Raw genomic sequence first — 144,179 nt, 5'->3', positions numbered from 1 at the left:
CAAAGCAGGTTGACTTCGACATGCCATCTTGAAAGGGAAGAAGCAAATATTACAAAGTGTTTCACTACATGTCACTTCCCATGTCAGGTGTTTTATGAAAAACCAGCTCCATGATTTATAAGCTGTGTGAACTTATATACCTTACAAGTGGCAGAAGCACACTTTGAGCTAAGGACTGTTTGACTCCAAATAATAGTCATAATTACATAATAATAAATAACATTTATTGACTATGATCTTGCATGAACTGCACCAAGTATCTTACATTCGTAGATGCATTCCTTGCTCAACATAAGTCTATGAGACAGGGCCTATTATTCCCATTTTATTCAGTTTGAAATTGAGTCATAGAGAACTTAAGTAGCTTTCCAAAAGAAATACAGCTTATGATAGGAAGAATTTGAATCCAAAGCCCCAGAGGTTGAATTCTGAGTCATAACACTCTCTCACCTTACTTTGACATGTGTACCCTATTACACATCTGAGTTTGAGCATTAATACTGCTAATCGATGAATGACTGATTCACTGCTATTGTTCAGATGTCAGAGACAAAGTTGGACAAGTCACCTTCCCAGAGATCCCAGGCTGTGATTCTCCTACTTAATCTCCATCCAAACCTTCATGAACAAAAAAAATGCAGGGCTGTGATGAGTCAGTGGTAACTCATCTGCCTCTGTTTCATTTAAGTATAGTTCTCATAGAGCTTGGCCACTCTCAGCAGACTAGAACACATTCTCCACAGGAAGCATGGTCCTGACCATAGGCCAAGGCTCCTGGGGCCAGACCTCACATTTAACCCCAGATAGTCCTGTCTACTAAAGTTATCTGTTCAGAGGACTACAAAAAGGAAACTTCTGGTGGGGCATGGTGGCTCACGCTTGTAATCCCAGCACTTTGGGAGGCCAAGGTGGGTGGATCATGAGGCCAGGAGTTTGAGACCAGCCTGACCAACATGTTGAAACCCTGTGTTTACTAAAAATACAAAAATAAGCTGGACATGGTGGTGAGCACCTGCAATCCCAGCTACTCAGGAGGCTGAGGCAGGAGAATCTCTTGAACATAGGAGGCAGAGGTTGTAGTGAGCTGAGATCCAGCCTGGTCTACAGAGGGAGACACCACCTAAAAAAAAAGAAAAAACAAACAAAACTTCTGAGAAGAACCAGAAAACTTGTAAAAAGAGAAACTTTTTTTTTTTTTTGACATGGAGTCACACTCTGTCCCCGAGGCTGGAGTGCAGTGGTGGGATCTTGGCTCACCGCAACGTCTACCTCCTGAGTTCAAGCGATTCTCCTGCCTCAGCCTCCTGAGTAGCTGGGATCACAGGTGTGCACCACTGTGGCCGGCTAACTTTTGTATTTCTAGTATAGACGGAGTTTCACCATGTTGGCCAGGCTGATCTCGAACTGCTGACCTCAGGTGATCTGCCTGCCTCGGCCTCCCAAAGTGCTGGGATTACAGGTGTGAGCCACTGTGCCTGGCCAAGAGATAAATCTTTAATCAGAATGGCATGAAAAAATATCAGTCCAGTTATGAGGGATAGAAATTGCCTTATGTCCCTCTACCCCTTTCTTATCCCTGTTTCTATTCAAAGTATTTTATGGACTCTTGGAAGTGTTGACTTGTTCTTTTTGACAAGTGCTCTCCATTGAAGTTCCTTCACCCCTAGTCCTTCATACTGTTCCTGCCACTTCTCACTATTAAAACTTTCCTATTTCATGTCCATTTCCTCATCTCTGCTCTCTGCTCCAACATAGTGGCTCACAAAGAAATAATCTATTTTGTTGAACTATCCACTGCCATGATTTTTCTCATTATAATATATGTGTCTAGAAACAGCAGCTCTTTTAGAAGGCTGAAGTTTTTTAGGCAACTAGCCTATCCATGCCAGTCTATTCTCATCTCAGGATGGCCTATCTTGCTTTGCACAGCACGGATCCCACAAAAAAGTAAGGAGGCTCTGATTCTGACACAGAATGAGGCTAGGAATAAAGGATCAGAGGGTGACAATAATTTTTACTATATAAAAGTAAATGGGTGAAAAAGAACAGGGAATTGCTAGTAACTGTTATCCTTTTACTCATGTTCCAATTCTGGCTTTATATATAAATAATATTCCAGATACATATATTGTTTATATAACAATTTGAATAGTGGGTAATTGTACGTATACACAATTTTAAAATTTCACACCCTTTCTAACTTCTTGTTGATGTAGAGGGTGCCGAATTTAAATAACAATTAAAAACATGTGCTGTTGACCCAGAAAATGTTGCTGATGAAGAAGCAATGGTTCATAAAGAAGAAAAGGCAAGAGTTGATTAGCATATAAAAATAACAATATGTTTCTAAAGGAAATCTAACTAGGATATGCACACTGAGATATGAAAGAGGGTTGCCTTCCGAGAACTAAGAAGCTACTCATAGCGTTTACGTCATACTTTGTCATTGGCGAAGTTCCATCACATTCATTTTCCTGTTTTATGTTCACAAAGGGATGAGGAAATATTAATATACTGAGTTAACAACATAGGGTTTGCTGAAGTACACGACTTGAAGTTTTGAATGACTCGTTCAAGGTCATAGAATAAGTTATTGGCAGATCTATGCATCATACTGAGCTTATGAGTCAAAGCTTTATATGCTTTTGATGATGATTATGATTATATTGGAGAATTGTGTTGCACATCATGTTTTGCAAACACTTAAAATATTACCTGTTTTGAATCTCACTAACAGAGAATTCTTGGCAGAGGGAAGTTAATGATGGTAGAAGTGACTTATCAGAAATGTTAGGGAAATTTCTACCTGAAATCAAAATAGTAGAGCTTGAATCTAAGCAGAAAAAAAGTGTCCTCTTTATTTAAGATGTAAGGGCCTGAAAAGATTGCTGTGGGCTGTAGCACAAGGTAAATATTTTGTAGGCTCAGATTACTTAGAACTGGAAATGGCAGTTTTAGCCACAGGATGGCATTGTTAATTATAATTTTTTTCTTACATGGTCAAAATTTTTCAGTGACTAATACAATTTTTCAACAAATACAACCAACCAAGTTTGACAATTTATCTATTGCTTTGGCAAATGATTCACAACCATCTTCCACCAAGTGCTATCTATTGGCAGTGGGTCTTCAGCTGTTCATCTTTCTAGGATTGCCTCGGCTGCAGAGAGCCAGTACTTCATCCAAGAGCATGCCCTTCCCTGTATGGCCCACATCTAATTACCAACATATGGATGGGTATAAAGGTCTAATTTTGCCCTGTGATAGAAAACTCTGATAATGACAGACCATTATGTTTCAGAACTTTCTGTGGTGCTAACTTTGGGGCCAATCAAACCTTCATTGCAACGGCTCAACTTCATCTTAATTCCTTCCCCTCTCTTTTATGATACCAAAGACATACCTTAATAAATACTAATAAATATCCTACACCGATCTGTGTCTCAGGAATTACCTACCATAAAACTTAGCTTGTGTTTATTGATTCCAGGAATGGACTGAGAAAGCAGAAAATATTATTAGATTTTAGTGCTACACCTCTTGTTATTCAGCAGCTTGTTCTTATAGTAAAAGGAGCACAGACAGGACCCTGGCACCATGTGCCAGTCCAATTTTAAAACTTTCACTGGGGATAAATTGTGATGTATACTGGTAGAACAGATTGTACTAGCTCATGTGTTTGGTTCAGGAATTTGAAAATTATGTGGGTCACAGAAACCATAAAAACAGAGTAATACATTTGACATTTTGACAGCTTCCACCAAAATAAAACACGAGCTTTATTTAAATAATAATCATACCCTTTCGGCTAAGCCAAGATGCAAACCACAAAGTTTCAAGCTTATAATCAGGTCCAAACACCTGGAGATGTAGTAGGTTAGCAGACACTGTCTCTGACTTATTGAAATGACAACTTGTATACTAAACAGGGAAGCTCTTACCTGTGTTGAACCAAGTAAATAATTAGATTTTAATAGGCAGGCTTAAGTTTTTAAACTTTATGCCATTTTTTTTCTTTTACTTTGGGCTAACTTTCCAATCACACTGACCACAACATTGCTTGTATAATTAGGTTTAAAACATTTAAATTATGTTAAAAGTGTTCATTGTCTATATCAAGAGTGAAACATTTTCAACTCATTGGTCACACACAACTGGAAATGGATGTCTGAATTGCTATGCTGAGGAGTATAAGGCTTCAGAGAAAGCATTCAACATGATTGAAGAGAAATGTCTGCCATAAGTACACAGGCAGCACAAGTGGAATCATGCAGATAAAAATTCTGTCACTCTCGATTATGTAGCTCAGAGTGAATAAATGAAAGTTGAGAGCTTCTTATAAGACACAAGAAGAAGAGATTTCCCAATATCAACTGTAGAGATGAATCACGGATTACTTTATCTTTGTTTTCTAAATATGGATTTGGTATCACAACACTTATTAATACCTTGATCATTTCCTGAGAAAGAACAGAAAATATATACACATGTATACTCAACCATGACCAAGAGATGGTGGTATTACATAGACAATCAAGCCATTACTTTCACATTATAAAGCAGTTGCTCAAAGGAAGAGGCTTCTAAATGGAGGCAGATGTCTGATGCAAATCATCAAAGTCATAAAATGAAGTCTAGCAAATGCATGAGACAACAATATAAATTTTCAATAATATAAATTTTTCATGTTTTTAACAACTTTATTCACAATAGCTCAAAGTAGAAGCAACCCAGTTAATCATCCATGGGTGAAAGGATAAACAAAATGTGGTAGATATGTACATTGGAGTATTATTTGGTCTTAAAATGAAAATTTTGACACATGTAACAACATGGTTGAATCCTAAAGACATTGTGCTAAGTGAAAACAGCCAGTCACAAAAGGACAAATAATATATGATGACAAGAGTTTCTTTTATGAGAATCAGAGTTTCTTAGCACAGCCACATTCACAGAGACAGAAAGTAGAATGGTGGCTATCAGGGTTTGAAAGAAGGGGAAATGAGGATATTATCTAATGAGTACTGAGTTTCAGTTTGGGAAAATAACAAAACTCTGGAAATGGATGATGGTGATGGTTGTACAACAATGTGAATGTATTTAATGCCACTGATCTGTACACTTAAAAATGGTTAAACTGGAAAATGTTACGTGTGTTTTAAAACAATAAAAGTTTAAAAACAAAAAGTTAGAAATAATGAATAAATGAGTTCTCAAAAAATTAGACCAAAATCAAATATCTAATAATTGAAAAACAGGAGTTATTAAATAAACATCACCCACTCAATGAAATATTTATGTAGCCACTGATGGTAGCAACAAGGAAAATGCCCATGATGCAGTATTAAGTGTGGGAGAAGGGAAGATAAAATTGTCATATACTATGATTTCAAGTACAAATAAGTCGGGCTCCAGGGATAAACTAAAAGGAAATATAAAAGTGTTTTAAAAATTGACACTAGATGGGTCAGACTGGTAAAATCATTTGTTTTTCATTCATAGATTTCCTGATTGTTTTGGAAAGTGGATGAAATAATCTTTAATAGAAAATATGTTTATAACCAAAACTGAAAAAAGAACTAGGGAAAATTTTTAAAATAATGTAATAGTTTATGTTTTCATAGTGTAGGTATCTATAAATCAAGATTTAATAATCACATATTTAATTTAGGTAGCACAGAATTTAACTAAAACAAAATATGCCACGCCATCTATCTTGCCTTCTGTTGAAATCTAATTTGCCATTCTTGCCTATAAGACTTAAAGAAATCTGGTCAATAAATGTTTAGTGTCCAAAAAGTAAAGTGTTGTAGGGAAACACTTTTGTATCATTTTTTTTTAAAGACTGAATATGGATATAGGGAATACAAGAGGCTTGTGGGGGGTGTACATAGTAGAATGACCCCCCCAAAAATTGCTCCTTGGGGTACTTGAGTTAACAGGTGAGCACATAAGTTAGATCTGTCATTCCTCTGTTTAAAACCATTCAGTGGCTTCTACTAATGTATGAGTACCAATGTATAAGTAAAGATGGTTTCTTAAGAATATTTCTACCATCTGTTGTGTGAAATCACTCAGAACTATAACACAAAAGTACAAATAGAGAGATTGTGATTGTAAAATGAACGTTTTCTATGTTGCTTCACTCCAGAAGTTTGTGCTCAGAGAAGAAAAATGTTTGAAAAGTACTAGGCCAAAAAGAAGCCTGAGAAATTAGTCTAAATCTTATAGATCATAAATAAGAAACAAAAGAAATTTTTCCAAATTTGACATTAATCCTAAAAATTACATATTACCAAAAATGATTGTGTCACTGAAAGCAACTACTTTAATGAAATGAAGAAACTCCAACCAAACATAGTAGAGACAATAATAAACTATCTTTCTATTCTTGCTATATAAAAAGTTGTTGCAAAATCGATGTCATATGAAGAGGCTAGAAAAGAGCATGAAGCTAAAAGTCACAGGGAAAAATGCATGAAAGATGGTGTTGGGCAGCTAATTAACAAAAGTAACGTTATTTTTCTGCAGTTAGTGTTTTTGTGCAAATTGTCAGCTTTCTAAAAAAGTAATTGTAGTAATTTACTTGTCTCGCTCTAAATAAATGTTCCCTTTTATACGTAATATTGTATTTATAATCTTGTATTATTATTTCTTGAAAAGGGGCTCACAAATCATACGAGCTTCAAGCCCCACAAATCCTCAAGCATTCCTGTTCTCAAGCCAGAAATAATTTCTTATTTAAATTTTCTAAGACTCTTGTGCTATTTTTTTTCTGCCACTTACTGGTTCCTAACTAAAACATAGTATTTTAGTTCAGTGCCTACAATACACAAAAGATTATGCACATTTAAGACAGCTCTCTAAGGAGAGAATCTTTTCTTGACATGACCTCAGTAGTGAACATTTAATAAATGAATATTTAAAAATTGTTACTATACAGAGTACATGCCACTTTATGTTTATAATAATAATGCAATAAACAAGCAAAAAGCCTTTACCCTCCAAGCAAGAGGAGATGGATGTTAGTGCAGGATTACAGATCCCCACATGGCCTTGGCTGACTAAGCTCTTCCTCCTCTTGTTTGCACTTTGGTTGCTCCGATGCCAGTAAGATGGATCAAAGCCCAGCATACATGGCTGAAGCCCAAGCACGGAGGGCCCACATGTTTGGCATTGGCTGAAGCTTCTACTTGCCTTACCATCCACAGGCAACAATTATAGTAGATACTTTTAATGAATAGTTGAAGAAAGCCTTGACAAAAGGATGCTTGGCAGAGGCATTTCAGCCATAGATTCTGAATGTCAGGGACCCTCTGGATCCTACATACTTCATTCCAACATAGTGAAAATGTGGCCCTGGGCCACTGGATGGAGCAGCATGCACACAGGGCATAGGGGTACTATTGTAGGAGCCCCTGAGGGGGCATGTATAGGTGGTACACAGAGAAGCACAAAAGGGAGTGGTGAACAGTGAATGGAAGGCAAATAGGGAAACTATAGCAACATAGACCATTTTCATGTCCTTGAAAAAACTACCAATCTTTATTCCCTGCTACAGCTGCCTGCATGCTTCCTGGGATGGTGGAAGACGTGGACTGCCTGGCAGACAGACACACTGGAAGAGTGTAAACATGTAGGATTAACCCAATGGGGTGCTGTGGCCTATTGTGCAGGGCCTACTGGCCCTATGCATCCAGTCACTGACCTGACAAGCTGTGGGTGAACTTGGTTTGTGCCCCAGTGCTCCAGAGCACATCCTTGCTTACCTGAGAGGAGCAATGGTGGTTCTGCTCATGGAATTCTCTGACCATGCTAGAAGGAGGGCGTGAGTCAGGAGGACCTTGAGATGGCAGCTGGGAAATAGTGGCAGAAGAACAGGAATAGAGATTGGGTCATTATACCAACTTAGCCAAAACCTTATCCAACGGTGATAGTTTAGCTGTGTGTCTCCTCCAAATCTCATTGAAATGTGACCTCCAGTGTTGGAGGTGAGCCTTGTTGGAGGCTGAATGCCTTGTTGGAGGTGAATGCCTTGGTGCTGTCCTTGCAATAATGAGTGACTTCTCCATCTACTAGTTCACTTGAGATCCGGTTGTTTAAAAGAATGTGGCACCTGTCCACTCTGTCTCTTGCTCCTGCTCTAGCCATGAATATTGCTGCTCCTGCTTGACTTTGTGCCATGAGTGAAAATGACCTGAGGCCTCACCAGAAGCCAAGCAGATGCCAGTGCCATGCTTCATGTACAGCTTGCAGAACTGTGAGCCAATTAAACCTCCTTTTTTCATAAATTACCTAGTCTCGGGTATTTTTTTTATTAAAAAGCTAGAATGGACTAGCACAGAAAATTGGTACTGTGGAGTGAGGCATTGCTATAAGGATATCCAGAAATGTGGAGGTAGCTTTGGAACTGAGTAGCAGGTAGAATTTGGAAGAATCTGGAGGGCTAGAAGAAGACAAGAAGATGAGGGAAAGTTTAGAGCTTCCTAGAGACTCGTTAAGTGGTTGTGACAAAAATGCTGATAGAAATATGGATGCTGAACGCCAGGCTTATGAGGTCTCAGATCAAAATGAGTAATTTATTTGGGAGCTGGAGTAAAGATCACCCATGTTATGTCTTAGCAAAGAGCTTGGCTGCATTCTGTCCATGTTCATGTCCTTAAGTTCAGACTTAATAATGACGACTCAGGGTATCTGGCAGAAGAAATTTTTAAGCAGTAAAGGATTCAAGATATTGCCTGGCTGTTTCTAATGACCCATGATCAAATACAGCGCCAAGAAAACAACTTAAAATTGAAACATATTTAAAAGAGAAGCAGAGCAGAAAAGCCTGTAAAATTTACAGCCTAGCCATGTAATAGAAAGAAAAAAAAAAGGATCTTCAGAAGAGTCCAAGCAGGCTGCAGAGCAACCACTTGCTAGAAAGATTAGCATATCTAAAAGGGAGCGGACTGCTAATATCGAAGACAGTGAGAAAGGCCCCAAAGAATTTCAGAGATCTTCCAGGCAGCTCTTCCCACCACAGGTCCAGAGGCCTAGGAGGAAAGAATGCTTTCAGGGGCCAGGCCCAGGACCCCACTGCCCTACACCACCCTGAGAGGCTAATCTCCTCATCCAGGATGTTCCAGCTCTAGCCTCAGTTCAAGGGGAGCCCAGGTGCAGTTTATACCACAGCACTGGAGGGTGCAAGCCATCAGCCTTGGTAGCTTCAATGTGGCATTAAGCCTGTAGATGTGCAGAATGCAAGACTGAAAGAAGCATGGCAGGTTTCCCCTAATTTTCAGAGAATATATGGAAAGCCTGGATACTCTGGCAGAAACCCATTGCAGGGGTGGAGTCCCCAGAGAGGTACCCTACTAAGGCAGTGAGGAGAGGAAAAATGTGGGGTTAGGACCTCCACACAGAGTTCCCAGTGGGGCAGTGCCTAGCAGAGCTGTGGGAAGGGAGCTGCCACTCTCTAGACCTGAGAATGGTAGATCAACCGGCAACTTGCAACCCCAGTGTGGAAAAGCCACAGGCATTCAACTCCAATCTGTGAGAGTATCCATGGGGGCTGCACCCTGAAAAGCCACAGGGATGGAGCTTTCCAAGGCCTTGGGAGCCCACTTGCTGCACCAGTGTGTACTGGATGTGATACATGGAGTCCAGGGAAATTATTTTGGACTTTTAAGATTTAATGATTGCCCTTCTGTGTTTCAGACTTGTGTGGGGCCTATAGCCCCTTTCTTCTGGTCAATTTCTTCATTTTGGAATGATAAGACTTATCTTGGAAGTAAATAACTTGTTTTGATTTTACAGGCTCATAGGTGGAAATAATGAGTCTCAGATGAGACTTAGGACTTTAGACTTGATGCTGGAACAAGTTAAGACTTTGGGGGGGACTATTGGGAAGGGATGATTGTATTTTGCAATGTGAGAAGGACGTAACATAGTGAGCTATGTGATGTACCTGCTCCTGCATCACCTTCTGACGTGATTGAAATCTTCCTGAGGCTTCACCAAAAGCTGAGTAGATGCCAATGCCATACTTCTTATACAGCCTGCAGAATCATGAGTGAATTAAGCCTTTTATCTTTATAAATTATCCAGTGTTAGCTATTTCTTTATAGCAATGAAAAAACAGACTAACACAAGTAGATAAGGAACCTGTGAGATTCCATCAATCTGCTCTTTTTACAGAGATGTGGTAGCAAAGGTGTGGAAGCATGAAGCCTGTGTTACACAATCCCACCCTGTGGCCACTGTGAGTAACCTGATGATCTGTTGGATTTATAACCCTGGATGTCATTCTGTATACATCTGTATACGAGACTTCCTTATGCCACAGTGTATATAAGTGGAACCCAAGCCCTGAATTACTGAGTGAGGATCTGGCCTTTGCCCCATGGAAGACAGCCAGAAGTGCCCTGTTTTAACTTTCTTGGCCTATGATGGCAAAACATCACAGCTACACATGACAAAATCTTAGTGGGTTGGTCTTTTGTCACACCACGTTCATTTGATTACCTAAAAGGAGAGGTGTTCATATGGCAATGAGCATAACAAGACCTCTACTGTTGCTAACCCTCTGTGTAGAGGATTATTGTATGGGGGAAACTGAGATCACACAACCCTCACAAATGAGACTTGGCTAAAATATGCCAAAGAATCTATACTCTTGAATGAGCCACTGAGCATAAACAGAAGAAGCAGTGTTGTATGCACCCAAGGGCCACATCTTTATCTGTAGGCAGTCCAGGGTGACCTAAATATGAAATGCACAATGTCATGCCTGGAAAGCTGATGGATAGCAGGGTCCTGCCCAGTGGGTATACCTGGGGTGCCCTAGATACCATCCCTGGGAATGAGATGCTCCATTAGGCCAGAAGCCTTAAGCTGTGTACAAGGCTTACTAGGGACCTGTCAGAAGGTGCAGCTGACGCTGAGTGTTACATCATTTTTGAGATGTCTGATCCATAAATAGGAGTCAATGATCATGAGGAAATGATAAGAAACCTGTCCCTGACCATGGCAGATATTGTCTCCTCCAATACGAATGCCTTCACAGGCCACCAGATATTCCTCAGTTCCTGTGGGAAGGTGATTTTAGACAACAGATTGCTCTAAACTGTCTTTTAGCCTAACTGTGAGAAGTGAGAATGACTGCCAACATCTCCAGCTGCACCTGGATAAACATCTTAGGTATTGTAGAGGTACAAGTAGAGTAGATCTAGAAGCAGGCCCACAGGCTGGAGACAGTAAGGCCACCTGAATGATCCTTCTTCAATCCATTAACAACTTTTCATGTGGGTCACTGGGATCCTGGGCTAGCTTGCTGCTCCAGGCATGCCTGATCATCCTGCCTATAGTAATGATCTTCATGGGTCTAGTGCCATGTCTTTTAGCCATGACTTAAGTGTGTTGCACAAAGGTCATACATTTTAAGGCACCACATTGATTTGATGAGACCAACATTTACTTCCAGATTTGGAGAAGTCACTGTTCATATAAAATAGAAATAGCTCAGCTAACTGGAGGTACCTGGCTCAGGGAGTGAACTGTAGGAGGACAGGACCATAGATTACCTTAGCTGACCTTCCTCTTCTCCCTATTGCTTGTAATTCTTTGGTAGAATGGATTGAGAATGCAATATCCTGAGATAAGAAGGAAAATATCTGGAACAACCCAGGCTATGTGCTCATTTGTCCTAGAACAAGAAGTTCTGTAATACTTGAGTTCAGCATACCGTTTGGCACTCAGGGTGTAAAATCCAAAATGGAGTCCTTTCTGGGTCCCTCAGCTGCAGTGTGGCACATGCATTTAAAATTCCATCCACCCTAGGCAGCTTTCCTTAGCCTTGATGGACCAGCTTGTTATGTATCTTAGGCTTCTGTTTATTCTTTCTCTCTCTCTGTGAGTAATACATTTGCTTTGCCTAACTTCCTGTGCGAGGGTTCTGTCTCACCAGACTCATGAGAATGTACTCTGAACTTCTGTTAGACTTATGAACCTTTGTGGTTATCATTCTAGGCTTCCTCTTGGATTTTGAGTAACTGGTTAGGTGCCTTTGATGAGGTGCTCTCTTTTGCATGTCTCACATTCCCCAGCCACAAAAATTGGTATAATATTCATCATTACATTGTCTTGAAGAAAAGGTTAATGACAAAACAGGGAGATCCTAAGGGAAAGAGCTTTGTTTACTTAACCATAATGAAAACAAGATATGACTTCCTTTTGCACTGCTAGTTATTAAAGCGTTCTTCTTCAATAAAACAAACACCAAGTACAAAACAGAATAGTTCAGTAGGCTCAGATAACACAAAAACATTAGTGTACCTCTTTGAAGTTCTTCCCAAGTTTCTAACTCATATTTACTTTAAAGTTCTCTATCTCACCATATCCTTTTCTCATGGGTTTAAACATCTCTTGGAAAAGAATTTTTAAAATATCTAGCACAGCAGTTCTCAACCCAGGGCAATTTTGTCCACTACAAGATATCTGGTAATACCTAGAGACAGTTTTTTTTCTTTTTTTTGTCACAACTCGTGGTGGATGTGGGGGAAGCTACTAGCATCTAGGGCATCAGTTCCAGGGATGTTACTAAATATCTTACAATGCACAGGACAGCCCCCTGCAACAGAGAATTATCTCACCAAAAATGCCAACAGTGCTAAGGTTAAGAAACCTTAACCTAGCAGGTGGTAAGCATTCAAGAATTAAAATTTCTCAACAGAGCTTAGGAGATGACTGTTTGGCCTGTGGCAATTTAATATGACAACTTAGAATCAAGTTTTCAAGTGATGACTGAAACTGTCATTTTGCAGGACACTGTCTCTCTCCCTTTAAATTTTGTGTTCACACAAAAACACATATGTGCCATGTAGCTTTTATATTTTTTCCCTTAAGAAAAAAACAAAAAACAAACAAAAAACCTTAATAGCCTGGAGCTCCACTTGCTTCTATTTCTTTTAAAAGATCTGCACATCATTTACTTGTATAAAATTCCTGATTAAATATTGTCTTTTCATATTAGGACATATTTATATAGCTTATATCAGTACAGCTCTTTGGCAAATGCTAATTTGCAGTAAGATGAACATTGGTATGAGGCAGTCACTTGGGACATAAAGGGCCAGGGAGTATAATTGAACAAATAAGAAGCAGGGAAGAAGTAAAGAAGCAGAGAAGAACCCTGGGAGGGTAAGTTTTACTAATGAAATTATAATGTTATTGGTCCAACAAGAGTAGGAACTAGCATAAGAAAATATAGAAAAGAAAAATTCAAGATACTTAAAACAAAAAAAAAATCAGAGAAATAAACCAGTCAAGGGCTCTAGATGGCTCGAGGAAAAGGACGTCTTATTATTCATACTACTAAGCACAGCTACCATGTCATTTCTCTGGTCATTCTTCATTCCAGGGTCAGAACCCAGAACTGGGTGCAATAGGGAGCCATAATCTAATCTGTTTGGCATATAGTGAAGCCAGGACCCCTCTAACTTCATCAACTGTATTTCCATTAAATACGCTAAATATTGTGCACTAAAAGAATGCTACCTCACTTACTGAAAATGAATAAATAAATAAATAAATTTTAGAATTATTATGATTTTCCTGGTGGCAGTTCCTTATAATGTTGGAGACCTGAGGGATTCAGCCATGGCTGTGACCACATTCTCTGGCCCACAGTTCAATGCCAATCATTATCACAATATCCACAAAGCAGATGACATTTCTCACTTAATATTTTGGTTCATGTGTTAACCCAGGCATCTCTTCACCAACTCTAATAATTCACAAAGGAATGCATAAAAGATACAACACAACACAACAAAAACAACAACCTGTTTTTGACTAAAAATTAAAAATGTTTAAATTTTAAAAGAAGCACAGTAACAAATATCTAGAGTTAATTTGAGTTTAAATCTGAATTTATATCTCAAATACTTTTAGAACATGTACTGTTTGCCAACTTTTATCCAAAGCACATAACAAATATTAACTAATTTGACTTTACATCACCCCTATATATATGCATTATCCTCATGTAGATAGAGAAAATGAGACACAAAAAGCTATGTAAAACATGTCTAAGGTCAGAATATCTGAGTCCAGGGGTTATGATCTCTCTCTATGACTCTCGAATCATTATTTGTGGTATACCTAACTCCCAGCTAAAGCACATTCCATGACAAAGGCCGTTTTTACCTCAACCAGTTGCCAAGACACACAGACATTCACACTCTTTGAAGTTCAAGCTGAGAGAGATAAAACAATAGAGAGGGATAGAGATTGATAGATGGTGTGGGGGGGATGATTTTTAAAAATGTCGTATCTTGCATCCAATCCCTGATGGAAAGTTATTACCTGTTTGTAACCTAGGCACAGACCTTATCTTTGTCTCAAAAATTAATTCAAAATGGATCATAGACCTAAATGTAAAATACAAAACTATAAACCTTCTAAACAATAAAATAGGAGAAAATCCATATGATCACGTGGTGATCAATTTTTTAGGTACAACGTCAAATGTGCTATCCATGAAAGAAAAGAATTGATTAGTTGGAATTTAGTAAAACTAAAATTTCTTTGTTGAAAAAGCACTGTTAAGAGAATGAAAGCATAAGCTACAGGTTGGGAGAAAAATATTTACAGAACAATATCTGACAAAGGACTTGTATACAAACCATAGAAAAACTCTCAGAACTCTACAATAAGAAAACTCACCACATGATTAAAAACTGGACAAAAGATTTGAACAGACAGCTCACCAAAAAAGAAGATCAGATGGCAAATCAATACAAAATATTTCCAACATCTTGTTGTTAAGGCTCTGTAAGTTACCCAACAATGAAATACAAATTGTTGGACAGGGTGCAAAGCAACAGGAACTCTCATTCATTGTTGGTGGAAATGTAGACTGGAACAACCACTTTGAAATACAGTTTGGCTGTTTATTTCAAAGCTAAGCATAATTTTACCATACAATCTAGTAATCATTATTTCAGGAAATTCTCACACTGATTTTAAACTTATGTTCATACAAAGCTTGCACATAAAAGTTAAGTAGCTTTATCTATAATTGTCCCAAACAGGAAGCATTTAATACATCTTTAACAAGTGAATGGATAAATGAAGGGTGATACAGTCATACAACAGAATATTATTCAACAACAAAATGTAATGAGATATCAAGCCACGAAAAGACATGGATAAACCTTAAATGAATAGTATGATTCCAAATTATATGAGATTCTCTAAATGGAAAAATTATAGAGATGGTAAAAAAGATCAGTGGCTGTGTTCAGTTTCAGGAGGGGGGAGGTTAATGAATGAAGCCCAGTGGATATTTGATGTAGTGAAATTATTGCTTATGATATTATGATGATAGATACATGGTATTATGCATTTGTGAAAACCCTTAGAAATTTGTGACACAAAGAGGCAACCCTAATATATGCAAATTTTAAAAAATTCTTTTAGTAGTCAGAGTATTCTAAGATAAAAGGAACAACATATTATACCAAAGCCTTCCATCTGTATTGCAAATACATGAAACAACCTAACTGCAGGGGTTTGGGGCAGAATGTGGCTGACCTAAGCAAATTTGGAAATGAATGGAATCTGTAATACGAAAGGCAAAAGAATATAAAAAACAGTATAAATAATTGTACCCTGGTTGATGAAGTAGTTTTGAATGGGGGTATGGGTTAACAATCCTGATAACTTTACACATGTGTGTTAAAACTGAAAATTAGGAAATAATTGGATAGTAGATTGTGCTGTGGGAAGTTACAGAAAAACCGGGGAGGAGTCTATAATGATCTATGTGGTAATGGATTAGAGTCAGGTACATCAGTATCAACTCACGTTTAGCTTAATATAGATAGAGATAGCTACCCATAGAAATAGTGATAGTTAAAAGTATATATACAGATTATTATTCACCACATATATATTATTTTCTTTCAGGTGAGAGACCCTGAAATTAGTAGCAATGTTGAATTACTCATAAGCATACTTAATACCTAGATCTTGGTTTCTAATAATATTTTTCAATAAAAGGAACCAGAGTTTTTAGAAAAGTTGTCCATTGTAGGATCGGGGAAGCAAATATACAAGTTGAGCCTTCAATATTTTGTTTTAACCAAAAGTAAGGAATGTCCCAATAGGGAAAAAAAAATCTTCACAATGATAGTGGCAGTTCAAAGGGACAACGGAGCCAACTGAAACAGCTCCCAGTGGCCAAAGCTGGAACAATTGGAGCAACCAAATAAAGCAGTACTGTGTTAAAACCCAGAGTATAAAATAAGTATACTTTGTGGCCATACCAATAGAAATAAGCAGATATATAAACAAATGAGGAAAAACAGACAAGAAGAATTTCAAAATTTTCTCTTGCTACTGCTAGGTCAAGGAGGTGGAACATAACTCTCTATTCCTTAATAATGTGGGCTATGCACAGTGAGCTCCTTCTGAAGAGTACAGTATGCTAAGGGGAAGAAAAATAAATATATGGAGAAACTGACAAACAGCAGCTCATTCAGGTGGTTAAGATTAATTTCAGCAATTATAAGTCATGTTGATAGTATGTACCTTTGACATGATATGATCATAATGACACTTTATTTCTGTGGTCTTTCCAAAAATACATAATCCTGGTCTAAACATAAAATGGGTATAAAACAAATATCAGTTAAGAGACATTCTACAAATACTTTATCTGTACTCAAAACTGTTTAGGTAATCTAAAACTAGGAAAGTTTGTGAACCTATTAAGGCCAAGAGAAACATGGCAACTAAAAGTAATGGGGTGTATTGGATGGGATCTTGAAACAGCAAAATAACTAAAGAAATCTGACAAGTATGGAATTTAATTAATAATAATGTATCAATATTGGTTCATTGAATGTAAAATGCCTTGTACTAATGCAATATGTTAATATGGAAAATGGAGTGTGGTGTATGTGGTGATTCTTTGTACTATTTTCTGAAATTTTCTGTAAACCTAAATCTGTTCTAAAACTAAAAGTTTATTTTCAAATACTACATTGAGACGGAGAAGGAAAAAAACAAATTGAGTAGAGGACAAAGTATGAAGGGAAGTCAAACTATTTCTGATATTTGGGATCTGAATTTAGCTGTACGTGTCCAAATACTGTTGATTAATAGTGATGCGATGACATCTATATTATGATTATTGTTAAAAGGTGGACAATTTTTGCTAAAATCCAACCCTAGTTCTTTATTTAACAGTTCTCCATTGGAAAACAGATAATGCATGACAGTTGTAAACTCACAGAAACTGGAAGGTTCCATCCTACCCTACACTAATACACTGCCAAGTCTTAACCCCCAAAAGTAAAACAGAAAAAAAAATTATTTTATTGCTTATATTCATCAGTACACATGTAGCCTTATATGGTTTAGACATTGGTGACATTTGTAACTTGGCTTGCTTCACTTTGTCAATTTAGGAGAGTGATGCTATATTGTGTTCAAATTACACTTATGGAAAAATATTTGGAAATCAGTGTGCTGGTATAATATGAATGCTCATCTACATAAAAATTATCTTTCAAAAGTCTCTTTTATTACTACATACAAATACATTCTAGATTCTGAAATCTAACTAAACCTACAGTAGTCTGAATAGAAATCACATTATAAATACTTAAATATAAGCACTTTGGAGAGAGATAAATGCAAATTCGAATAACCAAACTTCAATTATTTGCAATAGTACTTTTAAATACCCTTCAGGTATATAAATACTTTTATCTCACCTTCACTAATTTGCACACAAATCAAAATACATCATTTAACTCTTTCTTGAAAAGTCAAAAACTTAAAGTAGTATTTTCTAATTCTGTGAAGAAAGTCAGTGGTAGCTTGACGGGGATACCATTGAATCTGTAAATTACTTTGGGCACTATGGCCATTTTCATGATATTGGTTCTTCCTATCCATGAACATGGAATGTCTTTCCATTTGTTTGTGTCCTCTCTTATTTCCTTGATAAGTGATTTGTAGTTCTCCTTGAAGACATCCTTCACATCCCTTGTAAGTTGTATTTCTAAGTTCTTTATTCTCTTGTAGCAATTGTGAATGGAAGTTCACTTATGATCTGGCTCTCTGTTTTTTCTATTATTGGTGTATAAGGATGCTTTTGCTTTTTGCCCATTGATTTTGTATCCTGAGACTGCTGAAGTTGCTTTTCAGCTTAAGGAGATTTTGGGCTGAGATCATGGGGCTTCTAAATATACAATCATGTCATGCAAACAGAGACAATTTTACTTTCTCTCTTCCTATTTGAATACCGTTTATTTATTTCTCTTGCCTGATTTCCCTGGCCAAAAGTTCCAATACTATGTTGAATAGGAGTGGAGAAAGGGCATCCTTGTCTTGTGCCTGTTTTCAAAGGTAATGCTTCCAGCTTTTGCCCATTTAGTATGATACTGGCTGTGGCTTTGTCATAAATAGCTCTTATTATTTTGAGAGAAAGTTTCATCAATACATAGTTTATTGGGAGTTTTTAACATGAAGGGGTGTTGAATTTTGTCGAAGGCCTTTTCTGCATCTATTGAGATAATCATGTGGTTTTTGTTGTTGGTTCTGTTTATATGCTGGATTACATTTATTGATTTGCATATGTTGAACCAGCCTTGCATCCCAGGGATGAAGCTGACTTGATCGTGGTGGATGAGCTTTTTGATGTGCTGCTAGATTTGGCTTGCCAATATTTTATTGAGGATTTCTGCATTAATGTTAATCAGGGATATTGGCCTGAAATTTACATTTTTGTTGTGTCTTTGCCAGCTTTTGGCATTAGGATGATGCTGGCCTCATAAAATGAGTTAGGGAGGAGTCCCTCTTTTTCTATTGTTTGGAATAGTATCAGAAGGAATGGTACCAGCTTTTTGTACCTCTGGAAGAATTTGGCTGTCAATCTGTCTGGTCCTGGGCTTTTTTTGGTTGGTAGGCTATTAATTACTGACTCAATTTCAGAACTTGTTATTGCTCTATTCAGGGATTCAGCTTCTTCCTGGTTTAGTCTTGGGAGGGTGTATGTGTCCAGGAATTTATCCATTTATTCTAGATTTTCTAGTTTATTTGCATAGAGGTGTTTATAGTATTCTCTGATGGTAGTTTGTATTTCAATGGTATCAGTGGTGATCGCCCCTTTATCATTTTTATTGTATCTATTCAATTCTTCTTTCTTTTCTTCTTTATTAGTCTGGATCACAGTCTGTTTTGTTAATCTTTGGAAAAAAAAAACAGCTCCTGGATTTGTTGATTTTTTGAGGGGTTTTTCATGTCTCCACCTCCTTCAGTTCTACTCTGATCTTAGTTATTTCTTGTCTCCTGGTAGCTTTTGAATTTCTTTTCTCTTGCTTTTCTAGTTCTTTTTTTAATGTATACTTTTTTCTTTTTATTGTAATTTAAGTTTTGGGGTATATGTGCAAAATGTGCAGTTTTGTTACATAGGTATACCCGTGCCATGGTGGTTTGCTGCACCCATCAACCTGTCACCTACATTAGGTACTTCTCCTAATACTATCCCTTCCCTATCTCCCCACCACCTGACAGGCCCCAGTGTGTGATATTCCCCTCCCTGTGTCTATGTGTTCTCATTGTACAACTCCCACTTATCAGTGAGAACATGCAGTGTTTGGTTTTCTGTTCCTGTGTTAGTTTACTGAGAATGATGATTTCCAGCTTCATCTATGTCCTTGCAAAGGACACGAACTCATTCTTTTTAATGGCTGCATAGTATTCCATGGTGTATATGTGCCACATTTTCTTTATCCAGTCTATCGTTGGACATTTGGGTTGATTCCAAGTCTTTGCTATTGTGAACAGTGACACAATAAACAAATGTGTTATAGTGTCTTTATACTAGAATGATTTATAATCCTTTGGGTATATATCCAGTAATGGGATTGCTTGGTCAAATGGTATTTCTAGTTCTAGATCTTGAGAAATAGCCAAACTGCCTTCTACAATGGCTGAACTAATTTACACTCCCACCAACATTGTAAAAATATTCCTATTTCTCCCCATCCTCTCCAGAATCTGTTGTTTCCTGATGTTTTAATGATTGCCATTCTAACTGGCGTGAGATGGTATCTCACTGTGGTTTTGATTTGCATGTCTGTAATGACCAGTAATCATGAGCATTTTTTCATATGTTTGTTGGCCACATAAATGTTAGGGTGTCGATTTTAGATCTGTTCCGCTTTCTCCTGTGGGAATTTAATGCTATAAATTTCCCTCTAAACACGGCATTAGCTGTGTCCCAGAGATTCTGGTACATTGTGTCTTTGTTCTCATTATTTTCAAAGAACTTATTTTTTTCTGCCTTAATTTCGTTATTTACCCAGTAGTCATTCAGGAGCAGGTTGTTCAATTTCCATGTAGTTGTGCAGTTTTGAGTGGGTTTCTCAATCCTGAGCTCTATTTTGATTGCACTGTGTTCTAAGAGACTGTTTCTTATGATTTCCATTCTTTTGCATTTGCTGAGGAGTGTTTTATTTCCAATTATGTGGTCAATTTTAGAATAAGTGTGATGTGGTGCTGAGAAGAATGTATATTCCATTGATTTGGGGTGATGAGTTGTGTAGATCCACTTGGTCCAGAGCTGAGTTCAGGTCCTGAATATCCTTGTTAATTTTCTGTCTTATTGATCTGTCTAATATTGACAGTGGGGTGTTAAAGACTCCCACTATTATTATGTGGGAGTTTCAGCCCCAAGTCTCCTTAAGATGATAAACAATTTCAGCAAATTCTCAGGATACAAAATCAATGTGCAAAAATCACGAGCATTCCTATACACCAATAATAGACAAACAGAGAGCCAAATCATGAGGGAACTCCCATTTACAATTGCTACAAAGAGAATAAAATACCTAGGAATACAACTTACAAGGGATGTGAAGGACTTCTTCAAGGAGAACTACAAACCACTACTCAAGGAAATAAGAGAGGACACAAACAAATGGAAAAACATTCCATGCTCATGGATAGGAAGAACCAATGTCATGAAAATGGCCATAGTGCCCAAAGTAATTTACAGATTCAATGCTATCCTCATGAAGCTACCATTCACTTTCTTCACAGAATTAGAAAAAACTACTTTAAATTTTATATGGAATCAAAAATAGCCCATATAGCCAAGACAATCCTAAGTAAAAAGAACACAGCTGGAGGCATCATGCTACCTGACTTCAAACTATACTACAAGGCTACAGTAACCAAAAGAGGATGGTACTGGTATGAACACAGATACATAGTCCAGTGGAACAGAACAGAGGCCTCAGAAATAATGCCACACATCTACAACCATCTGATCTTTGACAAACCTGACAAAACCAAGCAATGGGGAAGGATTCCCTATTTAATAAATAGTGTTGGGAAAACTGGCTAGCCATATGCAGAGAAATGAAATTGGACCCCTTCCTTACACGTTATACAAAAATTAACTCAAGATGGATTAAAGGCATAAACGTAAGACCTAAAACCATAAAAACCATAGCAGAAAACCTAGGCAATACCATTCAGGACATAGGCATGGGCAAAGAATTCATGACTAAAACACCAAAAGCAATTGCAACAAAAGCCAAAATTGACAAATGAGATCTAATTAAACTAAAGAGCTTCTGCACAGCAAAAGAAACTATCATCAGAGTGAACAGGCAACCTACAGAATGGGAGAAAATGTTTGCAGTCTATCCATCTGACAAAGGTCTAATATCCAGAATCTACAAAGAACTTAAACAAATTTACAAGAAAAAAACAAACAGCCCCATCCAAAAGTGGGCAAAGGATATGAACAGACGCTTATCAAAAGAGGAAATGTATGTGGCCAACAAACACGAAAAAAAGCTCATCATCTCTGGCTATTAGAGAAATGCAAATCAAAACCACAATGAGATATCATCTCACACCAGTTAGAATGGCAATCATTCAAAAGTCAGGAATAAACAGATGCTGGAGAAGATGTGGAGAAATAGGAATGCTTTTACACTGTTGATAGGAGTGTAAATTAGTTCAATCATTGTGGAAGACAGTGTGGCGATTCCTCAAGGATCTAGAACCAGAAATACCATTTGACCGAGCAATCCCATTATTGGGTATACACCCAAGGATCATAAATCATTCTACTATAAAGACACATGCACACGTATGTTTACTGCAGCACTGTTCACAATAGCAAAGACTTGGAACCAGCCCAAATGCCCATCAATGATAGACTGAATAAAGAAAATGTGGCACATATACAACATGGAATACTTTGCAGCCATAAAAAAGATGAGTTCATGTCTTTTGCAGGGACATGGATGAAGCTGGAAACCATCATTCTCAGCAAACTAACAGGAACAGAAAACCAAACGCTGCATGTTCTCACTGATAATTGGGAGCTGAACAATGAGAATACATGGACACAGGGAGGGGAATATTATACACTGGGGCCTGTCAGGGGATAGCAGGCTAGGGGAGGGATAGCATTAGGATAAATACCTAATGTAGGTGATGGGTTGATGAGTGCAGCAAACCACCATGGCACGTGTATACCTGTGTAACAAACCTGCACATTCTGCACATGTATCCCAGAACTTTAAGTATAATTTTAAAAAATGAGAAAACTTGACTTTTTCTTATGTTCACCTTGAAGTTAGCTTTTCATTATACAGGAAGAGCACTCTTAAGACTATTTCCTACACAGTTACATCTTACATTTCCAGGATCATATGATCTGCTATCTGCCTTCAGTTTAAAAAATATATTTATGTGTTCAAAACTCAACAAATGTTAGTACAAAACTTTAAAAAATATTTATCAAAATCATCATTAAAAGGTTTCTTTGAGCACTCTAGGTTTTTTATTTTCTTTTTCTATCAATGACAGCTAAAAATATTTTCAGAATATATGGACATATTTTGTTTTGATATTAATTTTAGTATTTCATGAATCATTCAATTCCCTGAGGTTAAATGATCCACAGAGTGTGGCTATATTTGGAGAGCCTCCATTCTCAGTGTTCAGCAAGTAAAGTGTAAGAGGCTTGATATTTGCTATGGTCTGAATGCTTGTGTCCACCTGCAATTTTTTTTTTTTTTTTTTGAGACGGAGTCTCGCTCTGTCACCCAGGCTGGAGTGCAGTGGTGCGATCTCAGCTCACTGCAAGCTCCGCCTCCCGGGTTCAGGCCATTCTCCTGCCTCAGCCTCCGGAGTAGCTGGGACTACAGGCACCTACCACCACGCCCGGCTAATTTTTTGTATTTTTTAGTAGAGATGGGGTGTCACAGTATTAGCCAGGATGGTCTCGATCTCCTGACCTCATGATCCTCCCACCTTGGCCTCCCAAAGTGCTGGGATTACAGGTGTGAGCCAAGTGCCTGGCCCACCCCCAATTCTTATATTGAAATCCTAACCCCCAAGGTGATAGTGTCTGGAGGTGGGGGCTTTGGCATGTGATTAGGTCATGGGGGCAGAGACCTCACGAATAGACTAATTGCTTTTATAGATGAGATTCAAAAAAGACTTCTCACTTCTTCCATCATGTGATGACACAGCCAGAAGGGTCATCTATGAATAAGAAAATGGGCCCTCATTAGACACTGAATCTCTTAGTACCATGATCTTGAACTTTCCACCCTCCAGAACTGTGAGAATTTCTGTTGTTATAAGCCACAGTGTTTATGGTATTTTCTTATAGCAGCCTGAAGTAACTAAGACAATATTTATTACATAAATCCTCCTATTTTGTTAAATAGCATTACTGAAAATATGCCTTCAGTCTTGCACACTATTTTAAAGGATTTTAGCATCATTCATTCACAGAGATTTCAATGTTGTCCTATTACAAAACGTATTAAAAAGAAAATGTACTATGGTCAGTTTTATGAGTTCTACATTTTATGAACTTATTGTAATCTAGTTAGGTCTTAAGAGTGTTATCCATTTTTAAAAATCCAACTATGCTCTACCATTTACAAATTGTGTGATCTTGTTAACATCTCTGTGCCTCAGTTTCTTTTTTTAATTAGAGTACCTTTCTCATTTGATTGTTATGTGGATTAAATAAATTATAAAAGCATGTAGAATAGTACCTAGTACTGAGTAAGTACTTAATGAGTAATTATTATTATCATTATTAAAGGTGGAGATTGTTTGAAAGGGTGAAGAAGTTGAAGGTATTTGTTCACCCAAGATGCTTAGTGGAAATTTGTGAATGCAGACCCGTATCTTAACATGTAATGAAGCAATTGGACCATAAGTACAGAAAAGAGTTATGGCTGAGCTTTTGCTTTCAGACTTCTAAAAAGCAAACACACAAATGCCTAGAATATTAGCTATGCATTTAAGAAACTGATTTTTTGTAAGCCATTTATACTTTTACTTATTTATTTACTTTTTCTCTTGCATTCTTTATTTATTACTATTTGTTACAAGAACACTTAACATAAGATATACCCTATTAGCACATTTTAAAGTATGCAATATAGTATTATTAGCTAGAGACACTGTGCTGTACAGTAGATCTTTAGGACTTACTCATCTGGCACAACTGAAACTTTGTATCCTTTGACTAATCCCTTCCCATTTGCTACTTCCCGAAGATCTTGGAAACCACCACTCTACTCTGACTGTTTTAGATCCCTCATACAAATGGTATCACGTAATATTTGCCCTTTATGCTTTTAAATTAAGCTTCACTTTTTAAAAACCCTTAATCCCTGTTAGGTGATTTCTCTGGGTACTACATTTCCTATTAACTTGATTTATTTTAGAAATTACCTATAATTAACTGAAACAGCGCAGTTTTTAAATTAGTGAAGCAAAATGTAGTGTGACACTAAAATGCTCCTTGCTGGAATGTTCATTCATCTGCTCAATGACCAGCTTAATGTTTCAGTCCACTTAATGCATGCCAAAACTTCAGTAATATTCCCTAAATGAGAATCAATAACTCATTAACTTTGAGCTATACCATTTTGATTGAGAATACTGATTAATTTGTCCTTGTACATGTTTTTCTCTGCAGTTTCTGAAATAGCTTTGTATCAGACTTAAAATAATTTTCATTTGTGAAGTAATAATTATACTGATGTCCTCCCTACACCACCTTGTCTTTTCCTTGAAGATATTAGTTCATATTAAAATATAAGCTAATTTTTTGACATTGTTTAGGAAGGAAATAATAGAAATGCTATTTTAATAGTAGTTATGAAAGAGATAAAGAAAATAAGAGTTTACTCAGAAACACATAGCAAGTTTATTTACACATGACAGATTTCTGATTTTTTGAGAAGAATAATTCTAACCATGTACTACTTCAAATAATATAATGTTTGCATTTGAAGATGGTTGGATTGACTCATGTTTGGAGATCAGGGAAAGGTAAAATTTTGAGTATAAACTGGATGCTACACACATATGTAAAATTTAAATGATGTAAACTAAATGCTCAAATTAGTAATTTAGAAATTGAACAAGTATTACATCCACATAAACCGGTATTTAAAAAGTTCCGAATCACTAATTAAACAAAATTTCAAAATATGCACTAAAATTCTGTTTGATAATTTCTTTACTGCAACCAGAAATAGCATATTTATAAGCTTCTATGATATATTCAATAAAAACTTAAAGCATAAAATTTGAATTATAATTGAGAAACTACAACAATACAATGTTGTTGGCTGCCAGTGTTTCTTGCTGTCTCTACCCTTTGCTTGTACAGAGCTATCTCAGTTTATCTTAAAAGGCTTTTGTATTTTCTTTTAACATGTGCAGGTATGAAAAGACCCTTAGAGGACACTCAGGAAACTTAAGCTTTAGCTTGGGCCTTAGACAATGTCTAAGCTTGGGCATGGGTTAGTAGCTTTCATTCAACTGCCATTTTACTTGGAAATATGACTATACAGTATATCGTTTATGAGGATGATTGGGTCTTATGCTTAAAAGCCAGGTATATTCAAAACAGCTTGATAGTGAAGGCCCTAAGTTCCCCAGGTTTTCAGAGGAACCTTCTGGAATAAGGTGACTGCTAGAATAGAGTGACTGCTCTGCCCAAAGCTGAACATACACCAAAATATCCATTGTTCAGACAATGACCTTTTAGTCCCAAATTATTATCTACTCTGTCAGTAGGCTTCTTGTTCAAACATTGCAGAACTGAGCAGAATTGTGTTGGTCTTTATAATGAGACGCACTCAGGTTTATAGTTGAATTCTGCTACTAGGATAGACTATGTGCTCTGCACCAATTACCACATCTGTAAAATGAGAATAATGATACCTAACTCTTAGGACCAATGTGAGTATTAAATAAGCTGTACAATATCTAACAGGATGCCAGTGAGAATTTTCCCTGTTCTCCAGTTTAGAAAGATGCCCAAAGTTGCAAACAGTGTGGTTCAGCTCTGTGTCCCCACCAAAATCTCACCTTAAATCGTAATAATTCCCACTTGTCAAGGGCAGGACCAGGTGGAGATAATTAAATCACGGGGGTGGTTTTTCCCATGCTGTTCTCGTGATAGTGAGTGAGTTCTCATGAGATATGATTGTTTTATAAGGGGCTTCCCCCTTTGCTTGGTACTTCTTTCTTCTACCACCTTGTGAGGAAGGACTCGTTTGGTTCCTCTTTTGCCATGATTGTAAGTTTCCTGAGGCCTTTCCAGCCTTGCAAAACTGTGAGTTGAGTCAATTAAACATCTTTCCTTTATAAATTACCCAGTCTCGAGTATTTCTCCATAGCAGCATGAGAACAGATTAACACAAGGTACAAATTATTCCCACATTCTAAAGAAAGATGCTAGGCACATTTATAGAACATGAAGCACACATCTGATTCCCTTAGCACACCTTGCAGCTTCATTGCAGCCATCAGATAATATGGGAGATAAAAGGGAAGAATAAGAACTGCTATAAGAAAAAAAAGGGTGGCCTGCTGTATATGCCATACACCTCTCTCAGTGTACATCTCCCCTATCTCAAACCAAATAAGAACAGCTGTAAGAAAACTACTCCAGAGAGTGAGTGTGACTGCAAGGAGGAAGATGGGATTCTCACCCATGTGCATGTGAACTACAAAAATGAAAGGTTCTTAGGGCTTCCAAAGAACCAGAGTGATAAGTGAAAAAATTATTCTCAGGGAAAATTGATATGTATTTCCTGGAGTTCCCATAGCATAGATATCCACGTCTACTTTTTCCTTGAAAGTTTGGAAGGACAGAGTTGTTGGAGGTGTCCTCATGATGAAGCAAGGAGAGAACTGAAGAGTAGCTACTTAGCTGCTTGCCCTTCTAGAATGTGTTGCAGGTATTATTACTGTGTTGTCCTGGGGGATAAGTGGGTACTTAGAAAGGTAAATGAACTCCAGACATATTGAAAGGGGCCTACTTAAGAAAAGTGCCTGCCAAGGTAAATAAAACTCTATAATAAGGGGTGTGTGTGAGTTGCAAGTTCTGAGTGTAAGCAGCCTCCCAGGGAACGTGGTGTAGGAACTCCCCAAGCTCCCCAGAGGGGGTGTGGAGGTTCTGATCAGAGAAAGTCTCCAGAAAACACTAAAAAAAATTCCATAAGAAAAAGAAAGCTGGCATTTGGGCACTCAAAGGTCAGATTACAATAGTACTAGTCATATGACACCTTTATGTTCCTCCTCTCATTCTCTACCAGCTCTGGAAGAACCCACATGTTGTAAAAACTGTGAGAGAAAGAGTGGAAAAGCAAGTGAAGAAATGGTGAATAAACAGGTCACATTACACCCTTCCCCTCTTGTCCATTGCTGTTGTTCTGCTGTTTCCAGTCCGAAGAAGAGAAGATGAGAGAAACTTTTGTAGGAGTTAAGATTGTGCCACTCCAAAATTTACCACCCTGGCATATTAACTATTTTTAGTTAAAGGCACATGACAAACAGTAGATGCAAGATTATAACTCTGACCTTCAGTTTCCTAAAAGCAGGAGATAAAACTCACATGTGAATGATGTGCTTCCTATACTAGAAGAAAAGTGTCATCAAAGACAGGAAGTGGAAGCCAAAAGAAATCTGTACAAGCAACCATTGTTAGACGAACACTTATCCTTCTAGCCACCTCTCCACTGAGTCAATGACTATAGCCCAAGCCCCTTTGCCTTGTCAGATTTTCATAATTTATTGATCTTCGTGTAATTCAGTATATAGGTTTTCAACTCCAACTGCGTCTTTGAGTCTTTATTTCTTTATAAAGGCTCCTGTGCCATGTAAAACTTGTATTAAATGAATTTTATGCCTTCTTCCTGTTGCTCTACCTTATGTTAATTTAATTCTTGGACCCAATTTGGAAAAAGCACTAAAAAGGTAGAGGTACAATTTTGCCTCTCCTAAATTTTGAATTGCATGAAAGTTTAAAGTTTTAAAATGGTATTATTTCTGTATTTTCTAATCTTCAACGTGACTTTTATAAACTTGAATGTGATTGGCAAAATAAGCAAAATTGGCCTGTGTTATATTTCAAGAGCAGGGAAGGAAGATTTCTTCTTTTGAAACTATCAATAGCACAGCTTGAACCATGTCACTATCCTAATTAGACACCCTTGGTGGCATGTCTTCACTAGAGGAATAAAGGCTAAACTGCTTGTCTTATGTTTAAATCCTATTACAAATTGGCTGTATGTAACCTTCTTATTTTCCATCTCTGTCGCACGCAACCCAAAATCCAGCTCCATTAGTACTCGTTTAACGACTGTCTGTTGAACAGCTACTATGGCCAGATGTTATGCTTGGTAAATCATAAATGATCCCTGCTTTGAAGAATGTAGAGTGTGTTGAAGGGAGTTAGCCTAAGAGAATCATAAATAAACTATTCTCCTAAATATATTTTTAAAATTCTAGACAGCCAGAGGAATGATTGACGATTTCCGATGGTTTCTGGGTTGGCATTAAACACTGAGTTTTTTTTCCTCAACTCTGTGTTTCTTTCTCATGCCTTTGTGTGGTTGACCATGACATTCCCTTTACCTGGACTTCATTTTCCCCTTTATATTTTAACTTATACAGAAATTCCATTCATAAGGTTTCTGTTCAAATGTCCCCTCCACTGTATACTTTCTCTACAGCTTCTTTCCTACCCATCTTGCAGAATTTAATTCCCTGCCCTGTGTTTCTACAATACATCATTCACAAATTTACTATAGCACAAATAATGTTGCCTTAAAAAAAGAAAAGATTTAAGTGGCTGTCTTCCCACTAGACTGTGCCTAATTTGTTTCATTGAATAAGATCCATCATGTAGGATTCTTAAGAGATATATATATATATAAAATATATAATATATTATATATTATATATAATATGTAATATATATTATATATAATATGTAATATATGTATATGTTATATATATATTCTGGAAATAATATAACTTAAAAGATTATGTGAGGTCAGTTGGAAATTTTGTATAAAATATTTTTAAGAAATTTTAGTTTATGACAGTCCTACCCTAAACCTAACTAATTAATATCTTGAACCCAATCTCCAGGGGATCAGTTTGCTTCACTTTTTTTTCTAACGCAAGCTGTATCTCAAATTTAAACTGACCTTTCCACAAATGAATAAATAAGTAACAGATATCATAAGCGTAAATGTAAATATTCTGCCTAAAATCATTACAACTTCAGTAGGGTTTTACTGGCAATCAAGCTTTCATTTGATAGCTATATGTTCAGAACTGGCAGGCTCTCAGGGATAGTAATAAAACTAGAAAATCTTACACCTCTTCTACAGATGAAAAACTGAGACCCAGAAAGAGTCAATGCTTTATTCACACAGCTTGAATGTAAAAAAAAAAAAAAACTTCCTTCAAATAACTTATAGTCTATTGAATGAAACAGATTACTACTCCACTATCATGACATTCATGAACTTAATATTCAGGGTTTCTATATTCTTGAACATGTTGAAAATCCACTTATGATTCACTTGTTATTTATTAAGTCACAAAGTTAAGTAGTATGAGTCACTTAGCTTTTGATCAAAGTCAGAATCAGCTCTTCATATATTTATCTCTTCTCATCTTTTCTCTATTTGTAATTTGAGTAAATGGTAACTCTTGTAAAGTCACATATGCAAACTTTTATTTGGAAAATATATCCCTTGCATAAGGCAGAATAAAATCTATCTGAAGAAACTGGGTTAGAAGAAGGAAATACAAAGTCAATAGATATGATAAAATAAATTCTTGGTTCTTATCTTGAACATAAAAGTTTTAGATATTTTCAAGAGTGAATTGTTAAACTCAATGTTGACCTACCATTTGAACAAAACCCATAATATGGGGTGTATGAAAATAAGGAAACGTATTTTCTTTTTTTCACTGAGTGCTCCAGTCAATGTCATAATTTTACAGCATAGAAGATAAAATGTTGGTGAACACTGAAAACATGGCAAGCTTGTGCTGTGGGCACATGGTGCTTATATATGTGACTTTTGGTGAAATAATGATTCAGAGAGAATGTGCCAGCTTTGGTAAAATTTTTGCATTTGTGATTTTGGACATCTTTGAAGATCTTAGATATAAGGCTTATTAATGCCAAGCATCAACTCTCTAAATGTAAATAAATAAAATAAAGACAATGTGGATATTCAATAAAAATTAAACTGTGAGAATTTAGAGCAGGAAAGATTTTTGTGAAGGGGTGTTAATCAAGGAAGGTTCAGAGGTAAATATGTTTTGAATCATGTACAAATTCAATAATTTTTTAAAATTTTCTGTTATATACAAGTAATTAAAACAGCTCCCAGTGATTAAAACAAAGCAAATGAAACACTATTACCAAGAGGCCAATACTCTCTAGGAATGATCACATTTAGTATTATGCAACTTTCTTTTGCTATCCCCAAGATATATCATACATGTAATCTTTTGTTTAATATCCTCTTGCATGGCTTTCCCGGTTCTCCGTATCTTCCTTTTGCTAAAACACATCATATCTCTAATTATCAATAACTTATCAGTTAAATAGTACACACAGGGCACAAATGACGTTGGCCTTGTTCAGCGTCAAATCTCTAAAGCTTAACCCAGTGTGGCACAGAAGAGGTGCTAAATAAATATATTACAACAAATTGTAGTAATTTACAACACAAGATACAGATAAGCTAATATAGCATATGATAAAGATTATGATAGAGTGACCAACGATACACCTGTGCCAAAGAAAGCCTCACAGATGAGACAATGTTCGAGAGAAATTTTGAAGAAAAGGAAAGTTTTCTAAGAGAAGAGGCAAAAGGAGAAAATATTTCTTATATTACCAAACTACAAATAGCTACATGTCTTGATATAAATTGGTTTAAGCAAATAAACTGAACTAAATTTTAATGAGCTCCTATTTCAGGTTAGCTTCAGGCAGAGCCTGATTTATGCTCCAACATTACAGGAAACGCAATCTCTTGGCTCTGTTTCCTTTGAGTTTTCTTCATTTTCAGGATCCCCAGGTCATCTTCGACAATACCAGGCTCTCTCCTCATGACTGCGTCAAGTCTCAGTTCGAAGCCTCATAGTCTTTCCAAGCCCAGAAAGTAAGTCCAGAATTACCAACTAAAGCCTTAAAGTTCACTCTGATTGGATAAACTTAGGCTCCCTTCTAAATCAATAACATACTGTATGGTCATAAATTAGTCAGGCTAACTCCCAGACACTGTGGTTTTATTCACTAACATTACAATTGAGAAAGAGACAAAGAAAGGTTTCTTAAAACAAAACAAAACAAAACAAAACAAAACAAAACAAAACAAAACAAAACAAAAAAACATGGCCACTGTTTCCATAAGGAAGACAATGAGCACTGATGTAGTTATATGCTGCAACTGCCAAGGTAGGCCTTATGTATTTTATCCTAAAACCATCCACTGAAGAAAATAAGTTTCCTCATACTAAGGAAGATAAAAATCCATGGGCATTTGCCCCTTAAGTAATCTGAAAACACAGAAGAAAAGGATAGTCATTAATATCAACAACTTCCATAGCCAGTTTCTCAGAGTGTAAAAGAATCTTTGGCCCAGTTCCTAACCAGATGGTTAAATATGACATATCTCAGTGGTTATACAAGTATAAATTTATGCCTGTGTCCCATCCCTGCATGAAATCACAAACAGGAACATAAAAGACCCACATGAATTCTGCCCTGAAATAGAACTGAATCAGACGGGCTTGGCCAATCTGAGACCCCTGGAGGAGTTTCTGTAAACAGCCCAAGATTAAGCATCTCCTCCTCCCCTTACAAATTAAATAAAATTTTCTCTTTAGTGGGAGGAAGAAAAAAGTAAAATGTTGCCTTAGGGACCCATTAAATTTCTATATGAGGCTCAGTTTCCATCTATTTTAGCTGCAAAAGGATATGGAGTCAGGAACCTTGAGGGCAGAGGTCAAGGCCACAGTTTGTTAGATTTCTGTAAATGATGAATGACTGCTTGGCTGCGGGTGCAGATTAATGTTACCAGGCCTTGAAAAGGAAAAAAAAAAGAAGTGGAAACCTAAAATTGATCTCCCACAAATAGTAAGATAACTCTCAAGGCTACTGGCCAATGCTATTAATTAGCATTTGAGGTTTGCTTTTCTATCCACATTTGACTTAACCTCCCACTACTTTAGAACATGCATCTTTTCTATGAGCCAGGTAGATCTTGCTGCCATCCACCAAAACTGGAAATTCATTATCACATCTATCACTGAGAACTCTTACTGTTGCAAGTGATAGAAGTGTCAACTCAAATTAGGCATAAACATTAAGGAGCTTACTGGCTCAATGATAAGCCAGTAAGTTGGAAGTCTGCATTGGAAGGCAGAATGGCTTCAGGCACAGTTTAAATATGGGGCACAAACTATGTCAACAACTTCCATAGCCACAGGATATCCCTTGGAAAAGGGATAACTTTCCAAGGGAACATTAGAATATTCACACTGGAAAGAAAGGTATGTATGCAGGGATGGCAAAAAATAAACTGACAGACACACGAATGAATCCTTTATGATAACATGCTCTTTGTTCTTGTCATTTCATTCTCCAGGAATGCCCTCCTCCTTTCTTTTTAAAAGTCTGTCTTTCTTTATAATTTCTTTCCTTTTCTATCTTCTTTAGACCATATTTATCTATTCTACCAAAAGGCCAGAACACTCCTGCTTTATCGTTTATTTTTCCTTCAGCATACACTATAATGAATAGCTACCTCATTTCTCCCTTAAATGATGATTCCTGAGTTACAAACAGCTCATGGGTGCTGCAAGAGGTAAACTCAAAAGTCCGTAGCATGGAAGATGGAAAAAATTTCCACTTTGAAACAGGTAATACAGAGTGACAATTTCCAGGATATGAATTTAATTCATTTCCTGAATATGAATTTAATCCAAATTCCAGGAAATGAATTTAATTAATTCATTCTGTGACTCAGGTACAACATTAACATTTTAATTTGATTTCCAGAACCATCCTAAATCCCCTAGTCCTCCCTAACACATGCCTCTTATGGTGGAGAGGGAATACTGCTTCCACCCACCACTTGCCTTGCTGGAACTGGGTGATTGGAGGATGTGCTCATTCACCATCATTTTTGATGGCTCTCAAAACCTGAGTAAAATCTTCAGCATTGAAGAGACTGGAGTCATGGAGAAGGCACAGGGGCTCCACAGGTGGGCTTGAGTGAGATGTCACGGGGGCAGAGGATGCAAAAGAAAAATGTTATGTTCATTAGGGAAAAGAAGCCTAAGAAAAATGTTATATTCCTTAGGGAAAAGAAGCCTAATGTGGATGAGGATTAAAACAGTGGCCAAGGCAGGGCTCAGAATAGTGTTCATTAGAAAGAAGCAGTAGGGGAAGGCTGACAAGAATAAAGAGGTAGTATGACTTAGGACCATGGAGTAAACCCTGGAAGAAACTTTTCTAAAGCTTATGTTTTAGGAGATGAAAGTCTGAAATTAAACTATATTAGGCCAGGTGCGGTGGCTCATGCCTTTAATCCAAGCTCTTTGAGAGGCCGAGGCGTGAGGATCACAAGGTCATGAGATCGAGACCATCCTGGCTAACATGGTGAAACCCCGTCTCTACTAAAAATACAACAAAACTTAGCCAGGCATGGTGGCACGTGCCCGTAGTCCTAGCTACTCAGGAGGCTGAGGCAGGGGAATCGCTTGAACCTGGGAGGTGGAGGTTGCAATGAGCCAAGATTGTTGTCTGTATTGCGAATCTTCCTCATGCAGGATCTTTTTTGTTTTCTGTTGTCTTCTCCTTCTTTGTAACCATCTACCTCGTAAGATCCTGATACTGACTTCTATAGGGTGAGATGAGAGTATGAAGATAAGGTAGAAATAATGACTCTTAATAATTGCTGGACACCCATGGATGAGGAGGAGCCAGGGCATGCCAGTGATTCCTGGAATAATATTGTTGTTACCACTTTAGGCAGTGTGCTTACACATATACACTCTTATGCATGTGTGTGTGTCAAAGCACATCGTATATATGGCTACTCTATAAGTACTATGTAATGAGTGAATGTCTTCTCTAATATTAGCTAAAAGTAGGGGCTATGTTTTATTCTTCTCTTAATTTTTTATGCTTGTACAATGTCTTGCATTTTGGTAGGTCCTACATTATACTGTTGACTCACAAATAGTGAACATTTTATACACCGAAACTTTCACTAATTCTTATTCTGCTCACCTTTTTTGGTGATGAAATTGCCAGTTTCAATTCAAATCTATGTGACTGTGTATGTATTTTATGAAGTTAATAAAGCTCTATTTTGTTTTAATGAATCTTATGAAGAATACATATGAAAGTATATGAAGGAATTTTTGAGAATAGGTTTATTTTATTTTCAAAGCAAAACAAGATGAAAAAATGTACAAGCTCTCTGTGGTCATCCTTGTGTTCACTAGAAATTGTAAAATATGTTTGTGGAAGCCACGATTTCCAAAACCCACTACTTGGCTCTACTGTAGAATTAACTACTTCTGTAAATGCTTTTGCTTTCAGACATGGCTTCATGATGGCCTTGAAAATGGAGCATGAAATCTGAAATTTCACTAGCTAGAGTCAATTATTCAGTGGAAAGGAAGAACTATAAAATGCTGAGTTGTGCTTATCTACTATGGAATTAGATAAGAATTATGAAGAAAACATCTGCAGGACAAATAGAAAAAGATAATTTATTTAATGTTAGAGGAAAATAAAGAAATGATGAGATGGGGATCCTTATATTACTAAAGATGGTTAGACTGACTCCCAGATCTTTGTATTTTTTGCAGTTAACACAATTCACTCTCGAGAGCATTTGTTTGGTCTAAAAGTCATGTAGTTGCAGGAATTAACTAGAAAACTCAGGGTAATATGAGTATTTGTTAGACTTTCTTGGTTTTCAGATTCAATATGTGTCTCTTGTCCTTATAGCAATTCATATGAATGGCCCAGGAATTTGGAGGTTGAGAAGTCACAAGAGAGTAAGATAAATAGGCAGAACAATGGAAAAAAAGAAATGGGGCAACATCTCACCCATTAAATGTGTATTCTAGGCCCCTTCTCTGTACAAGGTATTTTTCACACATTTTTAAATTCCACAGTCAACTCTACAAAGTAGATGTCTCACTGAGGATAGACAGAGAAATTTTAAATAACTTGCACAAGTTCTAAAATCTCCTGTGTCTGAGCTACATTCATAGTTATTCTATGTCAAAGTCCAAGTCATATCTTATATTATGTAATGATGACCCTTGGGAGTAAGAAGACACAAAAGGGTATAACAATTCAGGATATAGAGAATTATAGGCTGACCTTTATATCTAATTATCTGAGTGACCTGAGACAAGCCACTCTTTTGGCCTCACTGGCATATTCTCATATAAAAGAAGCTTATAAATCTAGCTCTGTCCATCTACAACTAAGTCACTTTGGTCTAGATAATGTATGATTGTTACTCTCTCTGTTTCCTCCTTTAATGCATTATTCATAATTCAAAGAAGGCATCTCATTTCTAAAGGCTACATTAACTCTTAATGATGAAAGCAGGAAGTCTTTTTTTCTGGCTCCTTTTTGTCCAGAGTGGGAACAAAATAGAGAAATTTAATTTCTGGTACATACATAACCTCATTTTCCTTTTCCAATTTCCACTGAAGTAAAGTAAAATTTCCAGCCACTTTACAAGAACTCCTGATATCTTCAGAACACTGTTGCATGTTGCTAATACTTAAAGCTAACACAGCCACACTGAATTCAAGACAAATTACTGACCTCATTAAGACCGTGGAGATGCCACTGTCATCATCAGGCATCAACACCCAAGCAGCCAACAGAAACCAAGGTCCTTGTGCAGCCAACACCTTTCTGTTTTCTTTCCATTGCCTCACATACATTCTTTTAGAAATACTTCTATTGGTAGAAAAACAGGAATGCCCACAGACATCTATAGGCCAAAAGGAGTTTTTCTTTGCAATCTGACGTTTTATCAGAATGCAATTGGAATGTTTGTAACACAAAGAAAGAATAAATGCTCGAGGTGAGAGATACTCTCTTTACTATGATGTGATTATTATGCACTGTATGCCTGTATCAAAATATGTCGTGTACCCCCATAAATATATATGCATGGCTGGACACGGTGGCTCACACTTGTAATCCCAGCACTTTGGGAGGCCAAGGTGGGTGGATCACTTGAGGTCAGGCGTTCGAGACCAGCTTGACCAACATGGTGAAATCCCACCTCTACTAAAAATACAAAAAATTAGCCAGGTGTGGTGGCATGAGCCTGATGAACATGGACAAACCTCGTTTCTACTAAAAATACAAAATTAGCCCGGCGTAGTGGCCCATGGCTGTAATCCCAGCTACTCAGGAGGCTGAGCCAGGAGAATTGCTTGGACCCGGGAGGCAGAGATTGCAGTGAGCTGAGATCATGATATTGCACTCCAGCCCGGGCAACAAGAGCAAAACTCCACCTCAAATAATAAATAAATATATAATACACACACACACACACACACACACACACACCCCACACTATGTACCCACAATGATGAAAAATTTAAAAAATTAGAATTATGACATTTGTTGCACTTCCTACCAAGTCCTTCTTTAATGTTAAAATGAATAAAATTACTCATCAGTAACATAAATCTCCTGCGCTGTGTGATATATATTTTATACATACTGTCAGACATTCCTGGGGATAACTGTGTGTCAGTTTGGGAAGCTCAGTTTGTACTACATAGGATTTTGCAATTTGCCTCATATAAATTGTGAGCTTCAGCACTTGGTTAATCATCACCTTCTGGAAAAGCATTATAATAAGTCATCTCACCTCCATAGTGTATTTTGAATAATAGTTAGCATATGCTAGATATTAGTTGCAGGCATTGTGCTAAATGGTTTCTGACATTATATCATTTAATGTTCTTAAATACTCCATGAGGTAGGGATTTTTACACCCTTAATATATATGAGGAATCAGAAACACAGAGTGATTCATTTAACTTTCTGAAGTCATGCAATTAGTAGCAGAGCAAACTCTGAATACTAGTCTGACTCTAGAGTCCAGGTAATTACTTCTCTGCTGCAAAGTTTACACAATAAAAATTTTAATTTAGGTGGGAATCCTGAATTACCCGATAGGTTGCATTCCTAGGTAGGCAACTTCTACTTCTGTCCCAACCAATATTCAATTATTATATGTAGCTCAGAAAAGTACAAAAATAAATGACATAGACTTTTGCATTTATTTATGAATTGTAAAAAAATGAGAATATCATATATCAGATTGTCATTATAGCTTATACTTTCTGCTCATACTGAAGGAAGAACTTTCTGGATAGAATTTTAAGAGACTAAGTTTTGCTTTTGAGATCTCAAATTATAGACTAGGAAAAAGTAAAGGGCAATCAAAATTAAAGCTGAAACACGAGAATGTGGAAGTAAGATACAAACATGGACAATACAGATAGTTTATTGGTCATCTAAAGATAGGCAAAATTGGGCCGGGTGTGGTGGCTCACGCCTGTAATCCCAGCACTTTGGGAGGCTGAGGCGGGCAGCACCTGAGGTCAGGAGTTTGAGACCAGCACGACTAACACGGAGAAACCCCGTCTCTAGTAAAAATACAAAAATTAGCTGGGCGTGGTGGTGCATGCCTGTAATCCCAGCTACTCTGGAGGCTGAAGCAGGATAATCGCTTGAACCCGGGAGGCGGAGGTTGTGGTGAGCCGAGATGGCGCCATTGCACTCCAGCCTCGGCAACAACAGCGAGACTCCATCTCAAAAAAAAAAAAAAAAAAAAAAAAAAGATAGGCAAAATCCCACTATCAATAATAGCAGCCTTTGCGGGGTGAGGGGCAAGGGGAGGGAGAGCATTAGGACAAATACCTAATGCATGCGGGGCTTAAAGCCTAGATGACATGTTGATGGGTGCAGCAAACCACCATGGCACGTATATAACTATGTAACAAACCTGCATGTCCTGCACATGTATCCAGAACTTAAAGTATAATTAAAAAAGACATTTATACTTTAGTTACTGATTACTTATTTTTAATTACATCAATCTCTGGAACACAAAGAGGCAATTTCCATCATTGGACTATTTCTAAACTTAATTTTCAAGTAATACTGGAGAGAAAAAAGAACAGTAAAACTAGAGACAGAGAACAGATTAAAAACTCTCCAATTCACTCTCTCTTGGCTGTCCTGCTCCCCCTCACCCATGCACACTTACTGTATGTGTGACTTTAATCCAATTACATTACTTCTTTGAGCTTTGGATTCTCCTTCTAATGCATGGAGTTTAAGATGAATCAATACTACCTTATAGATTATTTTGTGAGAATGATCGAGATTCTGTATTATGAGATACCTAATAGTTACTACGTAAATGAAAGGTATAAACGCTGTTTTTGATAACAGTGGAACTCTTCCTTTTAGACATATGTTGTCAAATTTCTATGAACGAAACTTCATCAGTTATATTTTATTTTCCTCTGCTAGGAATATGTGTACATGAATGTTGAGAACATACTGCCACACCACTGAGATTAAAAAAGGAGACCTCTCTTCTACTTTGGCTATCACCTCATTTTCATATACACACCCCTACCCCAATCCCAATGCTAAGCCTACAATAAATACATTATGAATGAATAAATAAAACTTGACTCTATTAAAAATATGGTAAAAATCCTAGCATACAAAATAGATTCTGGAAAGTTCAATGTTCCATAAAGTTTCAAATGACGACAAATCTCATATTGTTACTATCCTGAATGATGATATCAGGCGGCAAATTGTGTGATAATTTCCACACAATATCTTTGAAAATCTAATGCAGTACATGTATAACTTGACTTAAATAAATATACCTTATGGCAGAAAACTCATTAAAAAAGTGTACAATGATGTATTATTTGGTTACTTATTTAATCATAATTTTTATATGTGTATCATGCATAAGCCACAAACAATTGAGTAGTGACACTTATCTTCAAGAAACATAGTCTAATAAAAGTCATTGGCATACTATATAGTTATAATAGAAATTGACATGTAAACATTTTCATATATAGGACAAATACCTACTGATGTTCAGCAACAGGAAAAAAAATCCCTTCACAGAGAGATATGACCATATGCATTTCAGAAAAAGACAGCATTTGATTTCAACAACATCATAATAAATGGAGGCAGAGGAAAATAATTATTGAAGATTATTTTGAAAGACTATTATGATCAGTGATTAAAGAGTGTAAATTATACTTGCGGAATATGTGTAGGTTCAATGAGGCTTGAAAAGTTTTGGAAAAAAAAACAGAGCTTAAATCATAGAGCACCAGGTTTATAACACAGGTTATACAGAATCATAGAAATAGCGAACAAGGATGGAAATGGGTGAGAGTTGTGCTTCGGGAAAGATTTCCTAGCCATCCATGGGCAGGTTTGTTATGAAAAACCTGGAGAAGGTGAGATCAGTTAGGAGTCGATACAGGTGTCTGCATTGAGGGAAATGAAGAGAGCAGTGTTTCAGTTCCTCAGCCAGTCAGTCAGTGAGTCAAATATATACGTGTGTGTGTGTCTGTGTGTGTGTGTGTATGTATATATATATATATATGTGTGTGTGTGTATATACATATATATGTGTGTGTGTATATATGTGTATATATATGTGTATGTGTGTATGTATATATATGTGTGTGTGTGTATATACATATATATGTGTGTGTGTATATATGTGTATATATGTGTATATATGTGTGTGTATGTATATATGTGTGTGTGTATATACATATGTGTGTGTGTGTATATATGTGTGTATATGTGTGTGTGTGTGTATATATATATATATATATATATGTATAGTTTTTTCTTTTTTGATGGAGTTTCACTCTTGTTGCCCAGGCTGGCATGCAATGGTGCAATCTCAGCTCACCACAACCTCCATCTCCCGGGTTCAGGCAATTCTGTCCTGTCTCAGCCTCCCGAGTAGCTGGGATTACAGGCATGTGCCACCACACCTGGCTAATTTTATATTTTTAGTAGAGACAGGGTTTCTTCATGTTGGTCAGGCTGGTCTCGAAGAGTGAAAATATATTTTTAAGAATGTTTTATTGTGAGATATCCTATTGAGTACAGAGGCTGTCATGGTGAACAGAGAGGTAGAGAAGATAGATATTAACCAATATGCATACAAATCAACACATAAATACCATTGCAATAAATGTTAAGGAATATTGAGATAACTTAGGAGTCATAGAAAAATATGGAAGCAAAAAGGAGGAAGCATTTCGAGGGATTTCAACTGAGATGTGTTGAGTTTGAGGCATAGCCAGAATAACAAGGTGGAAGTGTCTTCTAGGCTGTTCATAGTATGCGTCTCTGGAAACGACATTATACCTGCACTATAGATGTGTTGACCAACTGCACAAAGACAACAGTTGAATCTAATGGAATGGATGTGCTAACTCTGACAGAAATGACTAGAAGACAAAAAAAATGGTGAAAAATACATGAATATTTAAACTATCAATTCTTTTTTTATTAAACTATTTTTCCTTTTTTCTTTTTTATTTTTTTAATTTTATTATTATACTTTAAGTTTTAGGGTACATGTGCCCAAGTCTACTGTAAAAAGCTATGTACATCTGTAAAAAATTAATTTCCCCACTTCTGTGAAATTGTAGGTTCAATATCTAGTAAGTCTCAATTTTAGAAGACAAAATAACAGCATAGAGATTTTTTTCTTAGAGTTGAATGAAAATTTATAAAAGAATGTCTTATCTCCTGTTTACAGAACCCTTATACTGTAAAATAACTCATATAATACATAATAGTCTATGAGCAATAAATCAGAGATTGACTGGGGGTTATATAATAAAGAAGTTTGCCAAAATTCTTAGAAGAATCCTCTTGTTGTGTAATGGAATTTATTATTTCTACAAGATTTTTCATGTGACAAAGATCAGTGTCCAACAATATCCAGAGTTATAATAGCTTTGCTTAACTTTTACATTCCCATTACAACGCCTTCTTTTATAATGAAGGATAAACAAATTATAGTCGTTTTACTTTAGTACAACATTTAAAATATTCATCATGCAAACACTTTCTACAAAGCACAATTAATTCACTGTTGACATATAAGAGCTATTCATTGTAAATCAAACCCTCAGGATTTTTTGATGAATGCAAACTATTAGTGTATAGTATTGTTCCCTCAGACCTGCAGAGCAAGAACAAAAACTGTGAGATTCTAAGTAACACTCAAAGGTTTAAAATTATTCTTCACATTTAATTCCATTAACACTGTCAGCTCATGTAGAATCTAAACCAGATCATAAAATAACTGAAATGAATATTCTCTTGTTCTTAATGAGAACATAAATAATATATTATCCTTTATATAATTGTGCATAGGAATGAGAGATAAAAGAGATGAATTAAAATGGCAAGTGTTTTCTTTGCATTTTATGGTTAAGATTCCTGATTTCATCAGTCATGCCATACAAAACTAAGCCTTGATAGGCCTGAACATTCAGAGGAACAAAGTTTATTACACACCATTAACATTTTTCTGAGTTTACTGACTTTGTTTTCTGACATTTAATTCTATGCACAAAAACTTCAGCCCTCTATTTTTTTATTTCAAAAGTCTATTTATACATTTTGGGAAAAAAATAACTAAAGAAACTAAAATTGGCGTCAGCTATACCACCAGAAAATGGATGACATCAACATTTATTTATTACACATCAGACATTAAAGAAGTTCAAACGTAAGTTAAGATACTCATACATATCAATCTAAAGGTTAGCTTACCAGTCGGGACAGAACTGGAGTGCTGAAGTTCCAGTTGACTAGAATCACCAGAGAGTTCAGTCAAACAGGGTAAAGCAAAACCTGAGTTGGAAGCATGTCCATGTCTGAAGCCTTCGGGAGAAAAATTATCCAGTTCAAATTTTAAAACTGACATTGCAAAATTCCCATATAACTATGTAAAGTAAAGTTCACACTATTGAATTCTTTAAAATTAAGGGATAGGAAAAAAATCACAGTATTCTAATCAGGCATAACTATAGGCTTTCCTGTAATTATTTTCACTTGGAAATCCAAAGGAAATAAAACAGGCAGAGCTGACTCTAAGAAGTTTTCTGTGTTAATGCCTTTCCTAGACAATTAACTTCAATAGGATGGATGAATTTTAGAGTCTTTTTTCTTGAAGATATATTTTGCCTTTAAACCACAGCAGCACTTATCCCATCTCAGAGAGGCTGCGATGAAAAGTAAAATGGGCTAAGCGAAGACATTGGCAAGGCTGCAGAGAGATGCTTTTAGTAAGCTGGTACTAGAAGTTCTCACTCATATTTCTGTATGCAAGAGATCAGCTGGGTGGGGCTAAAGACTGTCAGGGAAAGCAACTTTATTCCACTGGGCAGCTCATCAGAGGAATGTTTTAATTGGAAGGAAGTTAATACTAAAAGATATTTCCTGGATGCAGATTGTGAGACTGTAGCCTACTGCTTATTAAAACATGACTGTGATTGTGGAAATGAAAAGATTTCTTTTTAAATGGTGGTCAAATACAATATACAGCCTGAGAAACACAAAGTGTGAGATTTCACAATACAAGCAGGTGATCCATAGAAGAGCAAACTGCTAAAAAGTTGGCATCTGATGGGGCTGATATTCTTGTATTAACTGAGAGATAAAACAGCTGTATGGGCTGCCTTAGAAAATTTAATGTAAGATTTCACCTTTATTCAGGCACTGTTCCTTAGTCCATGAATCTGCTGTAGACTGCCAGAGGTACACACTGATGTTTTGTCAGAGACTAATTTAGTAAAAGTTACCATTAGTTTAGGGGTCCAAACTAGATGTGGTCCAGGTATTTCCCTCATGGTGCGTTTTAATCCATTAGTTATTCATTAATTTGTTGAACGGCATATTTAAAGCATTCTTTTTTGGCTCAGCACTCTTTGAAAAAGATACACATACACACACACACATATACATGTACCTAGATAAGTATTTGTGTATATATAGATATATACTATGCAATATATATTTTATACATATATGTATATTTATATTTATATTTACAAAGTTTGCAAGTCAGTTGTTAATATAAAATGTATTCTGGACAAAAGGTGACATGTATTACTCATAGTTACAATAATTGAAAGAACGAGTAAAGAAAACCGACTCTCTGCTCTATGTGCCTTCATAAACTATCACTCAGGCAGGGAAATGATTGTCATTCCAACTGCATGAACAGCAAACAAAGTATGTTGTGCAAGCCTAGGCCACCATTGCTTCAAAACAGGCATGAAAATATTTGACTAAAAAAGGCTAACATGCACATGTTCTACTGGTAATTATATGACATTTTTCTTAGATAAGAGTTGGAAGCAGGATCCAAATTATAAATGATAATTCAGTTTGAGGAAAAGACGGTTGGTAGTTAAAAAGAAAACAAATACAGGGAAATGAGTAAATGGTGAAAAGTACAAACAAAGTTTAGAGAAATAAAGTAGATTCTAGAATCAGGAAAGATGGACTTTAAAATTATCAACTGATGTATTTGTTATGAAATATTGTCAAGGACACTTTCTGAAAGATGAAATCTAAATGGTTTTATTTGAGAATTGGTCAATGAGGTTTAACTACCAGGAAACTTCTACCCTCTATACCTCTGGTACATTTGCCCAAATACTGAAGTGTTTTTTTCTTTCAAATTATGCTTTATAGAATGTGATTACACAGAAATACGATTTGGCATGAGAAGTGCCATTACGATCATCTGATAAATGATTACCCTAGGGGAATGATAGCTGAGCTCACAGGACAGTCTCATTCTCTCTAGGTGCAGCTCTTAAAGTATTTAAGAATGGGACATCTTTGGGAAAACAATAATATTTTATCTCTTTACATATGATACTATTTGAGTATCAATATATAAAAATTAATAATCATGTAAAAGTTCTTGAGAAATTTCCTATCTTTTTTTATTCACATATATACTTTTGAAAATTTGTTCATGTGTGAGAAATGCTACTGATTTTGCTCTAAGGCAATTGATAATATACAGGTCCATTTTTCAACTCTATGCAACTACTTGATATGGCATATGTAATAATAAATTGGAAATTACTATTCCACAATACATGAGAAATATATAAAGATTAACATTTCGCTGATAGGTATAATATAGATGAGCAAATTCTCTCTACAAATTCACCTCATTTTTCTTTTCTACTAGTGACCTAAGTACAAACATCCCCGGAGGTCTCTAGAATGTTGGTAACGAAGAACTGATAGTTAATGTGGATACTCTAGAATGGGAACTCTCAGCATATCTCTATATCTGGGTCTTTGCTGAGACTCTTTTAACTCGCATCCAGCCCCAAGTGGACTTCAATGACATATTTTCCATAAACTCTTAGCTGGCACTTTTATTTAGAACAGCTGTCTGAAAATCTTAGGAAATACCTGTGTAAACTTGTTACTCATGTCATTTTCATGACATGCATAATTCTTCTAATTTTTCCTGCTTAATGTGCAAACAGAACATGGTAGGAAATGTTGTACATGAACATCTTTCCTTTGATATTTGACCAAACATATGTTGATATGGTCTAGACACATATATTTTGCTTAATCTGGATCTGTCTGTCTCTATTACAATAGTAACCACTGGCTGGCAGTTATTAAAAAGTCAGGTCTCTGGTCTCCCATTCATTTCAAAGCATAAACTGCATTTATGATTCCTTCTATTTCTTAGGCATGCTTAATGTTGATATAATCTATTTTGTTTTTTTTTAAACAGGCCAAACTAACTTTATTTTATTTTGAAAATGGTTGAACTTATTGTAAGTAATTGCAATTTTAACTTAACAATACATTTTTAGAGAGGAAAAATAAGCTTGTTCTGCACAGTTTTCCATGTACCATATTTACAGGACACCAAATAAACAGTTCTTAGGAATTTAAGTCAGGCAGTATATTTTCATTATCACAGATCCTTTGCTCTCCTAAACATTGTGTGAGACAATTCATTAGACTTGTGTTTATTATTTTTCTGGTTTCAGAATGACTCTTTGAACCCATAAGTTTAACCCCATTATTTCCCCCAGAATGCCATTAACTGAAGAAAAAAAATTTTTAAAGAAGAGTGCTGAGCAGTAAAGTCTCAGAAAACTTGAGAAAACCCTGGAATTTATGGTGGAGGTGAGTGCTGAACAAATTAAATAACAGGCAATTCCACAGTCAGCACAAATCATGTGTTAAGTAAAATGCAGGTAATTGCCTACCAACCAGAGTATCTCCACTTCATTTGAACTATGGTGTTCTGATAGTTTGATTTCCAGCTTAGGCCACTCTGAAGGGAATCCTACATTTGAACTCATTCTGATTTACTCACCACTCCCTGTGTGAAACCGGCCCAGATATTCCAGCAAGAGTAATAGGAATGGTAGGTAATAAAACTCACACTTCACACTGTATCAATATTGACCAGATCAGATCTACTGATGAATGGGATAGAGAGGAAGAAAGAGAGATGGAGAGAGACAGAGAGAGAGAGAAAGAAAGAGAGAGAGACAGAGAGAGAGAGAGAAACAAAGAGAACTAATACTTTAGAAACTAAATTGAACATTTAGATCAAATAAACTTTATCATCTCATGGTAAACGCTGAAAACAAAACATAATTTTACTTCCAAGCTTCAATTAGATTTGAGAGAATATTATACACATATGTTAGTAAAAACATGCTGCTGGGGAAAGACAAAAATTAGAGCAAAATAAAGTTGTTGAAAATAAGTAAAAACATGCCTTTAATAGCTAACTCTATAAAGGCATTGGATCTCAGGTGAATCACTGCTAAAAAGCACATTAATTGATTAGAAAATCAATTTTAATTGATAATTAAATAATTTATTTTGAATATAGAGTAAAATTATTAAGGTTGGAAATTATGATAGAGACAATAAAGATAGAAAGTGCAATAGGTATAAAATACAAACTAAAAAATTAATGGAAACTATGATGAAAGCATAAGAAAATGAAAACAGAAGGTTTATTGTGAGAAAATAGGTGCTGATCTTTCAAATTTAAATGACTATGTTAATGTCAGGCAAAGGTAGCAATTGATAGAAGATACAATTGAAACCAAACATATATTGATATGATGTCAATTCCAAGATTAAAGCAACATCTAACACGTTTTTTTTTTTCCTCTCTCTCTCTCTGTCTTTTTTTTTTTTTTTTTTTTTGAGACAGAGTCTCACCCTTTCGCTGGGGTTGGAGTGCAGTGGCGAGATCTTGGCTCCAGGCTCACTGCAACCTCCACCTCCCAGGTTCAAGCGATTCTCCTGCCTCAGCCTCCCGAGTATCTAGGATTATAGGCGCCCACCATTATGCCCAGCTACGAATTTTTTTGTATTTTTAGTAGAGACGGGGTTTCACCATTTTGGCCAGGCTGGTCTCGAACTCCTGACCTTGTGATGTGCCCACCTTGGTCTCCCAAAGTGCTGGGATTACAGTCCATCTAAGAAGGTTTAAGATTATGTTCAGAGTGATAGGAGGGATGTTGTGCAAGTTTGATAGAATGAAGGACTTCTTATCTTCAACATTAAGTGATAGAAGAGTATAAAGAAAAGTTTATACGTGTCTGATTGAGAAAGATCAGGTCTCCATAATTAAAAAACATGGCAACAATTAAAACCTTATGAGTCAAGGAAGACTCAAAAATATGTAACCCAAGTCATCGCTAAAAACATTATTTGAGGAAGTACTCCATCCAAAAGGGAAAACAAACAATGTGAATCAGAATAAGAGATACAAAAATAAAAGAATTACAGCAAGTGGTAGGTTAAAAAGGCTAATAAGAAAGGCTCATAAATTACTCATTTATGAGTAATTAATTGCTAAAAGTTCAATTCTGTAACAATGCAAATAATTAGAAGATTTCATAATTTTAAAATCCAGGTTATTTTAACAAAATTTAGGATAAAGGAAAGGTTATCACTCAAGAAAACATAAGGCCAATTAATTAATTAAAAGGAAATAATAAAAAGGATGATAAACATAAAAATTGCAACAAGTAAGTAAAAGCTCATTGAAAGTGGGTTAAATGATCACACAAAACAGAGAGGGACTCAGAATTTCTCTACCCCCTCTTTTTCCCCTCTTGCTCCCATACACATTCCAAATCATATTCCAAATTCCAAGTGGAAAACATTATTTATGATAAATAGACTGCTTCATATTGAAAAAAGGTACAAATCACAAAATTTAATATAATATAATGGTTAAGGACATGTATATGTATGTATATAGACATATATGTGTGTATGTCTATACATAGAATAGGATGTTAAATAAATTATATACATATGTGTTCTCTCTCTCTCTCTCTCTCTCTATATATATATATATATACAATGTTAAAAATGGTATGCCTACTAGATCAGCTTTGACCATGGGACAATACAATGATAATAAGTATCCATCTGAAAATATTCTAACACTTACGTTTTTCTTTTTTTTTATTTCTTTAGTCTTTCTTACCTGGCTAGTAAATCTGGTACAATGTCGAAATGGTAATAGTGGGTATTATTTTATTTTGAATGCAGAAATGTTTCAATATTTCATTATGTATGTAGTTTTTTGTTTGTTTTCTGCAGATATCTTTTATCAGATTAAGGGCATTCCTTTTTATTCATAATTGGATAAGTACTTATTACTTCATAAAAAATAGGAGTTGATATTTTTCCTCTTTTCTCCTTTTACTGTAATAAGATGTCAAATTTAAAACTAATCTTTATTCATATAATGAATCCAACTTGGCCCTGATGTGATGTTTTTTATGTATCACTGAATTCATATACTAATATTGTATCTATGTTTATGAGATAGATAAATATATAATTTTTTGTAGTCCTGGTAAGGTGTGGTATTGAAAATTACACTATCCTCATATATAAAATAAAAACTATTATTTTTTCTTTTTTCTGAAATAGTTTTTAAAATACTGGTGTTAATTCTTTCTTAAATATTCGATAAAATTAACCAACTGGGAAACCTGTGGGTTTAGTTTTCTTAATTCGAACATTCTTAATTATAGATTTTATTTAACTGTTAGGGAGCTATTCAGTTTTGTAATGTTGTCTTTTTCAAGGATTTTTCCTTTCCTTTCTATCTACCTTTTTTTTTTTTTTTTTTTTTTTTTTTTTTTTTTTAACAGAGTCTTGCTCTGTTGTGCAGGCTGGAGTGCAGTGGTGCGATCTCAGCTCACCGCAACTTCCGCCTCTCCAGTTGAAGCGATTCTCATGCCTCAGCCTCCCAAGTAGCTGGTATTACAGGCATACGCCACCATGCCCTGCTGATTTTTGTATTTTTAGTAGAGACGAGGTTTCACCGTGTTATCCAGGCTGGTCTTGAACTCCTGACCTCAGGCAATCCGCCTGCCTTGGCCGCCCAAAGTGTTGGGATTACAGGCGTGAGCCACCACGCCTGGCCTCTATCTACATTTTTAATTTTTCTACATAATAGTCTATTAATTATTTTCATCATATCCTCTCAATATCCTTACTGTTTGTAGGATCTGAGGTTATATCCATTTTCATCATATTTATGAACACATTTAAGATATCATACATAAAACTATCTCACCCAGAGTCTGGTAGAGGGACTGATTGATGTTTATAACATTAGAATATATTTCTTAAAAATAGCTCCCACAATCCTGGCTTACCTGTCTTTCAGTACTATATGCCCTTCATTTCTATCACCTGAAATTTTGTTTATTCTATAGCAGAAGTCTGTAAAAATGAGCGGATTTGCCTAAATTTCCAGATTGAGTTCTGAAAAAGAACCAAGGCAACTCCAGCTCGAATCAAAAAGCTTTTAGTATACTTACAGCCAGAAAAAAAAAGAAAGAAAATAAATGTAAACATTAAAACAACTTATTTTACTTGGTATCCAACTTTAACTTTACTGAATGTTATTTTATCTTAACATGGCTTTTGGTCCTAAATCTATTGATTCATCATTTTAAGCCACCTAGGCTATTTTCCAGATATCATTTTATATTATATCTCACATATAACAGATTCACACATTGAATCAGAATTACTCAAAGCCCTACAATCAATCAAATTGACCACACATCCAAATGCATTTTTTGCAACTCCACCAGAGGTTAATGGAGGAAAAAGTGTTCTCATAACACGCATTACAGTTCATATAGGTAATGCATGTTCCCAAAGCCCTGCCTATTTGCTTCCTAAGTTTCTCAGTTGAGCTTTCAAAAATTAACTTTTGGGAATCAATCCCACAAGCCAAATTGTTTACAAACTCCCCTTACAGTTGGAAATATTCAACTTAGCACAAGTTTCATTGGAAATTATTTCACTGGAAATAATTGAATGCATTAGCTGCCCATTCCATCTCCAACAAAAGATAGCCCCAAAACTTTTTGTCAGACCACATCCGCACTTGTATTATTATTTAACTCTTATTTTAAACCAAAGATGCATTCTGGTACAGGAAATATAATTATATGCGTGTTCCTAAAAATGAGCTTTAGTGCCAAGCAATCACGGACTTATCAGAAAGCCCCAGGGCATATCATGATTGTATATTGAAAGATATACAGGCTTCATAAAATAAGATTGAACAACAAAAGTAAAAGGGAACATTGATATTTTTATGATATAGTGCAGATATAACTGTGGCCAATTGTGGAACAGAGTTTTAGTTCTATTATACAATGCTTTATAATTCTGACTTAGCTCTGCGGATTGTATGGTTAAGGATAAATGTATCCCCTGAAGTCCCCAAATTCAAGAAATTGAACATTATGTTTTAACAAATAACTTATTTCATATCTCAGTACAGTTACCAAGATAGATGAAAGTATATTGGGAAAAAATAAACATCCTTGTAAAACCACAAACTCGGTTTAATTGATATCTTACACTAAACAATGTTGTCCTGCTATAAAATAGTGGCTTGTGACAGAGATAAAAAAAATCTGCATTTTTCCAACTTTTCAGCCAAAATGACTAGGTAGGCAGCACATTGCAGTGGAAAAAGTGAGAAATCTAAAACCACATGGACCTAGATTCAAATTCTGTTTTACATATTTAGTACTTAACGTGTATCCGTTATTTTACTTACTTGAATTTGTTTCCCCATGTATTAGAAGTGGAGTATTGATACCCATACCTAGCAGGATTAAATGAGACAATATGCTCAAAACTGCTAACATAATTTCTGAATCATGACTACCTATTCATTCAACACACGAATATTGAGCATCTGCAATATATTAATGTGATGCAAAAATAATTGCAGTTTTTACCATTGAATTTAATGGCAGAAAACACAATATTTTGCACCAACCTAATACAAGTCATTGGTTTAAGTATCGTTTAGCAAAACAGTGGAAAATATAGAATAAAGCCAATAAACATATAATGCAACATAAAGAACTGTAGGCATCATTAAAACACTCACACAGATACAAACATACAGAGAGCAGGTAAGAAGACAACATGTGAAAGGGTGGTCAAGAAAGGATTCTCCAGAGGTAGTGTCTTCCTGGAAACCAGAAGGAAAGGCGGGGGGCATGCTTTGTGGATATCCGGAGGAAGAGACTTCCAGGCAAAGGGTATGTGTCTCACATGTTCTGGGAGGGATTAGAAAGGGTCTAATATGACCCTAGAATGTAAAAAAGGAGATAGTATCACAAATATATATTAAACTGTATAGCTAAGAGCAAAATCATTGGGGTAAGAGTGTCTAAATCCATGTCCTGGGTCCACCTTTGGCAAGTCACTTAAACTTCTGGGCTTAGGTTTCCTCGTCTATAAAGGTGGAAAGACTATCTTCTACTGTTATTGTCAGAACTAAGTGTGTTAAATATTAAGATACAACATGGTAAATACTAATGAAATTTTATTTTTAAAATTAATAACAAGTACAAAATAGGATCCTATAATTCTCTTGCTGGAAAATCAATCTTCACTTTCCAAGTGTGTAATTCAATCAGAATTCTTGAATTTAACATTTTAAAATACATATTATTTGCATGAAACTTGTGGGCATCCTCTGTTCTAGAAATATGCATTTCCTGTTCTTCCCTTGTTTTGTTTTTTAAAGGGATTTTTTGGGATAAAATTAGAATTGTATTTCTTTCCAAAACTCTAGAAATCTTATTTAAGAGTTCTGCTATCTCTTGAACATCAGTGAATTATACAAACATTCTAAAGATTGATGAATCACAAAATTCTAAGAAGAATTTTAGATAGAAAAACAAATATTTTTGATGTTTTCTTTTTGAAAAAATTTACAGCTGGATTAACAATTTTATCTACTTTAAACATGACTGGAATTTAGCATTCTAATAAAATGCAGATTTTATTGCCTGTAATAATGCCTTTTGCATTTCAGCTTAGAATTTGCTACTTGCTTTTCCATGTATTTCCCATCTAATTCTGACAACAATGTAGTGAAGTTTTATTTTCTCCATTTTGAAAACATATGAAACTAAGATTAGTACAAAGTAACTTAAAATAATCCTGAGGTTAAGCGTTAGAGATAAAACTTAATCTTAGGTATCTTAAGTCCAGCACTTATTCCCCATTTAATAATATCTGCCAATTTCAGTTAGTTTTGAATGAACTACATATATGAAAAATCCCATACCAATGGCATCAGCTCATGGTGAATATTTATTGTATTTACTAATCATGAGATGCACAACTGGGTTTACATTTTATAAACTGTTGCATGCAATATAAATTGTCTCTTTCAATTTGAAAGAAGGAATGAGGATATATAGAATTTTATTAAAAAGATTTTGTTTAGAGTGTAAGAAAGTGGCCCAGTTTTAACCTTCTGCATATGGCTAGCCAGTTATCCCAGCACCATTTGTTGAATAGGAAATCTTTTCCCCATTGCTTGCTTTTGCCAGGTTTGTCGAAGATCAGATAGTTGCAGGTATGCAGTCTTATTTCTGGGTTCTCTACTCTGTTCCATTGGTCTATGTGTCTGTTTCTGTATCAGTACCATGCTGTTTTGGTTACTGTAGCCCTGTAAGTAATAGTTTGAAGTCAGATGGTGTGAATCCTTCAGGCTTGTTCTTTTTCACTTAGGATTTCCTTGGCTATTTGGGATTTTTTGGGGTTCCCTCTGGATTTTAAAATAGTAAGCTTTAGTTCTGTGAAGAATGTCAATGGTAGTTTAATAGGAATAGCATTAAACTATAAATTGCTTTGGGCAGTATGGCCATTTTAATGATAATGAAATGATTCATCCTATCCATGATCATGAAAGACAGAAATACCATTCAACCAAGAAATCTCATTACTGGGTATATACCCAAAAAGAATATAAAACATTCTATTATAAAGACACATGCACATGTGTGTTCATTGCAGCACTATACATAGTAGCAAAGTCATGAAATCAACCTAAATGCCCATTAACGATAGACTGGATAAAGAAAATGTGGTACATATATATCATGGAATATTATGCAGCCATAAAAAAGAATGAGACCATGTCTTTTGGATGGAGCTGGAGGCCATTATTTTTAGCACACTAACATGGAACAGAAAACCAAATACCATATGTTTTCACTTATAAGTGTGAGCTAAATGATGAGAACACATGGACACATAGAGGGAAGCAACACACTCTGGGGCCTTTTGGAAGGTGGAAGTTGGGAAGAAGAAGAGGATCAGGATAAATAACTAATGGGTACTAGGCTTAATACCTGGGTGTTGAAATAATCTGTATAACAAACCCCCATGACACAAACTCACAAGCTCTATGTGACAAACTGGCACTTGTACCCCTGAAATTAAAAGTCTAAAATAAATAAATAAAAATCTCTCATAGCCTATAAAATGGATCTGAATATATAGGAGTTACTTTGAAAATCTTTGACAAACAAATTAAAATATCTCACTTGGAAAGATTATGGGATTTAGAACCACACATAATTAGATTGATATCTGCTCTTCACCGTTTCCTAGCTCTGTAATTCTGGGTAGTGGTACTGAGCTCTGTTCTCTTTATTATTAAGTTCAGCAAATAATTACTTTCTGTTACGGTTGTTCTATGAATTGAATGCAAATCATCCACCAGGATCTTGAACACATAGAGGCCCTTGCCAAAGTGTTAGTCTTCCTTATCTCATCAACCCCAACATCTGTTGGAATACACTGAACAAATGTTACATGTTATCTCAAGTTTATTTTTAAGTCAGTATTCCAAAGACTCATTGATTCTCTTGGTTGGTTTTTCAAGTTATTTCATTTTGGGAAGCAAAACATCCTTTTCATCCTTTGTAGTAGTTTGTACTGTTAGTCTCCATTTCACTTGTTATTTGAATTTGGATTGTCATTTCTTCTTTTCATTTGAATAATCTTTAAAATGGGTTTTCCATAAACCTCATCCAATTACCTGAAGGATATTCGAGAGGCATGAGAATGTCTTTATAAATAATGCCATCTAGTAATCATAGACCTTAATGTATAAGGTAGATGGTGTCTGGCAATTTTCAAAATTTTTGTGCACCATTGGGAGTCATCTGTGGCAGCTGTGAGAATATACTTTGCTGATCTTCAGCTATAGAGAGACTCATTATCTTAGGGCCCCAGCATTGAATACTGCAATCCATTTTTGCCGAGATGTCCATTTCCACAGTCTGCTCCCAGCCAATGACAGTTCAGTTCTATAAGGCAGACCTATTCCAGGAAGACTTGAACTTTGAACTTGCCCAAATTTTCTGCAACTGTACCGCATTCTCTGACAATTAATTCTACCCAACCTTTCTTCCCTCTGTTCTTCACATAGGGCTTGATTTGCATCAAAAGCTACTTACTCTCCCAGTCTTTCCTAACTTCTTCCCTATTTTTCTAGAACAGTAATTCCCCTAATAAAATTATTGCAAATGTATACCTTTTTATTGGCTGCTTCTCAGAGAAAATGGACTAACACATCAGTTTATCATCAAGCTTAAATATAAACAAAAAGACCAGCTAGGTGTTCAAAGAGCTGAATGCAAAACACATCAAAGAATTGAGAATATTTGTCTAAAAGAAAAGTCCATAATATACCCCCTGTCAGTAAATTATGCCAAAACAATCTTTCCAAAAAGCACCTACATTTATTGTTAAATGCTTAAAAAAAAAATCTGAAGGTCAATATGGTATAGGTAAAATTTGTGGATTTCAAAGTTAGAAGGACTTCATTTGAATAATAATCCTTCTACTTATGGGCATATGCATGTAAAATTAGTAAGTAAGATACTTGAAACTTCTGAGTCTCATTTCTGCTTTTTAATAAATTAATAACAATAATAGCTATTAATCAAGATGTCACTTAGCAAAAATGGTCTTACGGTACCCTTGCTTTTTTCATAAACCATATCATGAATTCAGCAACTCCATCCTGATTTATTGCTTTTCATTCTCACTTGATAGTCTCCTTAACTCCTGATCCACTATCTCCCATCTTTATAGCTGTACTTGTGGGCCTGATGCTTGATAGCACTCTTTTTTATTACATAAACTAAGATTTGTACTTAGTCCATGTATTTCTATCTGCTTCTTAGGGTTCTAGGTAGAAAAATTTAAAATTTGTCCTTCTCTTCTGGTACCCAGTCATGGACAAAATTAACAATCTTTCAGGTTGGCCTCAGCTCTCAAAATGTGGGAGAGTGAAGAGAAGGCTGTATGGCAAGAATAAAATCATAGCTAGGTTCCACCCCTTGAAATGATGTGATGTAGTAAAATATTCACTCTGTAAAGTTTTAGAAAATCCGTTGATTCAAGAGTTACATAAATTGTTTTGTTCACATCTGCATTCATACCTGTATTGCTGGAATAAGTTGCCCTGGAGATTGACGTTCTAAATCTTTCTGCCTTTTTTCCCTCTTAGACAATTAATGCCAACAACACCTTTACATTATATCCTAAAAAACGGCTTCTGTCCTTTGCCCATTTTTTAAATGAGATTGTTTTTGTTGTTGTTGTTGTGTTGAGTTCCGTGTATACTCTAGATATTAGTCCTTTGTTGGAGGCATAAATTGCAAATATTTTCTCCCATTCTGTAGTATTTCTGTTTACTCTGTTGAATATTTTTTTTCTGCTGAGAAGCTTTTTAGTTTAAATAAGTTCCATTTGTCTATTTTTGGTTTGTTTCATTGCTTTTTGGGCCTTGTTATAAATTCTTTGCCTCGGCCGATGTCCAGGAACATTTTTCCTAGGTTTTCTTGTAGTATTTTTATAGTTTTAGGTCCTACATTTAAGTCTTTAATCCATCTTGGCTTAACTTTTGTATATGGTGAGATATAGGGATCCAGTTTCATTCTTCTGCATTGGCTAGCAAATTTTCCCACCATTTATAGAATAGAATAGGATGTTCTTTCCCCATTGTTTTCATTTCTATCAACTTTGTCAAAGATCAGCTGGTTGTAGATTCATGGCTTTATTTCTGGGTTCTCAATTCTGTTCCATTGATCTATGTGTCTATTTTTGTAGCAGTACCATGCTGTTTTAATTACTATTGCCTTGTATAATTTGAAGTCAGGCAATTTGATATGTCCAGCTTTGCTTCTTTCACTTAGGGTTGCTTTGGCCATTCAGACTATTTTTTTGGTTGCGTATGATTCCACGTGAACTTTAGTATTTTTTTTTTTGTAATTTTGTGAAAAATCATGTTGGTAATTTGATAGGGATTGAAATGCATCTGTAGATTGCTTTGGGCAGTGTGGTCATTTTAACAATGTTGATTTTTCCAATCTATGAGCATGGGATGGTTTTTTTGTTGTTCATTTTTTGTCATCAAGAATTACTTTCATCAGTGTTTAGTAGATCTCTTTGTACAGAACTTTCACCTCCATAGTTAAATATATTCCCAGGTAATTTTGTTTTTGTTGTGGTTATTTGTAAATAGGATTGAGCTATTGATTTGGTTCTCAGCTTGAACATTACTGGTGTATATAAATGCTATTGACTTATGTACCTTGGCCAAAGGAGAAGAGCAGACATTTCTCAAAAGAAGAAAAGCAAGCAACTAACAAACACATGAAAAAAATACTCAATGTCACTAGTCATCAGAGAAACGCAAATTAAAACCACATTAAGATATCATCTTATAGCAGTCAGAATGGCTTTTAACTGTTAAAAGCCATTCTGCCATGTTAAATGGCTATTAAAAAGTTAAAAAAAAAAAAACCCAGCAGATGCTGGCATGTATGTGAAAATAAGGACATGCTTCTACACTATTGGTAGGAATGTAAATTAGTTTAACCTGTATGGAAAACAGTATGGAGATTTCTAAAATAACCAAAAATAAAACCCACCATTCAACCTAGCAATCCCACTACTGGGTGTCTACCCATAGGAAAATAAATCATTATATAAAAAAGACACTTGCACTCCTATGTTCATCGCACTCCTATATTCACAATAACAAAGTCATGGAACCAACCTAGGTGTCCATCAGTGGTTGACTGATTAAAGTAATTGTGGTATATATACACCATGGAATACTACACAGCCATAAAAAATGAAATCAAATACTTTGCAGCAAGATGGATGGAGGTAGAGGTCATTATCCTAAGTGAACTAACTCAAAAACAGAACATCAAATACTATATTTTCTCGTAAGTGGGAGCTAAACAATAGGTACCTGTGGACATAAAGATGAAAATAATAGACACTGGAAACTCGAAAAGTGGGAAGAGGAAGATGGTTGAAAAGAAATTCCCCATTGGGTACAATGTCCCCTATTTGAGTAATGGGTACACTAGAAACTCAATCCCCACCAGTATGCAGTATACCCATGTAATAGGCAGATGTATTCCCTGAAGCTAAAATAATTTTTTTAAAGGTGGCCTAATTCCTTTTAGTTTTCAGCTTTATGGCTTCCACACATAAATGTTCCTTTAAACATGTAGACTGGCTCCTATGAAAATCAAGGAATTAATTTAAAATTGTCATATATGACTCACGGTTATTATGTACTATTATCTTCATTTAGAAACTGTAAAATGTTAACTACAAATCTTAACATAAAAATGAGTGTCATTACATAAAGTGACACCTCCAGGGGATTGTAATAGAAGAAATTACGTGGTGCAAAATACTTCTCTTGTATAACACAACAGTGAGTTTGTAAACTTAATCTCCTTCCACTCCACTGCTTTCATTCAGAAACGCATCCTTTCGTACTAGGATTGTTTTTATCTCCCACTTAGTATCAATCACTGCCCTTATTCTAATTTCATTAATCGGTCATTCAAATTTCTAATTACATAATTTATCTTTGGGAATGGGCAAATTTGTATTTTTAGATGATTTACAAGATGTTTTTAAAAGTTCAAGGAAGAAAATGTTTAAATGTCCATAGTCTCACCTTCCAGAATCAACCACTTTTAATATTTTGACATGTGTTTTTAGAGATTTATTCCAGATTTACAATTTTGAAAAAAAATCAGTAATGATTAATGATTTATTTCTATTGGTAATAATAAATGTTACATTAAAAAAAGGTCTTCATTAAAAAAAGACCATTCATGACTCATTTTACTTTCTTTACCCAGAACTTTCTAGGTAAAAAGTAGTAGAAGGAGATTATTCAAACCTCATTGCCAGAATAAAATTCTTATACCCATCCACGATCCATAGTTTTATGTAGTAGTTCACTATATTCTCATAGCCTTAAATCCTACATGGAGTCTAAAAACTTGTTGCATTTTTCCATTCCAGAGGACACTTTTATCTAAACAATCCTATCTTACTTCTTTGCTCATAAACATTTGGCTCCATTAAAGGCTCTTTAAAAAATAATACATCTGATGCCCTTCTCTACTCATCAAGCAGAGCTGATCCTCTCTCTGTCATACCTGCCCCATGATTACGCCTCCACTGTAGAACTTGTAACACTTCTCTCTGTAATTTTGTGTAGCCTCTGTTGTAGGTCTGTGAAGAACTTGAGAGCTGAGGTTGTTTCTTCTTCATTTTTGTAGCTTCTGAATGCAGAATAATACCAGTCCTTAACCTGGGTTCAATAAATTTGTGTTTTAGAGGAAAAGCAGAGAAAATGGTTATTACGGATATGGAGGGATGACAGGAAGGACAGAAAGAGGCTCTAACTTGATTTGAGATTTATTAAAATTTGATAAAATGTCTTAGGTGAAGAGTTAAAATAGTATATACACTGCAAAGTGGAAAAGTCATACTCAAAGGTGACACCTAATTAAAGCTACTACTGAGTAGCTTTCCTGGCATAAATCATTTGTTTAAGAAATCAGCTTGTGTTCTCAGCACTAGAAAAAAGTTCTGTTTTACAGAATGAGAATTGTTTTCACAGAACATTTTAGAATATAAAAATATCAAATGAAGATGCAGAGGCAAGTCTTTTTTTATAGTTACCTTTTTTTAAATTATACTTTAAGTTCTAGGGTACATGTGCACAACGTGCAGGTTTGTTGCATATGTATACATGTGCCATGTTGGTGTGCTGCACCCATTAACTCATCATTTGCATTAGGTATATCTCGTAATGCTGTCCCTCCCCTCTCTCCCCACCCCACGACAGGTCCCTGTGTGTGACATTCCCCTTCCTGTGTCCAAGTGTTCTCATTATTCAATTCCCACCCATGAATGAGAAGATGTGGTGTTTGGTTTTTTTGTCCTTGCGATAGTTTGCTGAGAATGATGGTTTCCAGCTTCATCCATGTCCCTACAAAGGACATGAACTCATCCTTTTTTATGGCTGCATAGTATTGCATGGTGTATATGTGCCACATTTTCCTAATCCAGTCTATCATTGTTGGACGTTTGGGTTGGTTGCAACTCTTTGCTATTGTGAATAGTGCTGCAGTAAACATATGTGTGCATGTGTCTTTATAACAGCATGATTTATAATCCTTTGGGTATATACCCAGTAATGGGATGGCTCAGTCAAATGGTATTTCTAGTTCTAGATCCTTGAGGAATCGCCACACTGTTTCCCACAATGGTTGAACCAGTTTACAGTCCCACCAACAGTGTAAAAGTGTTCCTATTTCTCCACATCCTCTCCAGCACCTGTCGTTTCCTGACTTTTTAATGATGGCCATTCTAACTGGTGTGAGATGGTATCTTATTGTGGTTTTGATCTGCATTTCTCTGATGGCCAGTGATGATGAGCATTTTTTCATGTTTTTTGGCTGCATAAATGTCTTCTTTTGAGAAGTGTCTGTTCATATCCTTTGCCCACTTTTTGATGGGGTTGTTTGTTTTTTCTTGTAAGTTTGAGTTCTTTGTAGATTCTAGATATTAGACCTTTGTCAGATGAGTAGATTGCAAAAATTTTCTCCCATTCTATAGGTTGCCTGTTCACTCTGATGATAGTTTCTTTTGCTGTGCAGAAGCTCTTCGGTTTAATTAGATCCAATTTGTCAATTTTGGCTTTTGTTGCCATTGCTTTTCGTGTTTTAGACATGAAGTCTTTGCCCATGCCTATGTCCTGAATGGTATTGCCTAGGTTTTCTTCTAGGGTTTTTATGGTTTTAGGTCCAACATTTAAGTCTTTAATCCATCTTGAATTAATTTTTGTATAAGGTGTAAGGAAGGGATGCACTTTCAGCTTTCTACATATGGCTAGTCAGTTTTCCCAGCACAATTTATTAAATAGGGAATCCTTTCCCCATTTCTTGTTTTTGTCAGGTTTGTCAAAGATCAGATGGTTGTAGATGTGTGGTATTATTTCTGAGGGCTCTGTTCTGTTCCATTGGTCTACATCTCTGTTTTGGTACCAGTACCATGCTGTTTTGGTTACTGTAGCCTTGTAGTATAGTTTGAAGTCAGGTAGGATGATGCCTCCAGCTTTGTTCTTTTTGCTTAGGATTGACTTGGCAATGTGGGCTCTTTTTTGATTCCATATGAACTTTAAAGTAGTTTTTTCCAATTCTCTGAAGAAAGTCATTGGTAACTTGATAGGGATGGCATTGAATCTATAAATTACCTTGGGCAGTATGGCCATTTTCACGATATTGATTCTTCCTACCCATGAGCATGGAATGTTCTTCCATTTGTTTGTAACCTCTTTTATTTCATTGAGCAGTGGTTTGTAGTTCTCCTTGAAGAGGTCCTTCACATCCCTTGTAAGTTGGATTCCTAGGTATTTTATTCTCTTTGAAGCAATTGTGAATAGGAGTTCACTCATGATTTGGTTCTCTGTTTGTCTGTTATTGGTGTATAAGAATGCTTGTGATTTTTGCACATTGATTTTGTATCCTGAGACTTTGCTGAAGTTGCTTATCAGTTTAAGGAGATTTTGGGCTGAGACGATGGTGTTTTCTAAATATACAATCATGTCATCTGCAAAGAGGGACAATTTGACTTCCTCTTTTCCTAATTGAATACCATTTATTTCTTTCTCCTGGCTGATTGCCCTGGCCAGAACTTCCAACACTATGTTGAATAGGAGTGGGGAGAGAGGGCATCCTTGTCTTGTGCCGGTTTTCAAAGGGAATGCTTCCAGTTTTTGCCCATTCAGTACGATATTGGCTATTGGTGTGTCATAAATAGCTCTTATTATTTTTAGATATTTCCCATCAATACCTAATTTATTGAGAGTTTTTAGCATGAAGGGTTGTTGAATTTTGTTGAAGGCATTTTCTGCATCTATTGAGATAATCACGTGGTTTTTGTCTTTGGTTCTGTTTATATGCTGGATTACATTTATTGATTTTTGTATGTTGAACCAGCCTTGCATTCCAGGGATGAAGCCCACTTGACCATGGTGGATAAGCTTTTTGATGTGCTGCTAGATTTGGTTTGCCAGTATTTTATTGAGGATTTTTGCATCAATGTTCATCAGGGATATTGGTCTAAAATTCTCTTTTTTTGTTGTGTCTCTGACAAGCTTTGATATCAGGATGATGCTGGCCTTATACAATGAGTTACGGAGGATTCTCTCTTTTTCTATTGATTGCAATAGTTTTAGAAGGAATGGTACCAGCTCCTCCTTCTACCTCTGGTAGAATTTGGCTGTGAATCCGTCTGGTCCTGGACTTTTTTCAGTTGGTAGGCTATTAATTATTGCCTCAATTTCAGAGCCTGTTATTGGTCTATTCAGGGATTCAACTTCTTCTCGGTTTAGTCTTGGGAGGGTGTATGTGTCCAGGAATTTATCCATTTCTTCTAGATTTTCTAGTTTATTTGCGTAGAGGTGTTTACAGTATTCTCTGATGGTAGTTTGTATTTCTGTGGGATCGATGGTGGTATCCCCTTTATCATTTTTTATTGCATCTATTTGATTCTTCTCTCTTTTCTTCTTTATTAGTCTTGCTGGCAGTCTATCAATTTTGTTGATCTTTTCAAAAAACCAGCTCCTGGATTCATTGATTTTTTGAAGGTTTTTTTGTGTCTCTATTTCCTTCAGTTCTGCTCTGATCTTAGTTATTTCTTGCCTTCTGCTAACTTTTGAATGTGTTTGCTCTTGCTTCTTTAATTCTTTTAATTGTGATGTTAGGGTGTCAAATTTAGATCTTTCCTGCTTACTCTTGTGGGCATTTACTGCTATAAATTTTCCTCTACACACTTCTTTAAATGTGTCCCAGAGATTCTGGTATGTTGTGCCTTTGTTCTCATTGGTTTCAGAGAACATCTTTATTTCTGCCTTCATTTCGTTATGTACTCAGTAGTCATTCAGGAGCAGGTTGCTCAATTTCCATGCAGTTGAGTGGTTTTGAGTGAGTTTCTTAATCCTGAGTTCTAGTTTGATTGCACTGTGGTCTGAGAGACACTTTGTTATAATTTCTGTTCTTTTCCATTTGCTGAGGAGTGCTTTACTTCTAACTATGTGGTCAGTTTTGGAATAAGTGCGATGTGGTGCTCAATAGAATGTATATTCTGTTGATTTGGGGTGGGAGTTCTGTAGATGTCTGTTAGGTCTGCTTGGTGCAGAGCTGAGTCAAGTCCTGGAAATCCTTGTTAACTTTCTGTCTTATTGATCTGTCTAATGTGGACAGCGGGGTGTTATAGTCTCCCATTATTATTGTGTGAGAGTCTAAGTCTCTTTGTAGGTCTCTAAGGACTTGCTTTATGAATCTGGGTGCTCCTGTATTGGGTGCATATGTATCTAGGATAGTTAGCTCTTCTTGATGAATTGATCCCTTTACCATTATGTAAAAGCCTTCTTTGTCTCTTTTGATCTTTGTTGGTTTAAAGTCTGTTTTATCAGAGACTAGGATTGCAACCCCTGCCTTTTTTTGTTATCCAATTGCTTGGTAGATCTTCCTCTGTCCCTTTATTTTGAGGCTATGTGTGAGGCAAGTCTTAAAATGTAAATTTTCCTGTAAGAACAGACAAAGATAGTGAACTGAAAATAACTTTCTATTTGAAATCTCTGAAATGAAACCTTATAGCACTGAAAATGAAATGAAGCCTTATAACAATAAAATTACACAAAATTAATTTTATTTTTTCAAAGTTTCATATGACTCCAGGGAGATCTTTCCATTTCTGGATTCTAAAATTCAGATAAATAAGATTGATTAGTAAAAAAATAAATTTTGATTAATTTGTATTTAGTAACTAATCTGGTAGATTTCAAAGCAATAACATTTTTGACATTGCTTTAATCTCAAAACAGGACAATTTTGCAGTTACTAGAAATTATTTCCAAAATGTATACAATCTAGTTGTTTAAATATGATTGTATGTCAATGTATCCAAATAACACTACTATTAGCTATTTAAAAGTGATAGCTCTGTGTTATTTATTAGGTAATAGTAATCAGTCAATTACATTAAATAGTAAAAAAAATTGACTGAGTTTGAAACTAATAAGAGAAAATGTGATCTGTGCTATAGTGATACAGTTGTGTGAGGTCGCTGGCTGATTCTTTCTGGATTTTTGGAGATCAACTCACTTACAGTAAATTTGCAATGTAGGATATAAGTTGATCAGTCATATGTGTCTTATATGTGCCTTAAATCAGTTAATTAATTAATTAATTTTATTGAGACAGTCTCACTCTGCTGCTCAGTCTGGAGTGCAGTGGCGTGATCTCGGCTCACTGCAACCTTTGCTTCCTGGGTTCAAGTGATTCTCCTGCCTCAGCCTCCTGCCTACCTCGGCCTCCCAAAGTGCTGGCATTACAGGCGTGAGACGCCACGCCCAGTCTATATGTGACTTAAATCTTAATCAAACCAGAAATTGCTTTCCAGAGTTGCTAAGACTGTATCACTTCTGAGAACTACAGCAGATAAAATGACCAGAGAACTCTCACTAAATTATCCTTGTGGGTTCCTTCCAGTGTTTTTTACACTTCAAAATGAGTTTCAGTCTTGCCACTTACAATATCACTGGTTATAGATTGAACATAGGTACCAACAGAAAGGACTAATCCAGGTAGGAGAATTAGATAAAATGTGCCTCAGAAATGGAATTATTTGGTGGTTTTTAGGTGACAGAATTAATCAGAAAGTATATTAAACTGGAGGAAAGGAAATCAGCAGAATGTATTAACTAGGTTTGTTGTGTATCAAACAATATTTAAATCCTATTTATTTATTACTCATGTCTGTGTGTCATACAGAAATACAGATTAATTTTGAGCAACAACTGAATTCTTTTGAAATAGTAGCAGTTAAAAAATCATCTAATCTTCATGAAGATCTTAAAGTGACTTAAAATATAATAAACACAAGAAGAAATTTTCAAAGATAGAATGCTTTATATATCAGATAGAATTTTTTGTATTTGCTACCAATTTAATAATCAGTTTGTGTCCTAAATCATATTGAGCCCAATAATGGGAAAAATGTGTTTTCAGTATTACGTTTAGTATATTTTTAACTTAGTTATTTAAATATTATAACAAAAATATAATTCAAAACTTTGCCCATGCCTTAATCATTTTAGGTCCTTTATTTTTCTTTGAGGTCAACCAAGTTCTTCAATAGTATAGGATTGTGAAAGTGGTTATTAATATCATAAGGTGGAGTTTGATAATTCTAAAAAGTGGAAAACGTATTGCAGTTTTTGGATGGCCTTTTCAGGCAAGGATCTAAAAGTCTATCTAATAAATTTTGGGGGCATGTATTTCATATATGAACTCAATCCTTTGATGAGTAATAAGTACTAACATTTGAGTGTGTAAATGTAACGTGTTTTAAGTAAGCACTTGAAGTGCACTGTCTTTTATAATCTCACAGTGATCACAAAGGGAGTGGAGTTTTTTCAATGTCTAATTTGCAGAGAAAGATAGGTTGAGGGAGGTGAAGTTACATTCCAAGTTTACTCATGTAGTAAATAAGGAGTCAGGATGTGAGACTAGCTCCAGCCATAACATCAGCATCCCACTTAACAATAAAGAAAAAGGTAATGCAAATATTTATTTTATCCAAAAAAAGGACTCTAAGTTTCTCTTTGCAATTTAATCCCCGCCCCCCCCAACATTTTTTTTTTTTTTTTTTTACCAATATTCAGTTATATGGCCACAGAAGCCTAAAGGAGATGACTTAGATACATTGTCCAATTAATTTCGGTTACTGAGGAAGACAGAGAAAGTGGGTATTAGAAGGCTCTGTGCCCAAATGGGAGTCTGTGTTCCATTTTTCTACTTGTCTTACCTCATAAGATTAAAGTCTTTTACCATATTAACACATCACTATTATGCAAAGTATGAGAGACAACAATATTAACAAAATATATTTGTATGTCCCTTGTAGATGTTCCACTCTGAGTAATATTAGCAACAGGTAAAGGAACAATTATGAGAAAATACAGAATATCCTGGTGTGAAAAAAGTGAGGAACAAAGCGCATGCGGGGCAATGTAGGATGAGAGGACTTGAAGTAACCATGAGGGGTTGTCAAACTCCAGTAGAGAGATAACATTAGGTGAATGGAAAGTAAAAGTTCTCTCTACTCTTTGAACTCCCAAGTTACCATGAATAAGAACAAATTCTTCCTGTGAATACTAAATCCGTGTATTTTCTCAGCTATTGCAAAGTAATTAATTTCAGAGTTACAAATAAATGAAAGGATCAATTAATGGTTGAACAGCTTATTGAGTCATATTTGTCTGTAGCCTTACAGTACTACAAGAACCAGTTGCTTCATTCACATAACAGAGTTTAAAATAATTCAGATTCTTTGAAGATCACTTATACAAAAACCTTTTGACTATTTCCACTTTTTCAAATGGTTGTTACTTTGAAATTTTTTTTTTTAGCAAGAGATATGGGATGTTCATTATTTCTCCTTTAAGTATTTGGTTGAACGGCTCTTCAGAGATCTCCAGCTCACACTCTCAGACAAGCCAAAAATTACATAATCTACTAGCACTTTGGTAATATACAATCTCAAACAATGTCCATGTCATTTTTTGTTTCTATCTCAAAACTTTGTTTTCATTGACCATGTCTAAACTTCCTTAACATTTCTATATGACTTTGAAATCCACTAAAATTCATGCTAGGGAGTTTTCTTACTTGTGATCAAAGGTCTAATTGACAACAAAATCATTCGGGGTGTCTGTAAGCTAAAGGAATCAAGGTGCTTGTTTTGGTCAAGTAAGCCAGGACTGCAACTAGTTCCAAAATTTATCCATACCTTCAAAGAAATTAGAGCTTATGTGCTATGTCATGATTTTTGTGTGCCTCTAAGCTTCAGGGTATTCAACAAGTAGTTGATGATGCTCTGAACTATGTGAAGGCTGTGGGTTCAATATTGATGGAAATATACTTTTAAAGAGTTTTTACTAAGAAGGTTCCCCATATTTATAGGGGCAAGTGTAGCAAATGAGACTTCCTGAATAGCCATGAATGTATTAAATTTGCGAACATACAGCCGGGCGCGGTGGCTCACGCCTGTAACCCCAGCACTTTGGGAGGCCGAGGTCGGAGGATCACGAGATCAGGAGATCGAGACCATCCTGGCTAACACGGTGAAACCCTGTCTCTACTAATAATACAAACAAATTAGCCAGGCGTAGTGGCGGGCGCCTGTAGTCCCAGCTACTCTGGAGGCTGAGGCAGGAGAAGGGCGTGAACCTGGGAGGCGGAGCCTGTAGTGAGTGGAGATCGTGCCACTGCACTCCAGCCTGGGCGACAGAGCGAGACTCCGTCAAAAAAAATAAAATAATCGCAACCATAGCATGTTGGTGTAAAAATGGAGACAGGGAAAGAGGAAATGGGAGATGGGAAGAGAGAGAGGGGGTGATCCTCAAATTCACAAACCAAATGGTTAAAAAAAATGATGAAAATGCCTATGAATGGTTGATCTATCACTCAGTTCTTTAAAAAGAACATATATAAGTAGATTCCAAACTGTGTTCCTTAGAATACTATTATCTTTAAATGTCAAAATTGTTTTTATACATTTGTAATATAAGTCCCTTGGGGATATTAAAATGCCCATAAGAATGTTAAAATTTCTGAAATGCTTTGCAGGAAATAGATCGACATTCAGTATTAGATTAAAATTCAGTATTTCTCCAATTTATGTATCCAAAACCAGATCCAGATCTACTATTTTTTTCCCTTTTTTTCAGATGAGCAGTTACTAGCATTTTGGTAAGTGTACTGTAGAGCACTGTGTGGGAAAAGCTGAATTCATTAAAACAGGCTGTCGTCAATATGACAAGTAACAAGCAGGAGAAAATCACATAACAAACTGCTATTTTATCATAATAATTTTTAAATGTTCAGACTCATTAATATTAATATAAATTATCAAAGTAATATTCAGCTTTCATGGAAGATAGATTCTAGGATCAAAATATAATTATACCCTGGGCCAGTCCATAACCTTTGCTTATGAAAGAATTTAATAGCATAAAAATGTTTTCATCTTTACTATGTACTTGTTAATTCTGTGAGTACAAATATAATGCTGTCATTAACTCTCATACTACCTAGTCCTGTTTGGAATTTGATTATTTTTCTCATTGTCCTCTGCACGTATTATTTTCCTTGCCATTTTATGTTTCATGTTGCTTTAACTTGTGTCATTTTAACTTTTGTCATGTTTTCATGGGAATAAATCATCCTTTTCTCTTTCTCCCTAAAATTATCACACATAACTGGTTTGAATTTCAGAAAGAATCCAAGCCAAGGAGGAAGCTGGTTTGGCTTCCTGCATGTATTTCCCATGAATATCTACTGTGATTTTTTTGCATATGCTCTCTTATAAAATGTTCCTTTTATCTATTTATGCATTTGTTTCACCATCCTCTCATTTCTATAGTTTTCAAGTTTTGCTCTCTATTGTAGCATATGCCGTTTTTTAAAGCCAGATTAATTTGTATTTATCTTGGAAATTGCAGTCTCATTTCTCATAAAACCAAGAGAACTATTTAGCCTGTGATGACTATCACACTTCAAAGATAGCAAAATCTTTTAGAACTGAAGTTCCTTGAAACAAACTAAAAATACATATAAGCAAACAGAAAAAATAAGTTTAAAAACAACTTCAGTAAAAATCCAGCTAATGATCTGACCTCCCAATGAGTTCCTAAATGCTTAAAAATGTTATAGCCTTGACAAAAAAGTAGAGGTTAATTATTCTTTATTCATTTTTAAAATAACTGACATGTACAGTTATGCACAGGTAACAGTGGAGGTAGTTATGATGAGGAGCTATTTTCACTAATTAACCAGATGTATGATATAAACAGGAATTAGCTAAATTGCTTTTGATTGCAAGTAATAGAAGTCCCAGTGATTTTAGTACTAGAGGTTAAAAATGTAACTCAGAAGTCAGAGGTAGGGTGGGTTTACTAGTTGTAATGGGGTTCAGAGTCATCAGGTTTTTGCTGTTGTTCTGTGGTTCTCTCAGGCTGCCATCTCTCTTGGCACTGCTCACAGCCTTCCAGGCATGGTTGTCCCAGGGAAGATAGTCGAGGAGAGGGTGTGTGTGTGTGTGTGTGTGTGTGTGTATGTGTGTGTGTGTTGGGGGCAGGGGGGCGGTACGCTGTAATTATTCATTACATATGAGGTAATGAATAAATTAATTTCTTAATTGTTTTAATCACTTCACAATGTATAAACATATTAAACATCACATTGTACATCTAATATCTATAAATATGATTTTTATTTATGAATTATACTTCAATAAACCTGAAAAATAGCATTGGGTGAATAAATAGATATTATTAAATGTAAAAAATAAAACTATTAAAACTACAACAACTTTTAAAAATGTCCTAGGTTTGCCAAGACTTCTGGAGTTAAAGCTGCCTTCTTACGATGGCAAGTGGATGAGATGATCCTTATAGGGTCCCCTATTGGGTTCAGAAAGCTTGTGAAACCAAATAAAAAGAGTCACACTTGGTATCCTTTCCTCTTTCATTGACCCATTCGTTTATTCATACGGGAAATATTTATTAGGATTTTGTTATGTGCCTGACAAGATATATGAAGATAAATTAAGCAGTGACCAGAAATAGAAAGACTCAAGTGCGCTCTTCTTAGTACAAAATTAGGTAGGACCCTTCTGAAGTGACTTCCATGTAAAATGGTGAAAATCATGGGAAAAGCATTCTGGGCAGAATAAAATGATTTGAGGCAAGGGTGATCATTGGTTGGATTGAATTTCAGCAGGAACAGTGTATTCCTGCTAAAACAAACTAAAGATACATGCAAGCAAAAAGGGATATTTCTTTTGCATGGTAAAAAAATAAAAATAAAGAAAACCCAAAAAACCCGCTTGAAGTATTATGTTTAGTAGTCCACACACAAAGAAGCTGTCCCTGTTCTGCCTCTTCCCTTCTCTAGTAAAGGGGTACACTTCATCTGCTAGAGGGAGTAGGAAAATACCTTAGGACCTTGAACATGTCAGAAGTAGTAGTTACTGGTTTCAAAGTATTCCACTAATCTAGTATAAAAGGTGCAATGAAATGGTACCTGAAGGAGAAAACTGCTAAAGGTAGAGTAGAAGGAAGAAACAATCCACTTACCCCTGTTGAAATCAGAGAAATCTGGTGATTGGAGCTGCAGATACAGTTGAGTATGGAGCTCCATTAGAGAGTGGAAGACAACAGTGAAAGACAATTTGGCTAAATGAAATCCCTGAGATTATCAACATCATTCTAGAAGAGTTTGACTATTTGGTGGGCAATAAGCAGCCACAATAAGTTTCTATGAATCAGAAAAAGAAATCAGAGTTACTTTATCCAGAATGAGAGTTACCAGCGAGAAGGAGAGGAAACAGAACTACTTCAGAGAACTGTCAAAGTGAGTTCAACTGGGAGCAACTCAAGAGATAATATTGCGTGCCTGTATCAAAACATCTCATGTACCTCACAGATATATACACTTACTATGTACCCACACAAAATACAAATTAAAAACAAAATATAAGATCCTCTTGTATTTATTTTGTCCACCACCACCTTCTGATGTACTTCAGGGAGATTTCTTCTTCTTCCAATGTGAATGTCCCTGAATGCATGTCCAGACTCAGAATGCAGGTCCTGATAACCGGGTGATACCTCTGCCTCACAATCATCATCCTGACTTGCATCTTTACCACATCCAGCATCGTATCTCAGCCAGTGACTGAAGGAGATGGCTATAAGTAGAGTTCAGGGAAGAAACAATCCACATACCCATATTGGAATCAGAAATATAACTATCTTCTCTATTACCTGTACATAACTGTACATGTCAGTTATTTAAAAAATGAATAAAGAATGATTAACTTGTATTTTTTGTCAAGGCTATAATTTTTAAAGCATTTTTGGACTCACTGGGAGATCAAATTATTAGCTGTATTTTTACTGAAGTTGTTTTTATATGTATTTTTTCTGTTTGCTTACATGTATTTTTAGTTTGTTTTAAGTATAGCCACATAGTGAAGGACAGGAAGAGGGATAAGGAATGAGGCCAGGGAAGGAGCCAGAGTCAAATCAAAGTTTAGTGGGACATTTTTATAGGTTTTTGAGCAGAGTATGATATGATTTGATTTGTATTTTTAAAATCTTGCTGTTACTGATTTGGGGAAATTGAGTATAGAGGGTCAAGACTGGAAATTAGGAAGACATTTAGGATACATGTGCAGTGGTACAGGCTAGATATAGTGGTTTAAATTAGCATGCCATTAATTAAATATCTGTGAATTGATAGAAATAGGAATACTGATGAAAGTATGATATATTCAGTATACTTTGTGAATGTCATATAGTTAACATACTACAATGGAGATATTACCCTGAATAGCACCATGATATTTCATTTATTTTTTTAAAGCAGGCTAAAGAGCAGACAAATCAAAGACTGTTTTTCCATCCCAGTGTTTAACACTAAAAGTTCCTTCTTGTAAGGCATTCAATAAATATTGATTTCCAAACTGTGATATTACAGAAGCATTCATGCTATATAATCTAGCTGACACAAATCCAGACCTTTGCCTCACTTAGAAGCCTCATAACTTTGGGCAAATTTCATAACTTCTGTGATTCAGTTCCTTCATGTGTGGAGTCAGGATGGTAATAAGTAACTCAATAGACTTTTTCAAGCATTAAGTGAGATTGTGAATGTGAATCATTGAGCACGCTCCCTAGCATGCATTAGCAACTCAACAGGTATAAATTTATTCTCTCCTATATTCTGAATAATTATTTTCAGGCTTTAGATATCATGAGAAATTTCACTGTGCATGCACTACTTTGATGTACAATTATTTTTAAGGGTGAAGATGGTCTTAATGACATACCCAGTGGTCCAACAATTTTCTAGCAACTGACAGAGGCTCTTAGAATAAGACGTGACTATGCCATGGAGATGAAGAAAAAAATCTTCATGAGCTGGGAATTTATCCATTCTAGGCATAGATAATTTTCCTTTGGCAGAAGGCCTGACTTTTTACTGGCTTTGCTTTCTATTCTCTGAAAGAGAGAAAAATAATTTTCCCATGAAATTTCTGAGTTTCCAGAGCTATGAAGCAAAATGATTTTTAGTAGACAAACTATTATAATTTTACTGAAATTATTAGAATTTAACTGAGCATCCTGTGATCTTCAGCTATCACTGAACAAAATCACTAATCTCCATGACTCTCTAAGTTGAACATTTTATTCAGATTCATGTATGATACTATATATGTTCCTTTTAAAAAAAAAGTATTGACTGCTCTTTCATTTATGGTGGCAGAATGAACCAAATTTACCTCTGGCAAGGTACCTTAATACCTGTTAATTATGATTCTTGTATCTGTGGACTACGCTATGGTTAAAATACAAAGACAAGCCACCTCCTCTGCCCCCAAATTATTAAGTACACAGAAATATAAGTATACCTACATTTTGATACTGATAATACCTATACACTAATGGAAGTCCATATGAACATAAGAGTGAATTGTGTTTTACTCTAATAACTTTAGCACTTAACTTTACTGTCAAGTACCTACGTCACTGATACTTTTCTGGTGAAAGTCAACCTCAAGTCTCCGGTATCCAGACTCTTCCCATATTCCCCTTTGCTCTTGCCTCTTTTTAAAAAATTTATTTTATTTTTGTTAATTTTAATTTTTAATTTTTGTGGGAACATAATAGGTGTATATATTTGTGGGGTATATGAGATGTTTTGAAACAGGCATGCAACATTGCTTCTTGAGTTGCTCTCAGTTGAACTTGAATTCACTTTGACAGCTGTCTCTTGAGTAGTTCTGTTTCCTCCCCCTCTAGCATCTCTCATTGTGGATAGTGTATCTTTCATTTCTATTCCTGATTCATAGAAACTTTCTGTGGCTGCTTATTGCCCACCAAATAGTCAAACTCTTCTAGAATGATGTTGAGAAATTCGAGTATTTGGCTTTAGCCAAATTGTTGTCTTCCACTCACTAATGGAGCTCCATACTTAATTGCATCTGCAGCTCCCATCACCACATTTATCTGATTCCAACAGGGGTAAGTGGATTGTTTCTTCTCTGAACTCTACTTTTAGCAGTCGCCTCCTTCAGGTCCCATTTCATTGCACCTTCTAAAATAGATTAATGGGATATTTTGAAACTGGTATCTAATACTTCTGTTCAAGGTTCTTAGGTTGTTTTCCCACTTCCTCTACCAGGTAAAGTTTACCCCTTTGCTAGAGGAGGGGAGAGGCAGAACAGCTACAGCTCCTTTGTGTATGGGACTACTAAAAAAAATACTTTAATTAGGTCTTTTTGCCATGAAAAAGTCAATCACCATCCTGTTTTGGAATGGGGACATGTCATTAAGGATCAAGTTGCTTCATATAATAATGACAGAATTTTTGTCTACTATTGGCTGACATACCATGCTGGGGGTGATAAAGATGCAGGTGCTAGTAAGGATGATGACTGTGAGGCTGAGGTATCTGCAGGTTATCAGGGCCTGCATTCTGAGTCTGGACATGCATTCAGGGAAATTCACATTGGGAGAAGGAAAAATTTTCCTGAAATACATCAAGAGTTGGTGGTGGACAAAATAGATCAGGAGAGATCCCTCACTTCTAGAGGAATGTGTCATATAGATTCTAGTAGCATGATTCTGACATCTAATCTTACATCTATTTTCTTCTTCATTTTAATATATTAATCTGTGCATTTAACATCTAATTTTTATGGACCTTCTATGTTCCAGGCACCCATCTAGGTGCTATGCTTACAGTGAGAGGCAGATTTATGGGAATCTAATAGAATTAAAGCCTCAGGGTCTTTCCATCACAGGGGGACTCTTCTAAGGAGGCTTTATTAATGTCTTTCTATAAATTTTTCCACATAAGATGGTTTAACCAAAATCAGTTGAAACATTTTTGTCTTTTTATTTCTACTCCCCGTCATCATATTTCTCATCCAGTCAGTGGCTTTGGAGTAGCAAAATAAAATCCTGGGATAGCATTAAAGGTAATTTGGGTTTATAATGTACATTTATTTTGAGATGAATAAATATTTTTGTATTTAGTAGTAATTTCCATGTGGAGTTAAGTTATAGTTATTACTAATTATCTGAGGATAGAATGGTGTCCAGTAATACTCTGATCCCTGATGCTAGATGATAATGAGCTTCCACTTAGGTGATGCAGCTACTGACACATCTAAGCAATCATCATTCAGGGCAAGAGAAAGATTTGGATCAAAGTGAGAATGCAGGACATACTGGTTGACAAGGACACTGTGATAGAGCAAAAGTGGAAATTGGGAGGAAGATTGCACTGAGAAAGTGTCTGTGATTGGGGGTGGTTAAAATAGAAACACCTTAATGAATCAGTTTGGGCACCCATAACTGCTGAGCAATAATTATTTATAGCTGACATGTAATTTCACTTGCTACAGGTTAAAGTAGTGTCATATTATCACACAAACACCATTTATTTTGGTAACATCAACTTTCCTTTGACATCAAGTTTTGGCAGGTTGTTCTTACCTGGTATATACCTGGTAGATACTTTAGATTTTAAGATAAATTTTGCAGCCCTTTTATACCCTTTGGTATGACAAGTATTGCTAACTTTAATCAGTGTTCTATTTTTGTACATTTAAATTAGCATGATTTCTCTGATACTTTTACATTTCATAGCCATAGGCTTGATTACAAATATCCAGAAGCAGCTCTTGACTAGACAGGGACACCATTTTAATGTGACCTCTTTTTCTTTTAGTTTATACTCAGCACTGAACATATGCATGGGCTTATAGCGCATTACCACCCCCACCCCACCCAATTCATATTCAGGTAAGGTAAATAAAAAATAACAAAGAGATGAGCATCCTGTAAACTGTTTGTTATAGGACTTAACCTAGGCATCTGTGCCCTGTAATTAGAAAGCAACCTTCCCTATTTTACGAGCAGATTTGTAGGAAATATTATAGTACCAGAAACTAAGACCGATTGTTCCAGATCATTCCCTCCCTTTCGCTATGTGATTTAAAGGAGATATTTCTTCTTACCACAAACTGCTAAAAAGCAATCTAATTCCATCCTATCCCTGTTCAGCCAAATAAAGTTGAGGATGACAAATTCAAAGCTTATAGGGTACGGGCCTCTACAGTCTTTTTTGCCCAGTACCCTGCAACTTTATAAAAGGCAATAAAATTTACTTGACTTTCTTTTTCCTTTTTTGTTTTTTTGTATTCTCTTGGTTGGAAAGCTTTTAAATTCACCCAGAAACATTTATAGCTAAACTCTCCTCCATAATATCTCTTTCCTATACATCGTAGCCAATTTAGACTTTGTGAATATTTTGTTGTGAAAAAAATTCCAGTTGATGTTCAGCATTCTCTTCAGTGATAATTTTAGGCCTTTAAACAATGGTTGACTACACCACTTTCCAGAAGTTTCTTCAGAAATCTATGTACGGATATTCTCAAACTCATGATACAGGATATCTATATCATTTAATATCCAAAAACAATCAAGCAAACAAAAGCCTCACAGTATTCTTAGATATATGGGAAATTCCAGGGATGAAAATTCACAACACAAATTCATGGTTGTATCATGGATGATTTATTGTTAATAGGTATTGCATTATAAGGAGCCAAAAACCTACACCAAATTCAAGGCAATGTGTTGCTCAAAGAGGATTTAATAGCAGAAAACAACAACTCCAAATCATCCAGTTTATAGGCATTCCTCACTGGATCCCTAGGACCAAATTTGCATCTCCATGATAGTCTTTTAAATTTAATGCTGTAAAAGTCTTCTGGAAGCTGACAGGTGTTTTATTTTATTTTATTTTATTAATTTTTTTCTCAGACCCTTCAAGTCTTCTTTCTTGATCTATTTCTTCCACAATTGTGTAAGGTCTAATTTGCCTTACTTCATAATATTCTTTCTTAGTGGTTCTGCTTCTCTAATTTGGCTATAACAGACGTTCTCACAGATTCCTTCTGGATGGCCAATAAATTATTAACCTCTCTTTTGACCACAACTAATGAACCAGGACAGAAAAACTGATCAAATAAGAAGCTCATCTTTAGACAAGCCTGTTAAGAGGAGATTATGTGAGCCAATTAGATCTTTTTGCATTTTAGGATTGGAACACAGGGATTGTGTAGATTAGTCAGTGGATTTCAAACAAATACGTTTATATAGAAACGGGGCAGGGATTCTCACTGTGAAACATTTTGAAGGATCATATGAATAATATGTAGAGAGGAAAATAAAAAGAGAGAGAAATAATTTCTGAAAATATCACATCTTGCCATAAAATTGTGATTCTGTTGAAAAAAATAATTTTCTGTAAAACTGATTCTAGGAACTTAAAAAAGAGAGAGTTTCGTCACTTCTCAGTGTTTGGAAGACAAACCCAGAAACAGAGAATTATTAAACAATGTAATGACATTAGCGATACGCAGAGTAATATGGGGAAGATACAGCATTCCATCTTTTACAGAAGTATGCTTTTCTTCAATTAGGAATAGAAGGATTTCAGGAACACCTGCAGTAGTAAGTCTGAGACAGGAAAGGAAGTATATTCTTCTTCAATAATATTCATTTTGTTTATAACCTATAACAGCTTATATTACCACAGTCAATTATTATAACTCCCTGGCAAACATCCTGAACTGTCATTTCCTCACTTGCTTTCCTATACACTTCTGAAAAAGAAACACAATCCAAGTTAATCAAACTCTCTACTTGTGCCTGCAACTTTGCAGATGAACATAACTGAAGAAATAGTGCCGATCCCACTTTCAATGTACTACATCTGTGCTCCAGTGGGCCCCTAATGTTGTCCAGGATCAGACTTTTCTAACTTTTCTCTGACCTAATCTTTTGTCTCTCCTCCAGTCTTTTCTCTCTCCTGTTCTCCTAGATAGAAATCTCAAATTTGTCTTTTCTTTTCAAATCTCCAAAACCCCACACTCCACATTGTCACCTTCACTCCCAGATTCCCTACCTCTCACCATGAATTTATTTTTCTCCGTAATAATTATGTTGAAAATACACTATTTGACCCACTCTATAGTTTGCTATTTGTTTCATTAGCCTCACAAAGAATAGGTCCAATGAGCACCCCACAGGGGTAACAGAGAGCTGAGCAGCTCCAGTTTTATCTGCTTTATTCCGGGTTTTCCATATAATATTTTATTTGAGGGGAAATAAATAAAAAAATCAATAAATCAATCAATAAATAAAAAATGAATAAAAAAGTAAACAATCAATAAATAAAAAATAAAAATAAAAAAATAAATAAAATCAATAAATTAAAAAAACCACTCATTTAGTGGACCCTAGATTAAAAAAAAAGACATATTCATTTCTCATGATTTTGTGGTATAATTTTAATTTGGAAGCACTAAAAAATGCAAAGAAAAGTTGGAAGAACAGGAAAAATGGCTTATTTTTTCATGAACTATTTGTTAGTAATTTGAGAACATGATGCCCCATCATCCCCAAACACTTTATAGCATTTTAGACTTCTTCTTACATAACAACAAAATATTAGAATCAGGAAGTTAATATTGAGTCATTAGCAATCTAACACTCAGACCCCAGCAAATGTGGAACGGTCCAAAATATGTCTTTTACAACTCAAAAATACACTTCAGAATCATGATTGTACTTAGTTGTCCTGTCTCTTTAGTCATTTTCAAGATGGAACAGTTCCATAGTCTGTCCATAACTTTCATGACTCTGATACTTTTGACGTGTATAGGCCAATTATTTTATAGAATGTTATTCAGTTGGTTTTATCTGATGCTTCCTCATGAGTAGATGCAGGTAATGTATCTTTGGCTAGATACTACAACAATTATACTGTGTTTTTCTCATTGTAGCCCATCAGGGGCACAAGATTTCAATTGTCCCATTGCAAATAATATTTGATAACTTGAGATAAATAATAATTACCAGTGATTGCTTCAAAAAAGTAAAATATTTTGCCCTTTGTAGTTATTAAATGTTTGGCAGAGAGGCATTCTGAAGATACATAAATATTATGTCTCTCATCAAACAAATATGTTTATTTATTTATCTGTTTTTATTAATCTAAAGTGATCAGTTTCCCATCTTTTTCATTAGATAATTATCCATTACTATCATGTTTATTTTTGTGCTCAAATTGTCCCAGAGAAAGCTGGTTTCTGTGTCCTCCAGATATTATTCCTTGAACATTTCTTCACTTGTTGTCAAAAGCAGTGTCAGGTTTATATTCAAAATTGGTTGCCCTATCTTTGAATTCAGTCATTTATCTAAGAATCCCCATTTCTTGAAGAAGAGAATAGCATACAGAAGCTAAAATCTGGGAGGCAGGCATATATGATAACATGAGTTTCCATTAATGCTTTCAAATTCAGTCAAACACCATTATCCTTTTAACATTTTTGGTCCCATGCTTGCAACTCTATTCCCTGATACTAACTTCCATCACCCTTAACATATATCATTAATGAAAATCCTCATTACAACACTCATTCTCCTATGTATGTGTCGTCTTCACCTTACTTTAGCTCTGGCAGTCTGTGTAGCCTCAAATACTACCCATGATGTAGTTCCTTCTTATTTTTCCCATGCTGCCTAACTCTGTGCCAAAAAAGCCTTCATAGCAGAGATGCCCTTTCCACCCATTCGAGGCTCTGGCACCCTGCAAAGGGCTGCCTGCCCCATCCCCATGTGAACACAGCTTTGACTCACTCAAGACTCAATATCTCATACTGGACGTCCCTGCTTAGTTTACTGGACTTCTGTTCCTTACTAACATTTCCCTCCTATGTGAAAACCTTCCTCATTACCCCAGGCTCTCACACACTGTTTTGATCACTGTGGCTCTTTTCCACTTAGTGCAAACTACTGCTTTGCTTGGATTTAGGATGGATGGCTCAGGAAGGGAAAGGAAGAGATAGAAATGGTAGAAGAGTGATGGAAAGGAGTAGGGTAAGAAGGAGAGAAAGGGCAACTCTTATGATTTTAATACACATATATATTTGTTTATTCCATAGGCCCTCCTCTCAAATTTTTATCTTCTTTTGGTCTGTCTTCCTTAAATGACTGTTGTATAAAATTGAAGGACAATTAATGAGGATACCTCTTGACCAGAATTGGCAATAATAATGTTAATTATAAACCTGAATGACTGAAATATTTCATGATTTTACACCGTAAAGAAAATAATTCCCACTCAATAGCAGAGTCGGATGACTATAGTTAAGCACAATGTTTTGTGTGTTTCTGAATAGATAGAAGAGGATACTCGAAATGGTCTCAACACACAGAAATGATAAGTACTGGAGGTGATAGGCACCCCAAATAACTTGACTTGATCATTACACATTCTATGTATGAAATACAACATTACATGTAACCAATTGATATATAGGAATATTATGTATCCGTAAAAATATGCAGCAAATCTCACAAGAGTTAGCATAAAAAAGAATGCAAAATATCTCCATAAGTTTATACTGCTTACATGCCCAAATAATAATTTGATCCCTTATTTTTCCTGGGTGCCAGTCTTCCATTAGGGGGCTGGGAAATACTGCATATTGAGTGATATAGTTTGGATATTTGTCCCCACTAAATTTCATGTTTATATTTGATCTGGAGTGTTGGAGGTAGGGCCTGGTGAGAGGTGCTTGGCTGTAAGGGCCGTCCCTCATGAATGGCTTGGTGCCCTCCTCATAGTAATGAGTAAGTTCTCAATCTATTAGTTCACACAAGATCTGGTTGTTTAAAAGAGACTGGTACTTCCTCCCTTCTCTCTTGCTTCCTCTTTCTTCATGTGACATGCTTGCTCCCCTTTTGCCTTCTGCCATGAGTAAAAGCTTCCTGTGACCCTTACCAGAAGCAGAGAAGAGGCAGGCGTCATGCTTCTTATACAGTCTGAAGAATCAAGAGCCAAATAAACCTCTTTTCCTTATTAATAATGCAGTCTCAGGTATTCTTTTATGGCAATACAAAACAGACTAATCCGCTGAGCAAAAATTCTTAAGTGATAGGTAGCAAAACAAATCTGATATTAGTATTTCTATTAACTCTAAGTTAAAATGTGAGGTAGGTGAACATATATGATTCAAATTTTTCTCCCTACCAGTCCCATGTTGCTTCTTGTCTCTTCTATTTTTTCCCCATATCTTCTAGGCATTTTGGAAAGCGTATCTCTTCCACTAATGGATAAGGATGGTCCTGTTCACAATGATAATCTGCTTCTTCACTTTACTCTGAGACACTACTTTCCAGTAAAAAGATAATGAAAGCCATGGATGCAATATAAAATGTTTCCAGTAGCCTCATTAAAAATATTTTAAAAATGGGCTGAGTTTTAAAATATATCTTAATTCAATATATACAATTTATTATTTGGACATGTAAGCAATATAAATTTATTGAGATATTTTGCATTCTTTTTTCACACTAACTCTTGTGAGATCTGCTGCATAATTGTATTGATACATAATATTCTGACATATTTATGGGTTACATGTAATATTGTGTTACATTCATAGAATGTGTAATGATTAAGTCAGGGTATTTGGGGTATCTATCACCTCCAGTATTTATCATTTCTATGTGTTGAGAACATTTCCAGTCCCCACTTCTAGCTGTTTTGAAATATATATTGTTCTTAACTATAGTCACCCAACTCTGCTATCAACAATAGAACCTATTTCTTCTATCTAACTGTATGTTTATATGCCTTACTCAATCTCTCTCACATCCTCTCCCCCCACGCCACCTCACAGATCTATATACGCTTCTTAGCCTTTGGTGTCTATCATTCTCCTCTCTAAAGGTGTCTTTACCCTCCCACATGTGAGTGAAAATATGCTACATATTTTAACTTAGAGAACATCTAATTTGGATGCTAAATTCCCAGCTGAAATTTTGATTTATACTGAGATTTCATAAAGTCGTAAGTTGAAAAGGCAAATTCATAATTCCAAATTGGTTCAAATGTACTTAAAAGCTTCCCAGTATATGAAGTAACTATTCATTGAAAGAATTTAAATTAAATTAATTAAAATTTTAAAAAGTTTAAAAATTCAACGTCTCAGTCACAAGAGCCAGATTTCAAGTGCTCTGTAGACACATGTAATTAGTGGCTACTATAATAAATAGTGCAAGCACAGTCACTTAGAATTAAGAAGAGTCTGAGTCACAGCATGCTGTTGGTGTGGATAAGAAAGAGTACCAACTTTAAAGTGTGAAAATTTAAGAGGAAATAACAGAATAACTGGCATTACTTGCCTAATATAATTCTGAACAATGTTACTCAAATTTTAGTGTGAAAAAGTTTTCTGGAGGAGTTACTTAATAGTACTTATTTCTTCTCTTTAGCACTGTTCCCTCAGAAATTCTGGTTTGGAAATTCTACAGTGGGGCTTAGAAAACTGCATTTTAGTTGATTCCTCCTCAGATTATTTTGGACTAAACTTTGGGAAATAGTGCCCTGCAGAATTTAACTGTATGATAATCAGTTTCCAATCTTGTATCAAATCTTTATTGAGCAGCCAATGTTTTCCGGCATTGATTAAGCAATGCTAATTCAGTATCACTACCTGTGGTTCATTAATGATACACACCTGCACTCAAAACTCAGGGTTTAAAATCTTGACAACATGTGAGGAAAAACTTTGAAGTTTTCAGATCAGTAAAAACACAGCAAATGTTAAATTGTCTAAGAGAGAAATTATTTAAAAATCAAGTCTACTGCTAATTTGCTCTTTGATTGCCGGTATTCGAGTAGTGGCTATGCTTCTATCCAAAGACATTTTCTTGGACTATATTTATAGACAGTCAAGAGAAGTCATGTTCTTAACAGCAGTTGGAGGTTATTCCAATGTGAAAAAATAATTATCGATGTTTTGATTATATAAAGTGGCATTTATTTTGTTTTACATTGCTTTATTTTCTTTCCAAAATGTGTAATCTTGCCTTATAGACACAAACTTGTCTCACTAGATATAAAATAAGATTTTCTGTTTTGCAAAACCTGCTTTTGTTTTTTGTTTTTTTCTTTCTTTCTTTCTTTCTTTTTTTTTTTTTTTTGAGATAGAGTCCTGCTCTGTTGCCCAGGCTGGAGTGCAGTGGTGTGATCTCAGCTCACTGCAGCGTCCACCTCCCAGGTTCCAGCAATTCTCCTGCCTCAGCCTCCCTAGTAGCTGGGACTACAGGCATGCACCGCCACACCAAGCTAATTTTGTATTTTTAGTAGAGGTGGGGTTTCACCATGTTGGCCAGAATGGTCTTGATCTCCTGACCTCGTGATCCACCCACCTTGATACCTGTTATTTCTTAATGATTTCTCATTCAGTCTTTAATCATAATTATTCTTTCAAAAAACAGAGAAAGACACTAAAGGAAAAAAAAGCTTTGTTTAGACATTTGTATGTATGACTTCATTTAAAAATGTATGTGTGTCAAGGTTACTTGATTAAAATTTAAAGAGGAAAATTAAATATCGGAAAAAATGAGTAAAAAGTATAATTTGTGATCATGGGAATCTGAATGGCATTCTTGGAGAAATTTTTCTGTGAATCTCTACAAATACTAATGGGAAACTTAGTGTTTGAGAAACATCCGATAGCATCAACACAGTATCTCATTGCTGTGACATTCCGTCATGGGCTTCCTAGATAACACACCCTTTCACCTCATCAAAATAAAGTGGCAGCATTGAGGATAAAGTATGTCTTGCTTCAGAATGGTCCTTTCTGAAAAGAAATTAAATATTGTGTGACAGAAATCTCCATTGGCTGTAGCAAAATTGGACTAAAGGCCCCATAAAACTATATATTGTACAAAACATTGATACAAGATATGTGCCACAGATATGCTGAGAGTCTTAGAAAACTCCCCTAGCTCACCAGCTGGCCAGGAGAGATTGGCTCCAAATAGGACAGAATTACCAGCCCACATGGAGCTTCATGGCTGAAATCTATGCAGTTCTTTATTGAACATGTAACTGAAGGAAGCAGTGGCTTTATTTCTTCCATGTCGGGAAACACACTCCTCCAACCTGACACATCCATCTGACATATTTCAGTCCCCTTCATCCATTTATTTGCCAATCTTATGTAGGCAGTTACTGTGGTTTACCTCTTGTTTCATACCCTGCAACAAAAATAGGCATATCTGAGTTTTCATTGCCTTAAATCTACTTACAAGTTGATCTATTCCTGGAAAATCATCCTGCACAAATTGACACCCAGACTATGCTTCATTTAAAATCAGATAAGAGAAGGTGTTCTTCAGGATGCTAATAACGGGGAAAGTAACGAGTGGAATAAAGTCAACTTCTTGTTAATGTTTAGGAATATGGAAAATACATTTTCAAGTGTGACCAATAATTATATTTATTCTTGGAATTCACATAGCTGAAAGGTTTTATAGATATATTCCAACTAAATGTCATTTCTTTTGCCTCATTAGATTATTGAAAGGGAAGAGATGGAAGTTGTTTCAGATGCTCTATGTCAACAATTGCATTAATTAACCCTATTTTGATAATGTATTTTAAACATATTTCATACTTGTTCAAAATTAATAATCAGACATTAATAATTCTATTAAGTTCAGAATTCCTTCAGGTATTTCCATATGTAAATACAAGGATAAGCCAATCCTACTTGACTGTTTCTGTCAAGACACTGGTTCTCAGCCTCAGCAAATCCAGGGAAACTGCCTCCTTACTTCGATGATTCATTCTAAACTGTCAGTGTGTGCCATTTATTAGACATCAGTAAGTTAAGCCTTCAGGACACAAATAAAAGCATCTAGGGCCAAATCTTTTAAGAAGTTCATAGTTCAGTGGATAAGTCAAGGAAGAGAACAAATAGTAATTGTCATTGTGATAGGGACAGGAGGCAGAGAAATTCTAGGCAGGAAAGGGCGAGTCCCTGGTGAAAACCCCACCCTCAAGCCAAAAAGCCTGAAACCACAGCCCAGAGTGAGAACTTACATCCCTATATTCCCGCTTGAATGTTGCCTTTTCCTAAACGACCCATGGCCCTGCCCTGCCCCATCCTGTGCCTATAAAGACCCCAAACTCAGCTGGCAGAGAGGAGAAGCAGCTGGATGTCAGAGAATATGGCTGGATGTCAGAACCAAGCGGCTTGACTTCAGAGTGACAGCTTGATGGCATAACTTCGGAGAAGAATCCAGCTGGAGATGGGTAGACTTCAGGGGAAGATTACTTACCCCCGTCCCCTTTTCAGCTCCCCTTCCTGCTGAGAGCCACTTTCATCATTGGCAATAAAATCCCTTGCATTTACCATCCTTCAATTCACTCGTGTGACCTCATTTTCCCTGGATGGCAGACAGGAGCTCAGGAGCCACGAGTGAAGATACAAAATGCTGTCACACTGACCCTTTGCCCCCACTGACGTCTGGAGGGCAGCTTCCCCATGCGATGAGGCAAAGTGCCCACTGAGCTGTTAACACCTCAGCCACTCACGGTTGGCATAGCTAAAAGAGCACTGTAATGCGCCCTCTGGGGCTTCCGGAGTTGCAGGTACCTCAACTGGACGGTGCCGCAGGACCCACACGGAGTTCGCTCCTGCCGGCATCAAAGTGGCCATCTGGTTCCAGCGCTCATGCACTCCAGTTCCCGCCTTGTCTGCTCGCACGCTCACTCTTGCAAGGAATTGAGAGCAGCGGGCTGAGTAAATGAGGCACCCCCCTGTTGTGAGTCCCACGAAGGGGTCAGGGAAATATCCTGCTTCATCTGGAGCTTGTCCAAGATTCAGCAGAAGGTTGAGTACATGAGGATCTGCCGGATCTGTCTCTTCACTTCTTTCCGAGACGTCTTGTCCTCAGACTTTCCTCTGAGCTACGCCATTTGCAGAGGACAGGATGCACCTCTGCCACATCTCTCTTTCGCGTGAAAGGAAAGTTGGCTCTGTTTCCGTTCATGGAGGTCTAGCCAACGCGTGGGACCAGAATAAGTCCTGGGGCAACTGAAGGCGTCTGGCCAAGGCCATTCCTCAGTGTAGCTGGAAGGCTCCTGGACTGGACCTTGTCCTCGACCGCCCATTAAGGCATGGGCCAAGACCCCTAGACTTTTCTATGGTGTCTTTCTTTTCTTCTTTCACAGTTTCAAATGGCTTCTGTTTCTTCTTTTATAACCTTGAGGGTTTTGCTACAAAATGCAGAAACCTTAGTAGGTAGAATAAGCCTTTGGCCCAGCAACCAGATGTGCAATACAGAACAATGTGATTTCCATTTGTTCTTAGAGGTGCGACCCTGACCCCGACCCCAGCAACTGCAGGTGCCCACCGTGCACAGTGGCTCCTCTTCCAGCCCCCTCCTCTCCTGGCTGAGGCTCTTGGGCACATCCGCAGCTGTGCCCAACAGCCATGCAGGGCGGGAGAGAACCCTGGCTGCCTCCTAGGCCCCACGGCAGTCTCAGGGCCAGGGGCCTCACACGGTTAGTTGGCCAATGTTTCCTGCTCACTGTCCCCTCCCGCACTGCTCCCATAGAGTCTATCTTCCCCTGGCTGAGGGGTCTAGCTTGCTCCGGAGGAAAGATACAACAATTAAAGGAATCCATTTGCACAGAGCAAGGGACCGCATTGCACTTAAGCTGTTTTTCTCTTTTTTCCTTTTCTATGTGAGAGAGTTTTCTTTCCCACCTTAGCTCTCTGCTTATGGTAGGGAAACAACAAAGGAGTGACCCCACTGGCTAATAACTGCAAATTTGGCAAGGCCCGTCTGGGACTTAATCTAAATTAATCCATGCACCCTCTGAGACACCTTTTTTCCCAAACTAATTGTAAACTTTAGTTGAAGCCCAGGAAAGGAAAATGAGACCAGAGGGATCCAAAGCCAGGCAATGAGCAAAGTGTAAATGGGCAGATCTAACTCTTGCTGATTAAGCCCCGACTTCATGGAAGGAAGTCATGCTCCATGGCATAGGTAAGGCCCTAAGGAACCCAAAGGTGGCCAGCAGTAGGGGGGATGGAGGAGTATGTGAGTGCAGGTAACTCCTATTTTCTAGGCCTTCCCTGCTTCACAGGTGCAGGCCACAATAGCACCCATGGGTGGCATCCATCTAAGGTTGCTGGGACTCGGGAATAAAACGATGGAAGAGAAAAGGGAGATGCCTATTTTCTTTCTCTTTACACGTTGAGTTTTCACTGAAAGAGGGAAAGAAAATTAGGGATGCCTATTTCCTTCTCTCTCAGAATGGGTAACCAACGCCCTCTCCCACGAGAGATTGAGAGTGGTGGGTTGAGTACCTGAGGCACCTCTGTCGTGAGTCCTGCAAAGGGGTCAGGGAAATATTCTGCTTCATCGTGCACTGGAAAAAATATTTACAATAAGGTTTGGAAGATTCGGGACTGGTTCATAGAAATGTTTCAAATTAAGGGAGTAGAAGTTTTCCCCATAGTGCTAACTAAAAAGGCATTCCAGACAGAATAAATGGCAGTTACAAAATAGAGTTGACAGCTATAGCATGTTTTTAAAAATGCACATAGCTCAAACAGCAAGAGTGCAGAAATGCATTCAGGAGAATTAAGAGAAATGAGATGCAGCTGAAGGCCAAGGCCATAGTACTGAGAGCCATAAGCATCATTCAAAGTGAACTAGATTTCATCCTATAGAAGATGATACACGGTTGAAGGATTTTAAACAGGGAAATAATAGCTTGAAATTTCTAATTCAACCAGATTATTTAAGATTTGTGTAGAAACTATAGTTACTGCAATCACAAAGAAATAGGTTTTAGTTGCACAGTACCTAACTCTCTTTCTTTTTCTGCTTTTCATCTCTTGGTTCTAGTTCAGGGGCTGATAATAAAAATTCTTAACAAATTAAGAATAGAAAGAAACTCAATCTAAAAAGGGCATCCAAGGAAAACTTACAGGTAACATTATAACTAATGGTGAAAGACTGAGTGTTCTTATTCCAAGATCTAGAACAAGGCAAGAAAGTCTCACCAACCCTATTCAACCTTTCACTGGACATCCTAGCTAATAAATTAATGCAAGAACCGTAAAAGTTACATAGGAAATAATAAGAGTTTCTCTTTTCAGATGACATGGTCTTTCAAAAAGGAGAAAACAAAGTGTTTCTGTTTGCAGATAACATGTTTTTCCGTGTAAAGAAAAATCCTAGGGAATAAAAAAATGGAAGCTTATAGAGCTAACAAGTACTTTTACTATGTTTATTATGTCTATATGATAGTGAAGAAAAGTACTTAGACATACCAGGCCCATGAATTGAAAGATTCAACGTTGTTAAGATGTAAATTTTCTCCTAAGTTATTATAGATTCAACTTGACCTCAATCAAAATTCTGACAGGATTTTTAAAAACACATTGACAAACTATAAAATTTATTGGCAATTTTAATGTCCTATACTAGCTGAAACAGTTTGAAAAAAAAAAGGCAAGTTACGCTATATAATTTATGTGCCTAGCATATAAAAAGTGAATTGTATATATTCATTAAATTAAGTACACATCACATTTATTAAATTAAGGAGTACACATGTCTTACTATTATCAAACTTCACATTCACTTCTGATAGGAAAAATGAATTGTGAGAACAGCAAGTGATGATATAGAATGAAGTAGGAAATTAAGACAATTAATAGATTTTAAATTCTACTGAGTTTGAGACAGACATATTATCAGGTGGTTGGTAGCTTTGCCATTTGTAGGTTAATATCAACTTTTTTCATAATTCTGTCTTCAAAAATTTAATCAATATTATACTCTTTCATAGCCAATCCTATGTGTTGTCACTCTTGTGAAGTATTTAAAGGTGGAGAAGGTATAAACTTTTTTTTTTTTTTTTTTGAGATGGAACCTCCTCTGTTGCCCAGGCTGTAGTGCAGTGGTGCAATCTTGGCTCATCGCAACCTCCGCCTCCCAATTTCAAGTGATTCCCCTGCCTCAGCCTCCCGAGTAGCTGGCATTACAGGTGCCTACCACACCCAGGTAATTTTTTTTGTGTTTTTAGCAGAGATGGGTCTCACCATGCTGGCCAGGCTGGTCTCAAACTCCTGACCTCAGGTGATTCACTCGCCTAGGCCTCCCAAAGTGCTGGGATTACAGGCATAAGCCACCATGCCCAGCCAAAGGTATAAACTTTTGAGCTATAGTAGTCATTAAAAATGTTAAAACAGAACCAAAGCAGTCCATACTGAGATCTCTAAGCATGGCTAACCTGTGAAAGGTAAACAATTAGGGAACCTAAGGAGACATTCATCACCTCATATAATCAAAGTTAAAACAAATGATCTCATAATTAGAAAACAAAGACAAAATCAAATATACAAAAATTATTTTCGTAGGCCCAAATTCAAGTTGTTGAACTGATTAAGTGGAAATAAACAGATGTCCATATGAACTTTCTTTCCAGAAACAAAATCTCTTCATTTTCATTGTATTTAGCAAGCTTTTTACTATGCGTATCTGTTTCTAGTCTGATCATCTTAGCCCGGAGATTATTGCACATAATTTTGCTAATGACTTGGAAATTTTCCAAGTAGCTGACAAAATATGCTAATTATTGTTGATCTTAGCCTAGCAAAGGCACCTAATGAGGAGAAATTGTCATCTCTTCTATGAAAGATATTAACCAGCAACGGGCTAAAAAGTAGGTACTCCTAAATTGCCATCATCACATGTTAAAATGAGATTCGCAAAAAATTCTTTTCCGCCTCTTATAAGCAGTGATGCCTTTCAGAATTATAGGCTTATTTCATATATAGAAACTAAAGCACAAGGAAAAATTTCCTCTAACTTGGAGGGTTTGTTGATTCTAGATGGAAACCTGTCACTGGGGAAAACAGAGGCAATTTGCGTTACTGATGTCAACATTTGCAATGAGTTATTATTTGAAACCTTTATTGTGTTCTGTTTTGCGTTCACGTCCAGAACAGTGATACAAGCTGAAAAAGAAATTAAAGGGATAGAGCAAAACAAAAAGTCCCAGGAGATTTGCAAAGAGCCTCTCAAACAAATGAGGTGATCAAAGTGGAAATAACAAAACAGAACAAAACATTTTATGAAATAACAGATGAGAAAGGATTACTGAGAGAAGACTGAAAACTATGAACAGTTGAAGAGGTGGAGGCAATATGAAAGGCGGTAGATCATGAGTGAGAGCTCCACTAGATCCCTGAGTTGAAAGAAGAAATGCAAACACCCCCAGATTCCAAAACTTACTAGGAGTAGGCATGTAGAGAGTGACGGTGGGAGGAGGTTCTGAACTATTTCGTTTAGACACTAATAACCACTCTATTCACCTGGGAGAGTTGATGTTTCTAGGGAACTCTCCCTATGGTTCAAATATTTGATTTTCTTCCTTTGAACTGTCTGTGATTAAGACAGCTAATCAAATACTCCAGGATAAACATAGTGATTTCAGTAAACAAGTATGTCTAGAACCAGTAGTGGCCCATGTGATTTAATAGCAATTTCTTCTACATTCTGAAAGATAGGACAAGATTGTGAGCATATTTCACACCGAATCACCAGCTCTCTGAAGTTCCTGTGTTACTCATAGGTTTGATATGACTATTAAATTAACTAAAGTAACTAATATTTGTTTATAATTTGTATTTTCAAATTATAAACAAATAGTAATATTCATAGTTTTTCTCAAATATTTGCTATAAATTTCACAACAGCTCTAGTTGCTGTTATCGTAATTGTGCATGTAAGGAAATGGTGGCTCTGAGAGATGAAGTTGCTTTTTTGCAGTTATGCAGGTACGCAGTGTGAAAGCCAGGTTCAAACACAGCTGAATTTCCTTTATTTACTTTAGAGACAACACTTATTTCCTTTCACCACCTCATCTCATGTTTTTTGACCTTTGCTTGATGGTGTATAATCTGAACTTTACCCAAAACTGTTGCTCCAATTTTTCTTGGAGTGTCATCCAAAAAGAATTATCTCTTGATACTAAGGAGAAATAATTTCAGAGACCCTAATGGATTTTAAATTCCTTCAATCATTAAAACATACACTCTTCCTTAAATGGCTGTAAAGTCTAGCTGAAAAAAAAAACAATGAAACTCTCAGACACATAAAGAAAACTACTGCATACAGAAAAAGAAAGTTCAGTGCATGTCAATGGTATGAGATAAGCAAGCCTTATTCTCAAACAGCCTCTTTTGGTGCATAAAGTTCATGACCCAGCAAAGTTATAATGACATTATCACAGAATTTTTTGGTAGTTCCTGAATTGTTAAAGCTGAATATATAGTGATGGGATGAAAGGGCCTTTTGCATCCATAACTTTTCTCCTTTTAAACGGTAAGTTTGTTATTTGGCAATGCTCATAAATTGACCTCTTTACCACATAAATGCAAAGTTATTTCTCTTCAGTGTGTCTTAAACATCAAAATAAGCATATATAATATAATCCAATAACATTAACTGCATCCACTCTATAACTGAAACTTCATTATGATATAGTCACTCAGTTCATGTTTTGGCACCTGCTTTTTGAAGCGGTTTAGCCCATCTTTGTAATATTCTGAGTAAAAGAAAGTTCTTTTTTATATTTAACTGAAATCCAAATGTCTACAGTTTCTATCCCCACTGAGATACTCAAGACAAATCTTCTGGTAGGCATTAATGCTTTTTTCTTAGGTCTCATTTTTGTAATTCATCTAATTATAGCAACCAAACATACAAACAAAAAACAAAACACAGAATTTAACACAATCTTTTTATTATTAAAAATAAGAAGTTTTTTGTTTCAAGAATGTTGAAGCATTTCACAGACTCAAGGAAAAAACTGAACCTCTATGGAATTTAGCAAGCATGAAAACCAGGGAAGCTCCAGACTTCTGGCTAGATAATTTTGCAGAACACTGCATTCCTGCTTCCTCTTGAAGGATCTTGGCCTCCTTTACTGTCTTAGAAAACAACAAACTTTCAGAAAAGTCTTCATGGAAAGGACATTCTTTCCTTTATTTTCTAAATTTTTTCCCATTTCCCTTCTGTTTCTGTTCAAAGTAATATATGAACCGCTTCACTCTTCCAATGCAGATTATCTACCTTTCTTTGAAAAACCTTCAAATAAACCAAAAAATAAATAAATAAAAATTTAAACAAAACAAAACAAAACAGAAGTCCTCTTTGACTCCATTGCAGGCCCCTGTTTAACTCATCAAAAAGTCTGCAGTCAAAAAATAAAATGTGGTTTGGAAAAATTTATGAAGTTTTAATACATCAAGCATCTGTCAGTGACTTGTATAAGCAATTACAGAAAATTGATGTCCCTGTAGTCAAAAAATGATTGTGATATATCATGAATTCCTTGGTGTCCAATTTTTCTCACTTTTCTTTCCATAAGTATAGATTGATTTTTATATAGATCGATTCTGCCAAGTAAATTTATCTGACGCTTGTCATAAAGTTTTGTCATTAAAGTTGTCTATTTTATCCTCATTCCATCTGTTCCTCTTTGCAATCTGAAGTTTATAACCTGTGATTTAAGTTTTTCTTCTATTACTTTATTTTATAAAACTATGTACATACATTTAAGTATGAAAGAACCCTGAAGTCACTTAGTTCAAGCTATTTACTTTACAAATGCAAAAATTGAGCTCCACAGAGAGTAGACTTCTTGCCCAAAGTGGTGCATTTGGGATGGGGGTCCACTTTTTGTATTTACTCAGCATTCTTTCTTCAACACTACTCTTTCTATGTTACATAGTGTATATGTAAAATTCAAAGCATAAAAACAGATGATTCACATAACATCACTTGAATCCAAACTTGTTAACTTTCAAACACATGAAAATGGCTGACTACTCACCTCATCCTCATCTTCTGGCTATGACTTCACTAACAGTGCTGTTGTTCAAGTCTGAGCCAATACGATAGTTAATAGCAAAACAAAACAAAACAAAATAAAAACAAAATCTATGGCAATTGAATAAGAAACCATGGAAAGTTTTTTTTTCCAACTTTTTGAACGAGGGCTTACGTTTTTATTGTGCACTGTGCCCCAGAAATTGTATAGCCAGCCCTGAATGCAATTCAAGTAGAGGACAAGCTTTTGAGGAATGAACTATCTATAGCACACATAATAATTCAGCTTAATGATGATAATTGAAAACAATTGATGCAAGTACTGTAATTTCTGCAAAAACTAGAGTGTATACACACACACACAAAAATTCAATGCCTAACCAAAAGCACAAAAGGAAAATTGGAGGACCTCTCTAGCAATTTTTAAAAGTGATTTATCTTCAGTAGTATATATGACTGAAAATCAGTCCCATGACTCGAAGATAAGTTTTTAACTGTAGTACCAGTTAAGTGCCCAGCCTGCCACACTTGATAGACTAAAGTAGAAGTAGGCAAACTTCAAACTGCCTAAATCTGTCCCGTCACCAGCTTTTGTAGAGGAAGTTTTTGTAAAATAATTTTATTCATATTAATTTGCCTATTACCAACGGTTACTTTCTAATGGCAGAGTTGAGCAGTTATAATAAAGAACATAAGCCTGAAAAACTGATAATTTTTATTATTTGGCCCTTTACAGAGGAAATTTGTTGACCCCTGTGCTGAAGTAATGATACTAGTAGGATGGAATGAGATCCTGATTCAGGAAATGAGGACATTTGATTAGGACCTACAAGGCTTAGAATTTTGAATTTCCAACTCCCTATAAAACTTTTTTGCTGCATGATTTATAGTCCTTTGGGTATATACCCAGTAATGAGATGGCTGGGTCAAATGGTATTTGGGTGCAGCAAACCAACATGGCACATGGATACATATGTAACAAACCTGCACATTGTGCACATGTACCCTAAAACCTAAAGTATAATAAAAAAAAAACAACTTTTTTTTGCTAGCAAGGACATACTCCTTCAATGTCCTCTCAGCCCATAATGAGAGTTAGATACCAGTATAAACTGGACCAGAAATAAAAGGTCTAAACCAACAGTCAATGCCATAAATTCCCCACAATGTTGGGAATTTAATCATTTTAAATCAGAATGATTCTGAAGAAAAATGTTACGTGAATGAATTTTAAGGATGTAAGTAGAAAGGATAAACAAGATCAAATTAAATGTATTACCTGATATATAATATGTTGATTGAAGACTTGAAATCACAGTAACAATATCACTTCATCCCTATTGTCTTGAAGGACTTAACTTGAGAGACGTGTGTGATGGCCTGCTTAAGGCTCAGCTAGAGTACCAGCTAAGAGAAAACACCCAGTAAGATTGGGATGATGTCTAATACGATATGGATAACATATCATGCAACCTTCCTTATAACTATAATACACTTTCAGGAATCAAGAAGTGGAATGGAGACCCTATCACTATTTCACCTAATATGCACTTAAGGCATTTTTGATTCTTGTGTCCATGATCTTGGGCTCAGTGAATTTGAAGCCTATGTGCCCAAAGTAGTACTGTGTCCATCAGGAGACAGTCATGGTCATATGAGTTACTCATGTCTCTAAACCAAGAGGGAGATATGGTGCTCATTATAGCAGCCAGAATCATTGATACCCTGTTTACAGAGCAGACTTTGGGCTTTGTGCCAGACAACGGGGTCAAGAAGGGCTCTGGAACCCAGTGAATTCCTTAGGATTTTAAAAAATGTTGTTTCCTTGCCAATGGCACAATTCAAGAGAAAACTGTGGTAGCCAAATAAGGTCAAAAAGAACACAGATAATGCATAAAGGAAGGTTTAAGTTGTCCACCAAGCAAAGAACTTTCTTTCTCACAAAGCTGACTTTTAGGGTCTTTAGATTCTTACTACCACTATAGATGTAGATGCTATTGATTATTCACTTTTCTTTGGAAAGCGACCTTGCCAATTCAGCTTGATATCCCTGCCTTTCTCCTCTCTCTGCAACCTTCTAAGAACATAGGCATTTCTATCTTCATTACAAAATAAAAGAAAACAGAGTTAATTTGTGATGTTCTATGATTTCCTTATATCTTAGCAAGTCAGGAGGATGATAAACTGCTAGTTATCCTGCCTGATGTACAAGCCATGAGTATTTTACTCTACCTTGTCAATTAGAAAATTTCTCTTCTACTATCTTTATTTATGACATGACATTACTATTATAAATTTCCATTTAGAGACATCTCTTCTTTCCCTTGTGTTTCATTTTTCTTTTTGTCTTCCTATTTTTGTAATATATAGAAACAATTTCTAAGATGTCTTATTCTCCTAAGGTATATTTATTGTCATTAAGAGAAAGATTAAATCATGAATTTGCAAGGCACTTTAAAGTATACAGAACAAATAAACCAAATCATTTCATGTGATTTGTCACATTAATGTTTACATCCAGCAAATACTTGTTGAGGACTTAATTTGTCTCTCAGGTTATTTGTGGAAGCTATAGAGGGTATAAAAAGCAATTTAAATACAGTGAGAGTGAGATTAGCACTATTAGCACTGAATCAGCACAGAGGAAGAATATGGTATTCATCTAGCCTGGGAATCAGGAATAATTTCATGAAATTTCTAACGATCAAGTTTAGAAGTATTATATTATGAATCTTTTATGCTCAAAAGAACTAAGCACCTATTTGCCGTAGAGTATAGGAATCGAGCCACGTGCCCAAAGAAGGGAAAGATGATTATGGTGAATGGCTAGAGTTTTCTATTATACCCTGACTCTTCTTATGCCCTCCTCTGAAATAACCATCACTAAAAATATTATTTGTGCTCTCTTGTAATTTTACAACATCTTTGTGCACTTGAAGTATTCTTCTCAAGAGTCATCTCTTGAGAGATGAGTAGAAGTTCAACATCTGGATCCTTGGGTATACACATTTAAAATTTTTATTTTAATTCAACTTTAATTGGACTGTAGAAAGATTTTATAAGCATACAGTGATTCACATTCAAATGACCTTTTTATTTACATTCTCCACAAAACTGTTTATTTTAAAGTTTTAACTCATTAAAAATCTATACATATATATGATGTATGGATAGGATCTAGGTTTCCCCACACCATGGACTCATATATATACATATATATATACAGATTCCAGAGAACAACCTCAGACAAAGTTCTAGCCATCAGTCAGCATCAACCTCTATACAAGTAAGTCTTCAAAATAAACCTAGTCCCAATCACCATCTGAAAGCAGCCACATGAATGATATTTATCAAAAGCTACCCAGTTTATTCCAGTCATCCCCCAAAACCTTAGAAAATAAATTTTTTTTTGTAATTTCACTATTATTTGGGGTGACTTGTTCTTCAGCAAATGATAACTCAACTAGATTTCAGTACCTAGAATTTTATACTACAAAAACAACCTAAAATATGTGGTATTGGCTTTGGGACCAGGTGGCAGATTGATGGCGGAAGAGCCTCAAGGAGAGTAGAAAAACCTAAAGAGTATCAAGAAAAATAATACTGAAAACATCAGTGACCTTGAGGAAGTCGTTAGTGAGAGCTTAAAGGGAGGAAAAATAAAGCTAGAGGATAAGGGATATTTGTTATGTAATGGCAGAAATTTGGCAACACCGTCTTATGAAGTAATGTGGAAAATAGGAAATGTTCCCAATGGACTTGGTGATATAGAGATTTCTAGACAGAATACTTGAAAGCACCACTTCACATCCTCATACTGTGTGTAATAAAATGTGAGAAGACAAAGATAAGCTAAAGAATTAACTGTTAAATAAAATGAAGCCAGGCTTTGCTGGGTATAAAAATTAAACTTTCTCATTCCCATTATCTCCTGAGAGCACAACAGCTTAAGGTTATAGATTAAATTCAAGGTTAGACAATTACATTTTGTTAAGACATTGGAAATATTTTATGCAACTACCCATAGGACCATTTAGATTGTCAAGGGTCTTAAGGACATGCCACACAGATCCACTCTGTTAAATAATAAAACTTCTAATAATCATTGGGATACGGTTCCACATCAGCTTCAAAGATAACCCAAAGTAGGAAAGGACTAATCTAAAAAAAAAAAAAAAAAAAAAAAAAAAAAAAAAAAAAAATGATTAGTGGTTGTGGCTTTTGTCTAATTCAGCAGCCCAAATTACATTCATAGAAATCTTACTAAATTTTAAAAGTAATTTTTTTCTGTTGTTAGTTTCTGGTAGATGTACTATCAGCTTATACTAAAAGTCCAGAGACAATAATAAAAATGAAAAGAAACCTTTGGCCCCTTGATCTGCTACAGGAAGAACGCTGAACAAGGAGACTACCTAGCAGCAAACACCTGCAAATTTTATTAAAAAGGAAGGGTGAATCAGAGCACAGAGCCAACAGCCAAGAGGGCAGAGCCCAAAACATTGCAAAATCATTCTCAGGCAGTAGGACTGACTCTTCATCAAGAGATTGAAAACTTAAACTCAGCAATATTTCAAAAAATTTCTAAGGATGAGTGACTGCTGTGACTGCTGTGCGAAACTGCTTCTCCCTTTATTAAATGTAAGTTATTCTATGCCTTCCTAAACATTGCATGTTCCTTGTGGGGGAAATAATAACTTGTCTCTTTAGTTCTGTGTTCTTTATATTGAAAAAAAACTGCACTCAAAAATTGCTATTGTAGGAAACATATTCCCAAAGTTTGTCTGGATGTGGACCTGGAATAGATGACAATATCCAGCACTTGACCTTGACTATAATTTCATAAAGAGATGCTACTTTGGGAAAGAGGTCATTGGAAGTAAATGAGTGTTGTTTGCATGGAGTTGGTACGTGAATAATCTGTGACCAGAGAAACAATAACTCTGACAGTTTCAAACAGTCATCAAACTAATTGACATTTGTTCCTTTGGAAGGTAGTATCTGTATCTGCTTCCCTTGAAGCTAAACTCTCTGATTGATTGAACAATAGAATATGGTGAAATTGATATGTGGCACAAGGACAGTTTACAGGCCCAGGGCATAAGAATGTGACAACTTACATTTTTTTTTTATTTCTTGGAAGCTGGTCTCTTTAAACTCAGCTGTCATGCTGTGAGGAAGGCGAGGCTACATGTGTAGGTGTTCTGGCTGCCACAACTTTGGGTCTCAGGTGCTAACCGAGGTCACCAGGCAAGCAAGTGAGGAAGACCTGAAGCACACCCTAAGCTCAGTCCCCTCTGCCTGCCACCACATGGGAGACCTTTAATTAGAACTTCTTGGCTGAGCCCAGTCAACCTCTAGAGAAATAAAAGATAGTAATGACACTATTCTTGTTTGTTTCAGTCATTAAATTTTGGGCTGATTTGCTATATAGCAATAGGAACTCTAATAGTATGTATCTCTAAAACCTGAAGTATCTTGTAAAATATCTATATTTTAATTATAAAATTAACAATAATGAGAAAATGGATTTACTTTTAATAAAAATTTATATATATGATCTGTGATAATTATACCTTCATCCTAGCTCTCATATTTACAACCAAACACACTAGATAGGGAGGGCTTACGCATAATACAGTTACTAGTAACTTAAAGACCATTTATTGTCTTTAGTCATCCAGAAATAAATTATGTTCATTAGACCCTACACAGTAAAGCAACTCTAGGGTTGAAACAAAACAGAATAAAAATCGTTTCAACTTAACCTGACTAAATATTTTTATGTAGAGGTTATGCACCCTTCTTTTTTTTTAACCAAACATTCCGAAAGAGATTTTTCTGGTATCTCTGTTTAAAATATTTAAATGTCTATAAGGAAAACCAATGAATCATTTGTGCTCTGAAAGTACAATGACTGATATTATATACAATGTTCTATTGTTCATTTATTACCTCAGTTTTAATTGGTTAAATTGGATATTTGTAAATAATTTAATTTCTATATCAGAAATGTATAATTCAGAATCAGATGGTTTATATCACATTTTCTGGGTATCGTAGTTTTAGGAAACCTAACTACTGTTTTCCTCCTTTACAGAGAGATAAGATTGAAAGTAATTTAAATATGGATTCCTCTTAAAATTCATTGTTAATTTAAAAATGCTTTACAATCTTTTGTTTTGCAGTAGACTCATCTTATATCTTTTCTTATATATACCCATGTTCTATGATTTTGTAGACAAGTTTATCTTTGTATAGTTTTGAAATAGTCACAGTGGACAAAAATAATATTGTCGAAAGGAGGAAGAACACAGGCTTGTAGCCAGATTTTGCTTTTAGCCTTCAATCCATGTGCAAGTCTTCTCAACTATAAAATATAAAAGGCAGTAACTTCCCTGAATATTTCACATGATAGTTAAAATTATGTGTGAGATTAGTCACATAGACATGTTTTGATATGAATGTGTATTTTTATAAGGTAAAAGTTTTGGTGTATGCACTAGGCTAGGTGAGTGAGAATGAACTTGCCCATAAACTAAAAAGAAGCAAAAAGGTTGATGCTTCTAAAAGACATCAAAGACAATCACTCTCAGTCTTATCATTTTATAGATGAGACCTAGTGACTTTTTCAAGTTCACATTTGACTATAATTTGTGCCTCTTGACTCTTAAGACAACATCTTAAAAATAATCACCAAGAACTACTATGTTGAATAATGTGCTATATTTTTATTTTTATGTTGAATAATGTGCTATGTTTTTATTTTAATAGCTTTGATTCTGATGCAATACTCCTAGAACAGATTTTGATAATTGCCTAGCCCTTCCCATCAGGAAAACGAATCAGAGGAAGCACTGAATTTCAGATGAAAGTAAAGCATACCTGTGCCGTGTTGGTGTGCTGCACCCGTTAACTCGTCATTTACATTAGGTATATCTCCTAATGCTATGTAACAAACCTGCATGCTGTGCACATGTACCCTAGAACTTAAAGTATAATTTAAAAAAAGGTAAAAAAGAAAAAAAAAGTAAAACATACCTTCTTCAACAACAACAGCTTTAGTAGCCTTGGCTCAAATTCCTTGGTGCACAAAGAGAAGAGCTTCAGAGAAGTGACAAATGATCCCAGCAGCAAACACAGATCGTGTCAGAAGATGGCAGTAAAGGAGCAGCAGCAAAGATAATCCAGGGCTTAGATTGCGGGTTACATGCATTCCAGCTCCTCTTATCTCTCATTGGAACAGAATTCAATGATTTCATCTGTGTATATATATATATATGCATTTTTAAGTACAATTGAAAACAATATTAGAGGCAGTATGTGTAAAAGAAAAAAAAGCAGTCCCTGTAGTTGGCACTGAGGACATGAGGTGTAAATTACATTAAGATGTGGATCACTACACATAGTTTGATGAGTGCTAGAAAGGACACATTAGCAACTAATGAGTAAATAGAAGTAGGTGCAGCATGTTAGGGGATAGCAGAGATGGAATATGTTGATAAGCCCAAGAGTAATGGGAGTTTTTCCTGGAGGAAGAAATGTTTGAGCACCAAGAGCAAAAAGAATTGGACCAGGCAACAAAAATAGTACAAAGGCTTCCTGGCAAAACAAAACAAACCAACAAACAAAAAAACCTGCATGCCCAAAATGCAGAGATAGAACAATCAGGTTATTCACGTAGATTGCATTGGGAGTATGTATGCAATAATCAAGGAACCTAATTTTTTTTTAGTACAAAGGAAATATATATATATAAATATATATATTTAAAAATATATATAAATATATATATAAAATATATAAATATATATATAAAATATATAAATATATATATAAATTCCTTTAATCCTCACCATTTCCCAATTTGCTATGTTCTCGTTATCTATGTTTTACACAAGAGAAAATCGAAGTTGAGAAAAGCTAATTAATGTGCTAAAGATCATATTATTAAGAAACAGTAAAACTGACATTTGAACTGTCTTCTTGACTCCACAATCAATACTCTTTACCAGCCATTGGTGGTGGAATAGTTAAATATTGATAAGATCAATTCATGCAGACAGAAGATTTTCAAATGTCAAGCTCTTTGCCATGTAAATTAAGTGTTTTCATTGTCAATTCTGTGTGCCCACTATGGGGAGATATAACGTTAGTTTTTATTTGTTCTGCCATATTGTCAAGATTTGAAAATAATATGTGGTGAACACAGGTCCAAAGGGGTATAATAAAGAATGTTCTGTAACTCTAGCCAGTTTGCATGTTCATTTGATTTATTTTAATTTTGGTTGATTTAGATCAATGTTCTTTTTCATTCGTATAAAAAATCAGGGCCTTAACATGAATGCCAACAGTGCATTTTGGAAATATATTAAAATTTAACATATAATTTTAATTAGATGATAGTCTGTTCAGAAACATTCTTTGCCTCGTATAAAACTGAAGTGAATTGATGTGAAATAACTGATGCACAAGTAATGCATATCCTTTCCTTATGTCCATTGATGACATCATTACCTCTCCCAGTTCTCTTTGCTTCTAAGGATAAAAATGGCTTTGGAATCCTTTTTTAACATAATGTTCCAGGCAATACAACATATTAATCAGATAATCAAATGTTTCTTTTTTAAGACCTGGAAAACCAGAATTTTATCAATTTGTGTTGGAGTTTCAGGGTACAAATTGTTACGTAGTAAAGAATCCATAAAAATTATTATAATGTTAATTGACTCAACATAAGCTTATAGAAGAATTCCTCATTGCCAGAATTAGCTGGGTGTCTGCACAGTTACCAGTATTATGTTTGGCACAATGGGGAATATAAGAATAGGTTTAATGTGTCAGTTGTTCTTGAGTCTCTTGCAATCTTTCTTGATAACTCTGATTTTCTCCATTCTGTAGTTCAGAAAATTCAGAAGAATGCGGCATTCCAGGTACAAATGCAAGATAACTTTTTGCCTTACATTTAAAGGAGCATGAGGGGAAGAAGTCGTGTGAATGATGGCACTGGAAATCCGGATATAATTGAGGGTTGCAAATTAAAGAATAGACTCTACAACGTAGCATCTCATATATCCATCACCTAAAGTGTTATTGAACTATGGTCAGAGTCATCCAAGACAGATGAAAAAACAAAGAGCTTCCACCTTCCCATTTTTTAATGGAAAACAAAATGTGGTCCATCTCATTGCAGTGAATCCAAATTCATTTACTGACAACAAAGGACCAGAATATTTTATCAGTACTGACAGGTGAAGATTTTAAAGCATAAATATCAAGGTTACTAGATAATCATTCAAAACCACAATTGCACACATAATATAAAAGCATTGATAGAAGCACTGTCAAACACGACTATTTGAGAAGGTAAAGATGTTTGCTTTGCTCATAGGCTTCCTCACTGACACTGGAAGTGAGATTTCTGTCTGTCAAAATATGTCCTGTATCAGTTGTGACTATACTGGCTCTCAGGTACAAATCCACACTCCTTTGCCTTGTCTTATAATATTATATGTGGATCTTGTAAACATTCCTTTTATACATGATGACTTGATGTTTAGTTTTGCCAAGAGGGCAATGGAGGAGCTGCAAAGACACAGCAACAGAAAGAGCCTTCTCTTCCTGGTTTCAGTGTGCTGTTTTAGGCCTGGCTGCCAACAGAATAGCAAGTGGGAGTCCTCTTAACGGCCATTAAAGGCTAGCTAAGGGTTTTCTGCACCTACCAGAAAGTTCCTTTGTTGTCCATTGGGTCTTTCATAGGGACTAGATCCATGCTACCTGCACCTTCAAGAAGTCTCTCAACCACCAGGCTGGTCATTCTTATGTACTGACTCTGACTCAACCACACCATGCAGCAAGGTAGTTGTCTGTGTTATCCATGAAATTACTTATATATCATGTTTAAAATTTGACTTGAAAGCAAATGCTCATCAATGAAAAATTGAGGAAGAATGAAAGCTTGTGTGTTTGATAAACTTCAAGTTCCAAAGTATTTACAGTATATTAATTACAAACCCAAAGTATTTGTTGAGTACCTTCTAAGGCAGAGAAATTGTGCAAAATTCCCTCAGGAGAGGTGCAGAGAGAAGACATATTCATGCTACTGATAGTGAGTAACGATTTGTGAAATGCACTGTGTAATACACATATAGAGAAAAGAGAGAAAGACTCGACTTTAGTACTCCAGCTTAATAATAAACAGTGGGAAATATAGGTGCTAAACAAACGATGACAAATGTGATGTGCTTTCCAGAAAGTGTAATATGGGTAAGACTAGTCATTGATTTATGCTTTACATTAGGACCTAGTACAATTCCTGTTAAATAACAGAAATTTGATAAGATGAAAAAAATTGATGAAATTTGATAAGATGAAAAAATTTGGTAAGGATGAAAACATACTCATCCAGAAGCCTTATTGAGTACTCCACAAAGTATTAAGTACAAAACTTCCTGAAATAATTCGCAAAGGATTAAATAATCTACAAAATTATTTCATGAACCACTTTCCTAATTTTCTAGAATATGCTTACGTTTGCATATATATCGAGAGAGAGAGAGAGACAGAGAGAGACAGAGCATACATGCTTGGTATTCATAAGGCATGTATATGAAAACTTAGGGAATTCCCATAATCATAAATGCAGAAGTAGCTTCAAAGGCTTGTGAATTTTCTTTGAAGTACAATTCCACCCAGAGTTACATATCTGATGCCATATGTTCACACTAAAAGCTGTCTTTTTAACTTTTACCTATAATTTATTTCTCACTTTTTGGAAGCTTTTACATTGCCTCAAGGACTCTCATTGAAACTATTTAACATAATTTTTTCTTATTTCAGTATACAGCATGTGGCATATTGTTCAGAAGATAGCTCAATCCTGCATTTGGTAATCCAATCTTGATTTTATCTAAATCTTCTATTTCCTAAGAATCAAAAACCTCTTGTATTCTCTTTTCTTCAAATCAATGTCAGCAGTTAGATTTTAGCTTTTGTAAATTTCCGTGGCCATTTTTAACACATACAAAAATTATTTTTTGCTTTTTTGACTACGTACTCATTGATGAATGGAGAAAAGCTGAGTAGAAAACACTATTGTTTGGGAAGTGTTGTTGGCCTTGTTCAGAAGCAGTGTTTTATGTTATTCAATGTTGTGCTAGAGTGAATCACAAAGGATTTTTCAAACATAGTGGATTTGTAGGGTGTTCAAGTGTATTAAAACTCATGAAAATAAAGTTGATGAATGCCATGGGTACACAGTAGCAATACTTTTTAAAAAAATTATTATGTTTTATTTCAATGGATTTTTGGGGGAACAGGTGGGGTTTGGTTACACGAATAAGTTCTTTAGTGGTGATTCTGAGATTTGGGTGCACCCATCACCCAAGCAGTGTACACTGTACTCAGTGTGCAGTCTTTCATCCCTTGTCACCCCCCACCCTTCTCCCTGAGTCCCCAAAGTCCAATGTATCATTCTTATGCTTTTGAATCCTTATAGCTTAGCTCCCACGTATGAGTGAGAACATATGATGTTTGGCTTTCCATTCCTGAGTTGCTTCGCTTAGCATAAGAGTTTCCAATTCCATAATTCCATCCAGGTTACTGCAAATGCCATTACTTTGCTCTCTTTTATGGCTGAGTAGTATCCCATCTTATATATGTGTATGTACATACACATACATATATATATATATTTTTTTTTTCCTTTATTCGCTCATTGATTGATGGGCATTTGGGCTGGTTCCATTTTTTTGAAGTTGCAAATTGTGTGGCTATAAACATGCGTGTGCAAGTACCTTTTTTGTATAATGACTTATTTTCCTCTGGGTATATATCTAGTAGTGGGATTGCTGGCTCAAACAGTAGATCTACTCTTAGTTTTTTAAGGAATCTCCACACTGTTTTCCATAGTTGCCATATTAATTTACATTCACACGAACAGTGTAAAAGTGTTCCCTTTTCACTGCATCCCCACCAATATCTATTATTTATTTATTTATTTTTGATTAAGGCCATTCTTGCAGGACTGCGATGGTATCATGTTGTGGTTTTGACTTCCATTTCCCTGAAAATTAGCGATGTTGAGCATTTCTCCATATGCTTGTTGACCATTTTTCCATATGCTTGTTGACCATTTGTATATCTTCTTTTGAGGACTGTCTATCCATGTTCTTAGTCCACTTTTGGATGGGATCGTTTGATTTTTCCTTGCTGATTTGTTTGAGTTCTTTGTAGATTCTTGATATTAGTTCTTTGTTGGCTGAATATATTATGAAGATTTTCTCCAACTCTGTGGGTTGTCTGTTAACTCTGCTGATTATTTCTTTTGTTGTATAGAAACTTTTTGGTTTCGTTAAGTCCTGTCTATTTATCTTTGTTTTTGTTGCATTTTCTTTTGGGTTCTTGGTCATGATTTCTTTGCCTCAACCAATGTCTAGAAGGGTTTTTCCAATGTTATATTCTAGAATCTTTATGTTGTTGATGATATGATTGTGTACTCAAAAAAAAGAAACTCTAAAGACTCATCCCGAAACCTCCTACAACTGATAAATGAATTCAGCAGAGTTTCAGGATACAAAATTAACATACACAAATCAGTAGTTCTGCTATACACCAACAGCAACCAAGCTGAGAATCAAATCAAGAACTCGATCCCTTTCCTAATAGCTGCAAAAATAAAATAAAATAAAATACTTAGAAATATAACTAACCAAGGACGTGAAAGACCTCTACAAGGAAAACTACAAAACGCTGCTGAAATTATAGACGATATAAACAAATGGAAACACATCCTATCCTCATGGATGGGTAGAATCAATATTGTGAAAATCACCATCCTGCCAAAAGCAATCTACAAATTCAGTGCAATTTCCATCAAAATACCACCATCATTCTTCCGGAACTAGAAAAAGCAATTCTAAAATACATGTAGCACCAAAAAAGGACCCACATAACCAAAGCAAGACTAAACAAAAAGAACATATATGATGGCATCACATTACCTAACTTCAAACTATACTATAAGGGCATAGTCACCAAAACAGCATGGTACTGGTGTACAAACAGGAACATAGAGCAATGGAACAGAATAGAGAATGCAGAAATAAAGCCAAATACAGCCAATTGATGTTCAACAAAGCAAACAAAAACATAAAGTGGGGAAAGCACACCCTATTCAACAAATGGTGCTGGGATAATTAGCAAACCACACGTAGAAGAATGGAACTGGATCTTCTTCTCTCACCTTATAAAAAATCAACTCAAGTTGGAACCATATTTTTTTATAATATTTTGTTTCTTCATAGGATAAGATTCAGATATTCAGACCAGACCTATAATAATGTGTGATATTATAGAAGTAGCAATAGAGCAGGAGGCAGATAAAGGTGGGTACCACTTCAAACTGTCACTCAAGTGTTGTGTAGATAATATTTTAAGCTCTCTGAGTCTCATTTTCTTCATTGATAGAATTAGTTTAATGAGTTATGGTTTTATTTCTGACTGACTATTTGCCAATCTTTAACAAACAGCTTATAAGGAGTATAGAATGTTCAACAATGCACGCCTAATGAATTTTGATAGACTGAATGATCAAAATGCTTCTCATCTCTTTTATGTCATTGATTCTCATTTGTGAAACATCAGTTAGTGTATAGGATACAACTTATGGCCAAGGAACATAATGAAGCTGACTGTTTCTGGGGGATGAAGTTCAAAATATAAACCTTATCAATATTGCTTTATTGCTTATTTTTATAATTGATATGATTCTGGTAAAACAGATAGCAACTAAAATTTCTCATGTCTATTCAGATTTCTACTAACCTTGAATAAGGTCTTCTAAATTATAATTGTTTCCTGTGGATCATTTCTTTATATTTTTAACAAACTTGTATAAATTATATATGTTAGGCAACTTTCTAGGTAAGTATTCAAAATCCAGTGAGAAGGACAGCTATGTATATACATTGCAATGCAACACACATTGCTATAATGCACTCATGAATAATGTGTGTGAGGCTGGAAAGAAATAGTAATATTTTCTGCCAGAAATAAAAGAAAGTGGTATTACAAAAGGATTTAGTCAGAAATGGAAGTTTTGAACTGACTTGTTAAAAATGAGAGGTTTTCCAGAAAGTAAAAGCAGAAATGTGGAAGAACATTTTAGTAAAGGGAGTAACATAAGCAACTTCAGAAAGTCACAAAAATTTATGAGAGGCTGGACATGGTGGCTCACACCTGTAATCCCAGCATTTTTGGAGGCTGAGGTGGGAGGCTTGCTTGAGCCCAGGAGTTCAAGACCAGCCTAGGGAACATAGGGAGTCCCCTGTCTCTACAAAAAAAAAAAAAAAAAAAAAAAAAAAAGGAAAATTAGCTGGGCGTGGTTGGCACATACCTGTAGTCCTACCACTTGGGAGACTGAGGCAAGAGGATTACATGAGCCCAGGAAGTCAAGGTCACAGTGAACTATGATCATGCCACTGTTCTCCAGGCTGGGCAACAGGGCAATGACAAGACCCTGCCAAGTAAAAATAAATAAATAAAAATAAAAGAATGAAAGAGGGAGGGAGGGATGGGGAGAGAGAGAGAGAGAGAGAGAGAGAGAGAGAGAGAGATTGAGAGAAAGAGCACAAGCAAGCATGAGAGTTAGGATGCAGAAATTTACCTGTGAAAACACTTCAGAAACCTCCAGAATTAGTTAATGATGTATCTAAATTTGATAGTAATTTGTTCACTTGTCAACTAACTCCCTGTACCAGACTCTGAATTATTTAATGCATGAAGCATTTCTGATTTACTTAGAGCAACATCTGGCCTTGGTAGCTGCTCAACAGATTATTTTTCTATGAATATATGAGGGAAATCACCACTTCCCTCATGTATTCATAGAACAACAGTCTGTTTAGGGGTTGTATGAGATAGATCCTGAAAGATCAGGCTAGAAGGTTAAGCTGGATTAATGTGTGATGTGATTTAAATGCCAACATAAGCAATTTAGCTTTAGTTCATTGGAAAACAAGTTTCCAATGGTATTGAATATGATCTAATATGTAATTCTAAAAGACAATTCTTTTCCACTGTTTTTGAGACTTTCAAAGTTAAAAAGACATTTACTCCAGTCCTCAAACAAAGCCAAATAGCCCCAATAAAATAAATGAGGGTTCTCTTAAATGATATAAGTCACTTTGATCATGTACAACTATTAGGTTTTATAGTAAATACAATAGTCTCAACAATTATTTTGGTAAAGACTACAGGCTTTCTTCCTACAACCTTATTGCCACTTTGCAATAAACAAGTCTCAGATAAGCTTCTCCTAAACACACATACACATTTATTAACAAATATGCACAGATTGGTTATTCTGCTCTGTAAGTGATACGGTTTGGCTCTGTGTCCCCACCCAAATTTCACCTCTCATTATAATCCCCATTTGTTGAGGGAGGGACCTGGTGGAAGGTGATAGATTTATGGGAGTGGTTTTCTCCATGCTGTTCTAGTGATAGTGAGGGAGTTCTCATGAGATCTGATGGTTTAAAAGTGGCTGTTTCTCCTTGCTATCTCTCTCTCCTGCCACCATGTAAGATGTGCCTTGCTTCACCTTTGCCTTCTGCCATGATTGTAAGTTTCCTGAGGCCTCCCCAGCCATGCAGAACCGTGAGTCAATTAAACCTATTTTGTTTATAAATCACTGAGTCTCAGGTAGTTCTTTACAGCAGTGTGAGAATGGACTAATATAGTAAGTTTGATGGAATCCCAACTGTCTGTCCTTTTAGGTGCCTTACCAGTATCTTCCATAAAAGGCTAACCAGAGAAAAATACAATAATGTTCTAACAGCAGGATTCAGCTAACCACCTAATTGGAGTAGGGCACCCAAGTAACCTCCAAATCAGCAACTGACAAATTACTTTTTAGGAGTTAAACCTAAATTACTGTATTTTTAGTGTATGAATTATGGGTCCCCAGATGTGTAAACTATTGATATAAGGGTAATGCTATAGATTGAATGTTTGTCCCCTCTGAAACTCATGTTGAAATTTAAAATTGCCATTATAGCAGTATTAAGAGGGGAAACTTTTAGGAGGTGATTAGGTCATGATAGGTCTGCCTTCGTGGGGGTAATGATGCTGTCCAAAAAGGGTGAGTTTGTTCTTCTCTTGCTCTCTTGTGGTCTTGCCCATTTGCCTTGTCATGTGATCATGCAGCAAGAGAGCTCTTACAAGATGCCAGCACCTTGATCTTGAACTTCCCAGCCTGCAAAACTGTGAGTCAATGACTTTCTCTTTATTATAAATTACCACATTTTAGGTATTCCATTACAGAAGCACAAAATAGACTGAGACAGGTCTTCATGTCTGTATACCATTTTTTGACAGACTAGATATTTTAATAATGATATCTAATGTTTAATTGGGTTTATTAACAAACTGTCTCATGTTGACTTCTGTCAAAGTTTGTCTAGGTGAAGTTCCTTATCCAGCACTACCCAAGATGGCTCCAATGATATTAACTTTAATAGAAATTTATGCAAAAATTGGTATATGTCAGAAATTGGGCTAGATGCATCAGGTAAGAAAAATACAAAGATTAAAATGTCAGGAATTGCATGAATATTATACTGTTACCATTGCCATAATTGAGAGTGGTGCCACGTGCTTTGTATGGGCAATTCTCTTTTTGTATTTTCTTAAATATTCAGGTTTTAAATGTTCATTTCTACTTTCAGAACACATTTCTAAGCTTGTCTTAGGAAGTATAGCCATTACTAGGATCAAATATCCGAGAAGGCTTTCCAGAGAATGTAATATTAGAGCTGAATCAAAAAGAATAAATAAAACCTTCCTAGATTAAAATAGGTAGAAAATAGTATTTCAGAAATAGAAAGCTATATGTGCAAAGAGACAAGGACACAAAAGAAAGAGAATGTAGTCAGTGTTGATGTATAACTGGAGCTTCCATAAGAAATTGGTAGAAGATCCTACACTGTTAGTTTTAGCATTGCAGGTAGACAAGCCCAGGGATGTATGTGAAGAAGAGAACTGGACCTAGAATGAAACCTTAAAGTTCTAATACTCTTGCAATAAAAAAGTGGTGTCAGTTGCAGAAAAAGAGCCTGAGAAAGAGCAGTATGGAAGGAGAAAATTTTAACAGATATGATGAAATTCAAAATAAGCAAGTTTCCAAAAGCAATGTCCTTTAAACCAAGTTTGATACTGCCCTCTTTAAAGTTAATGTAATTAAAATTATGCAATGATGAGAAAGAAAAAAATCTTGAAACAAAGACAAAAAAACAAGACTAACAATTTTAGCATAAAAATTAAGAATTACGAATAACAAGAAGGCAGAAAGAAGCTGAGAGCTATAGACTGAGCAGTCCTTGAAGGATTTAATACCTTCAGTAGAAAGTAGATGTCATCATATTGATGATTGTTCATTGTCCTTATTTTCTTCTCCCCTCTTTGGCTCATATTTATATTCTGCATTGCTCTTTTCAGTTGTTTGTTTATTTTGAGTACAATGGACAATTCAGACTCTCTCCAACCAACGGAAATGCTAATGTTTATTTTTCCTTGATTTGAATGTCCAATTGATTCAACACCATTGAGTTGCCTTGGTACATTGTTACAAATCAATTTTTCATACATATTTGGGACTTTTTCTGGACGTTTAATTCTGTTGCATTGGTGTATATGTCTACATTTTTGTCAATAATAAATTATCTTGTATACCGAAGATGTATAGAAAATCTTAAACTCAGGTGAGACAATCCCTTCAGCACCATTAGTTCAAAGGGAGCTAGTTAGGTGCTGAAACATCACCATTTATATTCTGATAATTGTATAGCTGACGTCTTTGGAGAATCATAATTCATAAATTCATAAGTTCCAGGTATGTTTATCATATGTACACATTGGTAGATCAAGTATATTCTGCTGTGACTATTCTAAAGATAAGAATGTTCCCAAAGTAGATATCCTAAGATGGTCGTATTATATTTAAATGGAGATTTCCGTAGTTCTTTCTCCACACTTTCCTCTGGGTAAGAAAGAATGAGTACAGCAGACTGGTTGCTAAGCCTTTTCTTTCCATCTCTTTAATTAACAAATACATCTATTTAAAATATTTTGAATAATATATGAAATGATCACAATGCTAGGAGAAATCTATAAATGACTACACTTGTCCCTGTTTCTTAGAGAAATTCATACATTTATAAACAAGAAAGAATCACATACAATGGTAAGTCTTGCCAACTTTGAGCAGAAAGGTATAAGTTGAATTTAATGAAAACCAGGGTTTAGTAGAAGTGGAAAGAAACCAGGAAGGACATACAAGACAGTGAGGAATGGTGAATGCAAATGCTTGTCTTATCTGGACCTTCTCAAAAAGAACTTTAATAAACAAAAATCTTTACTACAAAATAAAGAAAAAATAATTCCTCCAGGGTTCACACTGGGTAAGTGAGTGATCTACTAGGGATTTTTCCAGGATGTATAGAGAAAGAGACTCAAATTTTAAAAATTCAGGTACTTAGAACTACATGATCTTAGAAATGACAGGCAACATCATAAAGGAAGTATGTCAGATATCTTCACTTATGAAGATAAAGCTAACTTCAAGGTGAAAGAGGAACAAGCCAAGTTTTTTTGTTTTTAAGTAACTTATCCAAACTATGCATTTTGATTAATGTGAAAATTGATAAATACTATTATTATTTTTATTTGTTGAAATCTTTATTCTATTAATAAAATTAATAAAGAGGTCATAAAAACCTCATGGGTATTTGAAGTATATATAATTACTATATAAAATGTTCATCACAATTTATTTTAATTTGTATTTATCTTCCAAACAAATATATTATATTTACTTATTTCTCAGTTTTTTTATTTCAATCAATGTAAGGTCAATTAGCTTTATATTTTCAAAATGTTGTTTGATATATAGCTTCTAAAATATTTCTATATTTTTCTCAAATGTTTAAATAAATTTGGAATTTGGAAGACCATTGGAAAAACAGATTTTTGAAGGGTGATTTGCATAAATTTAACATTTCATTTTGCAACCAGCACACTCATTTCAGGACAAGTCTTTCAGTTGTGCAATAGACAAAATCTACACGCAACATATTGTAATCCTTCTTCCAAAATGACAAAAATGAGGCAATCAATTACAAATATAACCTACTTCTAAATTACGTGAATATATGTACATAAATACGAATATAAAATTAGAGTATTTTCTGTTTTTCTGTGTGTGTGTGTGTGTGCGCGCGCGCAGGTGGTTGGCTATCTTGTCTGAAGTCATAAAACTATTAAGTGGCAGCAGTGGGATTAGAACCCATGTTTATATGCTTCAGAAGCCCAGGCTGTGACAGACTATGCTACTCTGTCTCAAACCCTCATGACTACTTTGTCTCCACTGTATCACTCAGGTACTCACCGCTCTCCTCTGGGTCTTGAGTTAATAATGTCTTAGAAAATCTCCAGAATGTTTCTTCTCCATTACATCTTGAAAGATATGTAAAAGGGAGGGAGAAGTATATCTGTGTTTTTTACAAATACATATTATAGTAAGTCATGAAGCTATGAAAGTTCCCTTTTGCCTGTCACATAAAATCGGGTTAGGTAGAACCTTAACTCTATAGGTAAGAGGGTGTCTGGCAGAATATACAAGATGTCCAGGTCAGGCGTCACATCCTCTTCATTTGTGTTATCCAAGTACATAATGCAACACTTTATTCAGAGTATACAGGGTGGCTTAATTGTGAAGGCTTTGGACAGATGTGCATTTGTATCCAAACTCCACCTCTTGCTACTTTTACTTAACTTCTCTAAACCCAGTTTTCTCTTTGAAAAAAAAATAGACATTTTCACCTTGCTTTTGATGCAGGATTACTATATGGGTAATACATGATATAAAGCAGGGGTCTCCGACCCCTGGGCCGCAGACTGCTATAGGTCTGTAGCCTGTTGGGAACTGGGTCGCACAGCAGAAGGTGAGCATGCAAGGAAGCTTTACTGCCTGGACTCCGGCTCCTGTCAGATCAGCTGCTGGCATTAGATTCTTGTAGGAGTGTAAACCCTATTGTGGACCAAGCATGCAAGGGATCTAGGTTGTGCCTGCCTTATAAAAATCGAATGATAAATGGAATGTGCTTGAATCATCCCCAAACCATCTCCACCCATGCCCCCCATCTGTGGAAAAATTGTCTTCCACTAAACCAGTCACCGTTGCCAAAAAAGTTGGGGACCGCTAATATAAAGCACCTGTTTGGTTGCCTCAGCCTCCTGAGTAGCTGGGACAACAGGTGCCCACCACCACGCCTGGGTAATTTTTTGTATTTTTTTTAGTAGAGATGTGGTTTCACCATGTTAGCCAGGATGGTCTCGACCTCCTGACCTCGTGATCTGCCCATCTTGGCCTCCCAAAGTGCTGGGATTACAGGCGTGAGCCACCACACCCAGCCTCAATCACATTGTTTTCTTATTTTTGAGTTTTAAAAGAGTCCTTTGTATATATTGGATACCAGTTCTTTCTTTCTTTTGTGAGACAGGGTCTCTGTTGCCCACTCTGTTGCCCAGCCTTGACCTCCTGGGCTCAAGCAATCCCTCCTGCGTCAGCCTCCCAAGTAGCTGGGACTACAGGCATACACCATCACACCTGAATAAATTTTTTGCTGTTGTTTTTTTGTAAAAAAAAAAAAAATAAAGCACCTGTTTGGAAATAAACAGTTCAATAAATATACATTTACAACACACACATATTTAGTTAATTTTCAGGAAGACTGCATTCAATTATAGAAAATATAAGAAAAATGACACCTTAGGATAAGTCAGACTTAACAGAATTTGTGGGGGCATGCAATAGAGGAGAAGACTTGGGCATTTTGGTGAACGTAGTGTGATTCTTCATTGGGATACAGCTGTCAAAAAGTGGTTTGTGGGACTTTTTGTTGGCATATATGTATGTATCTCTTATTGTATACATGTTCACATGATGACTTGTTGAGGTTGATGAGGGTCTGTGCTTCCCTGGTATTAATGACCCAAGTGGTAAGTGTGTTTTCAGACAACTCAAAACCTTGGATTAGGCCAGAGGAGGTAGACATAGGAGAAAGGATTCAATCTCTCTCTCTCTCTCTAACTCTCTTGATGATTTTCATCAGACCCCCTCATGGATGCAGAAATGTTATATTTTTGATAACTTCCATGTTGTAAAATGTACAGATAGAGTTTCTGTAACACACATATCTGCTGGGAAAAAAATGAGGATGTACCTCTATGTCTTTCTGCTCTTCCCCAGGGAATATTTCAGTATTTATAAATATTATAAAGTGTGTCCTATATGTAGAAATGAAGTAATCATAAATTCATTTCTATGATTTACATTGGGAGGTACTGCCTTTCATAATTTATCATACCTCTTAATACCTATTTAATCAATATGGGATATAAAATCATCAGTGATAACAATTATGATTCCCATGTACCTCTGACAGACATCTCCATTTTGCTCTCTGCCTCTGAGACTTTGTATTTCTTCTTGACCACAACAACTTAGGCAGTCAATTCCAATTTTGTTTGATCAATTATTTGAAACACCTTTGCATCTATTTATAAAATACTGAATGCTTTAAACATTATTTTTCTAAACCTACTATTTACTAAAGTCAAATTTATGTCAAATCTAATGAAAATTCAGCAATAGGAAGAAATAGTGTAATAAGAGTTTAAAAAGATGCAAGCTTTTAAAATCTAATTATTTAGCTTTTTTCAAAATAGTAAGGGTTTTATAGCTCAGTACATACACAGTGATTGAAGTAAGTCAAGCACAATGCATCCAAAACTATTACAATCACAGATGCTTAGACCTGACTATAAGTCTGAGACTTTGTGGTTTACAAACATTTTCTTTTTCTTTCTCTTTTTTTTTGAGTCTACTTGTTTTACATGGCTCGAAGTATGTTCACAATTAGAAATACCTAATTGAGATTAATTGTGTCAATTATATCATCTTAATGCAGTTAACTACGTGTGATGGAAAGATAAAACTTGGCAAAATCCTAATTCTTACTCTTTATAAGTAATTTTGATTTGGGCATAACCATTAAAATTTAAGTGCAGTGTTCTCTAATGAGCAACTAGCAATTATTACTCTTAAGCCTAAGAAAAGAGTTCCATCAGGGTATTAGGAGGAAGGGCTGTTTTCCTCATCATGATCACTGCCATCATCATCATATCATCATCATCATCATCATCAGCTAATATTTACTGCATACTTTCTACATTCCAGGCATTTTTCTAAATGCTTCCCAAGTTATTTCATCTAATATACACAATAACCTCTGTGATAAATTATTATTATCCATCTTTACAGATGCAGAAACTGAGCTCAGCAGGTTTAGGTGGTTTGCCCACTGTCACAGAAACTAAGTGACATGCTGTGTGCTGTGGGTTGAATTCAGGTAGTGTGACTCCAAAGACAGACAAGGACAGGAGTTTCTTTACCACAATGTCAACCTCTCCCATATAGCAGAGATTTATGACTTTGCTACTCCACCTTTTAGGGATGAACACTTTTCAGCTCCTTAGGTTATATACAGTCTTTCATGTACTCTTCATATTTTACCCTTGTAATAATTCTGAGATAATTATGATGATGCTCTAAACATTGAAGATAGAAAAATTGTAATTTGAAGAGGTCTGGTGATTGGCCCAAGAATCTCAAGGAAGTAAATCTCAAGAATCTCAAGGAAGTTCTAAAACCTGAACTTGAACCCAGGTCTTCTAATCTTAAATCTCATTTTTAACACTTGCTTTGAATTTTTTTATTAGACACTCACATGGCTAACAATAAAGTCTTTGCTTAAAGTGAAACCCCAGGTGGTGACTTATAGAGTGGATAAACTCTAAACTTCTCTGGTGACGGCTAATGTCACTGAATGGCATTTGTATATGCAAAATTCACCTTTGTGGTTTGCAGTTACAGAGATTAAGCAGCAATCTTGCAGCAAGTTTACAATGCAAGACATTAGGTTAGAATGGAGACATTCTTGATAGAGAAATATTCCTCTCTTCATGAGTTAACAAATGCATTGCCAGATATCACTGGACAAAGCTGGCTGTAAGTGATATCTACATGATATGCCTAAGGAACTAACTTAAATATTTTTAATACTAGCCCACATTTTATGCCCCCAATTATACACTAGGCACCTACTCTGTGAGTTAAAATCTGTCCTTTACTTTTAAATTCAGATATATGTCAGGAGATGAATAAATAAGGACAGTAAACCATTCCTTCTACTCTCAAAAGTACAAAGCTGGTCACTAGTTAAAGTGATAAGAGCAGATTTTTAATCAGTACCAGTTATTGAAATATAAAAAAGAGTCTAGTGTGAACTGAACTCAACCTCGATTTGTGTAGAGATGACTGGGACTTTTAGAGGAAAAATAAAAGAGTAGGGGGGGTGGGTGAGCTGGCCTTGAAAAAAGTCAAGGAAGTGAAAATTTATAAAAAGCAGGAAGAAAGGTTGGTACATGTGACCAGGACATCTGGGTTTGCTAACTGGCACTTGCCAAAGATAGCCTTCTACTCTACCACAGAAACTGAGAGACAGAGACCCTATTTTCAGGTGTTTTTCCCGGGTAGATACTTCAGGGTATCATCATCCTAGGGACATGGTCTTGCTCAGTTAGAAACTATGCTAGTGTTTGTTTGTTTAAGTCTCTTCGTGCAGGGGATCGACAACATCATTTGTGCTGGGTCATCAGTTTTAATAGGCCAAAGTTAAGACCTAGTTGAGAAAATGGCTCAGAGAAGGCTGACTAGAGTTTGGTCAAAGAGAGACTGTTTGTCACTACTTTTCTTGAGGTGTAGGGGTTGGGAGTGGGGCCATTATGAGTATAGTAGGCCTTTCAGTCCTAGACAAGATTTCAGAAGTGACAAAGCAAAAGTTAGGGAACTAACACCAATTTCTGCCAAATTTAAACATTGTCCAAGTCAGGTCCAGTGGGTGCAATTAGGATAACCCTTCATGGCTGTTTTCTTAGGAAACAAGCAGGCTCTCAGTTTTTGCATCATATTTATTCCTACAACTTCAGAAAATTGAGGTTAAGGATGAGGGACACTGTCACAATTTGGGGAGCAAAGGGCAGACACGTGATCACATTTGTAATTAGCTCTATGCAGCCATGGTTACATTATTTTTCTCTGATAACTAGTTTTCTCAACTGCAAATAGGGCTGATAGTCATTGTTTTCTCATACAGTTGAGTGAGGATGGCAGGAATAATCATAAATGTTACTTGATAAAGACAAAGCCTGAAAGAATTACCTCAGGTTATCAGGGTCTATGAGAGTATTGTATCCTTTGAGAATTGGATCAGAGAGTACCAAATAACACAGAGGATGTCACTGTATCTGCTCTCATAGAGTTAGAACACAATTTGTATTAATAAATACACAATTTAATTAATAAAACACGGGATGATACATTTGCAACCGATTATATAAGATTGGAACAAAAAAATTATTCAATCAAAAATTTGTTGTTCAAATACTTTTTTTTTTTAATGGAATCTTGCTCTATCACCCAGGCTGCAGTGCAGTGGTGCCATCTTGGCTCACTGCCACCTCTGCCTGCTTGGTTCAAGTGATTCTCCTGTCTCAGTCTCCAGAGTACTTGAGATTGCAGACATGTGCCGCCGTGCCTGACCAGTTTTTGTATTTTTTAGTAGACATGAGTTTCACCATGTTGGCCATGCTGGTCTCGAACTCCTGACCTCAAGGGATCCACCCGACTCAGCCTCCCAAAGTGCTGGGATTCCAGGTGTGAGCCACTGTGCCCAGCCAGTTGTTCCAGTATTTAATTGAAGTTCTCTCACTTCTCTGTCTGGGTGCTCTCCTTCCTCCTCACAATTCCCAGTGAAGGATGGTAGTAGAATTTAAAGTCCAGAAGAAGTGCGTTTTAATTTCACATTTGTCACTTACTAGCTATGGAAATTTGTTTATCATTTCTGAGTGTGAGTTTCTTCAACAAAATTATATATTTTCCTTGAAGTATTGTTTGAGGTTGAATGAGGGTAGGGAAGACAACGATGGAAAGATCTAGGCAATCAGACGTAAAATCTCTACTTGGTGCATGTAGATCAGAATAAATGTCAATGCATGTCCTTTCCCTCCCTCAGATTATTTTGATTATTTTAGGTTTGGCCTCAGTTGGTATAAAACTTGCCTTGTGTTATTTTTTTAAGTGAGATTCAGATACACTTTCATTAATCAGGTGACTATTGATTGGATTTTTTCTTTTGTTTGTAAGAATGCTTGGGTTTTTATTAGGCAAGGTTTAAATATTATTTTATTTAAATACTCTGCACTTAAAATAAGGTCGACAATAATAATACTTAGATTTTAAAGAATTATTACTTTTAAAAACTTCACTAAAACAGATTAACAATTTTGAAGACTTTCCTTGTTTTCAAAATTGCATGAGCCACTGAAGATGCACTTGAAAATGATGATGTTTATCTCTGGATCTTGTCTTGAGCTAAAGTGTTTTTATTCTTAATATTTTTCAGTATTGTGTAAATTTCTTCATGAAAAAATATTTTTTGAAAAGTAAATATGAAAAGAAAAAAATACCAAAATGCATAAATTTAAGGTATTAGTCTCTATTTCCAACCTTATTCTATAATTTGGGGGCTTAGTACCTTTCCCTTTAGTAATTCCTCTTTACTTAGAAATTCTATAATTTTTAAATGAATGTATTTTTAATTTCAAATATTAGTAGTTATTTCTGTGATTCTATAATAAATATTTCTTTTCTAGTGAATGATTCTGAAGTCAAGAGCTGAACAGTTTATATGAACAGTTATGTAAACTGTGTATTAACTGTATACACCAAGGTTTCCACATATAAACAGTTTAGAGTTTCTGGGAAAATGTTTATCTCCTTCAATAGAAGAACCTCTTGGGTATTGTGTATGAAATTATTTGCATGTGGTTATGAATTCAAACACTAAGGGAAGACAATTTAATTTTATGCCTGCATTCAGTCCAATTAAACTTGCTTTTTTGAAGACTGAATTCCTACAGGCATGTTCTAGTCCCAAAGAGGAAATGTGATAATAAAAATATAAAACTTGTCCATTTGACTGTGTAGCTTTTATAGATTCATGGAAAGTAAAAGTACCTCTTTCAATGCTAAAAATTATTAACAAAATATTTACATAGTATAACTTTTTAGTGTTCAGAGTTAGATCTTGACTCAAATTATACATGGATAAGGCTGAAAATAAGTTGAGATGACTCGGTCCAGTCTTAGGCTGCTCTGGCCAATGGCCAAACAAAATATCTTTATTTAAAATTTGTAGTTATTGAGCACAATTATGTATGCATTCATTCATTGATTCATTCATTCATTCATTCACTACTTCCTATCTAGTATGAGCTAAACATTGTTCAGTGTTCTACATCATTGAAAAAAAACAGACCAAGTGCTCAGTACTTGTAAAGCTTATATTTTACAATGAATCAATTCATAAACTATAAATATTATAAACATGTTAATTACATACTGTATTACAAATTGGTAGATGAGAAAAAGAAAAATGTAGAGCAGAGTAAAAAGACATATAAACTTATTTAATGTTAGCCTGTTTTTATGTTCAGAAATATATAGAGATACTGTTTAACTATTTACTTGCTAATGAGTTGTTCTCATAAAAGGAAAAAAATACATTGTAATTTTTAAAGAGCCTTCATTTATAATTCAGAGGTCACTCAACTGGTTTTCAAGAAGAGGTTGGCCAGGTGATTGGAGATTTCCCTACAAGTCCTAAATTTTAATTTCTGTGGGACCATAAGGTGGTAATCTTCCACTTATGCTTTTAGGAGTGGCTTCATGACATTGAGACAAGAAGCCAGGCCAACATGTGTCATTATGAATAAAACAGCCTCATGAAAGTGGTTCTGTGACTGAGTTTAGCACAGAATTCTCCAGTGTCTGTTGTCCCTCAGTAGTTCCCACCCCTTGTTCCTCTGTGTTTGCAGTTCTCTCTGCACAAAACATTCTTCCTTTCACCGGATTAGACCTTCTGCCTCCTTTTCACAAACAAGTTCTGAAGTCAAATGCCACCTTCACTAAGACCTTTCTGACACACAATTCAAATCATCTGTTCCGCTCTGGAATTTTCTGTCATAATAATAACTATTTTGTTTTCTCCATAGTGCTGAAGTTAAATAATTACATCTTGCTTCCTTTTTTATTGCTCCCTGTTCTACAATTTGAGCTCCCTGGAGAGCCTGTCTCTAGTTTGTCTTATTCAGAGCTATAATCACAGTCCTGGCACACATACTAAATAAATATTAGCCGAATGAGTGATGAGTGGCCCTAATTTCCCATACTTGAAATATTCAGTCAGGGTAGGTTTCTCCTTAGTTTAGTATTTTCATTTTAGTTAAATTATTATCCTAGAATAAATATAATTAAACAAATTGACTCCCCGTGCAGGAAATAAAACATTTACAGTATAGTATAGTTTATTCTAGTAGTTAAGGTATTGGGTTCTAGAGTTCAAATTGTAGCTCTGATCTTGGCAAATTTACTTAATTTTCTATGATCTTGGAGAATTAATTTTACCTTTTTTGCCTGAATTTTCTCATCTGTAAAATTAGGGTAACAGTCATGAGAGACTTCATAAGAGAAAAATTCTTAGAAAAACATCTGATATAAAATCTGATATAAAATATACTCAGTAAATAACTGATATAAAATAACTCAGTAATTATTTCAAAAACATTGTGTAGAGTAACTATAATTCTCAACATTATGATTGTACTGGTACATATTACAAAAACAGCATAAGAGCAACCACTGAATATACGGTTAGACTGTCACTAAAAGTGTAAGTGATTACTATTTCAACCAAAGGAATATGTCTTTTCATGGAATAGCTGTTTTCAGAAATCCATTTAGGTTGGTGAATTACAAAAACCCAAATGTTTTGTAAAGATGGTGCCCTCTGAAAGCTGCTGAGTATGTAACAGCTGAAATCTGTACTTGCTGGAAATTCTCTATTGTCCCTGCAGTGCACTTTATCTTCTGATGTTCCTCAGTCCTGTAATGCACCTGTGAGAATATTTTTTTTAATCATTGAAATAGTTCCTCAGAGATGTAAAAGGTCAGAATGGGGCTTTGACAAAATGTTTTCTTTAGGTATACTTACTCATTTTTATTTTAAATTTGTTAACTAAAATATTTTGACTCTCTGAGTAAATAATGTGAGTTTGATTTCAATTATACTTATAGTGTGATGGTAACTCCCTTGGCCCAGGGATGGTAATTCCCTTCTCCAAAACTTACATTAAACTGGTACTATTTTGTGAAAAACATATTACTCAAAGCCTGTGTGAAATTCCTCAGACCTCAAATGTGCCCATCAATTCTTCTGTAATAAGTAGAGGTCAGACTCAATGGCATCATCAAAATAGGAGCCAGAAAAAAAGTATTTCAAAAAGCTGATATATTTTCTCAGAACTCGATAAACCAAATGTTTCATGAGGGGGAAAATGGCCTTAGGAGTTGATATTTGAGATTTTCAAATGGCAACAATATTTGTTGAGGAAATTACTTACCAATAATATTAAAATATCAGATGTTTAATTTTCTGGTCATTTTAATAAAGCACCTTTCTGAAATATAAGAGTTTACAAATGTTCTGGTTTAGACAGAAAGATAGTTTGTGTGGTTTAGGTCTTAGAAAGAAAACAACGTTCCCTACTTATACTTAAATTATCATACTGGCAATTAATTTTGCATTGCTCTAGCATTTACTCTAAGTCATCCAAGAGGTATAACTGATATTAACCAAGTTCCAATTGACCACAAATTACTTCTCTAGGTGACTGACTCCTCCATTTGCTGTCAGACACATTTCTTAGCTTTAAAGTAACAGCTATATTTTAAATCAAACATCTGATAAGAGAATTTAATCCATAATATATAAAGAACTCTTAAAACTTAATAATAAAAAGATTAAAATCCAATTAAAATGGGAATTGACATTTCCCCATGAAGATATACAGATACGTAATAAGTACATAAAAAAGATATTCAGAGTCATTAGTTTTTAGAGAAATGATACCATTCATACCCTCTATGATGACTGAGTTTGAAGATTTCAAATGTCATCATTGCTTCCTGAATAAGGTTCAAATTCATCCAGCTGGAACTTATTATTCCAGATAATCTGCTGTCTGCCTAAATTTCCAGCCATGGGTTCTACTATCAACATCCTTTACTTGCTGAATTACTTGCTGTTTCTTTCACCAGGCCTACCACATGTTGATGTTGTGCAGATGCTCCATTTTTCGCAAACCTCCAGGTGAGAGCACTGCAGATGGTCTCTGAAGAACTATCACCTAGCTGATGTCTTGCATACAATAGCTATGAAAACTCTCACCTGTAAAAGTCGCATGTCTATCCAGCCAGACGCTGCCAGGCTGCAAGTTATGCGTGCCTTGCAAGTATAGATTTGTTCATGCTTATTTGCTTGATTTACATAGAACAAGAGGACTGTTGTATAACATATATTAATAAAAAAATCTACATGGGAGCAGTGAAGAGAACTTGAAATTATTGGCTAAAACAAATAATCACTTGCATTTTGTAGACTTAATTGATCTTTTGTGGCTAAAAATACAATTTAAAGTTACTTCCTGGATCTATAAGAAACTTAATTCAACAAGCAAAAATCAACCCCATTAAAAGTTAAGCAAAAGGCATGAAAAGATACTTGTCAAAAGAAGACAATCAAGTGGCCAAAAAACATATATAAAAAATGCTCAACATCACTAATCATCAGAGAAATGCAAATCAAAACCACAATGAGATAACATCTCACACCAGTCAGAATGGCTAATAATAAAACGTCAAAAAATAACAGTGGCTACCAAGGCTGTAGAGAAAAGGAAACATGTATACACTGTCAGTGGGAATGTAAATTAGTTCAGCCATGGTGGAAAACATTTTGGAGATTTCTCAATAAAACAAAAACAGAACTATCACTTGATCACCGAATGGGATCAGTAATCCCATTACTGGGTATATACCCAAAGGAAAATAAATCATTACGTCAAAAAGCCACATGCACTCATGTTCATCACAATACTATTCATAATAGCAAAGATAAGGAATCAACTTAGGTGCCCATTAGCAGTGGATTGGATAAAGAAAATGTGGTACATGACACTATGGAATACTGTGCACAAAAAGAATGAAATCATGTCCTTTGCAGCAACATGGATGCGTCTGGAGGCTATTATCCTAAGCAAATTAATACAGAAACAGAAAACTGGAACAGAAAACCAAATATCACATGTCCTCATTTATAAATGGGAGCTAAGAATTGGGTACTCATGAACATACAGATTGGAGCAATAAACACTGGAGACTACTAGAGGGAGAAAAGAAGGAGAGGGTCGAGGGCTGAAAAACTACCTATTGGATACTATGCTTGCTAACCTGGTGATGGGATCGATCATTCATCACCAAACCTCAGCGTCACTCAATATACCTACGTAACAAATCTGTACATGTACCCCAGAATCTAAAATAAATGTTGAAATAATAAAAAAATGGAAAAATTTTAAAAAAATAAAGTGTCTTCTTGCGATTTATAACATTTCTCAAACATTATCATGCTTTGTTTGACTGGAAATTTCCAGAAATTTTAATGGGTATAGAATGTCACCTGTTATTGATTCTGACATCAGAATCTCATGGAGAATTGGTGGATTATTTGCCATGTAGCTTTGCTCCTTGAGAGATTTCAAAACATAAACCATGGGTATTATTCTGGAGCGTTCTTATCCTTAGTAGAACTTGGGGTAGACAAGTAATCCAGTCACTTAAAAAAAAGTTGAAAACATCCCAAAATATAGCTCCTCAGGTTAGCATATAAGACAGTTTTGAGAGATCATCTAAAATGTATTTCTTAGATACACAAGTATTTTTCTTCTTGAAGTTCCACATACTTAGCTGTGCCCTGCACTTACTATACTAGAATCTTATTATGCAGGAGCCTAGGAAACCCTATACATTAAACAAATTCTACTGGTGACTCATATGCATGCTAGAGTTCAGGTATTAGTGCAAAATCAAGTGCCAGTGTTGCCTACAGCACTATGAATGGAAAACAAGGCAACATCCAGAGCTGAAATGTCTAGAGACAAGGGTAGTAGTTAAGGCAGTGGAAATATTTTTCATTTTGCCCATTAAAAATTAAGTTATAGAAATATTGCAATAATTATAGAATTAACACACATACACAATTCACATAGATTTATCAACTATTAACAATTTATCTCTCTTCTTTGTTATCTGTATGAACGATTTGATATATTTTGCAGTTACCACTCACTTTACTCCTAAATATTCTTGCCAGTATCTCCTCTGGAGGAGCCTTCTTAGCCTCAACACAGTTACATTCAAGAAATTTAACATCAGTACAACTCTATTACCTAATGTAATTACCCAATTGTTGTACTGGTCTGTGGCCCAAGGGGTTGAGGATCCCTGATTTAAACCATAAGCTAAATGTCTTCCAAAGTTAGCTCAGCCTAAACCCAGGAATAATTAAGGCAGCTCGAAAGCTAAAGGCAAGAGGTGGGTAGGTTAGATCAGATCTCTTTCACTGTCATAAGCTTCTCAGTGATACAATTTTTTCCAAGGCAAAAAAAAAAAAAATATATATATATATATATATATATACATGTATATAACTTATGCAAATACCCCCAATTGTCTTGATACTGTCTTTGGTACTGTTTTGTTTCAATCATCAATTTTTTTTTTTTTTTTGAGATGGAGTCTCACTCTGTTGCCCAGGCTGGAGTGCAGTGGCGGGATCTCGGCTCACTGCAAGCTCTGCCTCCCGGGTTCATGCCATTCTCCTGCCTCAGCCTCCCGAGTAGCTGGGACTACAGGCACCCGCCACCACACCCGGCTAATTTTTTTTTGTATTTTTAGTAGAGACGGGGTTTCACCGTGTTAGCCAGGATGTTCTGGATCTCCTGACCTCGTGATCCGCCTGCCTTGGCCTCCCAAAGTGCTGGGATTACCGGTGTGAGCCACCACGTCCGGCCTCAATCATCAAATTTTTTATCAAGTTGCACATTGCATTTAGTTGCCATGTTTTGTTTAATCTCCTTTAAAACAGTTTTTCTGCCTTTTTTTCTTTCATTACACTGATATTTTTGAAGATTACAGAAAATTTGTAAAATGTCTGTAAATTTTTACTTATCAGATCATTTCTTTGTAATTTGTTTTAGGTTCAGTAGTTTTTGGTAAGAATTGCATAAGGCGATATGCCATTCTCAGCATATTGGTGATGCATTGAGATATCAGTTTGTACCATTATTGGTGATAGTAACTTTGATTTCTGGATTAAGATAATTTCTTCCAGATTTTTCAGTTGTAAATTTATATCCTTCCTTGTCATTAATAAGTAATATGAAGACTGATCTCAGTGATTTTTAATGTCTTTTTATAACACTTAGCTGAAACTATTACAGGTCATCAGATGAAGATTTGCGAGTTGAATCATTTCTTCTATAATCAAAAGTTGGCATTCTTTGTGAAGGCTGGATTCCCCTCTCAATATTCCTGTTCTTTGTTTTCCTTGGCTTTGTTTGCATCACCATGTGGTCATCGACTCTTTTCTCCTTTGTAGGGTCACTGCGTTATAATTCATTACTATCATTGTTTCTATCCGTTCTCAAATGTCTCAGATGTGGACAAGGGGAGCCCCTTGAAACTGGGTCCTATGTGTTCTTTGATATGTCCTTATCATATTTAAGTATTTCCATACATTTGGCCACAACAAAGGGTCTCATTTTATACATTCTCTATATTTGCCCTGGAATTAACAGTTTATCCAAGTGTTACAGGTAGATAGGCATGAGTGGGGCAGGAGAGGGCTCTCCCCCTACCAACTAGAAATGTTGGGTGATGGTGGCCGGGCGCTGTGGCTCATGCCTGTAATCCCAGCACTTTGGGAGGCCAAGGCAGGCGGATCACGAGGTCAGGAGATCGAGACCATCCTGGCTAACACGGTGAAACCCCGTCTCTACTAAAAATACAAAAATTAGCCGGGCATGGTGGCGGGTGCCTGTAGTCCCAGCTACTCAGGAGGCTGAGGCAGGAGAATGGCGAGAACCGGGAGGCGGAGCTTGCAGTGAACTGAGATGGCACCACTGCACTCCAGCCTGGGCGACAGAACCAGATTCCGTCTCTTGAAAAAAAATGTTGGGTGATGGTATGGCAATTGTCACATTGCCCTCTAAAAGTGATAAATTGGCAGCTGGTACCAGGGAAAGGCCATTTCCTGATAGTCCACATCTGTTAACATTAAAGTGTTAATTAGAGGTACACCCCAGGGAGAAGCAACTTCCTGGGCATGCACATTAAGAGAGAAAATGGCAAAGTATGATCTTCCAGGTACACTCCACCAGAAAAGAGAAGAAAGCCTCAGATGGGCATACGTACAACTTCCTAAATACACTGTGCATGCTCAATTCCCAAAGGCGAGAAGAGCACTGTGCGTGCAAAAGGCCAACTCTAAGGGAAGAACCATGGAAAAGAGGTGAGTATATAAAGTCCCAGGATCAAAGTTAAATGGCCCACTCGTCTTTTTCTCTCTCTTTGACCTTCAGACGCCCACTTGGATCTCTCTCTAGGGTTCTTTCTTTTTCTTTCCTGTTCTAAGTAACTTCCAGTCCTGCTCTGGACTTGCCTTGGTTTCTTTTTCTGCTTCATGCCCTTCAGTGGGATTCTTTCTTCTGAGGAGGCAAGAACTGAAGTTGCTGCAGACCCACATGGATATGCCGCTGGTAACTCAGGGTAACTCGGATCTCTGCCACTGCTAACACAAGGAACCCTGGCTATTTTAGTGGTGAAGGAGATTTAAAAACTAAGATCAAGTGTGTCCTACAGGTTGTGTGTCATAATTTTTTTATCCATTCCTCGACAGTGCTAGAAGATTTAGAAAATCTTGAGTTCATAATGACATTCTAGTTTTCATCTTATACCACAAAGCCCTTCTCCTTTCCCCATTCCATATATTTCTCCTTTTCCACATAGAGAACACTGGTTATCCAAAACTTTAATTTTTTTTATCATTTGCTTAATATTACAATGCACATTAGTTTCAGAATCACTGTCCTAATACCATTACAATAAATAAGCTGCTATTAAAATTTAAGATTTATTTGCATTTTTTCCTTAAAATATATCCCACTGAGGATATATAGTCACAGTACTAATTCAAAAGTTGTCTGACTCATCTTTCATTTCTTCCTTCTGTATGTTTGTGCTTTCAACTTAAAATATATTTAGATTTATTTGTTCATATTTAATTATAAATTATACATTGTTTCCCATCTATTGGTTATTTTAGAAGGGAAGATGTCAAATATTAATGTTCAAAAATCAAAATATACACTATTAAGAAAATTATATTGTCTATCATTTTCACTGTGATCCTACCTACTCCTTGTCAGTGGTTAATTTGACTCATTTTTATCTTCCCATATGTTCCTCTTTGCAAAATAAGTATACATATACACACAGAGAGACACAAACGCCTGTATGTGTGAATGTATACATACATAAGTTCATATATGTATATGTTTAGTTTTTACATACACATACACGCACACCATTCTTATTTCCCCTTCTTTCTTACATAAGAGGTAGCATACCATATATACTGCTTTGTAATTGGCTTTTTCCACTTAACCTTACATCTTGGAAATCACTTCGAATTAGTCATAGAGATCATCTTCATTCTTTTTGTCAACTGTGTGATAATGGTTCCCTATTGTTTAAATGTGTGGATAAGTTACACTTTATTTACTGTCTTCTATATTTGGCATTGACCTTGTTTTCAATATTTTGCTATTATATATAATGCCTCAGGGAATAAGAATATGCATTTTTTTTCTTACTCCTGCAGATGAGCCTTCAGGGTAAATTTCTAGTAGTGCGATAGTGGAGTAAATTGTAAATTGATTTGTAGTTTGGTTAGATATTGCTAAGTTTCTTTCCAGTAGGGTCGTAATCCTAACAGGAACACACAAAAAAGTACCTGCTTTCCAACAGAATAGGGTCTGAAGGCAGGGAACTTAAAGCCAAGTCTTGCCGAATCAAGGAAAAACACTGAGGTTTTTGGGCAGAGAATCTGAGGCCAATTTGTGCTGATTTCCCAAAGCTGGATCAAAAGGAAAACACCTGGGTGTGGGAGCAGGGAACCTAAGGCCAATTAACACAAAACTCCTAAAGCTGAACCAAAAAGAAAAAACCCATCTTCTCAGGCCTAGTAACGCAAAATCAACTGCTACTCTCCCTACAACCCTTCCCGTTCCACCATGTCTCAGATGAAAAGAGAGAGAGTGCCTTAGATTGGCCACGTGCTAAGCAAGCACCATCCCTTCATCTGCATAGGGCACCTGTTCACCTCAGCCTTTAATTAGCCACAGGCCAAATCGTTCATCCAGTTAAGGGATAACCAATGGGGACCTCAAAAGGAGTACTTAAAACCCAGAAAACTTTGTAACTGGGCACTTGAACCACTTGCTCAGCCCCATTCCCACCCTGGGGAGTGCTTTCTTGTGTTAGTAAATCCCTGCTTTCACTGCTTCATTCCTGTGTTTTGTTCCTTTTTTACTTTGTGCGTTTTGTCCATTTCTTTATTCAAAACGCCAGGAACCCGGACAACTTACATTCAAGGCCCTCGCTCCGGTGACAGCCTCACTTGTAGGGTAGGTTTGTTGAGCTTTTGAATCTCTGCTAATGTTATGGGTGAGAAATGACATGTCAGTGTAGTTTTAATTTGCATTACTATTATGGGGGAAGATGAGCATCTTTTTATAGGTTTAAGGGCCATTTGTATCTGTTTTGTGAACTATCATTTATAGTGTTGCTTAATTTAAATTGTGTCTCTGATTTTTAATTTTTTTCCTTAATTGGTATGCACTTTTTTATGCTACAGAGATTATCCTGTATCATTGATATATTTTGAAACATTTCCTCAATTTTCATTTATTTTTTGCCATTATCTCCAGGGTTTTTCACCTTGCTTAAGTACTTAAATGTAGTTGAGTTTATTATATATTTCTTTTATTGAATTTTTTTGAATCATAGTTGTTTTTTCTTCAGATTATAAAATAATTTGTTTTTTCTAGCAACGACAAAACTTATTCTATTTTAGTTTTAGTTTTTTAAGAGTTCTAATTCATTTGGTATTTACTTTTGTATATTGTACAGCATATTGGTTCAATTGCCTCTTCTAAATTTCTATCAGGTTGCCTACAAGTTATTAAAAAGCCCATTTTTCCTCAGTGATGTGAGATACTTTTATCTTCTAGATTTCTGGATGTACTTCAGTGTTTTTGAACTATCTCTTGTGTTCTACTGGTTCATTTATTCATGTGCAGGTGGCAAAAGAGAAGTAGTTTTCATCAATTGCTCGGTGACTGTTAAAATTGCAAGTACTTTCATTTGTGTCAATTACTCAAACACGAAGAGAGAGGCCATTGGAAACCCTAGGCCGTGATCTCTGCAGAAACAGTGTTAAATTCAAATCAACTAGCCTCAGTCTTTTACAGTTATGATCTCTCTGTGCTACCTGTTTGTTTTGAAGACAGGGGAGACTTGTTGAAAGAGCCAATTGTTTAATTCACTTAGAATTTGAGTAGCAAGAAGGAGCATTGAAACACTTAGTATCTTCCAGTCTGGTCTCTTTAAAGTTCCTTTTTTTCCCTACACTGAGAAACCTGTTTGTGTCTCTGATGTTATTTGCTTTGATTTGTTCTTTGATATATGTAACTTGAATATAAAATGATATCTAGAAACGCTACATAAAAATGATGTCAAATGGTGTTTCAAGAGGGAAGTAAATAGGATTTCACTCAAAGGATCTTTTACATACATTTTTATTAATCAACACAAGGTGCTAGGTTATATGATTTATGCCCTTACTGTATCCTCAGATACAAACATCCTGTTGAAATAGCTTGTTGCTTTTTCTTTTTTTTTCTTTTTTTCTTTTCTTTTCATTTTTTTTTAGACAGAGTCTCCCTCTGTCACCCAGGCTGAAGTGCAGTGCACCATCTTGGCTCACTGCAACCTCTGCCTCCCAGATTCGAGTGATTCTCCTACCTCAGCCTCCTGAGTAGCTGGGACTACAGGCGTGTGCCACCATGCCCAGCTAATTTTTTCGTATTTTTAGTAGAGACAGGGTTTCACCATGTTGGCCAGGCTGGTCTCAAACACTTGACCTCAGGTGATCTACCTGCCTCAGCCTTCCAAAGTGCTGGGATTACAGCCATGAGCTACTATGCCTGGCCACTTGATGCTTTTCTTAAATTCACATTAATTTGTTTGTTCTTGCTAATTTTAAGAGAGCCAAAAGTCTGTTTCAATTTTTTTGTTGTCTTCAAATTTTTGTTATTCTATTTTAAATAGCAATACTATGATTTTAGAAAAAAATACTGAAAAATATTTACATTTGTTGAGTTCTGTGCAATATTCCACATTGAGAATGTTGACCTGGCTTAACCCGTGTGTGGTAAATGCACCTGATAGCAATAATGTAAGCGTACCCTGAGAATGACCCTGTATGGCAGTCTCCTGAATGTGTGCTCCAAGCTAGGAATCTGGGAGTGGCCAGCCTGGAGATGTGTTCCTTTTCTATGAGGTACATCTGAGCCCCTGGCTTGTCTCATGGAACACAGGCCATATAGGGGATTAAGACATCGAGTTTTGGGCTCCCTCAAAGTTGCCAGGTGTGGGTTGTTAGGGAATGGGTGCTAAGTGCGAATGCTACCTTAACTGCACGTCTTTTGCAAGTGGTTGTCGTTCTCCTGCTCAGTCCATCACCACTTGACTCTCTCCCCTGTATGTAAGCCCCCAATAAAATCCCATGTCTCATTTGCTGTCTCTGGGTCTCTTCTTCAGCCTCTTGAACTAGGTGCCATCTCTACTAGAGTCAATAGGGATTGGGCACAACAACCACACTGCACATGAGGATGTTAACTATCATAGTTGGTCCTGATATCGCTTTCTTTTTTTTTTTTTTTGTAGAGATGGGATCTCACTGTGTTGCCCAGGCTGGTCTCAAATTCCTGGCCTCGAGTTATCCTCCCATCTTGGCCTCCCAAAGTGTTGAGTTACAGGTATGAATCAGCTTGATATTCTTTAGAGCAAAGCCTGCAAGAATTCTTCTCATACATGATTTTCTAAAGACAATAAAGAGACTATTAATAATTGAACGCATACTATGAGATGAGAATTAATACATTCTTCTAGACTGTCAACTTAGAACAGGATTCAGAAAACTATGCCTGTAAACCAAATCCATTCATCTGCCTACTTTTGTAAATAGTTTTATTGGATCACAATAAAACTATTTGCAGTTTATTTACCCATTATCTATAGCTGCTTTTGCACTGCAAGTGCTGAGTTGAGTTGGTATGACATAGACCATATGGCCCTCAAAGTCTGAAGTTTTTATTGTCAGGCCCTTTACAGAAAACGTTTGCTGATCTCTGACTCGGAAGATACTATATATTGCAAATTGTAAGTATTATAAAGTGATATTTTACCAATTATGTTACATAACAAAACTACCTTTAAAACCTAATGGCTTAAAATGATAATTTAGTTTTTCTTATTTTGTGGCTTGGTTGAGCATTTTCTGCTGCTTTCACCTGAATTGGCTGCTTTCACCCGTGTCTAGAATGTAATGGAGTTATGTTCTGTTGGATAATACCTTATGCTAGAAAGTCCAAGGTGGCTTCATATGTGCTGACAGTTGGTCCTGACTTTCATCTAGGAGGGCTCAGTTCTCCTCTGAGTAGCTGATCATCAGTATGAAAGTCTGGCTTCTTTATACACATGGCTCAATGTTTCAAGGGAATAAAGGCAGGAAACTGCATAAAATATTGCAGTGAATATCTGTGAACTCTATCGGGGAGAAGCCAAGCTGTACTTACACTGCTAGCAGCACTTGGCACAGCACTTTGTATATGGCTTATAGAAAGAAGAAAGGGATTGATCAAAATTTTGGATCACAAAGCAGAGTTTGAAGAGGATGAGATTAACCATGACAATGGCAACCTTTGAGGGGAAACCTCTAGACATTCCATTCCCTTATGTGTCTAAGGCGCCTAGACAAGGCCTCTGACAAAAACTGCTCGTTTGCCTGTTACGTCTTCTTTGTTAAGTGTTGATTAGAGAAGCAGTGTAGATGACGATCATTGTTTTGGCTAAATGTAGTGAACGATGAAATAATATTCTGTGTGCGTGGTCAACATTAACATGTATGTTAACAAGGCACTCTGGGATATAAACTTACAAAGGAATTTCTAACACTTGGGTTTTAACTTATTCTGTGGAACTCAGCCATCTGGTAAACTAACTGTAACATTCCAGGCCCTCGACCTTCACGAGGATGAAGTGTTTCCTTCCAAGCCAGTGACTTATGAGTGCCTCTAACATTTACTTGAAAGGTCGATCAGTTTAAATTGTGCACTAAAGTAACAATCATAGTTACTTCACTTCAGCCAATTTCTTTGGGTCAGGTATCCTAAATATTTTAAAAGTCAAGTATATTGCAGCATTTTCTCTCTAACTGGGGCAACCTCAGAGATAAAAATAATAAATATAGAAAGGTTAGAAAACGGGTCTGGAGAAGCAAACTATATGCATAGATGAGATAACCTTTTATTTTAGTAAACAACTAAATTAAGACAAATGACATTATTATCTGCCTAAAACTTTCAAATTCATTATCATTTTTATTTTTAGAGTATTTGGCATAAGATAATTTTTAAAGTATCTGCCTACATAGACATTCGTTTTAAATGAAGCTTGAAGTTAATTTTACTGGAGTTTGGCAATACTCAGCATCCTCTTTTTCATAATGCATTTTAATGCTATGCTTGTTTAAATGACTCTCTCCGTGCTTTCCAAATAACAACTTGACAAGTGGTCGTTTTTAGCATAGGTCAATTTTCGCGTTCTTTGCAAGGGAACTGTACCAACCATGCAAACTCAAGATTTGACAAACAATCGTCCATCTAAATTTCAGACTTCCCATGTTAAATTTAGAATCTTGCATTAAAAATTGTATGAAGGTAAGAAAGTATTTAAACATTTTTCATTCAAGATATTATTACCTTTTGCTTAATAAGAACCTATTAAGTACCAAGCACTCATTCTACAGGACCCTTTAATTGCTTTATTTATTTTGTCCTCACAATAACAATTTGAGGTAGGTCTTCATATTCTATTTGCACAAAGAAGGAAGTTAAGTAAATAACTTGCCCAAGTTAAGTGATAGTCTGACATAGTTTGACTCTGTATCCCCACCCAAATCTCATCTCAAATTGTAATCCCCACGTGTCAGGGAAGGGGCTTGCTGGGAGGTTACTGAATCATGAGGGTAGACTGTCCCCTTGCTGTTCTCCTGATAGTGAGTTTTCATGAGATCTGGCTGTTTGAAAGAGTGTGGCACAGCCCACTTCGGTCTCTTTCTCTTCTACACCATGCTAAGGCATGCTTGCTTCCCCTTCACCTTCCACCATGATTGTAAGTTTCCTGAGGCCTCTGAGTTATGCTTCCTATTAAGCCTGTGGAACTGTGAGTCAATTAAACCTTTTTTCTTTGCAAATTACCCATCTCCGTAATTCTTTTTAGTAGTGTAAGAGCAGACTAATACAGAGTCAAAATTCAGAAGCAGATCTTCACTATTCTAAGGCCCACACTGTGTATGATCCACTACATAGTTTCCCTGTAATCATGTGTTCAGCCATGTTGTGTGTTATCCTAAGTGAGGAACTGATTTGAGAGTCAGATGATTGCACATCTTTTAAATTTCATAGAATGATGAAGTGGTTACCCAGAGACTTCTGAGGCATTTGTGACACTATAGAATAAGTAGCCTTTAAGTTTGGCAGGTAAAGCCTTTTGCCTTTACAACTTCATTATGTATCCTATTGTCTGAAATTGTTCCACGGTCAGTTTTATTTATATTATTTTAAGAGTATGGTGCCACTAATAAGGAAAGGAGCCTTAGGTATAGATTATCTTATTATAAATACCAAAGCTATCATTTACTAGCTATATTAGTTATTTAGGTAGGCCATTCCAACTCTCTGAGGCTTGGGTTATTTGTAAAATAAAATAGTAATTACAACAAACACCCATTGAGTTTTGGTGAAGATTAAGGGAGCACTATATATGGAATTTGTTGTCACTAAGCATGAATAATCATGATACTTTTGTTGCTTTATTTAAAACTTCATAGTCATGTACTGTAGGATGTCTATTCATTCTTATATAGTATTAGTTTTTTTGTCTCCCCTGAGTATTAGGAGCAGGGATCAAACCTGGAGAAGTGCATAAGTGAGAAAGTTGAGAATACCAGGGTGGTATAAACAACTGGCTAAGAAAGAAACTTTTACTGTGATATCAAGATATTCATGTTTATTAATTACAATAGCCATTGTTAACTTACCTAGTACAAATAGAATATCTATACTTTCTTGCCAAAGCCAAACACACAAAAGCAGGATCGCTTTGCAGCTCTTGAAGTTGGGATGTCTGATTTGAAGTGATATTTGAAATAGATCCTGAGGAACATGAAGGTGGAAGGAAATAACTGCATGTAAACCTGAAGATGTTGGTTGAAACCTGATTGTGACACCCTCAAATGTCAGGTTGAAGGCTTTGTATTTTTCCTGGGGAAATTGAAAAGTCATTTATGTAAGAGCTATCAGACACCAGTGTGGTTTTTGTCTTGAAGACAGGGACTTACTGAATGACAGAGTAGTTAGGGGAATTTTGGAGGTGCTACTGGTGTACAGTGACAGAGATATGAACTTAGACTGATGTAAGAGCCTATTGATAAATTTATTCAGCAAAAATTTACAGAATAATTTGTATGTGCCCAGCATTATTTGGGATAAAGCAGCAGACCAAAAAGAAGGAAGAGACAGGTGTGACAGATAATCGGATATGGGAGCTGTTAGAATGTCTAAGAAGTTTCAGGTCTGAATAACTGGGAACAAAACGGAAATTTCTTAAAGATAATTAGAACTAATTCTAGAAGAAAGATGTAGTGTTAGTCATGTTTATGTGGCAAATACGGTTTTGGATGGGAATTGTTCATTGTGCATTTGGAGCTCTGGGTGTAGAAAGACATTTTGTCTAAAATTATAATTTTAAAGTTGTTTAAATTGAGAATTGAAATAGTAGCAATATAAGTAACTATATAAAAATAAAACTTGAAGATCAGGCATGAAACCATGGGGAATGCCCTCATTTAGAACGAGGGAAGAATTGAGGGAGTCTTATGAATTTGAGAAGTAACAAGACACAAGGCAGGAAGAGTTGGTGGGACAAAACAGAAGGAAAGCTATTCAAATGTTGCTGAGTGCTACTGACTAGCTATGTAACTTGCATCTCTGAACTTGTTTATGCATCTATATAATGGGCACAATAATACACAAAAAATGTTAGGAATAAAAGAGGTAATGAAAGAGGTAGTGTTGTTGTCGGGTAAGTGTGCTGGTTCTGGAGCCTGAAGGCCTGCAGATTGTAATCCTGTCCCTTCCCCTCATTGACTGTGAACATTGAACAGGTGACAACCTTGTCATTTCACTTCCTTTTTATGTGATGAGGGGGGATGATAAAAATAATAGCCACCCTGCATAATTATCCTGAGGTGTATATGAAATAATACATGTTAAAGAGCTATCACTTCCCTGGAATACAGTAAAACGTAAATAGATATTGTTAGCTACTGTTAGATATATAGTGAGGGGTTGCTATGTACAATGCTTAACACAATACTGGGCATATACTGGGCCTCAATATGTGGTTGTTACTTACTTTCATTTAGAACAAAGAAAAATCCAATGATTTATGAATGGAAAAACAGTAGTTTTTGACATATTTTTGTCAGGCTTGGTTGTCTGGATATGGAAATACTGGGCATTAAACAGGAAGACAACTGAATAGCTTTACCTTAATACCATATTTTTCATTTATTTCATTCATATATTTCAAAATTGTGATTTGGGAAGTATGTTAATAAAATAACTGAAGGTTTTTAAAAATTAATACTGTTGGCTGGGCGTGGTAGCTCATGCTCGTAATCCCAGCACTTTGGGAGGCCAAGGCGGGTGAATTGCCTGAGCTGAGGAATTTGAGACCACGCAGGGCAACATGGTAAAAACCCTGTCTCTACTAAAAATACAAAAAAATTAACCGGGTGTGGTGGTGCATGCCTCTACTCCCAGCTACTTAGGAGGCTGAGGCAGGAGAATTGCTTGAGCCCCAGAGGCAAAGGTTGCAGTGAGCCGAGATTGTGCCACTGTAGTCCAGCTTGGTGACAGAGTGAGACTCCATCTCAAAAAAAAAAATTTATATATATATATATATATATATATATATGCTGTTAAATTGTTTTGCTATATCATTAGTGTCCAATATTATTTAATGCTAGGAATAACAATGGTAATAGTAATTATTTTGTCCTGACTATTCAGATGCTTCACATGCATTTTTTCAATGATTCTACTTACCAATCATTTAAACATTATTATAATTATTTAAAAATATGTACACTCTTAACTGTCATATAGATATAAAGTGTACACATGAAAATCATTTCATTAATGAGAGAACTGATTACGGTAGTTTTAAAGGAGAATTCACGTGCCATGTATATTTAGTCAAATAAGGAATGTTCAAATGAATTTTAAAATAGATGCAAAACCAAAAAAGGCTCTCTTATGTCTACAGGCCAATAATCGATGACATTCTAGCAGACTCAATTGAATTTCTGTTGTAAACCAAAAATAAAATTTGAAGCCCTTCAACCAACTGAATAGAACCCTCCTCTCAGCCAAGAGCATTCTAAATTAAACTGAAACATTAGTGCAGGCCATAATAGGAATGGGTTGTAGGCTTTTGTAGGAATGGGTGGTTGGACATACCTCATTATCCCTTCCTCCCACTGGAATTCAGGCACAGCTGACCAATAATCAACATTAAAACAGGTTTTTAAGACTGATAAAGCAGATTCTGTAGCAATAAGATCCAACATGACAGAAGGCCCAAAATGTATTTCTTTGCTATATTTTGAAATATCCCTGCAAAGCTGTCTCTTGGGAAAATCTACATTCTGTAGAGAATCCTCTTCCATATCCAGGTCTTTTTCCTGATCCAGAAGAGAACTAACTAAGAGCCTGGAAGCTTTTTAGGTCTGATAAGAAACATCCACCCTTCTGGACCAAACCAATGTGCATCATATATGTATTGTCTGATGGCTTGTGTCTGCCTAAAATGTATAAAGCCAAGTTGTAAAATGTAAAAGCAGGTTGAAGCCCGAACACTTTGGGCACATGTTCTTGGGATCTCCTGGGGCTGTGTCACGGGTCATGGTCCCTCATATTTGTCTCAGAATATATCTCTTCAAATATTTTGCAGAGTTTGATTCTTTGTTGACATTGTCAGCAAGAATTGATACATTAAATTTTCTATAAGTTAGTGTTATAAAGGAGCTCAAAGATACTGAAAGATGAGGTCTCCCATTTAATCAGATATGCTACACATGTTTCCAATGAAGATACCATAAAATCTTTTGGTTCATTTAAAATTATTTTACAATTTGTCCTACAGTTCACATTTTACAGACTAAGAAACTAAACACAGAGAGGTGCTAGCTTAACCTGAATCCCACAGTGATTGAATTTGAATGGGAACTAAGATCTGACTCCAGGAACACAGTGTATAAGGAAGTGTTTCTCACCTACGCATCATTTTTTGCCCAAGGGCATATTTGGCAATTTCTGGAGGCATTGTTGGTGGTCACAACTTAAGTGTTCTCTGGCATCTGAGAAGTAGAAGCAAAGGATGCTGCTAAACATCGGAAGGTACTCAGTACAGTCCCCTGTAACAATCACTGAGCTCAAAATGTCAATAGTGCTCATGTTGAGAAAAGGTTGTTTTAGGGCATAGACTTTTAATCGGCTCATGCTGAAAACCACAATTCTTTTTCATTTCTAGTTATCACAAATAAAGTTCTATTAAGCGAAATAACACATTTTGAAATAACACATGCCAGCTAACATTAAAACTGTTAAAGCACTTGTGAGCTTTCTTTCCTCCATGGTTTCACATCACTTAAATATAAACATTTTCCTTAGTGATATTCTTTATTATGTGTGCCGGCCCTGTGGAGAGTATGCGATGCTGGAGGAGCTCTTTGCAGCAGCATGGGAAGAAATCACAAAGGCACAGACACCAAAGGGAATGCCATGCTGTTTTCAGAAATTTATCTTTGAATAAAAAATATACATGAAGCACAATAGGTGAGCCTGCATTACGTGATTAAATAACACATCATTTAACTCTCTCTCTCTATGCCAGAAGAGGTTGGCAAAATTGCATAGACAGCTATCATAAAGAAAATATTATATGTGGACTTGATATTTAACCCCTTCTGAAGGCCTACAATGTGTTTTAATGTGTCAAACTAGATCTATTACTTTAAATGGAATACATTGTGATAGTTTTACACTATTATTTTCTTATTTGTTCTGCAAACTAAAGTTGTGACATAATTTTATATTATTCTACAAATGCTGTAAAATTGCCCAGGTACCTAAAGAGCAGCTCCGCTTCTTTTTTCTTCTATCTTGTTCTCTATGAAGGTATATATCTAGTTTATGTCCTATGAAGATCCAAGTCAGTCAATACCCAGAGGTTTTTATTGTCTCTGATATAAAAAAAAAGTGACCATTAGAGTTTTTGACCAGGTTTCAAGGTCATATCCTAGTATCATGTCTTGCTTTCCTTGTTTTGTTTCTCTCATCCCTATAAATGTCCTCCTTCAGAGATATTTGTGTCTTCCATCGTGGCCTTCCCACCAGTGCCTGCTGTTTCCTAATAGTTACCTACATGACTGTGTGATCCCTGGCTGCCCTAATTTTCAGGTTTCTTAAGCTTCTTAACTTCCCCTACAACCTTAACTGTTCAGATCCCCAGGCAACAAGTTGCTCCAACTACTATGACTCTAACTTTGTGTTCGGCAGAGACAGGAGAGCAATGCTTGGCATTTTGAAGGAAGAGTCCAGACAAGAGATGAGGGTGGCTTAGATGTGCGTTGTAAATGTAGGTGGCAAGAAATGGTCAAAATCTGGATATATTTTGGTGAATCTAAATTTTGAATGCATTTAAATGGTAGAGCCCACATAACTTAAGTACAGATTGAATGTGGGATATGAGAAAAAGATATCAAGAATGATTGCAACGTTTTTGTCCTGAACAAAGAGGAGAATTAAATTGCCATTCATTGAGATTATAAAATTTTTTCTCTATCTACAATTTATTTTGTTATGCCTATGTCCTAGAAAGAATATTTAAATGTTATATCGCCAATTATACCAATTAGTTTTAAATTAGCAATTTACGAAGGTTAAATTGATGTATATTTGAAAACAAGTAGGTGAAGGGTATTGATATATTAAATAGGTACGTGATTTATTTTTTTTCGTTTTTTTGTGTGTGCAGCCAAAACTTGTGAGATTCAGAGAAAATATCTAGCAAATTCTCCTGTTCAGAATAGAATAATTAAGTTCAACATTTCTAAAAGCTGATCTCCAGAAATGTTAATAAATATATACAGCAGGAGCAGCAGCGGGGGCAAAGCATGTAATTCAATAATTTGGAATCACTGCTTAAACTGCAAAAGTTATCAAAGCCACGATATATTAGTATATTTTGTAAACCTTGAAAAAGGAGGCATTATATGTGTCATTTCTGAAACATATTTATAGTACACTATATTAAAAAAAATCATGGGAGAAGTCCTCGGCAATAATCTGTTTGATAATAACAAAAAATGAAATATAGAATGCTTATGGAACAAAATGGCAGAAAACCAAAATGAGATTACTATCACGACGGGGTTGCTGTCATGACTTTCTCTCGATACATAGTTGTATTATTTTAAAAGTCTTACAATGGTCTGAGACCTATTCACTTTAATTCCATGTTAAACAACTCATCTTTCTTACTAATATTAAAATGAAACAATTTTGGCATTTTTTCTGCGAAACATGGAAATGTGTTTTAACCACAGGAGTTGAGGATAGGAACATCTTTTTGAACTGTGGTGGACAATTAAATTTCTTGGAGTCTGTTGACAATGAAGAAATAGAATCTACATCAGTTAAGAATTGTATTGAGCTACAAGAAATCAAAAGGACCGTTCTGGTAGCTTAAACAGAAGAGGATTATTTTTCTCACATGGCAAAAATCTGAATGGAAATCATTAGTATTCATTCAGCTACTCAGTGATGATGTTTGGGTCTCTGGGTTTTTTCTTCCACTGTATTATAAATCAACAAGGGCTAACGTCTATGCTTTCTGATTCTACATTCAATAATCTTTAGACTACAATATCTAATTGTCTCAGAGTGAGAGGGTCACTTAGCTAATAGGTTTGGGGAAGTCGTAAATCATTTTGCTTAGAAAAATAAAATGTGAACAAATAACAAGTATGTGCACATACCATTGGCAAACCAAAGTTAATTCCTTCTTAGTGACCCATGATACCATTAGAGAGTTTGGAGAGGTGGAATTTGTTTTTCAAAAGTCTTTACTACCAAACCCTCATAAATCGAGTTGGGAAATATATACTCATTGTCTCCAGAAAGATCTGATTTCAAATTCAAAATATTCTACATATTAAATGTATATAATTTTCCTTGGATTATTTAATACCTCTGAAACTGTCTAAATTGGGGATAATTGCATTTCAAGAATAATGTGAAGACTAGTTTTTTATGTGTGAAACTTTAAAGCAAATGACCCTACCTATCTTATTATGCTGCGTTGACTGTCTGAATACATGCTGCTGCTGATGGTGTTAACTGCATCTTCATTGATCACTAAAAAACATAGGCTGGCAGATAATGTTTTTTCCCTCCAAGGCACTAGAAGATTTCTTGTCTTGCGTGTTCTTCCCAAGCCTTGTCAATTCATAACCAAGATTTGCAGTCCATATTCCCTTTATTTGAAATTGATAGGGACTTTTTGAAGTCTCACCAAATAAAGTACAGTGACAGAGATGTTCCGTGACTTTCACAACTGCATCATAAAAGGTGATACAGCTTGTTCATGGCACAGCCTCTCTCGGGACAACTTACCTTCCAAGTGATGAGGAAGTCCAGAAAACACTGAGAGGCAACATATCTGTGTTGCACGTACGGCCATGGCCAACAGTCAAACTCAACTACCAGACATGTGAGTGAACAAATATTCTGATAATTTCAGTTCCAATCTTAGAGGCACTCCAGCTGTAGCTGAGTAGATTTAAAGAGAACCTGTTTTCATTGAGGTATGCCTAAATTGTAGCTTCATAAACACAATTATATTACTGTTATTTTAAGCCACAAAATTATTCAATGGATTATTAAAGAATACTAGGTAATTGGAAGGGTGATACTATTCATCAAAATACTGAATAATGAATAACAAAATCCTGAGTCCACAGTTGTCTCCGTAACACATTTTTTTCAATTTGAAAGATTGTTTTTGTTTCAGTTTAATCATAAACTCTCTGAATTAAGCAACTATGTATTTAAATATCATGTTTAACTGTGATTCTGCCTAGTTGGGGGTGGAATGTGACTCCCATTGATAGCTGATGTCAAACAGATTGAAACATCTTCCTAGAGGAATTGAAACCTTACCACAGGTGTCACAGCTAAATTCAGCATCATTTTAAAACATAATATGATTTGGTAGGAGCCAGTTTCCTTTTTCATATTTTCATACTTGTTATTTTTAAAATAATATATATGGTTATGTGAAATTCATGTTTCTTATCTAAAAAGACTTTAAAAACCACACTTTTTAATTTCTTCTCTTGAGTAAGCATGACAATATTTTTACACGTGTTTCGAAAAATAACATCTTAACTATTCTTTTTTATTTGATCTAAACATCCCTTAATGAAATTTGACCTTTCATCTTCAAAGTATCTCTGTAATAAAGTATCTTCACAATACAATGTTAGACCTGAAAAAAAGAAATGCTATATAAAAGGATGTAATCACTATGACTTAAGGGGATGAAAGCCTTCTCAAAGAAAGAATATTAATCCAATCATTGTAACTACCATTTGTAGTGTATTTATCATGGGCTTTGTTTGTTGCTAGGGGGCTTCAAAAAATTATCTCTAATCCTCAATAAAAAGTTGTCAGTTTAGTATGATTTTGTTCCTTTTATATGGAGAGAAAGGAGCTCAGAACATTTAACTCACCTGCTGTTATATAATTAGTAAACGGCAGAATCAGACACATGATCATATTCTATATTTTATACAACTAAAAATATAAAACAGATGCATCAATATAAATCTAACTCTACCCTTTAATAGAGAACACAGTATGTCCTCCTCCTTGGTTGCAAGCCACATAAAACCTTTTTAAAAATTTGTACAGTTTGAAAAATACCATGCCTATCTTCTAAAATGTGTAAATACAACATGTTTATATCCTGTGGATCTGTCTAATACTTGGTCTGAGTTGGAACCTGAGGTATTCCTTCCAGATCATTATAAAACATATTTTACCAAGCTATTTTAATAATACAGAGAACATCAAGCACCTGTAAACTCTTGGAATAAGAGATATATTGCCTTTCCAGAAGGACAATTCACTGAAGTAAGTGGAAGCTAAGAGGTCTCCACTTAGCTTCCACTTAGATGAAAGATGAAAAACAAACTCATCTGTCCTTTCATTAAGTGAGATGTCATGAGCTACTTAAGGCCATGAAAGAAAGGCCAGAAAGAAAAAATATCTTAGAAGCTCTCAGAGAAGAGGCTTATTTCCTCTCTGCTCTCTATTCTTGTTTACTCAGTCCCACTGGGCCGGGCAGCATTTATTATGGAAGCAAACACAATTTATTACTGATGATTTTTTAAATTGCTCACCAAGGGCAATTGTTGAAGCACTAGGAAATCCAATTCCATATTTTCCAAAATGCCTGAAGCTAAACTTATGATTAATTCTTTTGATTATCACCAAAGATGTATTTTTTAATATTTCTTCCAATATGCACCAAAGTCAGTAGAGAAAATGCTTTCAGAAAACAAACAAAATACACACACAAACACACATAAATATTACAGACTCATTGATTCTGAGAACTAAATATTGATATTACTTTTATTGTTATTTTTCCTTAAAATTTTAATAAACCATGAAATTACAGAAATAACAGACTAATATTAGCATTTTAGGGAAAAAATATGCTGATATTTAAACATAGATGTTAAGTATTCAATTTGTTTTCTTTTTTTTTTTTTTTTTTTTTTTTTTGAGACGGAGTCTTGCTCTGTCGCCCAGGCTGGAGTGCAGTGGTGCAATCTCGGCTCACTGCAAGCTCTGCCTCCCGGGTTCACGCCATTCTCCTGCCTCAGCCTCTCCGAGTAGCTGGGACTACAGGCGCCCGCCACCACGCCCGGCTAATTTTTTGTATTTTTTAGTAGAGACGGGGTTTCACCGTGGTCTCGATCTCCTGACCTCGTGATCCGCCCGCCTCGGCCTCCCAAAGTGCTGGGATTACAAGTGTGAGCCACCGCGCCCGGCCTCAATTTGTTTTCTAATACAATTTTAAATAACTGAAATCTCAAGCTATAAAATCCATATAATTCAGGACAGACAGATTAGTAGTAATCAAGGTACAATTAATACCTACTGCACCTCTAAGAAGAGTGAGAGCCCTTCTCATATTTTTAAATAAATCTCTTCTCCCAAGACTTCTAGGATGTAACTACTGCAAACCATCCGACTCCTTCTGCTCCACAAGCAATTTTACTTTGTTTTGTCAATGGACTAGTCAGTGGGAAGTTGGTAAGAAATTTTTTCAAAGGTAAAACTGAATGATGTTTTCTACCCCTCAAAAACATATTTCAGAACACAAAGAGTGTTGTATTAACATATAAAAAGCAAGTCTATTTCTCATATGAAGCTCTTATTGCTACATATTTCCCAAGAAGAAAGAAGGTTTCTCTCTCATCCCTTTAGGCTATTTCCTGACAAAGCCCACTGGAACTTATAATTCATGCATTTATTTGATATGTTTATTAGACATCCCTATATGCCTGGATCTGATTTGATTTCTTCTCAAATCAATAACTTCTGCTATTCAGTGTACCCCAGGGCTTAGTCCTTGGACATTTTCTCTTTCCTAACTACACCCACTCTGTAGGTGATCTCCTTGAATACTATTTATGGTTGATCAATCCAAATGCACATTTAATGCCTATTCTTCTTGCCTGATTTCTAGACATGCGCAGGCAACTGTCCATTCTTTGGGGTATTATATTTTATCACCTGGGCTAAACTGAAATTATGTCTTCAAAATTCTTTTCCCAGTATGTGTCCAGGTTAGTGTTAGCAAAATAGAAATGTGTGTGAGAATTGGAAAGTGAAATGAAACAATAGTCATTATATTCTAAGATACATGTACAGTTGCTTATCCCTTATTTGTGTTTCACTTTCAATGGTTTCAGTTTATTAGTAGTCTAAATATATTAAACAGAAAATTACAAAAATAATTTGTACATTCTAAACCATGTGCTGTTCTGAGTAGCATGATGAAATCTCCTGTTGTCCTGCTCCGTCTTGCCTGAGATGTGAATCAAACCTTTTCGCCCCATGTTCATGCTGTCTATGCTATCTGTCCTTTTGTCACTTAGTAGCTGTCTTGGTTATCAGATCGACAGAATGTGACAAGGTTTGTGTTCAGATCACCCTTATTTTACCTAATAATGGCCCCAAAGCATGAGAGTAGTGATGCTGATGTTTCAAATATGACAAAAAGAAGTTCTAAAGTGTTCCTTTTAAGTGAAGAGGTGAAAGTTCTCCACTTAATAAGGAAAGGAAATAAGATCATATGCTGAGTTTGCTCAACTCTATCATAAGAATGAATTTTCTATCCATGAAATTTTAATGAAGGAAAGAGAAGTTTATGCTAGTTTTGCTGTTGCATTATAAACTGCAATTGGCCACAGTGAATGATAAGTGCTTAGTTAAGATGGAAAGACATGCAATTTGTGAATGGAAGATGTGGACAGAAAATATATTCCAACTGACAGCAACTTTCACCAGATAGTACTGAGTCTGTATGAAAGTCTTCAGCAAATAATCCACTGAAGTGAGTGACACCAAGCCATGTCCTGTAGATAAGGTATAATTACACAGATTTAGAAGTACAGATGGTCAATATTGCTTAATGCTATATCACAATGCCTACAACATTCTCCTCACTTAATGTCATCATGTAAGCATTGTTATCATCTCACATCACAAGAAGGGTGAGTACAGCACAATAATTTATTCTGAGATAGAGATTACATTTATATAACTTTTATTACAGTATATTAGGATTGACCTATTGTCATTGAAAATAATGACAAAAACAACAGTTCGTCTTTTTTTTTTTTAAGTTTCAGGATACATGTGCAGAATGTGCAAGTTTGTTACATAGGTATACATGTGCCATGGTGGTTTGCTGGATCTATCAACCCATCATCTAGGTTTTAAGCCCCGCATGCATTAGGTATTTGTCCTAAGGCTCTCCCTCCCCTAGCCTCCCACCCCGATACAGTCCCCGGTGTGTGGTGTTCCATTCCGTGTCCATGTTTTCTTATTGTTCAACTCCCAGCTATGGATGAGAACATGCAGTGTTTGATTTTCTGTTCCTGTGTTAGTTTGCTGAGAATGATGGCTTCCAGCTTCATCCATGTCCCTGCAAATGACATGATCTCATTCCCTTTTATGGCTGCATAGTATTCATGGTGAATATGTACCACATTTTCTTCATCT

This window comes from Nomascus leucogenys, chromosome 15, assembly GCF_006542625.1.
Source record: "Nomascus leucogenys isolate Asia chromosome 15, Asia_NLE_v1, whole genome shotgun sequence".
Classification (NCBI taxonomy): Eukaryota; Metazoa; Chordata; class Mammalia; order Primates; family Hylobatidae; genus Nomascus; species Nomascus leucogenys.
The sequence above is the reverse complement of the archived record's forward strand: the minus strand, read 5'-3'. Positions refer to the sequence as shown.